The 144,179-nt window shown below is 34.6% G+C and overlaps 7 protein-coding genes, 1 long non-coding RNA gene and 1 pseudogene across 9 annotated transcripts; 4 read left to right on the top strand and 5 right to left on the bottom strand.

Moving 5' to 3' along the window:
* Positions 1 to 7,722: 7,722 nt before the first annotated feature.
* Positions 7,723 to 8,514, top strand: LOC120183130 (annotated as a pseudogene).
* Positions 8,515 to 8,632: 118 nt separating this feature from the next.
* On the bottom strand, positions 8,633 to 9,617 carry LOC120182994 (transcription factor MYB114-like). The gene is made up of 3 exons (XM_039187800.1): positions 9,497 to 9,617; positions 9,275 to 9,404; positions 8,633 to 9,107 (listed from the first exon to the last, which is right to left on the bottom strand). Exons 1-3 carry the CDS (start codon positions 9,594 to 9,596, stop codon positions 8,672 to 8,674), a joined length of 666 nt encoding a protein of 221 aa, XP_039043731.1. The 5' UTR covers positions 9,597 to 9,617; the 3' UTR covers positions 8,633 to 8,671.
* Positions 9,618 to 16,397: 6,780 nt separating this feature from the next.
* Positions 16,398 to 19,276, top strand: LOC120182877. Its single transcript, XM_039187720.1, has 5 exons — positions 16,398 to 16,719; positions 17,123 to 17,202; positions 18,005 to 18,432; positions 18,904 to 19,055; positions 19,170 to 19,276. Exons 1-5 carry the CDS (start codon positions 16,398 to 16,400, stop codon positions 19,274 to 19,276), a joined length of 1,089 nt encoding a protein of 362 aa, XP_039043651.1.
* A 32,264-nt stretch (positions 19,277 to 51,540) lies between these two features.
* LOC120182995 (anaphase-promoting complex subunit 13-like) lies at positions 51,541 to 53,467 on the top strand. 2 transcript variants are annotated; one of them, XM_039187801.1, is made up of 4 exons: positions 51,541 to 51,686; positions 52,050 to 52,153; positions 52,941 to 52,994; positions 53,245 to 53,467. In XM_039187801.1, the coding sequence occupies exons 2-4, from the start codon at positions 52,078 to 52,080 to the stop codon at positions 53,304 to 53,306; spliced, it is 192 nt and encodes a 63-aa protein (XP_039043732.1). In that variant the 5' UTR covers positions 51,541 to 51,686; positions 52,050 to 52,077; the 3' UTR covers positions 53,307 to 53,467. The 2 variants fall into 2 exon arrangements, with proteins under 2 accessions (XP_039043732.1, XP_039043734.1); XM_039187803.1 differs by lacking the exon at positions 51,541 to 51,686 and adding an exon at positions 51,840 to 51,907.
* Positions 53,468 to 55,858: 2,391 nt separating this feature from the next.
* Positions 55,859 to 56,959, bottom strand: LOC120182876 (U-box domain-containing protein 9-like; the record flags this gene model as incomplete). The annotated part of the gene is made up of 1 exon (XM_039187719.1): positions 55,859 to 56,959. A coding segment is annotated over one exon (1,101 nt), but the record flags the coding sequence as incomplete, so codon positions are not given.
* A 2,798-nt stretch (positions 56,960 to 59,757) lies between these two features.
* On the bottom strand, positions 59,758 to 63,775 carry LOC120182763 (U11/U12 small nuclear ribonucleoprotein 48 kDa protein-like). The gene is made up of 5 exons (XM_039187635.1): positions 62,433 to 63,775; positions 62,012 to 62,126; positions 61,285 to 61,392; positions 60,092 to 60,886; positions 59,758 to 60,003 (listed from the first exon to the last, which is right to left on the bottom strand). The coding sequence occupies exons 1-4, from the start codon at positions 63,731 to 63,733 to the stop codon at positions 60,176 to 60,178; spliced, it is 2,235 nt and encodes a 744-aa protein (XP_039043566.1). The 5' UTR covers positions 63,734 to 63,775; the 3' UTR covers positions 59,758 to 60,003; positions 60,092 to 60,175.
* A 2,838-nt stretch (positions 63,776 to 66,613) lies between these two features.
* LOC120182764 lies at positions 66,614 to 67,434 on the top strand. Its single transcript, XR_005521863.1, has 3 exons — positions 66,614 to 66,844; positions 66,946 to 67,058; positions 67,161 to 67,434. It is a non-coding gene; the product is annotated as an uncharacterized LOC120182764 (long non-coding RNA).
* Positions 67,435 to 70,269: 2,835 nt separating this feature from the next.
* On the bottom strand, positions 70,270 to 110,549 carry LOC120182762 (protein PIR). The gene is made up of 30 exons (XM_039187634.1): positions 110,493 to 110,549; positions 110,107 to 110,179; positions 109,699 to 109,763; positions 109,493 to 109,570; positions 109,187 to 109,306; positions 109,026 to 109,096; positions 108,747 to 108,839; positions 107,372 to 107,441; positions 107,186 to 107,250; positions 106,709 to 106,904; positions 106,430 to 106,581; positions 105,563 to 105,656; positions 105,235 to 105,450; positions 103,354 to 103,565; positions 102,794 to 102,941; positions 101,988 to 102,156; positions 94,409 to 94,485; positions 76,188 to 76,358; positions 75,982 to 76,058; positions 75,795 to 75,897; positions 75,186 to 75,305; positions 74,954 to 75,097; positions 74,712 to 74,861; positions 74,360 to 74,503; positions 73,981 to 74,068; positions 73,044 to 73,171; positions 72,212 to 72,419; positions 71,649 to 71,821; positions 71,228 to 71,434; positions 70,270 to 70,718 (listed from the first exon to the last, which is right to left on the bottom strand). Exons 1-30 carry the CDS (start codon positions 110,547 to 110,549, stop codon positions 70,524 to 70,526), a joined length of 3,864 nt encoding a protein of 1,287 aa, XP_039043565.1. The 3' UTR covers positions 70,270 to 70,523.
* A 1,100-nt stretch (positions 110,550 to 111,649) lies between these two features.
* LOC120182807 (GDSL esterase/lipase At5g33370-like) lies at positions 111,650 to 112,767 on the bottom strand. The gene is made up of 3 exons (XM_039187671.1): positions 112,517 to 112,767; positions 112,173 to 112,425; positions 111,650 to 112,089 (listed from the first exon to the last, which is right to left on the bottom strand). The coding sequence occupies exons 1-3, from the start codon at positions 112,517 to 112,519 to the stop codon at positions 111,857 to 111,859; spliced, it is 489 nt and encodes a 162-aa protein (XP_039043602.1). The 5' UTR covers positions 112,520 to 112,767; the 3' UTR covers positions 111,650 to 111,856.
* Positions 112,768 to 144,179: the final 31,412 nt, after the last annotated feature.

The following is a 144,179-nucleotide window of genomic DNA, read 5'->3' as shown; positions in this document are numbered from 1 at the left end:
TTATGTATGTGGGAAAAAATGACAAATATGATGTTCTAAAATGTATGCATAATATGCATGTAACATGAATTGGTTATATTTTATCTCTTGAAAAAGGTCTGATAATTTGCATTAGGATGTTGAATCCCCAAATGATGCCCCAATATCAAAAATTCCCCAATATTTGATGTTGAATCTTCAAAGATGGCCCAAATGTTCCTCATTTCTTGCTTCAACATTGATTCTGAGCATGAGTTTTGTGTCTAAGAGTCACATGTCATTTACCAAGATCCACTCTAGAGAGACTGTCTTGTTTGAAAATGTTTTTTTTTTCTTTTATTTTCAAAGTTCTGAAAATATCAAAAAAAGAGTTTTGAAAGATGTTTGGTCCAAAATTTTGAAAATATTGTCACTTTCACGGTTTTACAATTGAGACGAATCATAAAACTAGAGTTCATCGGATATCAAAGAATTAATTACAATGTTAATCCTTCAATGAATTATAGCTATTTGACAAGTGACAAGATCAAAGCTATCTTTGAGAAATGGTCAAGCAAAGAAAGGATAAAAAGTCTCAGGTTATTGTGTTTGGTCAAAGATTTGGCATTTTTGTCCATTTGATGCTCAATGGTTTGACATTTGATGTTCAAAGGTTTGATGGGATAGCTTGCATGCTTATCTGCTTGAAGTGTTCTCTGACTCCCAACCTTCGTTGTCATACTCGGATTGTACGATGCCTTATCAAGGAATTAGCGTGATCGCCTCAGTTTGCACAATTTTATATTCGAGCCGCCTTTTTAGGTTTTCAACTCGAACCCTCCTTTGGTTTCAAGATGTTATTCAGGATTTACGTCTTGAACCCCCTTTTGTTATTTTCTCTACCATGCATTAATTACATTGTTTTTTGCAAACAAAGATTAATCCTGATGGGCGGGATGAAATCTGAAGATAACCTCTTCTGTTTAGAAATCCATGTATGATTAGAAGGGACTTTTAATGCACGTAATGTAGGTCAGGGTTCATGGTTATGAAAGAAAAGAATAAATAGGCTCAAACAAGTGTTTCAGGGTGTTGAACCAAGGATCAATTCATTATGATGCCTTCAATCTTGCTCAAAATGTTTCTCTTTCTTGATGCTCTATGATCTTCGAGTGAAGTGATTCAGTGATTCGGGAATGATTGTGCTTGATCAATCTCAGAGTTTGAAGCTTGATGTGCCATTTGTCTTTAGGGAATCTTTGCATGTGCTTTTTGTCCCCTTTTCTTTTTGATCTTTGTTCTTTCTTTTTGTTCTTTTGTTTTTTCCTTTTTTGCTTCTTTTCTTTTTTCTTTTTGCCCTTTTTGTTCTGATTGAATCTTCGCACTTGGCGTTTGGTTCACCTTTCAGTATCTCATCTGAATCAATGTCTTCACTTATGCGAGCATATTTTCTCTACCTTGCCCCCAGTGTGGAGGGTGATCCTTGGTTAGGGTTGAATCAGAAGAAAAATACTATAGGCTCAAAAGGGGACACAAGGGATATATATTTTCTCCTGTTGTGAAGGGATAAAGAAAGAAAGCCGTTCATCATTTCATACATGTAAGTCTTCACAGAAGAGGTATCCCCAGGGGGATAGATTTTCAGGATTAATTCTATTCACATGAAAATAGTGCAATTAATGCATGATAGAATTATTTCGAATGAATTATTTTTCTGCTTCTTGCTCCCAACATGTCTCAATGTTCAAGCTCCCAGCGAGATGCCCCAAGTTGCGTCTTTAGAAGAATGCTCATGTTCAAATGAGCAACTCAATGCCTTGGGTATTAAAATGTCAATTTTGAGTCTAAAAAGACAATGATGTGACTTTATTTGACTCAAAGAAAGGTATGGGTGTATCAAGAAGATAAAGGCAATGTTCAAAAATTTCAAAAGGAGGTAATGTCAAAATTTGGTCTTTTTGCCAATGATCAAGGTATTTCATTTTGGGGGTTTGAGACAGGATAAGAAAGGTCTAATCTTGTCATATGTCAAAAATCTATAATTCTTGAAGAATTAAAAGAATCCTTAATTCATTTAATATTCGAAGAAATAAAGATTAAAATTTGTTCAATTGCTCCACCTTAGAAAGTAGCATAACTTCAATCGTTTAACATGAAAGATTAGAGGCGTGTTCAAACAAAACAATCTTCTAAGTGCAAATGGTATATGTCATGCCCCCTTCTTCGGCTGTTCATGCCCCTGAATCCATCAGAGTTTGGATCTTGCGCTTCAGTGCCTTATAATTTTCAGAGGAATGTTTGGGGATCCTTATGTGGCAACATCTTCAACATTGTAGCCCTTAGGAGATGGATACTATTTTCTCATATCATCCTGGCAGGCTTAGTCCTATAATCAGCTGATCTAGCTCCCCCTGTACTGATTTTAGTTTTTCTTTAATTGTTAAAATCTTGCTTCCATGTGGTGTAATGTGGTTAAGACCACTTTATCCTCCGTGATTTAATTTCATGTTTATGAAAATGCTTAAAAATGTAGATGAAGATGCAAGAATGCAAGAATGCATGAAATGTTCGAGGCATTGATCCAAGAAATGTGACTGTTATTATGAATAATCCTTATTGGGGACAAAAATGTTTTATCTTTTAAGAGACAAAAATATCCTGACAACTTCTGACATGTTGACTAGTCTTCTGCTTTCGTCTTTCACCGGTTGAATAACCTGTCGAACCGCTCCGGCCTCTCTGGATGAACCGTGAAAATGTTGAGTTGTTTTTTGTACTGGTCCCAGAAGTCTCGAATGATCGCATCTCGAGCATTTACTTTTGTTGAGCCTGTTCCCAACGAATTCGTCATTGGAGCCCTTAATTGATAGGAACTATGTGAAGTTCATTAATCTGTTTCTTGAATTCGCCAGTAATGGTCTCCAATTTCAACTATCATTTTGCCATTGTCGTGTTCAAAGGGACTTCCAAGATACATAACCTTCATCTTGCCCCTGCAACCTCTGCCAGTCAGTTCTTCAAAGATAAGCTTTCATTGTGCTTGATGTAGACCCGGTTCATTCTGAGTCCTTTATAATGCAACAGAGTGATATACTCTTCAATTGTGGGCACCACGTCTTCTGGATTAAATGTGACACATAGTCGCCTTGTAGACTATCCTCTGTATTTTCATCTCTTGTATTAGAACACCTTTGTCCATGGATTCAGATTATTCGAGTTTTAACAAACACGTTTTAGTGGATCAATGACCTCTTTTGAATGATGCAAGTGATGAAAATAAAATAAAATAAAAGAAAGATAAAAAGAGTTAGTGAGGTGAAAAATAATCAAAAACGATCATAAAAATGAAAGTCCTATCCCACATGATAACTACCCCACATGCTTATTATTCCTACCCGAACATGATCTCTATCCCGCAAGTTGATTTTGAACAAGTCCTAACCGCATAAATTTCTAGTTCACATGCTTTGAACAGAAAGTAAAGTAGGAAATAATTCCGGCATCCTAGGGTTTGAAATGAGGTTTTGGGGTGGGCTCTAACTCCTTGTAGTCTCCCGGTTTAGGTTCTAAAAAAAAGGTACCCGAGTTATCCTTGCCGGTGCCCCCTTGGGCTTACCAGACCCTTAGTCCTAAGCCCATTACAAGCTTGTGTGGACTAAGTTAAACTCGGGAGGATACATTCCCTTATGCCCATACGGAGAATAAATTCACACGAAGGCACAAGGTATATGAATCCCGAAGGTTACTTGCTAGGCCCATACGGAGAATAAATTCACACGAAGGCGTCGCTTTCACCCCCACTTAAATAGGGTTCGGAGCTCGGGTATAGAGCCTTTAGATGAAAATTTTGAAAAATCTGAAATCATTGAATAAACGTTATTACAACTATTTACTTGAAAAATAATCAAAGGTAAATAAATGTAATCGAATAAATAAATTAAAATTAAAATTTACAATTTTCGCATAAAAAAGACAACCGAAAATTAATTCTGGCCTGACTCACTTACATGTCCCCAGCGGAGTCGCCAAGCTGTCGGAACCGTCTTTCGGTTGGACCCGAGATGTGGGCTTCGACTTGGATTAAATGAATTGGAGTCGCCACCGACCACTTATTTTAAAATAAATAGGTTGATCGGATACCCTATTTCTTACCTGATCTGCGTTATGCCAGAAATACGTCGGGTTCGGGAGTCGGTTACGGTCAAGGAAGGATTAGCACCCTTGTACCGCCATTTCGGTACCAATTAATTTATCGGTTGTCTTTAATTGTGAAAAAAAAATTAAATTACCCGATTCGAAGTACCTACCTTTGATCGAATGAAATTACCTTAAAAAGTCAAAATGTCAGATAGGAAATAATAAAGGAATATTAAATAAATCAAAATGAGAAAATAAAATAAAATATAAATAAAAAAAAGCTAGATAAAAGAAGGGGGAAACGGTTTAAAAAAATCTAAATTCTAAAGGAAATCAATAAACAAATGAATAAATGAATGATAAAAAGAACAAAAAAAATATGTTAATTTAAAATGAAACAAAAAAAAATAATTGTTGCTTTGTTGGAATATAGTCATAAAGGAACATATACGTGGGAACCACTTAGTAGAAATTTACAGCATTGGATTCTATTTTCATTGAATTTCCTGAACAAGACAATGCCAAAATCTGTTTACACGGCAAAAAAATTGACTTAAGGGAATTAAGATCACATTCCTAACAATAACAATAATACAAAAAAGTAATAACTAAAATTATTAATATAAATACGATGAAGTATGGAACATATACATATATAATATACCATAATACTAATAAAATAAACAAAAAACGTAATATGTTAAATAATGTAAAAAATAAATAAAATAAAATTTAAAAGCTAAAACACTAATTGACTTTTAATAGGGGTTAAATTGAAAAGAAAAACAAATCAAATGGCCAAATTAAAAGAAAATCGGGTTTAAATTCAATTTTGGGATCAAAATAAAGGTACTGAAACATCAGAGGGACCAAAAGGGTAGTTTACCCTATTTTATTCAAAAACACACGGATCCCCTAAGGGATCCGCTTGGGTTATCGGGTCGGGTTGTGGGCTTTACTATAAAAGCCAATATATTTTTTAAAACCTCATTTCTCTTTTTCTCCATGAGAGCACCCCTCCCCTTCTTTATTTTGCTCTCATTTGTTCTTCATGCTGAAGAACAAAGGCGGCCGGTACTCATGAGGAACCCAGAACCCAGCCGCGCTCCGCCGTGCACCACCTCGCCGGCCACCGTTCATCGGCGGCGAAATTGAAAAAGCTTTCATTTTTTTCAAAAGATCCTTGTACCCTCGTTCCGAAAATCAACATATTTTTCCAAAATTCGCCTCGTAGGGGTGTAGATCCAAAAAAGAAGATTCGACCACCTCCCCCTCCGATCATCGGCGCAACCCGCTTTTGGGTTATTCGGGTTCAAAAACAAAACAAGAATTGGAAGGCATACAACAATAACAACCGAATAAGGTAAAAGACAATCTTTCTTTTATTTCTCTGTCAAAAACTTTACAAATGCCCGTATTTCCTTTTAGGATTTGCTAGCATTTTCGTGTGATATTCTCTGTAAAAAAAAAACCTCCCCCCTTCATCTAAGTTACATGCAATATTTATACTGAAGAAAATATGCTATTTTTAGAGTCCTAACTACACTGGTCTTTGTTTTTTTGCACGTTTCTTGACTTGGTTTGTTGCCGAGGAAACCGGCATTGGGGACGTGGAACATGAGGGAAGCTTACGGTGTTGGCTTGGATGAGATGCGTGAGTGGCGAGGAGTCCAAGGTGAGTGGAGCGCGGCGCTGATGGATCTTGGAACTAGGGTTTCGAAAACCCTAGTTTTCTGCTATTTGGGTCACGGGTTTGGACCAGCTAGGCTGCTGACTGGCATTTGGGCCACCCGTTGTTGGGTCTGTAAAATGTAAAATAATATGTAAATAGATGTGTATTATAAAATATAATACATAACTATATTATATAATATAATAATTTTAATTGAATGGAAAATGTCAAAATTTGGTGTCTACACATAGCATTCCTGCAAATAGATGTTTTTTATTCTCTTGCACACTGGTATAATGTTTTAGTAGGCATCTCGGATGAAGATTCACACATGGAATGGAAACATACAACAAAAACCCGAAGAAGCTAATGTAAGCAATAGATATAGATCGACTGCAGGCATGATACATCTTCAACGTATAACGAGAAGCACCTTATTACAAGCATCCTGCATTTATCACACCAGATATTTAGGAGAACCATAAAAGAACATGGTAACAGAGATCATCAACATTTGACTCATATTCATGCGTTTATCATATGAAGGAAAGGGATGGTTAGAAGCTTTGGTGTGATTAACTTACATTATGGTGCAATCCTCCATATCTGGTTATCTCCCTCGTTCCATTGCCACAACACAATAGTAGTACCATTGTGGATGCCACCAGATTTCTTATCTCCATGGAAAGTATCGAAATTCAGGCGAATGTTATTAATCATTCTTATAGCTCTGTAGCCATCATGGACTTCCTTGCTCTCGCTCCATAGTACAGACTCATCAAGATCTGGTTTGTAAGATACCAGTTGGATCTGCAGGAAAAGACCCTTTTAAGCAAAACTTTAAAGTTCATAAATTAAAAACGTTCTATGTTTTGACCATCTGAAATGAAATAAAACATAAAGATGAACAAACAAATTCTTTCCACTGCAGGAGTCAAGAAAGAAAGGGTCGGTGAAGTAATCAGCACCCCAGCCTGCAGGAATCGGAAATGCATGCAATTGGTTTTACCAGATAAAGGGGTATTTTAGCAGTGGAAAAGCTGAAAACCTATAAAATTATCGAGAATTGTTCTTGACCATGATAAGGCACTTGAATATTTCGAGCAGCAGGTAAACTACCCCAATATCGTAACAATCATATCATACTACAATAACAATATGCCACTGAATTGGCAGAACAGGTAACACCAACAAAAAATTGTGACTTGGATAATTCCTATATTTAACTTCTGCAGTATCTAACCAACCAATTAAAGCCTAATAAAAGGAATTGAAGATGGAGCTATTCCATAACCAATAAGTCGTATCAATCTCATGATGTAATTTGAAAGTGTGTCAAGTGTCAACTGTTAAACAACTCAAAACTCAAATCATATCTTAAAAGGAAAAAGAGGAAATGCAATAGTTCTTAAGCGCAACGAAATACAAAGCAGATTTGGCGGGTAGTGGTGAGACGGCGGAGGAAACTCATGGTGATGAAGATTTGGCGGTGGTGGTCTTTCTCGGTTGTCTTCATCATCGTTCCTATGGTGATGAGTGTGAGAGTGATGATTGTGACCGAAAGGGAACTCCATTTCTTCGATTCTGATCGACTTTCTTCAATCCTACCAGCTACTTCCTTTTTACCTTTGTTTAGTCTTTTTTTTTGTTGAGAAATTATCTTTGTTTAGTCGGGCTGAACAGTTTGGCCACTTAACTATATCAAATTAAACAATATGGTAGAATTTCACAAAGGTCATTAAATCATCTAAAATACCATTTGTAGATATTGAATTATTATAAATTATAAAATAGACACTAAACTTTTAATTCTACTGCAAAATGAACACAATACAGTTTCTATCGTTAATTGAGACGATATAACACATTAAAATTGATAAAACGAATCTTAATTATCTTAATAATGTTCAACCGTGAACTCCATGGACGGAAACCTCGGCCTATTCCTCGAATAAGCTGAGAAAGTGAAGCAAGAAATGGCTGTAATTCGTGAACTCTTGAGCAAGCTTCAAGAATCCAACGAAGAGAGCAAATCACTCCACAAACCAGAGTCCTTGAAAGCTTTGCGGAACAAAATCAACAATGACATCGTCACCGTGCAGAAGAAGGCAAGGACTATCAAATCACAGCTCAAAGAAATGGACCGTGTGCCAATGAGGCCAATAAGCGCCTCTCGGGGACAAAGAAGGCACATTGGATTACAGGACCAGGATCGCCGTCATGAATGGCTTGCGCAACAAGTTAAAGGAGCTGATGATGGATTTTCAGGGTTTGAGGCAGAGAATGATGGCCGAGTATAAGGAAACCGTGGGGAGAAGGTATTTCACGGTGACAGGAGAAAACCCGGATGAGGAAACCTCCGAGAAGATCATTTCGGACGGCAGTGGTGGCGAGGGGTTTTGACTAGGGCGGTTCAAGAACATGGGCGAGGGAAGGTGATGGAGACTGCAGTCGAAATTGAAGATAGGCACACCGCCTCTAAGGAGAAAGAGAAGAGTTTGCTGGAATTGCACCAGGAGTTCCTGGACATGGCGGTGATTGTGGAGGCACAAGGTGAACAAATGGATGATATCGAACACCATGTTATGAACGTGAGCCATTACGTGAAAGATGGGGCTAAAGAGCTCAATAGCGCCAAGCAGCACCAAAGTAGTAGCAGGAAGTGCATGTGTATTGGGATTATTCTTTTGTTGTTGATTGTTCTTTTGATTATTGTTCCAATTGCTACTAGCTATAGTAGTTCTTGAATTTGATGTTTTTGCAGAGTATTTAATGTTTTATTTGGGATCCTAATAGTTGTAAAGACAAAGGGCAATTTCCAAACCAAATAACAGCCAATTCCATTACAACCTATAAGAGCATAAACTTTATTATTATTTCTCCCATAGGAGAAAAATCACATTCTCAAGTCCACAAATCCATGTCAAAGATGGAATCATCCCAATCCCATTTGTTGCTGCTGCCACCTTCATCGAACTGGCCAAACTGATGATTCGTGGCAGCCGCTGTCAAGCCATCGGCAAGATCCTCCACTCCTGGGTGGCTGTCTTCTCCGTTAGCAAGATCCTGGCACCATTGATCGACGTCAACGTCGTGAAGTGGCATCCACATGATGGTTTTTTCTTCGGTTTTTGACTGGTTGTTCGGGGATACATGATCAGACTTTCTATGTTTGGTTGAGCCGGTTGCTGCTGCAATATTTGGAGGGTTTTCCACATTTATGGAAGCTTGATGTTCAGTCTGTCGAGCATTGACGAGCTTTTTACTGAGATGGCAATTCCAATAATTTTTCACATCATTTGCTGTTCTTCCTGGGAGTCTCCCAGCAATTAGCGACCACCTGATATCATCAACATTATCAACCACACCTGCTTCTACTATAAGCTTTGTTTACTTCACATTTATCGAGACATACAAGGCAAACATAAAATTTTATAAACGATAATAATATATTATCAATAGAAAATATTTAAATTATAGGAGAATTTAAAAGAGAAAAAAACTTACTTGTTACCGAGGAGACTGTGGAGCTTAATGATGAGATCGACTTCATCTTCTGCATAACTCCCTCTTTTTATGTTTGGGCATAGGTAGTTCAACCATCTCAATCTACAGCTCTTCCGGCACCTGTTTAGCCCTAATCAAACAACAAATTAACCCTTCATATCAAACCTTCATACAATCATTTTTCCTTTAAAAAATCCGAAATATTTTGAAGAAAATAAGTACCGGCCAAAACAGGTATGCGATGCCACTTGCCTTCACCATATCGCTCCACGCATCTCTTGAGCAAATCATCTTCTTCTTTACTCCAAGCAACTCCTCCCATATCTCTTTCTTTCTAATTTTCCTTCACCATTTTCAACCTGATAAGCTTCCATATTTATTCGCTTGGCATATATTGTACTTCATTTTTTTTGGCTCTGACATCAATGTTGTCCAATTATTACAGGCTTAATAACATTTGGGAAATGATCCCTTCCCCTTTACAGGATTGTCCTGTTGTTTCCTGAATTACGATGAAGCATCATCATCATAGCTGTGGGCTCTAATTAAATAACAATCAATATTTTACTCTCATTTTTCCTAGATTGTGTTCTAGATTTTCTTTTTCTTTTTTGGGGAATCTAAAGAAAAAGACGAGTTTGTTTTTTCCAAGTATATCTTTTGAGATTTTTTTGTTTATTTAACCCTCCCACTCTCGGTTAAAAGAGCATTAAATGTTATAGGGTTTGAGTTTCCTTTGTTATTGCAATGGTCCAAGCCATTAAAGAATAACTACAAACCTGCATGCATTGATTTTGTGCTAATATGGATGAATTTTCTTTTCTCCCGGTTACAAGACTTCGCCTTCATTTTTTCATATTGACCCGCATCGTACATATGATTTTGATAGGTAAGTGTTCCAGCAATGATTTTTCATACACAATAACTCAAACTTGATATCTTGCTTAAACAATATCAAGCTTCTTACCACTTGAACCAACTCGTTGGTTGCTATAGATATCTTTTAGTAACATAATACAAGAGTATTGTAATATTTGACTTGAATAATTTACAAAGTTAATTTTTTATACATCTCTTAGGTAAAAGTGACTAAATTTAAAGTTGAGTATAAAAATAAGGATAAATGATAAATTTCATCATCTCATTTTTATTCTGGTCAAAAGTTTATAAATTTCCAAGTTACTCACCCAATGTTTGATATACTCCTATTTTGGTCATTCAGGTAATAAATCATAAATAGAAGGGTGACATGGTAGCTAAGTGTGCTTAGTGGAGTATTTTTATTGACATGAAATCTATGCATTATCTATGTCATTTCTTATTTTTATTTTTTTATCTTGTTCTTCCAAAGATAAAAGTTTTATAGTTTCATCCATATATCATGTCAATGTTACAATTACCTTTCTTGACATTTTATCTTACCAATCAAGATATCAATAAACTTGTCTCATTGTCTTATATCACTCTATCAATTTTGATTCTGCCTAAATTATTTTGAAACTTAATCCTAAAGTCATGAAATCCTAAATCACTGTGATATATACAACATCCATCATATGATCAACATATAAATCAATATATACATTTTTCTTCCTCCTTCTCCACCCTGACCGTTGAAATTTTGAAGAAGATTCATCATCAAGAAATCAAATAAATTTCGAAACTAAGGTTTTTTCACAAAAAAATAAGAAAAAATTGAGGAGTTTTCATAATTTTTAAAAGAAAAATATTCAATCATAACATCATTAAGTATTTGATAATAGAATGAAAAAATATAAAATAAAAATTGGATAAGTAAATTAGTTTTTTAAATTTTAGTGACCATAATAGAATTGAGAAGAAGTTAAATGTTTAAATCTATAATTTATCCAAAAATAATTCATTTTTAAAGTAGATAGACTTAACAAAGTTTAGACAAATGTGTTTTAAGAGTTTTATTTTTGGGTAGAGTGCACAAACGGTATCTAAATTATAGTAGTATGTTGCTTTGTTGAGTCTTTCAATTATTAAAAGTTATAAAGTGATCACTGACTATAGCATATTGCTTTTTTAGTATTCCAACTATTAAAAGTTACAAAATAGACACTAGACTATTGATATGTTCTAAACTCATCATTTTTTGTTAAAAATCGACAGCAGTTTGAGCTGAACGTTAATTTACTGACTGAGATATGATAAAATCTAACCTTATAATCTCAAACAATTATACAGATCAAATGATTCATGAATCATTTTTATAATATATAAGTCAGTAAGTTAACGCTAACTTAAACGATCGTCAATTTTTAATTAAAAATGATTAGTTTGAAAAATTGAATAGTTATGTGATCATTTTGTAACTTTTGATAGTCAAAGAACTTAATAAAATAACATCATATAATCGAAACCATTTATGTACTTTACCTTGTATTTTTTTATCTGAAATTTAAAATTAAATTAAATTCAAACAATTAAATAAACCAAAATTAATATAAATATTATTATTTAAATTAAAATAAAATAAAATTCAAATCTAAATCAAATCGACCGACTTCATTTTCAATTTTCAAAATGTTTTCTCGATCTAGGCCAACATAGAACAAGCGATCTTAATTGGAGCGCACAGTTTTCGTATAAATGAAAAGTTTTGGTGAATCACGTCTTTATCAGTTTTTTTACTTGCACTATCGCAAGGCAGACAGAGCGCAGAGCTCCGGCTTCATGCTCTTATGCAATGTTTTTTAAACCGGACCATATATTAAACCAGTGAAAGTATTGGTTCATTAGTTTAATCGGGTTCAAACGCGGGTGAACCCGATTTTATATAAAATAATTTTTTTTAATTTTACATAATATTCAAAGCAATATTAATCTATATATAACACTTTTTTTAAGTTTACAATATTAAAAGGTATACAAATATCACAAGTCATAACATATATAAATTAAAAACCATAAAATCAAGTGAAACAAAATGATTCAAATCAACTACAATATAATATTTAAGGTAAAACATATTAAATAATAAATATAATTATATAACTATAATAAAAAAATAAAATTGGGACTTAAAAAAATCATAATAAATAATGTCATTTGGTTTAATTTTTTTTTTAAAAATTATCCCACATGGCTAAGAAACATAGAAGAGCATCCCAAAAGTTTAAAGAGAAAATATGAGAACAAAACAATCCCACATGGCTAAGAAACATAGAAGAGCATCCCAACTTACTTCTATAAATAATAGAAGTAATTTGACATTTAAAATCATGGAGCCTTTTGGTGAGCACAGAGCGAACTATTCTTTTGCTTCACAATTGAGCTCAAATTTTAGGCTTCAATTGAACTTCTAATTTTTTTTGAGTTCGAGCCTTTTCGAGTTCAAGTTTTAATATTACATTTCGAGTTCGAGTTGAACTTGATAATTTTTAGCTCGTGAGTTTTTGAGTTGAGTTGAGCTTACTTTTAAAGTTTTCGAGTTCGAGTCGAGCTTATCAATACTCGAATTTGACTCGGCTCGTTAAACAAACGATGTCGTTTGGTTTAATTTTTTTTAAAAGAAAAAAAAGTGAACCGGCGGTTCAAAATGATTTTGCCGGTTTTCAGCCGGTTAACCCCGGTTTTATCAGTTTTTAGTCGGTTCTATCGGTTTTCAGCCGGTTCATTGCTATACTGGTTTTGTGAGGTAACCGGATTGGACAAGCCACTGGTTCATGGTTCAACCGGTTGAACCGGCCGATCCGGTCCGGTTTTGATAACCAAGCTCTTATGTCTTTTGCTATAAGGCACTACAATCGGTATTGATCTAAAGATCCCAGATAAGTTGTAATAACCTTAACCTGGTACCCAAACTGGTACCTAGGAGTGATTAACCTGAGTACTGGGGATCTGGTTCGTCAACCGGACGCCGTCCCTCACACCAACAAGATTGGTGGGTTAAGGAGAGTGGAGTTTGACCCAAAACTCTCATTCGAAGGAGTAAATGGGTATCTCATAATCAGCTTGAGGTGGGTTAGTTATCAGGATCATGGCCGAATGGAGTCTGTCTGGAAAAGACCATTTTTGGGTCAAGTGGAACAAGACCTCACATGTCTCTTATTTTTCTTTTTTATTAGCATTCTTATCCTTCCTAATAGTAAAAAAACTAATAACAATCGACAGAATTGTAACATCCCAAAAACAGGACTAGTGACTAAACTGTAAGATTTTAAAACTTTATGATCAATTTTGATAGATTGAAAAGTTCATGGACTTAATTGGAAGTTCTTTGTGAAGGATTGATGAGAAAAAAATGAAAGATGGAAGGGCATGCTAGTCATTAGACATGGAAATGAATTTAAAAATTATTAGTGGTATATTATATATACACGTGGAATAGAAGAAATATAATCCATAAATTTCTTCATCTTTCTTCCTCCTATCCACCAAGACTCCATAGCTAAGGTAAGAAATTTTCAGTTAGTTATTTCTTTCAATTTTTGTTTGGTTTTGGTTATTGGGGTAATAAGGAAGCTTGAGAAAGCTTAAAGAGTTATAGAAACTAAAAGATGGATAAGTTATGAGGGATTTGGTAAAAAGGGTTTTTGAGTGAATTTTTGTGAGAGAACTAGTAAATGAATTTTGAAGTGAAATTTGACTTGTCATAAGTTGGGATAACGGATCTAATGTGTTAGAATATGATTTAGAACATGTTTGAAATTTGATAAGATTTTTAATTTTAAGTGTTCTTTGGGGATTTTGGAAGTTTAGATGTGCTGAAGTGATATAAGTTAGTTTTAATATAAGTAGTTGAGTTTAAAGGCCTGAAGGGAATTAAAAGTGGGGAACTTAGTTAAGTTTTGGTAAATTTCGAACTGGAACGAGTAAGTTCTGGGCAAGAGGTATTAGTACTGGATGAACAATACCGATTCTCCAAAGCAAAAATAGGTGATTTTGGGTTTGGGTATCGATACTAGATGAACAGTATCGATACCATAAGTTAAAATTTGATGAAATGTTTTAATCAGTATCGATACCAAAGGAGTAGCATCGATACCAAGGGTATCGATACTAATGGTCAAGTATCGATACCATTTTTAGAGGTCGAATTCCAGAATGTAGAAAGGGTATCGATACTGAAGTATAGTATCGATACCACAATAAAGAAGTATTGGTACTGTACTTGGGGTACCAATACTATTCAGATTGAAATTTTGAATTAAGTGCTTCATTTAGCTTATGTTATTTAGGATTGATTATAGTGATATGAATTTTGATATTTATACCAATATGTCATTGTGTAGATATCGATCGAAAGCAAGTTTAGGATGATTCAAAGACATAAGATCAATTAAGAGTGTTAATTGTTTTGCTTTGACCAGTGAGGCCAAGGTGAGTGCATACTACTATGTATATGGTATTTTATGGAAATGAGACTTGCGATGAGTCTATTTTCAATGTTATGATTGCATGATTCTATAAGTGCAAGCATATTATTGATATGATTTCTATCTGTACATGAGTACAAGTATATGTCTATATGTTAGATGCACTGATATACATGAGTTATGTGTTACATGTTATCCACATGTTATCCTATGTGTTACATGAACTATATGGACATATGAGAATAAGACACAAGCTATGTGAAAATTGTCTATGTGAATACACGTCTATGTGAATACATGTTTATGTGAAATGATATAAAAGGTAAATACCATAAGTATGTGATATGAGAGCTAAGGGTATAATTGGCATGCCAAGAGTCGAGGGTTATATGTGGTCCTTCGGGACAATTCTACATGGTCCTTCGGGACATTTCTACGTAATCCTTCGAGACATATCTATGTGGTCATTCGGGTCATTTCTATGTGGCACTTCGGTGCAATTTATACGAGCTGTAGTGACAACATTTGTGCACAACCTCAATGCACTCACATACCTTAAGTTCTCAATGATGTACCATGGGCTATTAAAAAAATAAATAACATGAATGATTAGTGCATGATGTTTTATATGTCTTGTTTGATGAAATGCATAATGGCTTCTGTATACTATGTTATTTATAGAAATTAAGTATATGATTGCATGTTTTAATGTTTCATTCATGCATTATATGACTCATTAAATCAAAGACTTAGCGTGTGAATGTTTCACACGTATGATTAAAGAAGCCAGAGGAAAAGAATAGAAAGTCAAGACAACATATATATACCAGAAGATCAGATCAGAAGTAATTTACAAAGTATGTTTTGTTGTAATAAATGTATTGGCATATAACTAAAGGTGAATTACATATGCTCTGATCACTTTTGTAACATACACTATTATATTTATGTTAATTATTGAGCTTCTATTTTCAAAAGAAGTTGAATTCTGTTTATTTATTTTTGATTAAATGTTCCCCCATTTTTATACAAATGAAGGTTTAACATTTCAATTATTGCTTTAAAATACATGTTTTGAAAAGTCAATGTGTCATATCGAATTCGTATCCGGGTTAGATACGGGTTAAGGTGTTACATTTAATGGTATCAGAGCTATGGTTTAGCCGATTATAGGCATAAATCGAAGTCAAAAGTGTTTTAAAAAGTATACATGCCAACAAAATAGTGAAAATTTTCTAATCTGATAGTGTAAGGAGTGTATTGTCTTGCTAATAGAATTGAAATGTTATGTCTTATTAGATGTCTGACCATGAAAGCTCTCTAAGTAAAGCGGGAGATGATAGGGAAGAAGGTAGTAGCAATTCACCTTCCCTGGCCAGGCAAGGTGAAGAACAAACACCTCATGGAGTGCCTGTACAAGATTAAAAGGTGTTTTTTAGGACTTTGGACGCTATCCTGACGCGTTTCCAACCTCGTGCTCCCTCAACTCCTAGAATGAATATTGCAAAAGAGTTGAAAGGATTAGGAGCTCCTAAATTTAAGGGTGAAGCTGAGGAATGTCCTGTTGTTACGAACCTTTAGTTAAATGATGTCAAGAGTTGGAAGGTCTCCACTGTTCTGAAGTGAAGAAGTTGGATGGAGTGGTTTCTCTGCTACAAGGGCAAGCTAGAGTATGGTGAACAAATGTTACCATGAGATTGACAAGTGACCAAGTGACATGGTCCTTGTTCTTAGAAGAGTTCAAACACAAGTACATTGGAGATAAGTTTATAAGGCAAATGAAGCAAGAGTTTATGAGTTTGAAGCAGGGGAATTGCACCGTATATGACTACGAGCGCGAGTTCAATAAGTTGAGTCGATTTACTGGTGAGCTGATTCCAACCAAAAAAGATACATGTGAATGGTTTGTTAAGGGCTTACGTCATAGACTAAAAGAAATGTTGATAGTTTTGAATCTGTCCTTATTCAAAGAAGTAGTTAACCGTACTAAAGCTCTTGAGAGAGCTCATAATGAAAGATTTGGAGAACAAAAAGTTCAGATGTCCAAGAGAACTGGTGCTTTCTCGAGTCCAGTACCATCAAAGAGGGGCAGAGATTCTGGTTTTCAATCTTAGGCGAGGTCTGAGTCAGCTGCATCCTCTACTAGAGGATCAAATCTGATGCTAGCCAGACAAACATAATCTGTAGGGTATGGTTCTGGGAGATCGAATCAAGGTCAATCGAGACAGTGTCAACACTGTGGAAAGAATTATACCGGAGTATGTATAGTGGTCTCCAGAGCCTATTTCTAATGTGAAGACATCAGGCATTTTATCCGGGATAGTCCAATGATGATGGGAGAGATGCCAGTCTGAACGATCTGCTTCTGTATCTTAGAGAGGTAGAGGAATAGGTAAAAAAAGAAATGAGTCTGAGTCATCCAATCAATAGGAGATGCATTCAACTGCCTGAGTTTATAATATTAAGACAAATGAAGATCATGATGATCTACATATAATTACAGGTACTTTCCAGTTACTTGATAAATTTGTTTTGGTATTGATTGTTCCGGGTTCCACTTATTCATATATTAGTAGCAAGTTGGTGAGAAAGTTATGAATACTTCTAGAAGCAACAAGTAATGATGTGATAGTGACTAACCCATTAGGGCATAGTGCTCGGGTAAATCGAGTGTGTCGAGGGTGCTCCATAAAAATTTAGGGAATTAAATTCCCTGCTAATCTGATAGAATTACCCTTTAATGAATTTGAAGTGATTTTGGGAATAGACTGGCTATATCATTATCATGCAAATGTCGACTGTAGATTGAAAAGAGTAATTTTGATAAGTCTTGAGGGATCAGAAGTGATTGTGATCAGTGAAAGATTTAATCCGTTACCAAATGTTATATCAGTGATGTCAGCAAAGAAGTTATTATTGCAAAGATGTCAAGTTTTTATTTCTAATGTGATAGATAATCGGGTTAAGGAAAAAAATAGAGGATATTTAGACGGTCAGAGATTTTTCTGACATCTTCCCAACTGAGTTACCAGGATTACCTCCAGACAGGGAAGTTGAGTTTCAAATTGAGGTAATGTCTGGAACATCACCAATTGCAGCACCATATCGAATGGCTCCGAAAGAGTTGAGCGAACTAAAGATACAATTACAAGAATTATTGGATAAAAGATTCATTAGAGCTAGTGTGTCACCATGTGGAGCTCCAGTGTTGTTTGTAAAGAAGAAAGATGGTTCTATACGTCTCTGCATTGATTATAGACAGCTCAACAAGGTGACCATAAAGAATAATTATCCCCTCCCAAGAATCGATGATTTGTTTGATTAGTTAAAGGGAGCTTCGGTCTTCTCTAAAATCTATTTGCGCTCTGTTTATCATCAATTGAAGATTCAAGAAAGAGACATTCCAAATACGGCTTTTAGGACGAGATATGGTCATTATGAATTCATTGTTATGTCGTTTGGGTTGACTAATGCATCTACTGTGTTTATGGATTTAATGAATAAAGTATTTCAACCATATCTTGATAAGTTCGTGGTTGTCTTCATCGACGATATTCTAGTGTATTCTAAGTCCAATGAGGAGCATGATGCACATGTTAAAGTAGTTTTGCAAACTCTACGAGATAAGAAGTTGTATGCCAAATTGTCTAAATGTAAGTTTTGGCTAAATGAGGTGGCATTCCTTAGGCATGTGATTTCTGTAGAGGGAATTAGAGTAGATCCTCAGAAGATAAAAGCCATATTAGAATGGGAAATTCCAAAGAATTTGTCTGAAGTTCGGAGTTTCCTATGTCTTCCAGGATATTATCGAAGGTTCGTTAAGAACTTTTCAATGTTAACTTTGCCTTTGACCAAGTTATTGAGGAAAAATTTGTCTTTTGCTTGTACTCCTGAATGCTAAGGAATCTTTGAAGCGTTAAAAAGAATTTTGACAGAAGCACCAATATTGGTCCAACCTGAATCTGGCAAGAATTATGTAGTTTACAGTGACACGTCCCATAATGGCTTGAGATTTATATTAATGCAAGAAGGTAAGGTAGCGACATATGTATCTAGGCAATTGAAACTGCATGAGAAGAATTATCCTACACATGATTTAGAGTTGGCTGCAGTAGTGTTCTCTCTTAAGATATGTTGTCACTACTTATATGGTGAACGTTGTTATCTCTATACAGACCACAAAAGTTTAAAGTATCTAATAACTTAGAAATAGTTAAATTTGAGGCAACAAATATGAGTTGAGTTCTTCAAAGATTATGATGTAGTTATTGACTTTCATCCCAGGAAAGAAAATGTGGTAGCTGATGCTTTGAGTTGGAAAATGTTCGCAGCTTTACGAGCTTTAGATGTGAGATTATCAATGAGTAGAGATGGTGCATTACTCGTAGAATTAAAGCTTAGGCCAATGTTGTTGGATCGAATCAAAGACTTGCAAAGTAAAGATGAAAAATGTTTTAAAAGAATGGAGAAAATGAAGAATGAAGGAAATAAAGATTTTGAGGTTAAACTGGATGGAATTTTGTATTACTGAGGGAGGCTTGTTTTTCCAGATGATGAAGAATTGAATAATGACCTATTGACAGAAGCTCATTGTTGTCTGATAACTATGCACCCTAGTGGAAATAAGATGTATATGGTTATTAAGAGTCGATTTTAGTGGCCAGGAATAAAAAGAAATATCACAAAATTTGTATCCAAGTGTTTGACGTGTCAACAAGTTAAAGCGGAGCATCAAGTTCCTTCAGGATTGTTGCAACCAATCTTCATTCCTCAGTGGAAATGGGAGAATGTGACGATGGATTTTGTAATGGGGTTACCTTTGACTCCAAATAAGAAAGATTCAATATGAGTGATAGTTGATCGATTGACCAAATCAGCACATTTCATTTCTGTTCGAACTGATTTCTCCACGGATAAGTATGTTGAGCTATACATTAAAGCTATTGTTCGATTGCATGGAGTTCCTGTTTTGATAGTTTCTGACCGAGATCCTCGATTCACATCAAGATTTTGGAAAACTTTGCATGGAGCCTTAGGAACTCGATTGAATTTTAGTACAACCTTTCATCCTCAGAAAGATGGACAATCTGAGAGAACTATTCAAATCCTGGAAGATATGTTAAGAGCATGTGCTATCGAGTTCAAAGGATCTTAGGAAAAGTATTTGCCTCTCGCTAAATTTGCTTATAACAACAGCTATCAATCAAGTATCAAAATGGCTCCCTATGAAGCTTTATATGGGAGAAAGTGTCGTACACCATTGAACTGGTACGAGCTCAAGGATCGGGAAGTTATTGGTCCTGAATTGATCAAGAAAGTGGAGAAGAAAGGTCAAGTGATTCAGAACAATCTCAAAGTGGCATCTGATAGACAGAAGTCATATGCCGATTTAAAAAGAAAAGAGATTGAGTTTGAAGTTGGAGATAAAGTATTTTTGAAAGTATCTCCTTGGAAGAAAGTGCTACGTTTTGGCCGGAAAGGAAAACTTAGCCCTAGATTCATTAGGCCATATGAGATTGTTAAGAGAGTGGGACTAGTGGCATATCAATTAACTTTGCCACCAGAAATGGAGAAGATTCATAATGTTTTTCATGTGTCTATGCTTCAAAGATATCGATCATATCCTTCTCATATCGTTGTGTCAGAAGAGATAAAAGTTCAACCTAACTTAACCTATGAGGAAGAACCGATGCAGATCTTAGCATTTGAAGTTAAACAGCTAAGGAATAAGAAGATTCCATTGGTCAAGGTTTCGTGGAGAAATCATAAAGTAAAAAAAGCAACATGGGAACGTGAAGAGGATATGCGTAGACAATTCCCCCATCTCTTTGTGAAGTGAAAATTCGAGGACGAATTTTCTTAAGGAGGGAGATTTGTAACATCCCAAAAATCAGGCTAGTGACCAAAGTGTAAGATTTTAAAACTATGAGATCAATTTTAATAGATTGAAAAGTTCAGAGACTTAATTGGAAGTTCTTTGTGTAGGATTGATGAACAAAGAATAAAATATGGAAGGGCATGTTAGTTATTAGAGAGGAAAATGAATTTAAAAATTATTAGTGGTATATTATATATACACGTGGAATAGAAGAAAGAGAATCTATAAATTTCTTCATCTTTCTTCCTTCTCTCCACTGAGACTCCATAGCTAAGGTAAGAAATTTTCAGTTAGTTATTTCTTTCAATTTTTGATTTGTTTTTGTTATTGCTTGAGAAAGCTTAAGGAGTTATAGAAACTAAAAGATTGATAAGTTAAAGGGAATTTGGTAAAAAGGGTTTTTGAGTGACTTTTTGTAAAAGAACTAGTAAATAAATTTTGAAGTGAAATTTGACTTGTCATAAGTTGGGATAAGGAATCTAAAGTGTTAGAATAGGATTTAGAACATGTTGGAAATTTGATAAGATTTTTAATTTCAAGTGTTCTTTGGGGATTTTGGAAGTTTAGATGAGTTAAAGTGATATAAGTTAGTTTTAATATGTGTAGTTGAATTTAAAGACCTGAAGGGAATTAAAAGTGGGGAACTTAGTTAAGTTTTGGTAAATTTCGAACTGGAACGAGTAAGTTATGGGCAAGAGGTATCGGTACTGGATGAACGGTATCAATACTCTAAAGCAAAAATAGGTGATTTTGGGTTTGTGTATCGATACTGGATGAAAAATATCGATACCATAAGGTAAAATTTGATGAAATGCTTTAATCAATATCAATACCGAATGAGTAGCATCGATACCAAGGGTATCGATACTAATGGTCAAGTATCGGTACCATTTTTAGAGGTCGAATTCCAGAATGTAGAAAGGGTATCGATACTGAAGTATAGTATCGATACCACAGTAAAGAAGTATCGGTACTGTACCTGGGGTACTAAGACTATTCAGATTGAAAATTTGAATTAAGTGATTCGTTTAGCTTATGTTATTTAGGATTGATTATAGTGATATGAGTTCTAATATTTATACCAATCGTATCATTGTGTAGATATAGATCGAAAGCAAGTTCAGGACGATTCAAAGACATAAGATCAATTAAGAGTGTTAATTGTTTTTCTTTGACTAATGATGCCAAGGTGAGTGCATACTACTATGTATATGGTATTTTATGGAAATGAGACTTGCGATAAGTCTATTTCCAATGTTATGCTTGCATGATTCTATGAGTATAAGCATATTGTTGATATGGTTTCTATGTGTACATGAGTACAAGTATATGTCTATATGTTACATGCATTGATATACATGAGTTATGTGTTACATGAACTATGTAGACATGTGAGAATAAGACAAGCTATGTGAAAATGGTTTATGTGAATACATGTCTATATGATAAGCTATGTGAAATGATATAAAAGGTAAATCCTATAAGTATGTGATATGAGAGCTAAGGGTATAATTGGCATGCCAAGAGTCGAGGGTTCTATGTGGTCCTTCGGGACAATTCTACATGGTCCTTAGGGACATTTCTACGTAATCCTTCGAGACATATCTATGTGGTCATTCGGGACATTTTTATGTGGCACTTCGGTACAATTTATACGAGCTGTAGTGACAACATTTGTCCACAACCTCAATGCACTCGCATACCTTAAGTTCTCAATGATGTACCATGGGCTATTAAAAAAATAAATAACATGAATGATTAGTTGCATGATGTTATATATGTCTTGTTTGATTAAATGCATAATGGTTTCTGTATACTATGCTATTTATAGAAATTAAGTATATGATTGCATGTTTTAATGTTTCATTCATGCACTATATGCCTCGCTAAGTCAAAGACTTAGCGTGTGAATGTTTCACACGTAAGATTAAAGAAGCCAGAGGAGCAAGAATAGAAAGTCAAGACATCATATCTATACCGGAAGATCAGATCAGAAGTAATTTACAAAGTATGTATTTTGTTGTAATAAATGTATTGGCATGTAACTAAAGGTGAATTACATTGGCTCTGATCAATTTTGTAACATACACTATTATATTTATGTTAATTATTGAGCTTCTATTTTCAAAAGAATTTGAATTCTGTTTATTTATTTTTAATTAAAGGTTCCACCATTTTTATACAAATGAAGGTTTAAATTTTCAATTATTACTTTAAAGTACATGTTTTGAAAAGTCAATATGACACCTCGGATTCGTATTCGGGTCGGATACGGGTTGGGGGTGTTCCAGGAATTGGGCTAATAATCTAGACGGGTAGATTATTTAGCCCAATAGGACAATATGAAATTTATTTTGGGATCTATATCAAATGCTACAATGTCCATGGAACTCGTCATGTCGGCGTGACGAGTTTCATGAGATATTTTTTTTAATGATTTGTGTCACGTAGGTCCCAGATCCCAAATTTATTTAATATATTGTATAAGACGCATGTAAAAGTCCTGATAAAAAAAATATTTTTTTGAAAATTTTAAAAACATTGTTTTAAAAAATTAATATTATTTTAATGGTAGAGGAACTTGTTGCGCCGGCGTGACAAGTTTCAATGGCTAAAAATTTGAAAGTTTAGACTGTTGGATTGACCATTATTGAACGAGCACATTTTATTTTTAAAAATTCAATGGAACTCATTACGCCAGTGTGATGAGTTCCAACGGCTAAAATTTTTTCATCCCTTTAATATGATGTTCTCTGTAGATGTATCTTATCAATATGAAGTTCCCTGTAGATGTATCTCATCGCCAAATGAAGAAAAAAAATTGAGAGAAATCTTTAGGCTTCTTTTTCATGTTTAAATTATCGGCACCTGATCTCATCAAATCCAATAACATATGGAAAAGTCCACTTGACGACGATAACGATGTTCTTGTTATGGTTGGACTTCATCAATCATCAAATAATAATATGGTGGAGATGTACATCGAAACCATGAATACAACTGATATTCTGACCTCATCAGTACTATCTCGAAGAACAAAAGAAGTAGGCCCCTCTGAACCACATGCAAGTGATGGTGATGATAACCTTGTTGGACGGTTCGATGAAATTCTTGTTGAATTTAGTGAAGATGATGAAGATATTGTTCCATTGGTAGACGATAATGACAGACCATTAGTTGATTAGTCCAATGTTTTTAGGCTGCTTCAGAGGGACAAGGTGTGGATGTTGAGGCTGATGTATAAGAGACAACTCTTTCAAGATGTAAAGGATTGCAGAATGCTCCAAATGTTTGGGCAAAAACAGACCCTCAACCTAAAATGCCTCGCCATTATTTGCCTCGGTATCATCATGTAGTTGCAAGGCATGACATTAACTATGATGCTATGCGGAATCTTGAAATATATGATATACCAGAGTTATGTGATGCTGACTGGGGTTCTTCAGACGAGCGATTATCTGAATTGGCCATTGTGTCTCAGTTTGAAACAAAAAAGAGGCACAACTAGCAATCAAGGAGTATTTAATAAAAGCTCATCTTCAATTCTATGTCGCGAAGTCGGATCAAAAGACTTATTTCGTACGACACCATGATGTTGGTTTAAATGGAGGATACAAGTATCATACCTACAACAGAAGATGTCTTGAGAAGTATCAAGGTTCAATGCACAACACGCATGTACAATGACCTCCTTGACACAAGACACATTCATTTATATTTGGATGTCATATGCTCTTATGTGAAGCTGTTGGTGGAAAAAAATCCAAGAGTGCCCATTTTTGTGTTAGTTTCATCTATTCGAAAGACAATTGGTTATATTTCGACTTATTACAAGGCATGGATGGCTAAACAGAAAGCAATGACCTTGTTGTATGGTGATTAGGACCAGTCATATAATGAGCTACCACGTCTGCTGAAAGCAATGAAATTTTTCATCCCTGGAACCATTGTTAGGTACTATACTCATCCTGCAGTCACAATTGCGAGAGATGTTATCCCGGGGAAGAGAATTTTTGGTGGCTTGTTCTGGGCGTTTAAGTCAGCTATCGAAGAGTTTTAGATTTTACAAACAAATGATTCAAGTCGATGGAACTTTTCTGTATGGGCTCTATAGACACGTGTAACACCCCAACCCGTATTCGAATCCGAAGTGTCACATTAACATTTAAAAACATTTACTTGTACAAAATAGTGAATACTTTTAAACTCTTACTAAATACTACTGAATAATTTACATAAAATACGCTCAAAATATTACCAAACTCAATCAGAGCATACATACTTAATGACTTTGTTTACATGCCAACCTATTTATTACATAACAAGACATACTGTGTAATTTACTTCTGATCTGATCTTCGAGTGGAGATATGTTGTTCTGTTGAACTTAGCTTATGTCCTCCTGCTTCTCAGTACTTACGTGTAAATCACTTACACGCTAAGTCATAGACTTAGTGAGGCATAAAAATTATAATAATGATGCAATTCATATATATATATATGAACATGAAATCTATTAATTCAATCATGTCACATATACTTCAGTGTAAAGAATAATAACATGATAACATATAATAATAATAATACCAACACTTTTGATACATGTTATAAGCCCATGTAATTACTAAAAACTTAAGGTATGTGAAAACATTGAGGTTGTGCACAATTATGCTGTCACCACAGCTCAATCGATGTCCCAAAGGACCGGTCCATAGGTCCCGAAGAACCTAGGTAACTGTCCATATGTTCTGAAGAACATAGGTATTTGTCCCTATGTCCCAAAGAACATAGGTAACTGTCCATAGATTCCGAAGAACTTAGGTAACCCTCGACTCTTGGCATGCCAAATATACCTATGGCTCTTATATCACATAACATGGGCACTATCATTATACTTCATATATTCATGTATTTATTTCATTTCTCTTATGATCACATACTTCTTCTCTTCTGTCACATATCACATGTGAATATAATCATCAATAGCATATCATATAAACATATATAACTTATGCATGTATTTACAATAGTCATCATGTATGCATGTTCATAACCATGGAACTATGAAAACTTACATAGTAAATAGACTTATCACAAGTCTTATTCCATTGCACTATATATATAGTATGAACTCACCTTAGTCTCACTTAATTTCCAAATCCACCTCTATGATTCGCTCTTTGGATTTATTCTAACTTTGTGGTGGTTCCTGAACTTGCTTGGACTCGATATCTATACGATCATACATTTCTATATATCAGTATTCCAAATAGCATACTCCAATTTTTTGTTTCTTAATTTAAAGGAAATGCTAATTTCATTTCTTATTTACAGTAGGTATCGGTACACTCTATAAGGTATCGATACATCCCTTAATTGGTGTATCAGTACATTGCCTATGTATCGGTACACAAATTACATTCGAAGTTTTTTCGTTTCAAGGGGGTATCGATACACTGCCTATGTATCGATACACTTATTGAATTCGATGATTTTTGGTTTAAGAGTGTATCAGTACCTACTGAATGTGTACCGATACACTTTGCCTATAAATCATATTTTAAGCTCGAAAATTCAGTCTTTTCAGCTTCAATACTTCATATTTCCTCCCCTTTCATATTTTTAGCTCACATACATATGCTTAAACCCATTTATACTCATTTATCACATCTTAAACCATAAAATCCTATTCTCTACATGGAATTCAAGAATTATACTCAATTTCCAACATGTTCTAAATTCAATTCTATCACTTCATATCTCTTAATTAAGTTTATGACAAGTCAAATTCTATCTCAAAGTTCCTTTATTAACTATTTTCCATAAATTCACTTATAAATCCATTCTCTTTAATCTTCTAACTTCTTTATCTTTTGATTTTAAGACAACTTAAGCTTTCCTTAAGCTTAAGTATCACCTAAAGATCAAAACCCACATTTAAAATCAACAAATAATCAATTAACCAGAAAACTCACCTTTGCTATGGTAGCTCACGGCTGAAGGAGAAGAATAGAGAATTCTCTGGATATTTCCTTTCCTTTCATATCCATCTCTACGTATATATCCTTATCTTATAACATTTTTAATTCATTTCTAGGTCAAATGACCATTTTACCCTTCTAATCATCATTCTTTGTAATTTAATCCTATACCAAAATTTCCATATAAGTCTTTGCACTTTTCAATAAATTCTACTTTAGTCACTAACTTTTGAACTTTTATAATTTGGTCACTAACCCATAGTTTGGGATGTTACAAATCTTCCCCCTTAAGAAAATTCATCTTCGAATTTTCATTGCACAAAGAGATTAAGATACTGTCTACACGTCTCCTGTTCATTTTCACATATTACCTCTTCAATAATTCTTTCGTGCTATCATAAACTTAACTTCATTTCTTTAATTCTTCCATTATCTTTTTCCCTTATGCTCTCAAATTCCTTTCATATTACTTATACTTATCCCTCTTTATTATTTTAAACTTTTCTATCAATCCTTAACCTTTAACTTTAATAACACTCACTATCACACTACTTTGTTATTAAACTTATTTCTTTCAATAAAAAATGTAAACATTCATCAAACCATCCATATATATTCTTCCCAGTCAAAATAACTCATCCTCCATTTCCTTAATTTATCAAACCTTCATTCTTACTCATCCATAATACAATTTCTTTGGGTCAAATTCAAACATTCCATTTACATTTGCCTTATAAATTGATCACTGATATACATATTCTTAAACTCTTCCAAAACAATATTCTCCATCAATTGGTCTTTTAATATTCTCCTAATAACATCCAATCCGTCTAACACTATAATTTTTAATCAGTCTGAACTGATTAGCTTTACCCTTTTCAATCTACAATTGACATTTGTATGCTAGCTATATAACTGGTTCAATCCCAATCTTACTTCAAATCCCTCGAATAGTAATTCCATCAAATTAGCAGGGAATTCAATTATATGAATTCTAATGGAACACCCACAACATAACTTATTTACCTGAACACTGTGCTCTATTAGATTTGTCACTATTATATCACTATAAATAATTTCTAATTAAATTCTCAATTCTCTCATCAATTTACTACTAATCTTTGAATATGCAAACCCAGATCAAACAATATCATAAAGCATTTATTATACATTAGAAAGATACATGCTATTATTTCTGGATCATTAAAATCTTCATTTGTCTTGAGATTATACATTCGAGCAGTGGAGCGTATTTCCTGTTGAGTAGAAAATTCAAGTTGACTTCTGCCTCTTCCTCTACCTCTTTATCTCTGATATATCAAAGCAGATCGCTCTGACTGTACTGGATCTCCTGTCCCCAATGGACAATCTCTCACAAAATGTCTCATTTCACCACATCGGAAACAAGCTTTGGATTCTACTCTACATATCCTACCATGATATTTTTAACAAGTCTGACAGTGTCTCTGTTGTGCTCTTCCCTCACCAGACCCTACTGATTGAGTCGGTCTAGCTCTCATCTGATTTGATCCTCTAGAAGAGGATCCATCGATTCAGACCTCGTCAGAAATTGAAAATCAGAATCTCTACCTCTCTTAGGTGGTGTAAAACTTGATGAAACCCTAGTTCTTTTAGACAGTTGGGCTCTATATTCCCCAAACCGTTCATTCTGAGCTCTTCTAAATCTTTAGTACAATTTACTACTTCTTGAAACGAGGACAAGTTCAGCACGATCAACATTTCTTTCAACCTCTGGCGTAAGCCCTCCACAGACCACTCACACGTATCCTTCTCCGTCGGAATTAACTCACCCGCAAAATGACTTAACTTGTTGAACTCGTACTCATATTCATACACAGTGCAATTTATTTGTTTCAGGTTCAAATATCCTTGTTTCATCTGCTTAATGAATTGATCTCCTATATACTTGTGTTTAAATTCTTCTAGGAACAAGGACCAGGTCACTTGGTCACTTGTCATCCTCAGAGTGACATTCGTCCACCAGATTTTCGCTTGCCCACGAAGCAAGGAGATCACTCCATCTAATTTTTCCATATCAGAACAGTGGAGTCCATCTAACATAATTTTCACATCATTGAGCCAAAGGTCCGCAACAACATGACCTTCCTCAGCTTAACCTTTGAATTCAGGAGCTCCTAATCTCTTTAACTCCCTTTCTATATTCATCCTCTATGTAGAGGAAACAGGAGGCTGAAAACACGTTAGAATAGTGTCCAACGTCCTGAAGAAAACGTCTTGATCTTGTACAGGCACTCCAGAAGGTACCCGTTCTTCACCTTGCATGGTCAGGGCAGGTGAATTACTGCTCTCAATGGGTCGATCATCTCCCGCTTCACTTCGAGAGCTATCATGTCCAGACATCTAGTAAAATACAACCATATAACTCTATTAGAAAAACAACATACTTGTTACTCTTGTCAGATCAGAAGGTTTCACATTTATATTGGTATGTACACCTATAAAGACACTCTAGACTTCATTTTTAGCCTAGAATCGGCTAAACCGTAGCTCTGATACCATTAAATGTAACACCCAAACCCGTATTCGACCCAAATACGAATCCAAAATGTCACATTAACATTTAAAAACATTTACTTGTACAAAATAGTGAATACTTTTAAACTCTTACTAAATACTACTGAATAATTTACATAAAATACGTTCAAAACATTACCAAACTCTATCAGAGCATACATACTTAACGACTTTGTTTACATGCCAAACTATTTATTACATAACAAGACATACAATGTAATTTACTTATGATCTGATCTTCGAGTGGAGATATGTTGTTCTGTTAAACTTAGCTTAATACTCCTGCTTCCCAGTACCTACGTGTAAATCACTTAATCGCTAAGTCATAGACTTAGTGAGGCATAAAAATATAATAATGGTGCAATTCATATAAATATGAACATGAAATCTATTAATTCAATCATGTCACATATTCTTCAGTGTAAAGAATAATAACATGATAACATATAATAATAATACGAACACTTTTTTACCTGTTATAAGCCCATGTACATTATTGAGAACTTAAGGTATGTGAATACATTGAGGTTGTGCACAATTATGTTGTCACCACAGCTCAATTGATATCTTGAATGACCGGTCCATAAGTCCCGAAGAACCTAGGTAACTGTCCATATATTATGAAGAATATAGGTATCTGTCCATATGTCCTGAAGAACATAGATAATTGTCCATAGATTCCGAAGAACCTAAGTAACCCTCGACTCTTGGCATGCCAAATATACCTATAGCTCTCATATCACATAACATGGGCACTATCATTATGCTTCATATATTCATGTATTCATTTCATTTCTCTTATGATCACATACTTCTTTTCTGTCATATATCACATGTGCATATAATCATCAATATCATATTATATAAACATATATAACTTATGCATATATTTACAATAGTCATCATGTATGCATGTTCATAACCATGGAACTATGAAAACTTACATAGGAAATAGACTTATCACAAGTCTTATTCTATTGCACTATATCTATAGTATGCACTCACCTTAGCCTCACTTAATTTCCAAATAAACCTCTATAATTCTCTCTTTGGATCGATTTTAACTTTGTGGTGGTTCCTGAACTTGGTTGGACTTGATATCTATACAATCATACATTGCTACATATCAATATTCCAAATAACATACTCCAATCTTTTGTTTCTTAAACTAAAGGAAAGGCTAATTTCATTTCTTATTTACAGTAGGTATCGGTACACTCTATAGGGTATCGATACATCCCTTAACTGGTGTATCGATACACTGCCTATGTATGGGTACACAAATTACATTCGAAGTTTTTCGTTTCAAGGGGTATCGATACACTGTCTATGTATTGATACACTTATTGAATTCGATGATTTTTTGTTTAAGAGTGTATCAGTACCTATTAAATGTGTACCAATACATTTTGCCCAGAAATCATATTTTAAGCTAAAAAATTCACTCTTTTTAGCTTCAACACTTCATGTTTCCTCCCCTTTCATGTTCTTAACTCACATACATATGCTTAAACCCATTTATACTCATTTATCACATCTTAAACCTTAAAATCCTATTCTCTACATGGAATTCAAGAATCATACTCAATTTCTAACATGTTCTAAATTCAATTCTATCACTTCATATCTCTTAATTAAGTTTATAACAAATCAAATTCCATCTTAAAGTTCATTTATTAACTCTTTTCCAGAAATTCACTTATAAACCCCTTCTCTTTAATCTTCTATAACTTCTTTATCTTTTGATTTTAAGACAACTTAAGCTTTCCTTAAGCTTAAGTATCACATAAGGATCAAAACCCACACTTAAAATCAGCAAATAATCAATTAACTAGAAAACTCACCTTTGCTATGGTAGCTCACGGCTGAAGGAGAAGAAAAGAGAATTCTATGGATATTTCCATTCCTTTCATATCCATCTCTACGTATGTATCCTTATCTTATCACATTTTAATTAATTTCTAGATCAAATGACCATTTTTCCCTTCGAATCATTATTCTTTGTAATTTAATCCTATACCAAAATTTCCATATAAGTCTTTGTACTTTTCAATAAATTCTATTTCAGTCACTAACTTTTGAACTTTTACAAATTGGTCACTAACCCATAGTTTGGGACGTTACAACACATCTTGATGATAGTTGTTGCACAAGTTGGAGACAAAAATATTTTCCTATTGCTTTCGCCAATGTTAAAAATGAATCAGAAGAAACTTGGAATTTCTTTCTCTCCAACTTGCGTTCCTATATTGTTACTCAAGATGGGGTTTGCATGATCTTAGATCTATCGTCTGGGTTTTTAAGCATAATTTCTAGACCCGAAAATAGATGGACGCCTCAGCACACATATCCTGCCTATTGTATACACCATATTATGTCGATTGCAATAAAGAGGTTTAAGCAGAAAAATATAAAAAAATAGATTATCAACATAGTTAAATATTATATCATTTCTCATTAATTATTTATGCTTCATTTATGTTTTTTTATTTCTCAATAACATTTAATTTACTGCTTTTTAGAGTATGATTTACTCTAACCAAACTTCCATGCACGACTTGAAAATTTGAGAAGATACGGAGATAATTTGTATGAATTCGCAACTGAAATCCCTAGGGAGAGATTGTCACAAGCATATGATGTTGAGGGTCTACGTTACAGTCACATGACTATCAACCTTGCTGAATGTATCAACTTAGTGCTGAAAGGGACTCGACATCTCCCGATAGCAAGTATTGTTAGGGAGACATACTTTAGGTTGGGTAAAGTATGGGCAGACAAAAGTGCACAAATTGATGCCATGATCAACGATGGGAGAAATTGTGCTCCAGATTTGAGAAGGCATTGTAAAAGAATCAAACACATGCGACATCAATGTTTGTCCATAATTTTACCAAACTTGATTCTAATTTCGTTGTCCAAGCACTAATTCGACCACATGAGGGAGGTAATTCTACAACATACACTAGTAATCTGAATAGAAGATGGTGTGATTGTGGTCGATTTCAAGCTTTTAGGTTCCAATGCGCTAACGTTGTTGCTGCATGTATGCACATCAATGTTGACCTATACTTATATGCTGATGACTGTTATAGCTTGTATACTATCCACAAAATTTACGTTTGTGACCTCAATTACCTCCCAAATGAAGCATACTGGCCTACATGCACAATTTCTGAGGAATGGTTGCCAAATCCTTAATTACGTAGGAAGTTACGGGGTCGATCTGAATCTAGCCGAATTCATACCAATATGGATGATATGCAAAGAGAGTCAAGTCTACCCAAACTTTCTGGCCACTACAGAGGTAAAGGTCATAACAAAAAACATTCTTCACATCTTCCAAAATAACGAGTTGGACGCTAAAATAGGCGTTACAAAATATTATGTATCGTAACTAGGTTTTTTGTACTGTAACTATGTTTTTTTAACTTGTATTATTTCCATTATGTTTATATAATTCCAAAATATTAGTAAATAATGGTAAACTAATGATAAACTAATGATTTTATCTAACCATGAGCATTTTACCCTTAAAATAAAATATTGAATGTCAAAATACTTAAAGAAATTAATATTAAAATATTATTTTATTTAAAAATTAAATTGAAAATGGAGGAGACAATTTTTTAATTGGCAATTTACTCAAAAGTAATCATTTTGATAAGTATATTTTCCCATTCTAATGATAAATAAAATTTTGGATTTTAATGAGAGAATAATTACTTAATTAAGAAAGACAACTTCATACATAAACTAAAACCATACAAATCAATATTTGTACATATGTCATTTTCTATCTTTTTAGATCTCTCTACAATTCGTTCACTACGTCGGATTAGGACACCTTCGTATTTGTCTTTCTTCGTCTTCTTCTTCTCAATTTCTATACTAAAATATTTAATTTTTTCTTTCCTCTCAATGAGATGTTTACTACTCTGCTTCGGTAAATTTTTATACTTCTTTTTCTTCTCATCTTCCATTTTTATTTTCTTCTTCTTATGCTCCTCAACTATGTACTTTATTGCGTCCCTTTCCCACTCTTCATCCGAAGAAGAACTTGAATCTGAATCGTCGATCTTCGAGTATGTGTTGTGAAACCCATAAATTAAAAAAAAACATTTTTTAAATAAAAATTTCAAAAATTAATATATTCTTTAATTCCAAATTTCAAAAAATAACATATTTTTTTTAAAATTTCAAATTTTATATAATACACTAAATATAAAGTAAAATTTAAAAAAAAATATACAAAAAAATAAAAAAAATACACTTTTTTAATTAAATATTTCAAAAAATAATTTTTTTTAAAAAAAAAATTCAAATTTTATAAACTACACTAAATATGAATGATTTTTTTAATTTATACAATTAAATATCTCATACAAAAACTTAAATAAACAAATTTATTACTTATATTTGCACAATTCTTGCCAATGTCGTAGAGTGGTAGAATAGTAATGATGTGGTGCTTGTCGATTTGGTCGTGGTCGTCTACCTTCGTCATTTTCGTCTTCTTCTGGTTCCGGTGTACTGAACATTACTGCACCACTTTGATTTACATCTTCGGGTGAAAACGATGGAGTATTCAAGGTATTTGACACCATCATTGATGTCATCGCCTCAAATTGCACACTGAAATCGCCATGAGATTGAGATTGTTTGTATTGAACAAGATGATCCCATGGACCTCTTTCTTCCGGTTCTGAGGAAAATTGTTGTAAAGGTGACACTTGATCCCAAGAACTTCCTTCCCACGCCACACGGCTCTCCGTCGATGGTTGATTGCACTATATCCACCATAACTTTCTTGCAATTGATAATAATTGGGGGAAGCATAAGATAAAGAAGTTGATGAAGATGATGATTTTTTTTGCATATTTTTCCTTAATTATTTCCCACTCGGACCGATCCTCCAACGTTGTCAAGTATAGTTTCCCATTTGCTTCATAATTTTGGAGGTAGGGAGAAACATTGAAATCAAAATCTTCGGGTTGTACCTTGGAATGATTAGGCAAATGTAAATGTCTATTTTGCCATTATTGTATGAATATAGCATGCTTCCTCGGCCAATCTTCTTTATGCTTCTCACGTGCATCTATTTTATGCAAATCGTCTATGTTAAATATAGACATTTCTATCGGTTGGTGAAACCCAAATTGTCGCAAAACTCTATTGGCGACATGGATCTCAAAAATTGCAAAATGGAGCAAAGGTGTTACGTCACACCATGTCTCCGCTCCTTTAAAGAACATTGGCGGTAGACATCGTTGGATATCTGACTCATAATAAGGCATCTAATTAAACTGTCAAAAGTGTTATGTTAGTATAATTAAACAATTAATATTACAATTTCAAAAGTTAATGCAAAAAAATATTAAAATTTACCGCTTGTCTACCGGCGATATCAATTCTTATCCGAATATCTACTTTGGTTGCACCCGACAACTTTGTATCGATTATTCGATGTCCCCATCTAAAAGAAATTACATTATTTATTGTCATTTTCAAAATATTTAAATAAATATTATAAAATATCAAAACTTTAAATATAAGAATTTACCTTGCAGCGAGAGGAAATTCCATAGGAGCGGATATAATAGGCGTAAAAACGGGAGACGATACCACGCCCATGATTGGAGCAAAACTAAACAAACCGCTACATCTGCTTTTTTTTCCTCTAACAAATATGGTCGCCTTGTAAAGTTCACGATACAAAAAGCCAAAATTGTATAACCCCAACTATATTGGCGACATACAAGGAAATCGTTCAATACCGGAAGATATTGGGTGTGCACCAAATTACCCGTTTTATCATGGTAGCAAGATCCCTCCAATCAACGTCATAAGATATTCTCGAGCTGCATATATCACCTCTTGCTCTGTTGATTGTCCATCTACTCTAAATTCTCTTTACAACCACATCATTCGTATCTGCATCTCATCAGTGACATCAGCTGGAGCCTCCTTTCCCAATAAATTTGAAATAACAGCATCTCGCGCATAATTATTGTGAAGCACCAATGGCATACCATTAATCGGAATGCCAAGTTGATACGCGACTTCTTCCAATGTTATCGTCACTTCACCACAAGGAAAATGAAACGTATGCGTTTCGGACCTCCAACACTCAATCAACGCCGATATCAGTGCCGACATCACCTTAAGTCCGCGAAAAAACCACTCCATATAATTCGGATTGTGAAAGATATACCATCATCCGCTGATGTGACTCTTCATTCGTCATTCCTCGATGATGAATGTCTCGTATTGGTATCATATAATAGAAAATTTAATTGAGAACAAACTCGTATCTAATATCAAAAACTGAAAAATTTAAGACTAAAATAGCAAAATTTGAAGTTATCTTTTCCCCCTTTTTATTCTTCTTTTATGGCCGACCCTCCTCTTGAAAAATGAAGAAGACCCCCTTTTTATAATCAATCCTCTCTCAAAAAAATATCTTCCCAAAACGTACGACTCCCATGTTCTGAATAATATAATATATTTTATATTATTTCTCTTATATTTTTTAATCAGTCACTCATCTATCTTACATCTAACCAAATGTAATCATAATTAATACCAATATAATAATTCTAAAATCATCTAATGATATTTAATATTCGATCGTATTCGAACATAAAATACTTCAGATTTTTAAAATAATTTATTTTGAAAATAAATTTCAATTTTTCATTCAATACTAAATATTAAATTTTAATCGATCAATTAAAATTCAAGTTTTCTAGATTCAGGACATTAATACAGATAGCTTCTATTATATTCCTACCAAAAAATTTTAATATAATTGACATAAATATATTCTTTTGAAAGTTTAAATATTGAATACACACTTATATTCAATTATGGTGCAATGAGAGCAACCTATATACAATAAAAGAGAAGTGAAAGTTTAAAGATTGACATTATTGTAATGCTTAGAAATCTGCAAGGAACAGCCTCTTTTGCTATTCATTACGTTTCGGCATGGATACCACATCGATATTGACTAACCCTTTTCTTTCTCTTTTTCTTTGGACAACTAAATTGAATCAGGATTTTAGTTCATTTAAACTTAATTTGAGTATACTATATTTACATTAGATAAATTATATATGACTTGGTGACTTGATATATATATATATATATATATATATATATAATTTTTATTATATAAAAATAAAGACAAGAAATAGAGAGATGAGTATAATAATAACTGTCTCTAAATATATTAAGGTCTATTATATTATTATTTTCATATTGGATCTTATATTTTTTATTTTAAACTTAAATTTGATCGAATATGATATTATCCTTGAAAAAATACTCAATAAAAACTTAATTTTGATATAAAAACGATCTTATAAGATCAAGGTGGATCGAGACTCGTCAAATCTGGATCAAATGCTCATCCTTAATCATCCATAGTAAAACTTAAATTTAAAAAAAAAATAGAAGTTTCACATTTGAACTTGTTTATTTTAAGTAAATAAAAATTTGAATTTAAAATAATACGAATTTTAAAAGATAAATCAAACTTGGAACTGTAATACCCAAATATTATATCAGGGGCTAGATCAAAAATATTTGAAAATTTAAGATTTTATTTGAATAAGTGGTAAAAGATGAGAAAAATGATTTGGAATAGTGTTTAGATTAATTTGTATCAATAGATAAGTTAAGGGGGCATTGTGGTCTTTTAAGAGGGAAAATGAATTTAAAAATATATTAGGGATTGTAAATAGGAGGAAAGAGGGAAGTACAACATTTCATACTCTTCTTCTTCTTCTTAAGTTTGTATTGCTCTCCTCTCTAGCATAAGATATGATTCTTGAGTTGAGATTAGAAGCATGAGATATGATTAAAAACATGTTAAGAAAAATGATATGATTCTTGAGTTGAGATGTTTTATGAAGATGTTAGATGTTAAAGTTGGCAAAATGAAGTAAAGTTAGTTGGATTAAGTAAAGAGGAGTTAAATAGTATTGTTTGAGGTAATAGTATAAGATTACAAGGGAAAATTAAGTAAAATTCGAGTTGAAAAATGGTAATTCTGGGCAATGGTGTCGGTACTGATAGAACAATACCAATACTATAGGTATAAATAGGTAGAAATGAGAAGAACAATATCGGTACTGATGCAAGGGGTATCGATACTAATAAGGTATCGATATTAATAAGGTATCGATACTAATAAGGTATCGATACTAACAAAGGGAAGCATCGATACCATGGATCCAGAATGTTAAAATGGTATTGATACTGAAAAGGAGTATCGGTACCATAGTATAGTGGTATCGATACTGAGGGAAGGGTATCGATACCAGGCAACGCATAATATAGAAATGGTATCGGTACTAAGAGGGGGTATCGGTACCATAGTATAAAATTATCAGGACCTGGGTAGTAGTACTGATACTATTGAGCTTGGAACGACAAAATAGGTTGAAATTGTTATAGAAATTGAAATAATGATATTGTGAATATTCTTAAAGTATAATGTTAAGGAGTATACTAACATTTGTATGTTACGTGTACTTAATGGATACTTGTGTAGATCAGAACCAAACTCCTTAATCTAGCAAGAAAAGGGGGGAAATAAAGTTGTTGATTAGTCATACGTCTCTACGCCTTTTTAGCAGGGATTACCAGGTGAGTACCTTATTGTAAGTATGTGAGATGAAGAACATTCAAATTAGAATGTTTAAAATTTATATATGTTTCATAATATTGATTATGTTATCTTTATATGTATGGAAAGAATATTATTAATGAGTTTTAGAGTATGAACTGCTCTAAATCGAATTCATAATTAAAATGCATGAAAGGATGCATTAAGGCATGAAATGATGCCATAATTAAAATGCATGAAATGATGCATTAAGGCATGAAAGGATGCCATAATTAAAATGCATGAAAGGATGTCATAATTTAAAATGCATGAAAGGATGCATTAAGGCATGAAAGGATGCCATAATTTAAAATGCATGAAAGGATGCATTAAGGCATGAAAGGATGCCATAATTTAAAATGCATGAAAGGATGCATTAAGGCATGAAAGGATGCCATAATTTAAAATGCATGAAATGGTGCATTAAGACATGAAAAGAGACCATAACTAAAATTAATGAATAAAGACTAAAGAAAAATGAACGAAAGAAAAGTATATTGGACATACTAAAGATATTATGAGGAGGATATGATAGAGGTTTGGTTTTAATAAGAATGACTTAACAAATCCCTATGGATGATACAACCTAGCTTGAAGTCAAATAACCATGAGATACTTATGTATACTTTAATGTTCTTTACAATACTATATCACACTAAGTAAATGCTTAACGTGTGTTGTTTCTCACGCGTAGGTAAAAGCAGAGATTAACTGAGTAAGGAGTGCATCTGTAGCCGTGGTGATCATCAATTAAGGTGGACACATCAGTGATACCAAGACTGTAACACCCTTAACTAATATCCGACCCGAATACAAGTCTGAGGTGTCACATTGACTTTTCAAAACCTTGACTCTTATAGAAAATCACAGGAATTTTTAAAACTTTCATTAAAACGAAACACATTAATTTACATAAAACCATAAAATACAAAATAGATCAGAGTATTCGTAATTAACACTTATTACATGCCAACACTCTATACATAACCAAGTACATACTTTGTCAATTACTTCTGATCTGATCTCTTAGGAGTATTGTTGTCCGTGCTACTTCTATTTCCACCTTTCCTGATTCTTGGTACCTACGTGTAAATCACTTACACGCTAAGTCATAGACTTAGTGAGTCAATAAATGAATATGCAACAATAAACTTGTGAATTTTCATACTTACAATTGGATCATGACATTTCAATATGCATGTATCTATCGCAAGATAACATATAATGCATATACGAAACTTACCTTATTGTATCACTTTTACTGTAAATCGGTATTTCAATTGCATAGCCCATGTATATTATTGAGATTAGAGGTATGTGAGTGCATTGAGGTTGTGCACTAATGCTGTCACCACAGCTCGTATCTATTCCTTCATGGGGCACCGAACCTTAGTTCAGTATTCATCCCGTAGGACTCCTACATCCCGAAGGACTACATCCCGAAGGACTATTATACCCTCGACTCTTGGCATGCCAATTACACCTATAATTCTCATATTGTATACTATGGGCATTATTCTTATATTTCATATGTTCATGTACTCATATCATTTCTCTTGTGATCATGTATCTCATATCACTTCATATCATGTTTTCATATCACAGGTCATATCACATGAACATATATATATCTTATGCATGTATCACAATAATTATCATGTATGCATGTTCACAACTACTGTATTATAAAAATCAACATAGGGATTAGACTTATCATAAGTCTTATTCCATTATAATAAACATATAGTATGCACTCACCTTAGCTTTGCTCTGATTCGATTCTAATCCTTTGATCGTTCCGGAATAAGCTTACTTTTAGTATCTACATAATCACACATGGATCTATATCAGTATTATAACTAATATACTCTAATAGTTCACTCTTTAGACTAAGAGAAAAGTCAATTTCATCTTTTAATGAAGGTATGCATCGATGCACTACTGATGCATCGGTGCATAAAAGGTATTCGATGTAGTATTATTGCTGGGATGCATTGATGCACTCCTTATGCATCGATGCACCAATTGCATTCGATGTTTCATTATTAATGGGATGCATCGATGCACTACTTATGCATCAATGCATGAATTGTATTCGATGTCTTTATTTTAAAAGAGTGCATCGATGCACTACCAATGCATCGGTGCACATTCAAATAATTTCTGGGTTTTTAACCTTGATGCATCGATGCACTATGAATGTGCATCGATGCACTCTGCTCAAAACCTCTTTTTGAACCCGAAAATCCATTCATTTTGGATTAAATCCTTCATGTTTAATCACCTTTTTCATTCTTAACTCTAGTACACATCCTTAAACCAATTTATACTCATTTATATCATCTTAAACCTTCAAATCCTATCCTTCATATGTAATTCAAGAATTACATTAATAAATCAACATGTTTGAATTCCGTTTTTAACACTTCGTATATCTTAACTAGATTGATGACAAGTCAAATATAACTTTCAATTCTAGTTATGAACTCTATTCCAAGATTTCATTTAAGAACTTCAAATCTTAAATCTCTCCTAACTCAATCATCCTTTGATGTTAAGATAACTTAAGCTTTCCTTAAGCTTAGTTATCATCTAATAATCAAAACCCAATATTAAATTTAACAAGAAACTCAATAATAAGAAATCTTACCTTTACTTTGGTTCACACGTACAAGGAAGAAAGAAGAAGAAGATAACTATGGAAGGCTTTGGTGTTCTCTTCTTTTCATCCCACTTGTACCCATATATATCCTTATCCATTCTTTAATTAATTTCCTTGCAAATGACTCTTTTGCCCTTCCATTCCTTCTTCCTTTCAATTTAATCCTACACAATCATTTACATATAAATCTTTATACTATTCATTCATTCTATTTTAATCACCAAAATCTGAAACTTTCCAATTTAGTTACTAACCCGGTATTGAGGATGTTACAACTCTCATTCCCTTAAGAAAAATCGTCCTCGAATTTTCATTATGCGAAGAGGTAGGGGTACTTAATCCTCATGTCCTCTTCACGTTCCCATGTTGCATCCTCTACTTTGTGATTCCTCCACAAGACTTTAACCAATGGAATAGTCTTGTTCCTTAGTTGCTTGACTTCTTCATGTGCTAATATTTGAATAGGTTCTTCCTCATAAGTTAAATCTGGTTGAACTTCAATTTCTTCAGGAGTCACAATGTGAGATGGATCAGATCGATATTTCCTAAGCATTAAGACATGAAAGGCATTGTGTATCTTTTCCATTTCAGGTGGTAAAACTAGCTGATATGCTACTGATCCTACCCTTTTAGTAATCTCATAAGGTCCAATGAACTGAGGACTCAACTTTCCTTTACGTCCAAACCTCAATACTTTCTTCCACATAGACACTTTCAAGAACACTTTATCTCTGACTTGAAATTCAATTTCTTTCCTTTTTAAATCAGCATACGATTTCTGTCTATCAGCTGCAGCTTTCAGATTATTCTGAATTACTTGAACTTTCTCTTCCGTATTCTTAATCAACTCAGGACCAATAACTTCTCGATCCTTAAGTTCATACCAGTTCAAGGGCGTACGACATCTTCTTCCGTAAAAAGCTTCATAGTGAGCCATTTTGATGCTTGACTGATAACTATTGTTGTATGCAAATTCAGCAAGTGGTAAATACTTTTCCCACGATCCTTTAAATTCAATGACACAAGCTCTTAGCATATCCTCTAGAATTTGAATAGTTTGCTCAGATTGACCATCAGTTTGAGGATGAAACGATGTACTGAAGTTTAACCGAGTTCCCAGTGCTTCATGTAATGACTTCCAAAATCGTGATGTGAATCTAGGATCTCGATCAGAAATTATGAAAATAAGTACACCATGCAAACGTATAATCTCTCTAATATACAGTTCCGCATACTTATCCATGGAGAAATCAGTTCGTACCGGAATAAAATGGGCTGATTTAGTCAATCTATCTACAATAACCCAGATTAAATCCTTTTTGTTCGAAGTTAAAGGCAACCCTGTGACAAAATCCATCGTTATGTTTTCCCATTTCCATTGAGGAATTGAAATCAGTTGTAACAATCCTGACGGAACTTGATGTTCAGCTTTGACTTGTTGACAAGTCAAACACTTCGATACAAATTCTGAAATGTCTTTCTTCATTCCCGGCCACCAATATCGACTCTTAAGATCCATATACATTTTGTTCCCTCCCAGATGCATTGTCAATAGACTACAATGAGCTTCCGTTAACAAATCATTCTTTAATTCATATTCATCTGGAATTACTAATCTTTCTTGATAATACAAGTTCTCATCAGACTTATTCTCATAATCCGTACCCTCTCCATTCTTTATCTATTGTATCCTCTTCAAACACTTTTCATCTTTAACTTGCAATTCTTTAATTCGATTTAGCCAAATGGGCTTGACTGTCAATTCTGCACAAATTGCACCATCTTCTCTTAACGATAATCTAGCATCAAGAGTTCGCAAAGTTGCAAACGTCTTTCGACTCAAGGCATCAGCTACCACATTTACCTTTCCAGGATGGAAATCAATCACCACATCATAATCCTTGAGAAATTTCACCCATCTTCTTTGTCTTAAATTCAACTCTTTCTGAGTCATCAAGTATTTTAAGCTCTTATGATCCGTATACAAGTAGCACTTTTCACCATACAAGTAGTGACGCCAGATCTTTAAAGCAAACACTACTGCCGCCATCTCTAGGTCGTGTGTTGGATAATTTTTCTCGTGCGATTTTAGTTGTCTCGAAGCATAGGCTACCACTTTGCCTTCTTGCATTAATACGCATCCCAAACCACTATGAGATGCATCACTATACACTATAAAGTTCTTTCCAGACTCGGGTTGAACTAACACTGGAGCTTCTGTAAGAATCTTCTTTAACTTTTCAAAACTCTCTTGACATTCTTGAGTCCAAACAAATTTTACTTCCTTTTTCAACAGTTTAGTCATGGGTAATGCTATAATCGAAAAGTTTTTAACAAACCTTCGATAATAACCAGCTAACCCCAGAAAACTTCTAACTTCTGATATATTCTTTGGAACTTTCCACTCTAGAATAGCTTTAATCTTTTGGGGATCCACTCGAACTCCTTCTGCAGAAATTACATGTCTAAGGAATGCCACTTCATTCATCCAGAATTCACATTTAGAAAATTTAGCATAAAGCTTCTTGTCTCGTAAAATCTGTAAAACAATCTGTAAGTGTGAACTATGCTCTTCTTCTGACTTTGAATATATTAAAATATCATCAATAAACACCACAGCAAACTGATCCAAATACGGTTGGAAAATTCTGTTCATTAAATCCATAAAAGCAGCTGGTGCATTCGTAACTCCAAACGGCATCACGATAAATTCATAATGACCATATCTTGTTCTAAACACTGTTTTAGAAATGTCTTTTTCTTGAATCTTTAATTGATGATAACCCGAACGTAGATCAATTTTTGAGAACACTGAAGCTTCCTTTAATTGATCAAATAAATCGTCGATTCGGGGAAGTGGATACTTGTTCTTGATGGTCACTTTATTGAGTTGTCTGTAATCGATACAAAGGCGCATTGATCCATCTTTCTTCTTAACAAATAGAACTGGAGCTCCCCAAGGTGATACACTTGGTCTAATAAACCCTTTTTCCAATAACTCCTTTAATTGAATCTTTAATTCTTGTAATTCCTTTGGAGTCATTCTCTATGGTGCCATTGTAATGGGCATTGTTCCTGGTATTATCTCAATCTGGAATTCTACCTCTCTGTCAGGAGGTAAACCTGGCAACTCTGCAGGAAATACATTGAGAAACTCTCTGACTATAGGAATCTCTTCAATCCCTTTCTCCTTGGTTCTAACATCCAGTACATTAGCAATAAACCCTTGACATCCCTGTAACAGTAACTTCTTTGCAGTCATCACTGAAATCACACTTGCTAATGGATTCCATCTTTCACTAAATACAATAACTTCTATTCCTTCAGAACTTCTCAATGTCACTCTTTTCAATCTACAATCGACATTAGCGTAATAACGATATAACCAATCCATCCCCAGTATCACTTCGAATTCGTCAAAAGGTAATTCCATCAGATTAGCAGGAAATTCAATTCCCTGAATCCGTATGGAACACCCTCGGCTCACCATATTTAACTGAGCACTGTGCCCTAGTGGATTCGTCACTATTACTTCATTACTAGGAGTTTCTAAAGGAATGTTCAATTCTCTTACTAACGTACTAGTAATATATGAATATGTAGATCCCGGATCAATCAATACAATAACACCTTTGTCAAACAATAGAAAGGTACCTGTTATAATATCTGGGTCATCACAATCCTCATTGGTCTTGAGGTTGTACACTCGAGCAGTGGAGTATATCTCCTGTTGAGTAGAGGACTCTGACTGACTTCTTCCTCTGCCTCTACCTCTTCCCTTCTGGGCTACAAAAACATACCTCTCTGGCTGTACAGATTCACTGGTTGACATTGGACAATCTCGAACGAAATGTTCGGCGTCTCCACATCTAAAGCAGACTCCAGAAATCATTCGACATACCCCTAAATGATTCTTTCTACAATGTGGGCATTGTCTGGCTTGACTCTGATTAGTTCTCCCAGCTCCAGATTCCACTGACTGAGTTTGTCTACCTCTCATTTGATTTGATCCTCTAGCGGAGGATGCCACTGATTCTGATCTAACCTGGGGTCGAAAACCAGCATCTTTGCCCCTTTTTGATGGTGCAGAACTCGAAGAAACACCCGTTCTTTTGATTGTCTGAGCTCTTAAATTTTCAAACCTCTCGTTCTGAGCTCTTTCCAAAGCCTTGGCACGGTTAACTACTTCTTGAAATGATGATAAATTCAAGATAATCAACATTTCCTTTAACCGAGGACGTAAACCCTCTACGAACCACTCACAAGCATCCTTTTCAGTAGGAACTAGCTCGGCAATAAAGCGCTCAATTTATTGAATTCACACTCGTACTCATATACCGTGTGATTCCATTGCTTCAAATTCATGAACTCTTGCTTCATTTGACGAACAAATTGATCTCCAATGTACTTATGCTTGAATTCTTCTAAAAATAATGACCAAGTTACTTGGGCATTAGATATCCTCAATGTAACATTGGTCCACCAGATCCTTGCTTGTCCTCTCAACAAGGAAATTACTCCATCCAGCTTCTCAGCATCGGAACAATGAAGTCCCGTAAGTATGACTTTCATGTCACTAAGCCAAAGGTCCGTAGTAACAGGACCTTCATTGGCTTCCCCTTTAAACTCTGGAGCTCCTAATCCCTTCAACTCTTTTGCAACATTCATTTTTGGAGTTGAAGTAACAGGAGGTTGGAAACGCGTCAATACCGCGTCTAACGTTCTAAAGAATATATCTTGATCATTGACAGGCATTCCAGAGGATGTCTGTTCTTCACTCTGCCTGGCCAGGGCAGGTGAATTACTGCTTTCAGCGGGTCTATCGTCTCCCGCTTCATTTCTAGATCTACTTTGTCCGGACATCTATAAAAATACAACCATATAGTTCTATTAGCAAAAAAACATACTTACTATTCCATCAGATCAGAAGTTTCCACTATTTTGTTGGCATGTATACCTTATAAGATACTCTAGACTTCGGTTTATGCCGAGAATCGACTAAACCGTAGCTCTGATACCATTAAATGTAACACCCTTAACTCATATCCGACCCGAATACAAGTCTGAGGTGTCACATTGACTTTTCAAAACCTTGACTCTTATAGAAAATCCCGGGAATTTTTAAAACTTTCATTAAAATGAAACACATTAATTTACATAAAACCATAAAATACAAAATAGATCAGAGTATTCGTAATTAACACTTATTACATGCCAACACTCTATACATAACCAAGTACATACTTTGTCAATTACTTCTGATCTGATCTCTTAGTAGTATTGCTGTCCGTGCTACTTCTATTTCCACCTTTCCTGATTCTTGGTACCTACGTGTAAATCACTTATACACTAAGTCATAGACTTAGTGAGGCAATAAATGAATATGCAACAATAAACTTGTGAATGTTCATACTTACAATTGGATCATGACATTTCAATATGCATGTATCTATCGCAAGATAACATATAATGCACATACGAAACTTACCTTATTGTATCACTTTTACTGTAAATCGGTATTTCAATTGCATAGCCCATGTATATTATTGAGATTAGAGGTATGTGAGTGCATTGAGGTTGTGCACTAATGCTGTCACCACAGCTCGTATCTATTCCCTCATGGGGCACCGAACCTTAGTTCAGTATTCGTCCTGTAGGACTCCTACATCCCGAAGGACTACGTCCCGAAGGACTATTATACCCTTGACTCTTGGCATGCCAATTACACCTATAATTTCTATTGTATACTATGGGCATTATATATTTCATATGTTCATGTACTCATATCATTTCTCTTGTGATCATGTATCTCATATCACTTCATATCATGTTTTCATATCACAGGTCATATCACATATCATATCACATGAACATATATATATCTTATGCATGTATCACAATAATTATCATGTATGCATGTTCACAACTGCTGTATTATAAAAATCAACATAGGGATTAGACTTATCACAAGTCTTATTCCATTATAATATACATATAGTATGCACTCACCTTAGCTTTGCTCTGATTCGATTCTAATCCTTTGATCGTTCCAGAATAAGCTTACTTTTAGTATCTACATAATCACACATGGATCTATATCAGTATTATAACTAATATACTCTAATGCTTCACTCTTTAGAGTAAGAGAAAAGTCAATTTCATCTTTTAATGAAGGTATGCATCGATGCACTACTGATGCATCGGTGCATAAAAGGTATTCGATGTAGTATTATTGCTGGGATGCATCGATGCACTCCTTATGCATCGATGCACCAATTGCATTCGATGTTTCATTATTAATGGGATGCATCGATGCACTACTTATGCATCGATGCATGAATTGCATTCGATGTCTTTATTTTAAAAGAGTGCATCGATGCACTACCAATGCATCGGTGCACATTCAAACAATTTCTGGGTTTTTAACCTTGATGCATCGATGCACTATGAATGTGCATCGATGCACTCTGCTCAGAACCTCTTTTTGAACCCGAAAATCCATTCATTTTGGATTAAATCCTTCATGTTTAATCCCCTTTTTCATTCTTAACTCTAGTACACATCCTTAAACCAATTTATACTCATTTATTTCATCTTAAACCTTCAAATCCTATCCTTCATATGTAATTCAAGAATTACATTAATAAATCAACATGTTTGAATTCCGTTTTTAACACTTCGTATATCTTCACTAGATTGATGACAAGTCAAATATAACTTTCAATTCTAGTTATGAACTCTATTCCAAGATTTCATTTAAGAACTTCAAATCTTAAATCTCTCCTAACTCAATCATCATTTGATGTTAAGATAACTTAAGCTTTCCTTAAGCTTAGTTATCATCTAATAATCAAAACCCAATATTAAATTTAACAAGAAACTCAATAATCAGAAATCTTACCTTTGCTTTGGTTCACACGTACAAGGAAGAAAGAAGAAGAAGATAACTATGGAAGGCTTTGGTGTTCTCTTCTTTTCATCCCACTTGTACCCATATATATCCTTATCCCTTCTTTAATTAATTTTCCTTGCAAATGACTCTTTTTCCCTTCCATTCCTTATTCCTTTCAATTCAATCCTACACAATCATTTACATATAAATCTTTATACTATTCATTCATTCTATTTTAATCACCAAAATCTGAAACTTTCCAATTTAGTTACTAACCTGGTATTGAGGATGTTACAAAGACAATCTAGTTTATTTTGGAAAAACTTAGTTGGCATGTAATCACAGTATTAAAAATGCTCTTAATTTTAATTAAGTAAAACTTATAATAATTTACAATCAATGTTTTGTTTTATATTAAAATGTTATGTTTTTAGAAATCGAAAAAGAAAAATTTTATGGGTTTTTCAAATGAGGAAATGTTATAAAGATGATGTGATGTACGGACAAGTATACGGGAGATGGGTGTTATAGGAACTATCCTAACTCTATTTTAATATTAAAACTAAAATAACCAAATTGATATTTTATAAAATTTTATTTATTTATTATCATAACCTTTTTAGTAATTTGTTTGAAAAGAAACTCTAATATATTTTTATGTAGTATGGAACAGTAATTTTACAAAAGAACTATCATAATTATTTAAAAAATGGGTATATAGTTATTTTAAATTTTAATATGATGAATTTATATCATATCATATTTTTATTTTAAAATAAATTTACAGCAAAAACTAAATGACCTCAATAATTAAGAGATTATTATTATTTATTAAATTTTTGTATTTAAACACCACATATATTAGAGTACGAGTATTTATTGTTAGATAATTGATAACATGTGAACAAATACTACTTTGTATACATAGGGGCGGACCTTATAGTTGCACTGGGTATCCCAGGCAACACCTCAAAATTGTCTATTTAGTGTTAATTTTTTTCTAATTTTTTTAATTAATACAAGTGTCACCCTTAATATTGTGTGTAACTGTTGTTTTTTATTATAGGAAAAAATAATATTCTATTTAAAATTTAAAAAAAAAAATATCAAACCCAAAAAACAAAAAAAAGATCAAGCCCAAAAAAACAAACCTTTAAGCCCATGAATTAAGTACCTATTTTCAGTTTTGTGGAAATTGAGATACGCCTGAATTTTTGTGCAACCCTGAATTTTTATCTTGGGTCCGCCTTTGTGTATACACTCAAAATTATAAAAAAATAAATTTAGATAACAAACGTATGTTATATTGTTTTAGTGCGGATAATAGAAACTAATGATTTTATTAAGAATATTAATAATAATAACAAAACCTAAGTTTACTTTATAATAATACATTATTGATTTATATTTATATATAAACATTTACATATGTAGATATAATTACACCTAATATTTCCATCAGGGTTCAACCTAGAGGGGCGGGAGAGGGTCTCTTCTCTAGAATTTTCAAATTCTTATACATTTTAGATATTTTTTATATTTTTTATTGAAAATATATTTGTACTCTCTAAAAATTTTCAAGTTCTATTCTACTTAAAATTTTATAAATTCGTCCCTCGTAACATGAAATCTTGTATCCGTCCTTGCTCCCCACTACCTCATCAACATGTCTATACTTCATCACTTTCAACACTTCAACCATTTGAAATCATACAAAAATTCAATGATTAAAGAAGTTTTTGTTATCTCTTGAGATCCCAGATTCGAACACTACATATATAAAAGTATAAGCATTCATTGTAAAATGGTTAAAAGTATTTAAATATATACTATCTTACATTCATCCAAGATTTATAAAAGAAATACTCAAATCGTCGTCTCAAATCAGTCAACTTTGAAAAATATCATCAATTGATAAATGGTTAAAAATAGATATTGAATTGTAAATTTCAACTAAACTTTTAAAAGATTGCTCAAAAGATAGATATTATTAAAAAAATTGTGTTGAATCAAAACTGCCAAATTTAAAATAAATTGAAATTAAATTGGACGTGAATTGGTTAAGATAGGATAAAGGATTAATTTGTAAAAATGCAAAATTAATGGGAGAATTTTTAAATTAGTCAAAGAGTCTTGAAATTTCTGTTCTAGAAAGTTTAGAAGTATGGAACTCCTTGAATTTTTCAAAACTATTTATTTAGTTTCAATTTGTTTAATCTAATTTCAATATTTTTTTTATTAGAAATAATAAAAGTATCATAAAAATCATAAAAAAATAATGCTTATCTCGATTGTACATAAAAATCAAATTCATAAAATGTAATGGAAATAAAAGATTAAACAAATAAAACCATTAAAACTATTTTTCATACTAATTTCAATTCCAAAAATACTGCTTTTGTTAACCAATTATACATTATTGATACTTTCATTTCATAGAACTCTTTTCAATGGTCACATGAACATATATGCCATTTTCATACCAAAATAATTTTCAAATTAAAACATGACATATTTGATCACTAAATGAAAACATACATCTACTTTTAAAGCTAAAAACTTATAAAATTAGCTTTCAGAACATTTCAATATATATATAAAGACTTAGACCCAACTTATATTATGTACATGTCACTATTAGTCGGGAAGGGAGTATATACATTGGTTGTTACGAGGATGGGTAGTTTCTGGTCAATTTGACTCAATTTGAAAATTTAATACCTTCGTTCGAAATTTAAACTTGACTATAGTATAAGGTAATTTTATTCGATCCAAAATTTAATATGAGTTTTGAAATAAAACCTGACTTCGACCCTAAATAATATAACATCATTACTTTTATTTAATAAAATAGAGATTTAATTAAAAATAATAAATATAAAGAGGAGTATTATTATAATTATCCTTAAATATATAATGTATAATTATATTATATTTCAAATCGGACCGAATATTTTTCACTCTAAATCCGAACTTGGCTCGTCCTGAACTTATCATCTAAAAAACCCAACTCGAACTCGATTTTCTTAAACCCGACCCAATCAAGTTGAGTCGAGTCGGAAGTCGTCGGGTTAGAGTCCCATTAGGGGTGGCAATCGGGTGGGGAAAAATGAAAACCGTGGGGATTCGAACCGACGGGGATGGGGAACAACCGAAATCTTCACCCACATGGATGAGGATGGGGAAGTTTTATCCCCAAAGCTCAAATGGGGATGGGGATTACTATATCCGAACCGTGGGGATAACCGAACTGTACTTGTGTGAATAACCATGAGGATCCCAAAAAATATCCATAGGAATCCTTGATATTTACAAAATTTTAAAAATATATTTATAATCATTTACCTATATACCCTTAATAAATATTTTAATAAAAATTTATATATGATAAGATTGTGAGATTACATGTTGTCACTATTACATCTCAAAGGAACTAAAATTGAAGTTTATATATTTTCTCATTTAATATACATTGATTTGTTGAGATTGAAAATGATTAAGATTGTACATATACGTTGGATGTTAGATGAATATTGACGTTTGAAACTTTCATATTATAGATAGAGACCAATTTGAGACAATTTGATATATTTTACAAGTTTTAGGTGTTGCATTAATTTAAAAAAATATTTGCTTATTTTTTGAGATGGAGATTAACTGAAACCTGCAGGGATCTATAAGGAATGAGTATGAGGACAAAAACAAAATCCCCGAAGCATATAATGGAGATTTTCCAAACCGTACTCGCAAGTGTTGGGGACGAATTGAGTAATGCAAAACCATCCCCACTACGCCCCGTTGCCACCCCTAAATCCCGTGCCCATCCCTAACTGTGATTACATTTTATTTTAATAACATATTCAATATAATATTTTTTTCTTTAAGATTTTTAATGAGATACCTATCATTTAATAAAATATTTTATATTTTTTATTGATTAAACATTTAATATAATACCTATATTTTTAAAATGTTTAATATGATATTTATATTTTACTAAAAACTAAATATGATATTAAAATTATTATTTAATATATTATCATGTTACACGGATTAACATTGTTAATAAGTATGAAATCAGTTAATGAAAATTCACATGTATTATAAATAACAGAAAGACTGATAGTTTAAAATCACACTAGACATTTTAAAATTACATATATTACATTATATATTTTACTAAAAATATAAATATTATATTAAACAGTTTAAAAAACATGTATCATATTAAATATTTTATCAAATATAAGTATCAAATGTGATATTACCCTCAGATAAAAAAAAAGGTAAAGGACCTGCATTGTCATTTGCCACTTGAAGGAAAATAGTTCCAAGTTCAAACTTGAAACGGCAATGATCAATTGAAAAATCCAACAAGCAGAAAGCGAAAGTGTCATCATCGTCATCACTCACCTTTCGATTAGGTATCTTTTCTTTTTCTCTCACTTCCAATTTCAATTACACCAGCTTCTTCTCAATTGTAAGTTGTAAGTGTCCCTCTATTTTTATGCTTTTCACATGTTTGATAAAATGCCTTTTAGCCAAATTCAATTCTAAAAGAACAATTCCAGATCGGCTCACAGTTTTTCCTGTTTTTGTTAAAGGAAGGAAATTCATTAACGCTTTGTTTTCAATCTGGGTTTTGGTAATTCAAAGCAAAAGAACACTGGATATGTAACTGTGTTGCTGTTTTTGTTTTTATTTTCTTTTGGAAGAATATTTACGGTTAAAACTTTGAAATACTGATCTTTTAACCTTTGGGTGTCTATACTTATGCATTTTTGAAGGGTAGTTACTGAAGTTGAAGAGAAAAAGATGGCAGAACTGAGCCTTGGCATACTTATAGATATTGTTGACGAGGAATGGATGAGAGATACTCTGCCTGATGATGGTATTGATTATTTCAAAATCCGCTTGAAAATTTGTTTAAATGTTTTACATCAGCTATGTAACCAGGTTATAGATATAGTTCATATCTGTTTGGTATTCATTACATTAAGAAAATTGGTTTGAATATAAAAATTTCCTGAGTAGATTATTGCTTTAGTTGATTAGTTCAAGTTTATTATTGGTTAACAAAGCAGATAAATTTACATATAGATCATTTGTAGTTTTGTTAATTCGTTAGGTTAAAATTAGGCTACTAATTCTTTCGTAGATGTTTCATTTGAGGAGATTATGCATAAGATGGTAGTTTAACATTGATTACAGAAGTAGCATTCTTCATCTTTTGTTAAAAGGCTGCTGCTTGTACCACCAAAACTGTCATTCAGACTTGTTGTTGTGAGTGTTCAACATGGGTATCTGCTCAACTCAGTATGTTCAGTATTTTCTAAGATTCCCATGTATTTGGAGAGTCGTTGATGATATATCCCCATCCCTTTGTCCGGATATGTGTCAGACATGAGTATTTCAAGAAAGATGAAGACTTAGAGTAACGTAGGGCCACAATGATTCCATATTGTAGAGTAGTTAGAGGACTTGAATCGGAATTGGATGTATCCTCGAGCGGCTTTCTGTTTCTCTTGTATATTTTCCATGAGAAACATGAAAACCTGTCACTTGCGGATCTTCTGGTTGCGTTTTGGAGGGCATGGAAATATGATCCTATTCAATTGTCATCCCTTTTCCTTTCTCCTTCATAGGTGATTTCTTTATCTTGTTACTGATCAATGCAGATCTTCAACTCCCACCTGTAATGGTTGCTCGCACTGATGATACTGAAGACTCAAGTATGTTTATGAATATCAGATTATACGTTTTTTCTATCAATGGCATTATGAAAACACATCTATCAATCATGTAAATGCTCATGTTTCTTTCCTGTTTATGGCTGAGAACATACAAGGAGTCTATGCATCAATATATGTCGAACTTGAAGGAAAATATAGCAAGTTTCTTTTGTGAATTCTTACAGTGTTTTAAACAAATATAGTGTATCTAATCTTTGTCCTTTTCTTTTCGAATTTGTTAAAATTTCAGATCACGAGACTCAACAGGTGGATAGCAATACCTGGCATGATCTTGAATTAAGTACTCAATGAAGGTCTTGGATGCTGGCAATGCTTGGTAACTCTGTATGAAAATGTTTGTCCTAAGACTTAAATGGCTCTCTCTTTCTCTTTTAATACGTAGAACTAAGATACCAATGGATCATTCAAGAAGGTTTGCTCCTTAATTCGAATGGAGGATTTTCATCCTTGGTCATTGATTGCTATGTTTATGAATAGAAGATTTATTGGTTTCACTTTACATTTATGCTACTCCACCTCTTTAATTTTTCGAAGTCCCAAGTTTGAAAAATACCCGAGCATAGATATGGGGGTATGGTATTCCAAGGACCCTACAAATATGCATGGAAACCTTGGAAAATATTTTATATACCCTTATTGCACACATACTTATGTACGACACATGTAAGTCCAAGTAACTTAGTCTTGCATTAACAGAGCATTATTAAGAAAAACAGCTCAACTGTAATATCTTGTGTATTTCATTGGTCATCTAAGGTTGCTATGTCTATTGTTGATTGTCTAGCCAGTAGCCACAAGCCATTTGTGTGAAGGGTAATTTGAATTTACAGATGAGTTACTGCTTTGTGGTCCTAGTGGCTTTTACTACATTGTAGATTCGCCCTTGTTAGTTGGTAATCTTGATATAAGAATACTTTGCCTGAGGATTAAGGTTAGTATTTTCAAGTTTAGGCCATTAATCTATGTTGCTCTAACTCCTCATTTTCCCTGAGTCTGTTAGGGCATAATTTTCTATATAGTTATGAGGATTGGATCCTTCAAAGACCCTCTAACATGGAAAAATCTAGAAAAGTTTAAGATACTTGTTTAGATAAAAATCCACATCCAGTATTCACACCTGAATTTGAGTAACATAGTTGTTAACCAATGGCGATTATAGATGCCCGACATACCTTTGAAAGTGACAGTTTCGTACAATTGGATATTGCAGGTTCAACATAGTTTCATCTTTGTTGAGCCGAGCTTGAGTAACTCATACTATTGAGTAAGTCGAATTGTATATGAAACATGCCTTAATACTCGATTCAAGTACTTTGTGCTTCTTTTCATTATTTGAATATATTAGAGGAGAAAGCTCATTTTTTTTCACTGAAAAGTGTCTGGGAAACTAATAACACATGATGCTTTAATAAAAGTCCAGTGGTTTTCTAAAGAAAGATCCATTTGTTTTGGGCTTTCATTATCAGCAATGTTTAAGCAGGGAATAAAGGTACATAGATATGTATGCCGACAAGTTGTTCGAGTTTTAACTATTGTTGATTAATGCTTAAGCTTGAGTTGCAAAAGGAGCCTAATTTAAGCTTAACTTGAATGGTTTACACTCGTAATAATAATCAAGCTTGTCAAATTCAAGGAACATCTCCCACACCTTTTCCTGAAGGACCACTTAAACAAACCAAAAGAAGGAAAAGTAAATGCTCAACCATTTTTGGATAACACTTCAAATCCCTTCCATTAAAACAAGACAGTAAATGCTCAACCATTTTTGGATAACACTTCAAATCCCTTCCATTAAAACAAGACAATGACATCTCTTTCGCCATTTGTTCTTGTTCTGGATTCCTTACAGAACACCTATGTTTCAACCTAATGACCCCCAACCAGTGAACGACACCTTCTATTCTAGCATGCACCGGTCGACATTTTATAGTTTAATCAGAGTTGGTTAAGCTTTAATCACTGTGTTTTAGAATCATTTTTTCTGTCTTTTGGATAGGTTAGCTTTCGCAATTGGATTCTTTGGATTTTGTTCACCTTGCTGTCTTTTGAAAAACTAACGTTAATGTATGATGCATACATGTAATTTGTTGTCAGCTACGGAATTGTTACAGAATTCGGATCATAAACTCTAACAACTTGAAATATTTAGTTTTTTTTTTTCTAAAAAAAAATGATATCAGATACATTGAAACGAGACATGACAATGATGGAATGGATATTGTTTGGGAAGAATCAAGTGTGGTAAAAACAGCACAGCTGTGGGAACCTTATTAGTCAATGGTGGTCACCGACAAACAATTTCTAACAAAGGAAGAAACTTCTGGTTTGATACATGACAATTTCAACCTACCTAATGCCAACTATTACTTCTTATTCATCTTTTATTAATTGGAATGACATAAATTTGGACATCAGTCGACATTTATGTCAATTTCTTTTTTCTTTTTGAAGTTATGAATACATAGTAAAAGTAATCAACTTTGCAGAACAGTATATCAATCGCTAATCAAAATATAAAGGTGCCGACACTCTAAAAAGGTGACTCTGATAGTAACAAGGAAGGTATAGACCCTACAATTCCAGCAACTAACCAGAGTTAGACTCTTCCTAGGCCATGCTTATGTTTATCAGATTCGAGACGAGTATCAGATATTACGGATATGCTTAACTTCTGGACACAGGTAAACGGACTTCATAACATTGATGCTTAAATTGTCAATGTTTTTGGACCAAAACTTGCCTTCTTTCACACGTAAATGAGCTTGAATCTGTGTGTATACAATTTCAGGAAAAATAAAAAGAGAAATGTACAAAAAATGGTTTCCTCCTTGGGTTTTATTTACTCAAGTCGTTATTCGTAAACTTGGGAGAGCCCTGCGCATTGCAAGAATGAGGTCAAACGCCTTCCTTTTAGCCCTTTCAATCCCTGTATCTTCAAGTTCAGCTAAAGTTCTATTGTTGGTTTCTTCTATACAGAGCTCCCTTAGAAATGCCTCATTTTTCGAGCACACAATGAACAGGATGACAACGCAGTTCTCCTTGGTACTTCCAGAGTAGCTATATCTCATTATCCGAAACAAGCAGGGTACCATATAGATTTCTCTGAACTGTTCAATGGCATTGGAATATGCAGATAGCTGTGCGAAAATGCCAAGAAGCTCATCAACGAGCATGGAATCGTTGATCATCTGCAGGATCACCGGCAACGCACCTATTTCAATAAACCGTATTTTGTTCTCATGCACTGTACATAGATTGGAGATCGTCAAGGCCGCTTCCCTCATTGCCAATGGATGCCCTGAGCGTAGGAGTTCGAGTAGAGTCACATGAGCCCTGGATTTTCCAATAATCAACTTGTTCGAATCTAGCTGTGTTAATGTGTAGAGAGCAGCAGTGGCATTTATTATTGTTTCAATGGTACCACACTTCACGGATTCAATAAGAAGTGGAATCACAACAGGGTTTTCACCCATCTCTGCCTTATTGCTGTCATCAGTCGAAAGGTTCAAAACTGTTCTGATCAAATCTTCCTGGAGATCGGGATGCAACTCGATTTTGCTTTCCGACAGAGGACGAAGCAATCTAGAGAAGGCATTAGGTATCTGACCAAAAGCGGTCCTATTTGATGGGCTTGCTTTTGTTAGTCTCATAAGCTCTTTCGCAGCTTCCTTCCTATCAGAAAGGGGAGAAGACATCTTTCGGAGCAATGAGTTTAAGTAATTAATGTCCTCATCAATCGTTTTTCCACTGATATTCTGACGGGATTCCGGTACTGCAATGCCCCTTACACCGCACCAGCGGGAAATCAATTCTCGAACCAAACAATTAGGGGTCAGGGTAGAGTAGGAGAGCACTTCCTTGGACCGAGGGCATGTCAAGTTACCCTGATTCAACCAGTACGCGATGTATGGCCTATCATAAGTCTGGAAATCAATAAGATCCAATCAATGCAGATGATCAAGAAGAAAAACATAAACTCGAAGACTAAATACAAAAATTGGATCCGAAAGAAGGTAAACATAAACTTGAAAAATCGATTCGAGGCGACTCAAATTTTATAAACTTGACTCGACTCAAAAAAAAATTCCAAAGTCAACTTTGAGTTGTAAAATAAGACTCGTCAACTCGAATAACTCAAAAATTTTTTACTCGACTCGATCGAACGCTCACCTCTAATTCTATTTTGGTTTGCTTGTTGATTTTTTTTTGGGTAAACTACACAAATAATTATTAATGTTTGAGTAAGTTTTCGTTTTTTCCACTGAAGTTTCAAAAGTAATAAATCCGTCACTAATGTTATCGATTTATAATTAATCAATCACTCGCCATTACCATGGGTGACAGAAAACTAACGTAACAAGTCAAGTGTTGACCTAACACGTTGGCTGTTTGACCTGTAATTTGATACCCCTCTAACCCTATTCTATTCTTTTTCCTTCTTACGGTCTCATTCTCTTTTATTTCTCTTTTCATTGTTAATCAATATAAAAATGATGGTTCTTCTTTATTGTTGTTTTACTTTTTTACTTGCACTTTGCTTAGAAGAAATAATTGCTTATCGAAGAAATTCACGAGAAGTAATAACAGGTATGTGTAGATATAACCACGATGTTTATACATATTTCACGTTCTTTGATTTTTTTTTTTTTTGGTTTATTGATCATTGCTTGGTTCGGAATGGATTAGGATTTTGATGTGATTTTCACTATGAATGTTATTATATTAAAGGTTAAAAAATGGCTTCAAAATCTAGGAATAGGAGACTAGGTATATATGCTGGTTCTGCACGAAGATGATGAACCGGATGGAGATACTAATTTATGACAAATTGATGGGTTGTCTCTATCCTTGCCTTTCTTGCTTCCATTCTTTTTATGTAGTAGAAATAAAGAAAAATCATCATTTAATAATTCATATTGATTAACAATGAAATGAAAGAAGATAAAACTGTAAGAATGAGAGGGGAATGGGGTTTAAAGGGAAGTCAGATGGCAGATCAAACGATTAACGTGTCAAGTCAGTTGTTAATATGTCATGTCAATTTTTGTCACTTATACTAATAATTGTTAATGGTGAATGATCAATTTGTTACAAATCAATAACATTAACAATTGATTTATTAGTTTTAAAATTTTAACGAGGAAAACAAAATTTTACTAAAACTTTAGTTATCATTTGTATATTTTACCCTCTTTGAAAAAAATAGCATTTGAAAAATGTTTGTGAAAAAAAGTAAAAAAATAAAAGAAGTCAATACTTTGAGAGTCCAAAGAATGCCATCGAAAGCTTAGTTGATGTAATTTTTTATATAATTAGGACAAGGAATAAACAAAACACTCGGGAAAAAAAATGAAATTTTCAACTTGATTTGAGATTAAAAAGTTAAACTCGTAATTTCATAACTCAACTCAATTTAAAAAAAATCAAACTCGAGCCATGGTATAAAATAAAACTTGAATAACTAAATTTTTTAATAATTAGTAGATTAATTTTCAAGTTTAGATCAAATCCCTTAACTCTACATAATATATTTATCACATGAAAAAATATATACATATATATAATATATGATTATAAAAAACCATTTAAAATAAATTCAAATAATATCATAACATATAATTAAATTTAAATAAAAACTCAAGCAAATCAACATGAAAAGATTTCAAATAAAGTGTAAGTTATAAAATAAGTCTCAACAATTCGACTAACTCAAAATTTTATAACTTGTCTCAATCGAATTCTCTTCCCTAGTTAGCAGAACTAATCATATGATAAAATTCTAGCTTGTTTCTAAACCTTTTTTTATGTTCAACATAAATAACTCACTTTTAAAAACTATTAAAAATTATAAAAACTATATAAAATATATATTAGTTGATGGTTACTTGTTGAATAATCTATCATACCTAGCAAAATTCTAGGAATTATTTAGACAACGGAATATAAAACATTGTTTAAGAATGCTTAAAGCGTGAGTTCATCTCCTTCTGGATTAGCAACAAAAAACATCCATGATCTTTCCTCTGCATAGACCACTGTTAGGAAAAAGTCATCTCTTGCAATCTGCGAGTACAGAACATGAACTGTAAGTGAACTTGAATCAATAAGGGCTTATAGATGACTGGCAGCAACAATATGTATGAAACCATCAGACGATGACGAGGAGCTTGACACGTCTGTCTGAGAATTTTTGCAAAAAGGATAGTTTGAGGTCACAAGATACCATGTCAAGCCAGTAAAATCTGCACTAATGACTTTGAATGGGTTTGCCACTTCATCCTTGTGGTAACATATTTTACATATGCATGCTTTCTATTTGGCTTCCCACTAAATTTCAAGTTTCAATCATAAAACAACACAAAGAAAGTAAAGATCTCAATAGAAGAAAGTCCATGACGTTCAGTGCATAGCGACATTGCTCACAACCTGAATCAGGCAAGCAGCTACATATATAATATGGTACCTGAAAGTATAGCAGAAAAACCAAACTTGACCATAGCAAAGCATTTTGAGAGACGAGCTAGAACAAATATCTTAATCATATCACATCCTCGACTTAATTGTAAAATTCTTCTTAGTCAACAGATAACCTTGATTGAAATTTTTTTACTAGTATTGATTTCTCTCCATTGTAAGATTTCATTAAAAAAATGTACCAGCAAAAACTTCAGATAAAAACATAGTAACCTATAATGATCACAAGAAAATGAGGATAAAGATAAAGACATTAATATGCTCTTAATGGACCTCATGAAAATTCTATGAATAAACTCATGATAACAATTTTAATATCTCGGAGAGAAAAAGCATACTGAAAACAACAAAGGCAATATTAGGGCCCGTTTGTTATGTTGGGTAAGAACGGGAAAAACCAAGAAGCAAACATCAAAATCAAAATGTGCCAGTAGCTACACCAGTAAAAAATTATATGATAAAGGATACAAAGGAGGATACATATTGAGATATGCAGAAACCTGATGACTTTATACTGCAAAGTTATTAAAGCAACCAGGTCAAAAACAAAACATATAAATCAAATCACCAGATCTGATCTAAAGGATAACCAATAAACTCACCCCCAGAAAAGGAACCTAGGTGAGATTTTCCATATTGTTAAGGATATGGTTCATTTGCGAGACTCTGCAGGCACATCCTTGATATCACTCTGGTCTGACATACTTGCCACCAAGGACATCATCGTCATGCATATCTTCATATTCTAAAGGATTATATCTATCATCAAATCCATTATGTTCCCTGGAGCCTGAAGTATGATTCTCATAAGTGCTTCTTTGATTCTGATCTCTACTGTTCAACTTTGGGTCATCCTTTCTTAAATGAAAGTCATCTGAAGAATTAGAAACAAAATAGGATGATTTGTAATCCTTACATTTAGAAATACTAGATCTACATCCTCTCTCATAGTGGGTGGCTCTTGTGGATTCTACATCATCGCGTTCCCTTCTATGACTTCTTTGCTCATCTGATCCCCTATGGCTTCTGTGTCTTTTTGAGTTTCCGTAATGATCTTCTCTGTGTTTCTCATTACCAATTCTTTTCCTATGATCTTCAAGATCATGGTGCTCATGCCTTCTTGATTGCTCAAAATCGTTCCGTGAGTAATCCTCAAATCTTGAAGGTCTCCAATGCTGGTCATTGTGTGAGCTTCTCCTGTATTGGTTTGGGTTACCTCTCGCTGCTTCAGAAATATCACCGGTACCTTTTCTATGCTTATCATCATCCGCTGCATGGTCATAAGTAACTGGTAATTCAGATAATAACTTCTCTTCATCCGCTCCTCTGACAAAGCAACCAATGCCCCCAGCTTTTTTTATTTCCTCTGTGTATTCCTCTATTATATCCCTCATAACCTATAAAAAAATATTTAGGAATAAATTAAAGCATTAATTAAGAAGAACAAGAACCTTGCAAAATAAGACTTCCAATTTACCTAATTTAAATCACTCGTAAATAATGTCTCCTAAAAGTTACCCTTCTACCAGATTACATAATTTGACTGAACATATTGGAACTTTAACATAGGAACAACGAATAAGATTTTATGAAATGAAAATTTCTTCACTCTATGCAGGAATGAAGGCTTCTCAATCAATTGTGTCAGAAAGTGTTTTTTTTATAATAATAAAGAAATAAAATGAAAACAGCAGTCATAGACTCATAGTTGAAACAGCAATTAGCAAATATTATATAACAAATGAAGAGCAAAATCCCAATAGGTAATTGCACTCCAAAAAGAAGAAATTCCCACCTCTAATTTTGTCCGCTTCAGTTTCTTCCCACGATATGACATTCTTCGTCTTTTGTAGTCTCTTTCTTCAGCCAATAGCTCCTCTCTTGTTTTAGTCCTATTTGTTTCCTTACATGATAAAAAAAGGAACTGTGAATTCAAAAGGTGTAGTTGATGCAGAACACTATTTAGCTAATTGAGGGTAAGCTTCCTTAAGAATTTATCTTGAAACTTGTATGTTTGGGGGTTAATTGTAATATTTTATAGATCTAGAGTTATATTAGGAATTTTACAACTTTATTAGTGTTTAGCATATCTTAGTGTCCTTTTCAATCCTATTAGGCTTTGTGTTTAAGTCAGTTTATTGTTTTATAAAAAGTCTCAAGTATTTCCTCCAAAGTCTATATAAATATAACTATACTATTTCATTTTTAAAAAAGATTATGATTATGATATTTATGGCACTATTGATATGAGATTGTGTGATGCAAATCCAAAAGAACCCTACATGTGCTGGTTAGTTTCTCTTTAGATGAAAAGAAGGAACAATAAGTGTAAGCTTAGGTTCTCTTTCTCCTCGGGAACCCTCTTTTGTTTAAAAAACTCAAAATTATTGTTATCATAATAAACCCGAATCTGTTCCAGTAGAATTAAGAGAAAGATACTAACCAGTTAGTTAGAGCAAAGCATCGAAGTTCAAATTCTAAAGCAAAGTGCAGATCAAAATATTTGAAGGATGAAGTGCTACCTCATTAGATGATGCCAGCCGAGGAAGCCCATCATGATCAATTATAGGTCTGTAGTTAGGGCGTTTTTTTCTCTCCACATCAGCTCTCTCCAAAACATTCACATGCTCAGCCATCCTACACATCAAGAAAGCCTATATTAGCCATGTCAGCATCCATTATGCTAACTAAATGCAGCAAGTTTAAGGCAATACCATTTTTTTCATTAACTAAATAAGTTTAAATTTATATGTAAATATCAAACCAAGAGACATCATTACAATAAAACAAATAATAAATAAACAAAACATTGAATTGCAAAAAGTACAGAAAAATGGAAAGAATAACTAAGATAGCATAACAGAGTTATAACGTACAAGAACCTTTGAGCAAAACATAGTTGGCAGATTGTCCAAAGACAAAGAACTAAAAATGGTAACTAACCGCTGATATCTTGGAGGAGGTAGGGAAGCCCGTAAATGCTTTATTTTCTCTTCAATGAAACGCCGTTCATGCAATGCCGCAATTGCTGCTGCTACCTGGGTTACAAATATGGTCCCAACGCCAATATTTTCTTCAACAGTGTTAACCGGTTCATTACTTCGCTCCATTGGCTCCTCGAGTTTAATTTCTGCAACACCATTAGTATCCAAACTCTTTGATTCCTGTCCAAAATTAAGAGGATCAGTCACCTTTCCTTCCATTGGAAAAAACAACGACCTTGATGCTCCTTCTAAGGCACATTGTTTGATCATATTGATTGCAAAGAACTTCCCATTCACTTCACCATACAAAACGGAAAGCTGAGAACCTAACCACATTAAAACATGAAGCAAAACAGGAGATTCAAGCATTCTCCTCCCCATATTCAAATCTGATTTTTTCGACTTAGCTTCTTCATATTCCTTCCCTAATTCCACAAAACCAATAGCTTCCCTCACAATAGCCTTCAAACACAACCTAACAAGCAAAATTATATGATGCCCCATAAACTCATCAATCACAATACCATACCTTGTTGAATTAGCAATTACCCATTTCCTCAAATCCCTTCTTTTCACCATTCTCGATCCCAAAATCCCACAAGCAACATTAAGTGAATACGAGCCGGCGTAATCAGCCCACCTCTCAACTTCCATCTTAATTTCCCATAAACCCGAAGCTAAAACACTTAAACCTTTCCTTTCACTAACCTCACTCTCTCTTCCATTCAAACTCTCACAATTAACGCATTCAACCGATAAAACAGCGGGTAAAGAAAACTTTGCTTTATTGTTGTTATCAATATCAAACAAACTGACAACACCAGAACAATCTCTGTAGAAGAAATGAGACCCGAAATCAGAGAAGTAACCATCTAACGAGAGGCAAAGTTCTGAGCACTGTTCACTCTGAAGAACGGCGCCCTGGGAATGTAAATGTAGAGTGGAATTAAGGGTATTCCGATAATTCGGGGGATGCAGATCGATACTTTGACGGGAAGGGCAGCGAAGGAAATGGGAGAAAAGGGACTCTGGGGGAAGGAGGTGGTTCGGGTTGGAAGGGCAAGGGACAAGGTTGGGGGTTAGGGATTTGGAGAGGGAAGAATGGAAACTGAGGGTTTGATTGGAGAGGGAGATGAGGGAGGAGAGAGATGTGGAGAGAGATGAAGGGCAAATAGGGTTAGGGATTTGCGAGAGGGAAGGAATTGGGAAATTAGGGTTAGGGTTTTGGGAAGGGAAAGAGGGTTGAATTGAAGGATTCATTGTGTTCTGAAATTTTGCAGTTACCGTACAACACTGAAAGAGAAAGAGGTATGGAAAGTTTATAATCGAACTACGAAATAATTAGGGTAAATTATGCGAATAATCCTCTTTATTTTTCATAGGATTAACTTTGGTCCCTGATATTATCGCTCCGTCTAATTTAAATCTCTAATTCTTAATTTCCATTAACCCTGTAACGAAAATCTGATGTAACAATTAAAAAAATTCAAAATCCATATGTCTTCTTTTTCTTTAATGTAGTTGTTCTTTGATGATAATGCTAAAATATTATCCCACATTGAGTAGAAAATACCACATGTTTTACTATAGTGTTCATTCTTCATTCCTTTGTTGAGTGATAGAGAACAAAGGAAAATCTCATGCATTGTTATCGTCTCGTGTCAAGTGACAATACGTGTCTTCAACACGTTTGTGTAGATACTTTCTGTTTGGAAAAAATTCGTAAGGATTTTTCTCAAGCATAAAAATATCTGTGAAAGAATTTTGTTTGATATTTATAGGTTGTTGTATGATTATATTTTCAAAGGGTGACATCTAATTAATCAGCCTTCGTTTTGATTTTTGAAAATTAAAATTTAAAATTGACAGTTTCTGAATTCATGTTTATGAAACGTTGAATGAATTTGGACAATTTTTCAACTTTGTTCAGAGTGATTATTATGTTAGAGTAATTACAAGAGTTACAAACAGTTAAGTGTTAAAGCACGAACCTAGACTGGATTGATGTTAAATTCATCCGTTTATTGCAACAGTTTCAGACACGATTTTAATTTAGAAATTAATCATATTTTATATCTGATTTACATCGAACAATTTTACGCAGAAGCTTAGCCTATAAATGGAGAGCTTCATATCACTTTCAACTCACACTCAACATTTTCATATCCTCTCATCTAAAGATATTTCGAGTTATTCTCTTTGCTGCTATCAGAAGGACAATACCACCGGCAGTCCACTCCAGTTTCAAGTGTACGAAATTTAGAGAGATTGTGTTAAGTTCGAGAGATAATTTGCCTGAAACAGCGATTACACACATCGGGACAAATTTATTTTTAAGACAGTGATTTTTACCACGACACGATTTCGATTGTTTAATATTTTTTTTGTCTAGTCAATTACTATCGTCTCATCTTGCAGTTTATATTTCCAACATTCTTAACTCCTCACTTCTTCTTCTGCCACCACACCCTTTCCTCTCCATGGAAGCATCATACATAAAGAAAATGTAAACCAAATATATGCCCCATTTTTGTACTAAAGACACGTTAAACCCAATTCTCTCTCTCCCTCTCTCCCCAGCCCATCTCATAATCTCCTTATCCCCCCCCCCCAACATAAAGAAAAACTTTCAATCATGGAGAAAGTAGAAGGCTCATCAATGGTGGTAGGATTTGTTTCACCTTCTTCCGCTCATTCACATGAATTCTCCTTTCACAAATTGTCATAACCATTTTTTTTAAACAAGTAAGTTTAAAAAATAATTATGATTTTTATTTGAAAAGTGGCGATTTTGAATTAATTTGAATTAAATCGAATGGGAGTCGCCATCGACCTTTTATAAGTAGATCGAATACCTAAAAATATCTTTTAAAACAATTTTTGGAAAAATCATTTTGTAAGACAAAAGTTGGTATGCGTATACCAAAAATCCGATTTAACGGGTCCGGGAGTCGATTATGTGTGGGAAGTGATTAACACCCCCACAACGCCCAAAATTATTACTCAATTGCTTACATGTTGTCATAAATGGTGGAAATTGTGAATCGAATATATAGTTAGAATTTATTAAAGTTTGATTAATTTCCTTCAATTATTTATTAGGGATAATCCTTTAATTCGAAAAGAAATACTGAGATTGGCTCATCCTCCGACGGGAAGGCTATCTCTCCTATTTCTTGACCAAAAAGAATATTTCCTCATCGATAAAAAAACATGAATCGAATATAAATTAAAAATCGACATTTACATAAATTTCTATTTAAAACAAAACTCATTGTATCGTTTGAAAAGACGAATTGATTATCAATAAAATATAAATTTAGGTTATTTAGAGTTCACATTTCGTTAGAACGTCATATTGGATCGCACTACTTCGATCAAGCAATACTTTCCACGCCCGTTCTACAAATTGGTACTCTTGAAAATATTCGAGTAATACTAAAAATATAAATATCATTTATAAGACACACACATCGTGCTAAAAAAATTATTCCATAAATCTAATTAAAACAAGTAATATAAATTAAAATAAATAAAGGTGAACATCTTGCAATCATACAATATTGATATTAAGCTTACATATATAACATAATAACAAAACATTTGATAACATATATAAAAAAATAAAAAAAATGTTTGGTTTAAATCAGAATAATAAAATTAATATGAAACTAAATGACCAAAAGATTAAGTTAAAATAACGAGAAATAACAGGGGCTGAATATGTAATAAAACCATCAGATCCTAAATACTATACTAAGGATAGTGACTAAAATAAACATAGGGGAAAATCTGAAGCCTAAATCATACATTAAACCAAGATAAGCAAAAGCAAACATAAATGACCGAAATGAAAATGAAGCAAAACAAATAGCCAAAATCAGAAAAAATAGAAAAGATGCATACTAGCCAAACAGGGACGAGAATGAATTATCAATCAATTAATCTGCTCGAAATGAAAGAAAACAAGAGTTTCATTCAATGGTAAAAACAGAAAGATTACAAACTATAGGACCTAAAGTGCTATTACCCTAAGCACTAAAACACGCTGAAAGACTCTCCCCAAACGACATCGTTCCACACTTAATATATATATAAATACATCCAAGACCAAAAAACGATCACCCCTTCATTTGCTCAGTTTCATTAACAAAGGGAAGAGAGAGGACCGCTGCTCACTGGCAGTACTCTACGGCTGTTCACGACGGCCGGAGAAGACAAACCCCCCAAAAAAACTTCCTCTCGCTCTCCTAAACCTAAAAATCATCTCCATTTAGCATAAAAAAATACCCTAGAATCTTAGATCTAGGGTTTACCTTTCGAAAAAGAAAGGAACCGACGACTCTTGGGCTTCCATTGCTTCGAACCGAGGTAAGAACATCATCTTTTTGCTATTTTTTCCTTTTTGTTGTTCTCTTTGTTTTTTTCTCCCACTTTTTTCTCAAAAAACCCCCGAATCTCTTTTTTTTTAGTTCGGTTCCTCCTCTCTGCTCCCTCTTTTGTGCCTGTTGCTTCTGCTTTTTATCTCCTTGCATGATGGACTTTGGGTGACTTGTGGATGTGAGTGATGGTATCTCTGGGTAGGGTATGATTTCCCCAGATTTCCTTTTGATTTGTTCTCAATTTTTTATTGTGATTGTTGATGTTGATTATTGACTTGGTGACTGATTGTGTTGATGGATGGAAGTGTTAGAGTGATGACAGCGGCGACAAGGAGCTACGATTACGGCTCACACGACGGGAAAGTTGAAGGGTTGGGCGTGTGCACTACACGCGTCGGTTGATCGGACGGTCCACATCCGTTGTTGATGGTGACGCTAGAAACCATCAAAAACCCTAATAAGTTTCGGGTTTTGATGCAATTGGGCCGAGTCGGATCCCTCTTTGGGCCGGATTGAGTTTTGTAACTGTGTTAGGTCTATACTGGGTTTTGGGTTTTGCAATTGAAGTTGGACTTTAGGTTGGGGTATGCAGAAAAATGTAAATATAATAATAATAATAATAATAATAATAATAAAAAGTAAAACCTGAACAAAAAACAGGTGTCTACACAAATATCTCTCGACTCTTCTTCTTCCAATTAAGCGGAAGCCCCACGGCCAATTAAGCGGAAGCCCCACCTCCGACTTCCATCGCCGTTGATTTGACTCCCGTCGATGATATATTCTTCCACGGCCATTTGCTCACTCTACACCTCCTTTCTCATCGCTCGGTTTCCCCGCGTTCCTCCACCAACCCATTGGACAGCTTCACGCTTCCCATAAGAGAGCTTTACGACGACCCGAAACCCAAAAAACCAGCAAAAGCGAAAACAACATCAGGGGCATCAATGGAATACGAGTTAACAAAAACAACAATGAATCAACAGTAGCAAGAGAAAAATCCAAGTCGTTCTCGTTGTTTAGTTTCACAAGACGAAAAAAAGGACTAGTGGACGTTGAGCACTACAAGGAGAAGCATAAGAAGAAGAAGATGAGATTCGACGTGTCTCATCTGTTAAAACGATACGTAAGGATGGTACGACCTTTGTTGTTCTTCAAAGGGAAGAGAGATAACTCCATGTCTATAGGCAACCTTATTCGTTTTCGGGTAATTTAGGTTTGAGAAACAAAAAGGGAGATGATTTGATGATCGGAAGGAGAGCAATGTGAGACAGCCATAGGCAAGCACGCCCAATATATGGTTTTGTCTGGTTGTGGGTAGTTAATGGAAAGAAGAAAGAGGAGCAGAAGAAAGATACATGGGTTTTTCTATTTGTATTTATATTTTTAATTGTTAACTCATATTTCCGTTAAAGATTAACGTAAATTGAACGATGGAGGGACTAAAATTAAACATATCGATAATATTAAGTACCATTTTTCCTTATTTTTGTTTGTGACCAAAGTCGGTCATAGCAAAAACATATGAGACTATCACTATAGTTTAACCAAATAATTAATATAAACTATATATTTAGTATCTAAACTATTAATTTTATTTTATTTTAATACCTAAATTTTCATTTATTTCAAAATCATTCTTAATGTTTTCTTTTCGTTTGGTTTTCGTAGCTCACCAAAATTGTTGTACGATACCTTTTTATAAGTAAATTATATTATTGAACACTCAATTATCTTTTCACTCTTATTTTGATCACTAAAGTTTAAATATTTTTATTTTAATTACTTAATTTTCAAATTATTCTTAACTTAATCACTTTAACTTTTAACTTTAATTTTTATTTTAATTAAATAATAATAAAATGTCATGCCATAAAAATTATTAATAAAATAAATTAGAGTGATTAAAACAATAGTAATTTAAAAGTTGAGTAGTTAAATTGAAATTTATTAAACTTTAGTGACCAGAATATAAGTGAGAAGATAGTTAAGTGATGAATGTTATAATTTACTCATAAAAAATATAATTTCGTTATGTTTTTAACATTGAGTACTAAAATAAAATAAAAATAAATATTATGTATCATTTTAAAAATAAATAATAGGTATTAAAACAAAATAAAACTGATAATTTAAATTTAAATACTAAACATGTAGTTTACAAATGATAATTAAGTGATGTTAAATTTTACCCATTTAAATAAAGAATATATAATATGGGAAAGAAAAAATATAGGGTAAACTATATAAATGGTCCTCCGACTACAAGGAACTACTTTATTGAGTCTCTTAATTATTAAAAGATACAAAACGATTCACCAACTATAGAACACTATCATGTTGAGTTATCCGACTATTAAAAGTTACAAAATTATCACCTGACTATTAATATGTTCTAAACTCGCTATTTTTCATTAAAAATTATCACCTGGACGTTATGTCATCGAGTCAATAGTCAAGGCTAGTGCTTGAGTCACTCGATTTTTTGTTTACGTTATGTTGTCGAGCTAGAGCTTGAAACGTTATGCCTTTGACTCAATACTTGAAAGCAACGACGGTTCCAATAGACAACACTAAAATATGATTTTTATCATATCTCAATCAGTAGGTTAACGTTCAGCTTAGACAATTATCAATTTTCAATGGAAAAAGACAAGTTTGAAAAATATAAATAATCAAATGGTCATTTTGTAACTTTTAATAGTTAGGAGACTCAACAAAACAACACCTTATAGTAAGGAAACTATTTTGTAATTTTTAATAGATGAGGTTCTCAACACAATAGCACCCTATAGTTGGAGGACCATATGTGTACTTTACCCAAAAATATATTTGTTATTAATTTTTGAAACAAGGGTTTATGAATGATTTAATGTTGGAGCGAAGCCGCCTAAATGTGAGAAATGATATTACGTTAGGTTTCTAATTTTTAAGATAACATTTGAGAAACATTATTCGAATATTACGTGGTTCTGCTATGTTTTGGGCATAGGAGCTTTTGATGATCATGATTAATATGTTTGATAATTTGGTCAAAAGTTTAATATATATATTTAAAAAAAATTACTATTAATTATCAATAAATACTAAATAAAATTGAACCAATTTTTAAAGACAAACTCAACATTAATTAAAATTTCAATTATGTTTTTATTGGTTCAACCGATATTTTTTTTACCGATTTGATAAAATTTCAATTAATTCAACGAACAAACCCGGTCAATTTTATTTTATCATGGATGGAGTCTATTTTTTCTCGATGGATTTATTGTAGATATTAAAATCCATCTCCTAATTTGTTGGATACTTTTTGATATAATTGTCGGTATTCAATTCAACGACCGACTAATCTAAATCGAGTACCATATGATCTATGAGTCGATGCAATTCCTCTGGTTATCAGAAGAACTATAATTGTTAAAACATTTGCACTCGACTATTCGCACATATATTGCAAATCTTAGTAGGGTTCATGAAGACCTAAAAGAGCAAAGTATACAAAAACAAGGTCCCTGGCGAGAACATAAGAGACAATGGCATGACACCATTGCCACCAACGAATCATTTGAGCCTCATCCATCATTCATTATCTATCTTCACGCGATGTCTATATATAATTTTTGGTCTTTCCAAAGTGTATTACGCGACGAGAACACGGATGCACTCGCTCAGGTACCTCTCTGCGGCAGTGTTTCGAATGCAGAAACAGTATTCTCAAACTTAATCCGAGGTAGAGGGGCACCACTTTGCTTGATAGCACAAGCTGTTTTGTCTTCGAGAGGGCAACGTGCTTTCAGCATCGAAAAAACGTGATTGTTCAACCTCCTTGCTTTCTTCATTGCTTCTAGCATGGTATCCCATCCCTTTCCAAAATAGTAATGCCATTAAAAACAGATTTACATTGGCTTTCACAAGTTATACATGAAGCATGTGAAAATAATTTCTGGTCATTTTGGCTAATATAAGCCTCATTCTGTCATGCGACTCAAAAATACGACACCACAACATAAGTGATAGTTCAGACTCATTCACAATTCACTACTGTGTGATTCACATCTAACCTGTGAGGCATTGTCTGTTTTGACTCGAAAGACAATTTTATCCAACAAAAGGTGCTCCCACGTGTAGGCTCAAGTTAAGTTTATACATATGTATGAAAGAGGGTTTTCAGAGTTTCCCAAAATAGGGTTGGGTGTTACAGCAATTTAGTCTAGTCCTAGAGCCCAAACCTCGTACCAAGTTTCGTTTTAAGAATGAGTCATAAACAGAAGGGAGAAAATTGTGAACCAGGTTTTCAATATACTTAAACAGATAAACCTTTCGTTAAAAGTAATCATGCATAAATGATAAAACAGAAATAAGATTCCTGTACCTGGCCAGAATGGGGACTTCTATGTGTTTGTGTCATTGATGCAGCTTCAACTTCGGCAATGTTTAGGATTTGATATGAAAAATCAAATAGCTCGAAATGCAGCTGTTGCCCAAGCAAGTATATTATGGTACAGCCACCCCAAGCAACTGAATCGCCCAGCATATCATGATTGTTGGGCTGTAATTGAACAGACTGCTCCAGATATCCCTATTGTTCAAGCCCAAAAAAAAGTCATTTGAAATAAGCAACATATTAAAGTGGGACAAATAATTCTCAACAGGTTTGTAAGCATTTAATACAGATGTAACAGATCCCTCTTAAACGGTTCGAGGCACTGCAAGGTTATGAATTCACTTGTTGAGATCAATCATAAAAGATATGGCTATATTAATGTTAAGGTTTATAGAAGATCGTTCCTTACAATTTGGAGGCCACTGTATATACGATAGAAATCCTTTGAAGTTGTGATGTCAATGAACCCAGTCTTTGGAGCAGCACTCCATTTACTGCAATATTTATCTAATGCTGCACTTGTAAATGCAAGTGCGTATTCTAACACACTTCCCGTATTTAAGTTAGCCTTGTACAAAAGATCTGCAGCATAAGGAAGTCACAAGACCCCTTAGAACAATAAGTAGAAAAGAAGACAGAGATGGTGGCTAGTGTTTATTCAAGGGTAAAATATTAAGTATTAAAACACTACAGCGTCTTAGAATCCTATCGAAACCAATTATATTTAGGTGGAGGGACCCCAATATTAGACCACAAGAAACCCAATACTGAACAGATGAGTGATCACTTTATAGTTACAAAAATATTTTTCTTGATTTTGACAAACCAACATTACAGTTTTTGCATGTTTTCCTATTTCAAAGAGATGAGGGCAGAAAATTGTACCTAGATTCAATTAATTGATAATTTTCTTCTGTTTAGCAAATCTTAAGTAGCCTCAATGAATCAAAGAATACTAAGTATATGCAATACCTGCAGCTTCTGCCTGTTTTGACATTGTGTAAAAGGAGGTTGGATTTGGGCACCTAGGGTTTGACACAATTGCAGCTGTAGCAGATTTGAAGAGGTTGACAACAGGGCTGTCTCCACCATTTTGTGAATACAATGTTTGCCCATCTGCACCAGGAAGCAAGCCCAACCAAGCTGCTGTTTGCATGAAATGTGTGGTATCCAACTCTCTCTATAAAGGAAACTTACCGCAGTTAGATGCAAAAACAACAACACCAATAAAATTAGAGATTGATGCAATGAGCTAATGATAAGAATTGTTCAGACAACACCGTATAAGGTCAAACATGATAAGGTACAATATTTCTTTATGTCCATTGGGTTTCTGGTAGGATCCAGCAGATAAGAGGAGGAAAACGACTTAACCACCCCTATAGGTATAATCAAACATCCTTTTTTACAATAGTATAATAATATTTAAACATACTTGGTTGTGCTCATTTACTAATCTTATTTCCTTATTAATTCTAGAAAGGGCATGCACCAATAGTATAATTGTCCCGTACTTGAAATATACAATAGAAAATGAAGATTGAATATCATGAAACAATAAAACTGCAAGTATATTCACAAATAAGTTGCAAGGGTAAATTAATTTAACCAAGTTCCACATTGTTGTCTTACACTACTTTAAAGTAAATTGTGGGCTTGTATTCAGATTAAGCTCTTGTACCTATCAGGCTATCATTAATTTGTTTTAAGCTCTTGTACCTATATCTATAAGACATTTCCAAGTCATATTTATCCCCTGCAAGTAGCTGGGGTAGCACTCACTAATGATGAAATTGGAACTAACCAAAACAATATCAAGGAGCCCCATCCAATATAATACACTTCCAATCTCCTTTATTCCGCGAAGAACTTCTGCTTTGAGCTCTGGTTTTGTTTCCCAGCTGAGTTTCTCTTTAACTAGCCTCATACATCCTACACATAGAAATCAGTATACAAGTGAAATGACAACAATAGATCTGCTAACAACCTTTTCCACCGCTAACAAAAAGGATAAAATAATAAAAACAGAGATAATTATCAGACCTGTAAAAAATTCAGTACTACACACAAATCATGACTAGATCTCAACCTTGAAATTTCTTTTTGAAACCTACCTAGTCCGAGAAAATATACTTTTAACAAGAACTGAGTCCTGTTCCCTAAACAAATGTTCCCTTAACAATTTACACACCAAAATTTCCCATCAGTAGTAGTCTTAGTTCTGAAGTTCAGAAGTACAAATAAAGAAAAAGTCAAACAAATCACTTGTGAAACTCAATAAAGGTCACCAAAATCACTTTGTTTACTTTCTGTATGAGTGATAAAATCTACTTCAATTGCTCATTAAAAATGCTATCCTGCAATGCACCTTGGAAAGTTTCTTTATTTGGCATCAACAAGCATTTCAGGAAATCACATAAACATAAATTGCCTTGACTTTCTTAAATTGTTCATAAATATATCAGATGTCTGTGTATTTGTAATTGAATGAAACTATAAAACATGGCAGGTCTGAAATCCTAAACACAGACATTGAAGCTCAGCATTGTATGGGATGAAGGTTATAATTTTCATATCAATTGAAGCTTAGCATTTTGATACTGCATAAAAGGGAGCATCCTAAGCAATTGCATGGGGAACAAAGGAGATAAAGAGGAGTATATCTTTCAATACTACTTGCATGAGATCGATGAATTTTTGAAGTACACTAGAAGAAAAAGACAAATAACACCGGCTTGTACCTGTCACACCCCCATCAAAAGGAAGAAGTCCAATTGATTTCGGCAGTGCTTCTTGCAAGCCTGTGATCATAGGCTCAAGTGTAGCAATCTGGAACATGCAGTGAACCATATGTTAGATTGAACTTCCACTAGCAGTGCAGCCTGGATATTATATCTTTAGAGGGTGAAGATTATAGCACTTAAGGATTGCAATAAATTACCACGAATTACATCTTGACAATCGATAATGCTTCAAATATCAAGGGAAAAATCAGATAAAAGAAGGCATATGCACTACCCATGAAGCACTTCAAGTAAAATGTTGCCTTTAGTTGATTACGAAATCTACACTCTGGTTACTACAAAAGAAGTATAACTTGAGCCCATAATTCATGCATACCTTGTTTGATATATGATCCAGCAGTGCTCGGATAAGCCACGGTAATGACCTAGATCCTAGAAGTTTAACAACAGAAATCATGTGTGGAATCCCAAAAAATCCACTATGCAATCGCGCAAAACTTTGATGTGCAGAATTTAAATCCTGCAATCATAAAAGGGAAAACAGTGCATATAAGCTAAAACCTTTAAGCAATCTATTTGTGGATGTCAATTTGCAACCCCAGCAGAGAGAAAGGGGGATCTTTTTTGCTTAAAAAAAGTTCACCAAAAATGCAGTTACTTTTGCAAAAATCTTCAAAAAACTTGCAAATGTAGAAATAATCGGAACACAATTAACCATAGCTTCTTACTTGAGTACCACAATAGAAGTTTGGCTTGGCATGTGGAACTGATGGCTTTTGTACAGGAGCAAGAGGAACTTTGGAAGATCGGATAAAACGCTGAGTAGTATTGCAAAGGACAAAGTTTGGCAGAAAATCATTTTGCATCTCAGACCAAATCTAGCACACAGAAGTGAAAACCAAGCAATAAATGACTTGTGATCCAAAAACTGAGCTAAAGTTACATTCAAATCTGGAAAATTTTGTTGAACCTGAGAAGCTAGTCGACTAGAAAATGACACAAGAGATATGTTCTCCTGTATCTCATTTAGCATGAGACTGAATGAGTCTATTGAAAGATCTTTTGAAAGTAATTCATGGGAATGCTTCAGTATATCTACCAGCTTTTCTAATTCCTGCAAAAAGAGATCATGTTTGTCATTGGTGTGAAACACAAATATAAAACCACAAAAAGAAAATAAAAAAGAAAAGGTAGCCACTAACCACTATGGCACATAGATCTTGAGACTCAAAACGATCAAAGAGAAACTCAAGATTTTCTCTGAAGACTTTATTCATCCGTTCAGCAATCAGACTTCTTAAATTAATTGTCCTCCCAAGTAACTGTACATTGCAAAAGTTGACATCAATTGAAAGTATTAGTCTAAGATACAAACTACATAATTATTATTTTTTAATAAACAAGAAAAGAGAGAAGGAAAAGACATGCAACTTATATTATAACCCAAAATAATAAGACAAGGAACCAGAAATAAATACCTTACAAGTTACACTGATAATAAAAAATGAGTGCCAGAAATAAATGCAGAGAATGCAAGAAAATAGAAGGGCAGGCTGCTGGCCAAATTGATAGGAGAAATTCAAAGCATAGAAACCCAATCATTATGGATGTACTAACGGACCTAGTGAGGAAATGCTATCATAAATCTGAACTACATAACATAAAATGACAACACTGTGTTGATGAAAAAGAACTAGCAATCCAATCCCTAAAGAAGAATGCATAAGATGCTAATCAAAGACTTTAATTGTACTGGTAAACCACAAAAATATCAAATATACCAAGCTAATAAACGTAGATTACATATTTACCTTCACTCTAGTCATCTTTAGAAGTGAAGTAAACCGCATAGGTTGTATAGAATACTTTTCTCCATTGTCCAAGGCAAAGAGGAATGAAGGATCAAGCAGTTCACTACAGAATGTGAAAACACGACCTAGTTAGCTTTAGCTTCAAAGTTCATTAGTGCATATGCATCACAGGAAACAACAAACATACCTAGAAGACCAGCTCTTGTAATATGTGAAAATAGTTTCACATAATTTTGAAACAAATATATCAAAACAATGGTCCACCTACAAAAACAGAAAAAAATCCCAAAGATTGTTCAATTGATCTTTTATAAATTTCAGATAGATAATGCTGATATATGCAGAAAGATGAACACATCCAAATTCCCAGAGAACAGGTGAGAAGTCATTTACCTCAGCCTCAATTTCATCGTAGAGGAAGCGCTGCTTTAGCACAACCAGTGCATGCTGTGCTGAATCGTTATAAATGTCAAATGGCATCAACACACTTTCAAGAAGACCAGCACTTTGAGACTCGAGCACGTGATCCACTAGCATCCAAGGAAGGGAGCACTCTATTGGAAACTACAAATGGATAAGAAAACAAGTTATCTTTAAAGAGCAAAAGAATAATTGAAAAAAGAACTATAAAGGGGGAAACATTAAGGCTATAAAAGACATAATTAATGTCAGATTCCAATTTCCTAAATGAGGAATATTGGTTGTATTAAATAGGATATTCTGTAAATATGTTAGTGATTGTAATCCCTAACTTTGAGGGATTTATTCTAGGTCAAATATTTCTAGAATCAAACTCTTTCCTTGTTTAGAGTTTCCTAACTTAGGCTTATTAGGTCTATAAGAACCAGTGTAAAATTTCTATGAACAAATCAATCGAATCAGGTCACTTTTTGACATGGTATCAGAGTTTTTTTAGCTCGATGCTAGGAGAGTTTTTTCACTCGGTTTTGTTGGCAGCCCCTTCTCTCCCTACTTACCTTCGAACCAATAGAACCTGTTCAAAAAGGACATGGCTGGAGGTACTGAAACCAGCAACATTGAGCTATCTCAGAAGTCTCAAGTGATGGAGGAAATCACTCAAATTCAGCAAGTGATTTGCAAAACATCCAGGCAACCTATAAACTAAATGGGCAGAACAACCTGAAGTGGTCTCAACTGGTTCGCGCGTTCTTGAAGGGGAGAGGAAAATTGAGTCATCTACTTGGAAATGGACCAGAAGAAGGAGATCCTAAGTTTGAGGCTTGGGGTGAGCAGGATTTGTTGGTGATGTCTTTGCTGTGGAATTCTATAGTGCCCGAAATCAATGACACTTGTATGTTCCTTAACACAGCCAAAGAGATATAGGAAACAGTGAAACAAACATATTCAAAGGTTCGAGATGCTGCACAAATCTATGAAATCAATACTAAGATTTCATCTACTAACCAAGGAAGTCGTTCGATCACTTAATATTCCAACCTATTGCAAGGCCTATGGCAGGAAATGAACCATTACTGGTGTATCCAAATGAGATGTAGTGAAGATGCAACACTTCTTAAAAGGTTCATTGAAAAGGATCGAATTTATGATTTTCTTGCGGGACTAAATATTAATTTTTTTATAAGAAGTGGAGGCCTCGTTAAAAACCCTCTTCATGATTAAAGGAGCGCCAATAGGTTCTCCTTAATCAGCGAAAGGAGGAAAAGAGTGCCTCAAAATTCATTGATAGCAGAAAAGTTACATAATGTTAAAAAACAGCCAAGCCCCCTTGCAAAGAACAACCCGAAACACTCAAACAAACATCCTAAACAAAACAATAAAACTAACCAATATCAGCCTTAGCTAAGCTATTAGCCTCTATCTGTGTTTTAAAAAGCGCGCCTGAGGCGCTTTGAGGCGCTAGGTGAGGCGTTTAGAAGAAAGCCTCCGACCACCAAGGCGGCGGCGAGTACATGAGGTGGCGAGAGGCGACGAGGCGATGCTTTTAGCGATTCACGTACAATGACCCATTACAGATTGCTTTGCCTCTTTACACACTCATTCTTTTTCTTCTTTCCATCTCCTTCAACCACGTCGGACATCGAAACCTAGATTCCGCCGAGGAAGCCCTAATCCCAATCCGAATGCCACAACGCGGATGTCCCCACGACCTGCGTCGGGTGCGTAAAATCCGACCCCCGGGGCGAGTCGACCGATAAAATAGGGATCGCAACCATCGTCCTATCTTGTCTAAACCATAGTGTAGGACTCCAATCAGCCAACATGATGCACTTTACTAAGTACGTGTTCACAAAGGACATGAAACAGATGTTTCTAAACTGCACGGCCGGGTTTTCCGAAGCGCAGGTCAATCTGACCAACGCGACGAGTCGGTTGATGAACAAAGATTACGACGAGACGAATAGTCTCGTGAAGCAGGCGCTTGTTCAAGAGGTGAAGCGCAGGAGAATTTCGGAGAATCATCAGCTTACGTGGCCTGAAATGGTTTAAAATATGAATGTTTATGAAAAGTTGTGGTCTATATTATAATTTATAAAAGGGTTTATCCTTAATTTTAATTTCTAAAAGTTTTTTTTCCTTAATTTTAATTTATAAAAAGACACCACAGATCCTATTCTTTTGAAGGAAATAGATGAAAGCAACAAGTGGTTGATGGGCCATATGGACGATGAAGATGGTGAGGAGGACTACTGTGTCTTTGATGGAGATGATTTAACATGGTCTGTTGTTGATAAAGCTTTCGGGGCATCTCAAGCTACTTATTCCACTAAAAGAAAATCTACATCAAGTTCATCAAGAGATAAAGAAAAGGGTGTTGCCCAAACCTCCACTCGTAGAAGGCCCTCTACTGGACTAAATTTGATTGATGAAGACGATGAAGAGATAGAACAGGATATTGGACTTTCCGAAGATGATGGGGAGGAGGAGGTACTTGGGATTGATGTTGATGACGATGATGATGAAGATGAGTTTTAGGCATTTTGATTATTGATGATGTTTTTTATGTCTTTTTGAGATACAATATGACATATGCTACTTGGTGTTTTTGCTTATTAAGTTAATTATTAAGTTGTTTTTTGTTTGAGGTCTGGTTATAAAATATTAACAAATGTTTTGTAAAATTAAGCGCCTCGCGTACGTGAATCCCTCGCCTCAAAGCACCTCAAAAATTGAGGCTCTCGGGTAGCTAATCGCCTTGGAGCGCCTCGCGCCTTTTAAAACACAGGCCTCTATATTAGTTGTTCTATCAACCCATCTAATAACACCCTCCATTTCTCTTAACGTAGCAGCAATGTCCTTCACTAAATTTACATAAACAAAAGGACATCTATCTAAATTCTTAACCCAATCTACTGCTAGTTTACTATCAGTTTCAACAATCCAACGATTCTTGTACCGCTGAAGAAGAGAATCAAAGAAAATTAAACCCTTCTTAATGGCTTTAAGCTCCACCAAAGAACCCATCATTGCACCAACCACATCTCTTAATAAACCACCTATACCACTTTTTCGCCAATCTCCACTCACAGCTGCATCCACATTCAATTTTAGATAACCCTTTGGAGGAGGAACCCAAGGCATAATTTTTGGATAACTAATGCAGTAAGGGTTCAAATGCTTGGAAAGGAGGACCTACCATCACTAAATGAGATAATAGCAATTGTTCAGGTTGAGGAAGGAAGAAGAGGAGTTATGATTGAGAATAGCAGGTGGAAAGGTCAGCTTGGTTACAAAGGTTGTAAATGAAAAAAAAGTTTTGGGGGCTAGAACAGCCGACCAGTGAAGACAATAGACAAACCGAATTCACAAGGCCACTCAACAAAGACTCTCTGGTGCACATATTGCAAAAAAACCTTGTCTTACTAAGGAGAAATGTTGGAAACTCCATATAAGGCCACAAACAACAAATAAATTTTTTTAGCTAAAAATGGGCAACCAAAAAGGCAAGCATACACAATGAAACAACAGATTGGGGAGAGCATTTCTCAAGAATCACTTGTTGAGTTAAATAGAGAGGAGATTGAGAAGCTAAAAAGTCTGTTGGGATCACTGGAAAAACCTTCTTCAAGAGGTACTTGCAGTTTAGCTTTTTCAGGTATATCCTCTTCTCAAACTTCTAAAGTGTAGGATATACCCACCAAAAGTTCTTGGATCATTGACTTAGAAGCCACAGACCATGTGACCCACTCCTTAAAAAACTTTATCTCATATACACCTTGTCCTAGTAATAAAAAAATTATTGTTGTTGATGGTTCGATAATTACAGTTGCTGGTCAGGGAGATGTTGTAAGCGAAACCCTCACTCTTAAAAATGTCATCCATGTTCCAAAGTTGTTTACCAATTTTCTATCTATCCAGAAAATTACCAAAGATTCTAACTGCAATGTGGTTTTTTATCCCACTCAATGTATTTTTCAGGAACAGGGTACAAGGAGGATGGTTGGACATGAATGGGCTATACTATTTTGAAGAATACAGTGGGCAAGTTAGTGTTCTAAACTCCTAGCCATTATCTTTCCTCTCCGAATCTGTTAAAACCAATAAAGAGCAAGTTTGGCTCCATCACCTTCGCCTTAGTCATCCGTCCTTTAGAGTCCTTAAAATCATTATTGTTCAAAGAGTCAAAAGTTGAAAATTTTCATTGTGATGTTTGTGAACTTGCAAAACACAAATGTACTTCTTTCCCAGTAAGCAATAAAAGAACTTCAACTCTTTTTACTCTTATTCATAGTGGTGTATGGGGACCATCCTTTATTCCTAATATTTTAGGGGCTTGATGGTTTGTATCCTTTGTTGATGATTGTACCAGTGTATCTTGGATATTCCTCCTAAAACAAAAATCTGATGTAAGCTCTATCTTCCAAACTTTCTACAATATGATCAAGACCCAATTTGATGCTGAAATTAAGAGGTTTTAGTCAGACAATGCCAAAGATTATTTCAATCAATTTCCCTCACCATACTTCTTAAAAAAGGGCATCATACATGAATTATCGTGCGTTAGTAAACCCCAACAAAATAGTGTAGCTGAAAGAAAAAATGGGCATATTTTAGCAATTACAAGAGCTCTCTTATTCCGGAAAAATGTTCCTAAACAAAATATTGAGGGAGGTTGTCCTAACAGCTACTCGTATGATAAATTGGCAGCCTACAAAGGTCATTGAATCTCAAAGTCCTATGAAGGCTCTAACAACGTTCTTTCTTAATTTTAATGCCTCAAACAACCTCACCCCCAAAATATTCGGATGTGTGGCCTTTGTCCATGTACATTCTCAAAACAAGGGGAACTTGATCTACGGGCAATCAAATGCGTCTTTCTCGGTTATTCTTCCACCCAAACGGGATACAAGTGTGACCATCCTCCACAAAAAAAAAAAAAAACACTTTGTATCTGATGGTGTTACTTTTGAAGAAGAAGAAAATTACTTTACCCGTCCTTATCTTCAGGGGGAGATCTCATTCACAGAAGATAAGGACAAAGATCTCTTCCTCCTTGATTTTTCAGAACCTACATCATCTAACCAACAACCCCTTATTACACACCAACCTACAAACCAACTTGAACCAGCCCAAGTTGAAGCCATACAACCCGAGACAAAACCTTATACCCCATAACAACAAAGGATTCAATATACTACTTGCCCTCTACTGGTTTACTAAAAAAGGAAGGCACAAGAGCAAGTTCAATCATCCTCCTCTCATATACAACCCCAGCTAATTACTGCTGAACCTAATCCCAATAATGACAATACCACTGACACTGAAAATCCTAATTTAAATGATTTTCCCATTACTATTAAAAAAGGAACTAGGGATTGCACAAAACATCATTTATACTTATTCATGTCATACAAAAACTTATCCCCAACCATAAAGTTTTTCTTACTAATCTAAACTCTATTGTCCCTGTTGCAAGGCTAGTTGCTAAAGGGTACACTCAAATGTATGGAATAAACTACCTTGAAACATTTGGCCCTCTTGCAAAGATGAACATTGTGAGAGTATTGTTGTCACTAGTTGTTAATCGATGATGGAAATTACAACAATTTGACATCAAAAATGCCTTTTTACATAGGGAGCTTGAAGAGGAAGTCTACATGGATGTCCCACCAATGTTTAGTCTAAATATTGGACAGGTAGTATGCAGGCTAAAGGTTTTATATATTTGGTTTTGATAGGAAAGGGATACCTCATTAAAAACCCCTTCATACCTTACGAAATATGACTATTTATTTCGTATGACATTGGAAGGAGGAAAAGAGTTGTTGGAAATTCGGTCATTGAAAGCCTTGATTTAGTCATAATCCATGAGATATTATAGGATCTGTTTTCTAATTAAATATGAAAGTAAAAGTTGTAAATCAAGACAGTAGGAAAGTAGAAGTTGTTAAATATTGTCAAATATTGGCTCTAATTAGTTTCTTTTTTTTTGTTATAATTTCCCTCTGTATAAAAGGAAGCCTCATTCAAGAAATAAGACATATTGTTTCTTCATTTTTTATAAGATGGTATCGGAGCTATAATTGTGTCTTAACCCTAAAACCCAGTAACTCCAAAATCACCGTAGCCATGTCAGAATCGGAAATCACCTCAACCCCTGCTGCGGCCACTCTGCAACACCACTCCAATCCTCATTCCGTCTAAATCACCAATATCCGCTTAAATGGTTACAACTTCCTCCGATGGTTACAATCAGTCCGGATGTATATTCGTGGGCAAGGGAATCGGTTACATCATTGGTGACAAGAAGGCTCCTGCTGTTGATGATCCGTTGTACGCCACTTGGGATACTGAAAACTCCATGGTTATGACATGGCTGGTGAATTCCATGGAGGAGGACATAAGCTCCAATTACATGTGCTATCCTACTGTAAAAGAATTGTGGGATAATGTTAGTCAGATGTATTCTGACCTGGGCAACCAATCTCAGGTTTTTGAGTTGACTTTAAAATTAGAGGAGATTCGTCAAGGAGATAATTCTGTCACCACATATTTCCATTCGTTGAAAAGGTTGGCAGGATCTTGATCTCTTCAACACATGCGAATGGAAAAGTACTGACGACTGTAATCACCATAAGAAAACTGCAAAAGACAGCCGTATTTACAAGTTTCTTGACGGCCTCAATGTTGAGTTTGATGAAGTACGAGGAAGGATTATTGACAGACCTCCTCTTCCATCCATTGGCGAAGTATTTGCCGAAGTTAGAAGATAAGAAAGCGGAAGGAATGTCATGCTCAAAAAGAGGAGTACTGGTGAGTTAATTGAAAATTCTGCCTTATTGAGTGATGTTGCAGCCTACAAGGCAACAAACTACCAGCGCTGGTCTGATGATAAACCATGGGTCTGGTGCGATTTTTGCAACAAACCCCACCATACACGTAAGACATGTTGGAAAATTCATGGCAAACCTACGAACTGGAAAAGCAGCAAGCAAGGAGAGAAGAATCGTGGAATTCCTACTGCAAGTGAAGCTAACTCAAGTCCCTTCAACAAAGAGCAAATTGATCAACTCTTGAAGCTGATAAAATCCAATTCCTCATCAGATATTCCTAGTGTTTCTTTGGCACAAACAGGTAGTAATCCTAAAGCCCTTTCTTGTCAAAATTCCTCTCCGTGGATAATAGATTCCGGAGCCTCAGATCACATGACTAGTTTTTCTCATTTATTTAATACCTATTCACCTTGCCTTGGAAATGAAAAAAATTAGAATTGCCGATGGTAGTTTTTCACCTATTGCAGGAAAATGACTCATTAAACTGACACAGAAAATTAATCTCAATAATGTTCTTTGTGTCCCTAAATTAGCCTGCAATCTTTTGTCTGTTAGTAAACTATCTAGAGATTCTAATTGTTGCATTACCTTCTTTGAATCACATTGTGAATTTCAGGATCGGAACTCGGGGATGATGATTGGATGAGCTAGGATGATTGAAGGTCTTTCTTACTTTGATGAAGTATCTATCAGTAATAAAAAAGTTCAAAGCTTTAGTAGTACAAGTTCAATTTCTGTTCGAGAAAAAATAATGTTGTGGCACTATAGACTAGGACATCCTAGTTTTCTTTATTTGAAACACTTATTTCTAAAATTATTTAAAGGGATCGATTGTTCTTTTCATTGTGAAAATTATATTTTTTCATAAAACGGTCGTTCACCCTATTTACTAAAAGATTATCAGGCCTCCAAACTTTTTTATCTGATTCATAGTGATGTTTGGGGCCTTTCTAAAGTTACTACTATTTCTGGTAAAAGGTGGTTTGTTACTTTTATTGATGACAACACACGTTTATGTTGGATTTATCTAATGAATAAAAAGTCTGACGTGAAAAATTTATTCAAAAATTTTTACACTCTGATTGAAAACCAATTTCAAACCAAGATTAGTATTTTACATTCTGACAATGGAACAAAATATTTTAACGAGCACTTAAGTGATTTTTTGAAAGAGAAAGGGATTTTTCATCACTCTACATGTCGAGATACCCCTCAACAAAATGGCATTGCAGAACGAAAAATAAACATTTACTTGAAGTAGCACGTGCCATAATGTTTTACATGCATGTTCCCAAATACTTATGGGGTGAAGCAGTTTTAACAGCCGCTTACTTGATAAATAGGATGCCTACTAAGGTGTTAACATACAAAACACCACTCGATTGCCTAAAATCATTTTTTCCTAGAACAAAGTTGTTTTCTGAATTACCTGTCAAAGTTTTTGGATGTACTGTCTACGTTCATGTTCCATGCCAATTTTGTTCAAAACTTGACCCACGTGCTATTAAATGCGTTTTTTTGGGGTACTCTTCAAATAAAAATGGGTATAAGTGTTTTGATCCTCAAAAAAAAAAAAAAAATTCATATGAGAATGGATGTGTCGTTTTTGGAAACAAAACCTTATTTCACAAAATATTCTCTTCAGGGGGAGACAAGTGATGTAGAAGACAATTTTTGGGACATTTCTATCTCACTACCTAATGTCATTTATCCTACACAAAAACCACACATTTCAGAGAGTGGTCGCTTTGAAAATCCAAATTCAAGTGTTTCTAATAATGATTGCCTAGGAGAACCAGGTTCGTTGGTGCCTAGTAAAGGAGATTCTCGTTAAGGGGGAGAAATACTACAAACTAATCAATGTGATTTGAATTATGAGCTTCAGGTTTATACTAGGAAGAGGTTTTATCTGAGAAATAAAGACTCAAATATCAACCCTGCACGAAACCAATCTGAAGATCTGAGTTCTGATGTCGAAACTTCACTTAATCCTATCCCTACTACACCTTTGATTTCCTCCACTTTGTCCAACAATTCACCTAGTATTCCTGATCTTGATATCCCTATAGCACTTAGGAAAGGTGTCCGAAATTGCACTCAACATCCCATTGCAAAATATCTTTCCTATCAACGACTATCAAAAAACCATAAAGCTTTCACATCTAGGATTTCACATTTGTTTGTTCCAAGGAATATACAGGAAGCATTGGATGATCTGAATTGGAAATTAGCAGTCATGGAGGACATGAATGCTCTAAGGAGAAGTGGTACATGGGAGATTGTTGATTTACCCAAAGGTAAGAAAATAGTCGGGTGTAAATGGGTGTTCACAATAAAAAGTAAAGCTGATGGAAGCGGAGATACAAGGCGAGATTGGTGGCTAAAGGCTTTACTCAGACATATGGGATTGACTACCAAGAGACTTTTGCTCCTATTGCTAAAATAAATTCTATTAGAGTGTTGTTATCTCTTGCAGAGAACTCCGATTGGCCTCAACATCAACTTGACGTTAAAAATGCATTTCTCAATGGTGATCTGGAAGAGGAGGTGTATATGAGCCTACCGCCGGGATTTGAGAAGAAACTTGGCAGTAACAAAGTATGCAGATTACATAAGTCACTATATGGACTCAAACAGTCACCAAGAGCTTGGTTTGACCGCTTTGGAAAGACAGTTATCAGTTATGGCTTCTTGCAGAGTCAAGCTGATCACACAGTATTTTATAAACATTCAAAAAATGGTAAAGTTGCAATTTTGATTGTTTATGTTGATGATATTATTCTCACTGGTGTATCATGGATAGAGCATTGTCTTTCTTCGACATCAATCTCGGTATTGTTGAATGGCTCTCCAACAGAGGAGTTTTCTATGGCTAAAGGACTTCGACAAGGATGTAGTTCATCCCCTCTTTTGTTCGATATAGTTGGAGAACTCTTGAATCTTATGCTGAGTAAAGCTTCTAATTTGGGTCTCTTTCAAGGGTTTTCGGTTGGGAGTTTTGATCCCTTTCAATTAACTCACTTACAGTTTGCCGATAACCTTATCCTTTTCTGTCAAGATTCTTCTACTCAAATTTTAAATATTAGGAGAGTTCCGAGGATTTTCAGTATAATGACGGGGCTACATCTAAATCTTTCAAAAAGTCATCTTTATGCCATTAATCTGGAAAATGGCATCTTAAACGAATGGGCTGCTATGGCTGGTTGTGCTATAGGTTCTTTTCCTTCAGTGTACCTAGGCCTTCCGTTAGGTGCTAAGAATAATTCTGAGGCTATTTGGGATCCTATCATCCAGAAATTTCATTCGAAATTATCAGGTTGGAAAGCTTCAACACTGTCAATGGTGGGGAGAGTGGTGCTGTTGAAGTCAGTTCTGTCCTCGCTTCCGATTTTTTTCCTATCTTTGTTCAAAATGCCATATAAGGTGAACCAGAAGATTCAGACTTTAATGGCCAGATTTCTTTGGGGGGGAGTACTACACACAACCATATTCACTGGTTGAGCTGGAAAAACGTTTGTCAACCACTGGAAGAGGGAGGATTGGGAGTTGTGGATCTGAATCTTTTAAACAGGCGTTGCTTGGTAAATGGGTTTGGAAGTTTGGGAATGGAAAAGATACTCAATGGAAAAAATTGATCTGTAGCAAGCATAATGTAAGTAATCTGTCCCTCTCAATTGACAGAGTAGTTTCTCCTATGGACTCGTGGATTTGGAAAGGTATCATTAACAATTTTATGAAAGAAGATGAAGTTGGAAACAAGTTAAGAACTCATGCCAAGATTCAAGTTGGTAATGGCAAGTCTATATCTTCCTGGAATGATATTTGGGTAAACGATGACACACTAAAAAATCAATTTCCAAGGATTTATGCACTTTCAACTAATAAGTGGGGTAAGGTGTCGGAGTTTGGTTGTTTTGTGAATAATGGCTAGGTATGGAACATTCAATCTAGGCAAAACTTATGTGATTGGGAGTTAGATCATTGGATTCAACTTATGTCTCTGCTTGATAATATCATATTGTCTGACTCAGTGGATGACTTCCTTTTGTGGTCGGGGAAGGGAGATGGTTTGTTCTCAGTCAAATCCTGCAGGTCGATTCTATCCCTTAAGTCTGGTGGTACATTTAATTGGAGTAAGGAGGTTTGGTTTGGTCTCGCTCCTCCCAAAGTCGAAACTTTTCTGTGGCAGGTTTCCCACTAAAAATTGGCAATCAGATCGGAGTTGAAGAGAAGCGGTATTGCTTTGGAGGTAGTATTATGTCCATTATGTTTAAATCAGGAAGAAACTGTCCAGTATTTATTTATTTCCTGCTCGGTTGCAGGGAATTTATGGAATAGTTTTTTCAGACTTTGGGATATCTCTTCAGTTCTGCCTAAAGATCCGCCATCTCTTATGAGTTCTTGGTCTAATTTAAGGGTGAATTCTTTAATCTGGAAATTTATTCCAGGTGATGTTTTCTGGTCAATATGGAAGACTAGGAATTCGGTGGTGTTTGATAAGCTGAAGTTGGACAAATCATCTCTTTTCTTCATTTCAAGATTCAGATTGGCCAAATGGTATCTAGCAAAATTCCCGAATGTTAATATTCAAGTCGACTCTCTTATTGGGGATCCCACTATTGCAGACAAGTTTCCTTGTCCTACTGTTAAAAGGAAACCCGTTCAGAGTTGGCTTCCTCCTCCAACACATTTTTTTAAGTTTAATGTTGATGGGGCGGTAAGAGGTGATGGGCTAGTGGGCGGAATTGGAGGCATTTTGAAGGACTCTAGTGGTTTTACCTTAGGGTCTTTCTCGAATGGTGTTGGTCCTTGTCTTCCCCCTTTGGCTGAATTGAAGGCAATAGAGAAAGGCATTGATTTTTTTCTCGCATCAGATTGGGCTAAGGAGGGAAGACTGATCATTGAGAGTGACTGTAAAATAGTTGTGGACTGGATTGTGTTGCCGATTACAGCTCCTCCTTTCTTTAGTTCTTTGGTTTGGAAAATTGTATCTTTAATTTCGGCTAGGGAGATTATTGTTAGGCACGTTCCTAGGAGTTGTAATTGGGAGGCAGATTCTTTGGCTAAACAGGGGATTGGATGAGTTTTGTATGTGTTGTGGTTCTAAGTAGTTTGTGCTGGGAGTCTGTTTCTTATGCTGGTGTTTAAGGTGTATTTGTTTACCCTGTTGTACGAGTATGCTCTATTAATAAATCGAGGCACTCTTTCCCCCCTTTTGCTGATTAAGGAACACTGATTTGGTGGTTCGTTAATCATGAGGAGTTTTTTAACGAGGCCTCCAATTCCTATAAAAAAAATATTATTCTCACTAATGATGATGAAACAGAATTAGCTACTCTGAAGAAAAGACTAGCAAAGGAGTTCCAAATTAAGGACCTGGGAGCTCTTAAGTATTTCCTTGGGATGGAATTTGCAAGATCTAAGGAAGACATATTTGTCAATCAGAGAAAATATGTTCTTGATCTCCTTGGAGAAACAGGTCTACTTGGTTGTAAAATGGTTGAAACTCCGGTTGAGCCAAACTTAAAGTTACAAGCTGCTAAGGTTGAAGAAGTAAAGGACAGGGAACAATATCAGAGACTTGTAGGGAAGTTGATTTACTTGTCTCATACACGGCCTGATATTGATTTTGCAGTTAGCATGGTAAGTCAATTCATGCACTCACGAGGGGCAGAGCATTTTGAGGCCGTCTGTAGGATCTTAAGATATTTGAAAGGAACTCCAAGAAGAGGCTTACTGTTCAAGAAACATGAACATCTTCAAGTTGAAGTCTACACAGACGCAGATTGGGCAGGAAGTGTTACAGACAGAAGATCAACGTTTGGATACTGTTCCTTTGTTGGAGAAAACCTAGTTACATGGCAGAGTAAAAAACAAAATGTGGTAGCTAGGAGTGCTAAAGGAGAATTCAGAGCCGTTGCCCATGGAATCTGCGAGGCGATGTGGATAAAAAGGATTCTTGAAGAACTAAAGTTCTCTTACTCGACTCCAATGAAGGTCTATTGTGACAACAAAGCTGCTATTGCTATCGCTCATAATTCAGTTCTTCATGATCGCACGAAACATATAGAAGTGGATAAACATTTCATCAAGGAGAAAGTCAATGTGAGAATAATATGCATGACATATCTTCCAACTGATGAACAATTAGTTGATGTACTAACGAAGGGACTACACAAGAAGCAATTTGGTAAGCTGACTAGCAAGCTGGCTATGGAAGATATCTTTAAACCAGCTTGAGGGGGAGTGTTGGAAATTCGGTCATTGAAAGCCTTGATTTAGTCATAATCCTGAGATATTCTAGGATCTGTTTTCTATGTAAATATAGAAAGTAAAAGTTGTAAATCAAGACAAAGTAGGAAAGTAGAAGCTGTTAAATATTGGCTCTAATTAGTTTATTTTTTTTTGTTGTAATTTCCCTCTGTATAAAAGGAAGCCTTGTACTCATTCAAGAAATAAGACATATTATTTCTTCATTTTTTCTAAGAAGAGTGTCTCAAAATATTATTGAACAACCATAGTAATAAAACATAGGAAACAAAAAACACCTAACTGCAACGAAACATAAATCACAAATCCCTAAAACTAACACAACTTGCCTACACACAGCCCCACTTAGCCAATTCCCTCTTTGAAGGTTTTATATTTTTTTTATAGGAATTGAAGGCCTCGTTAAAAACCTCCTTAATCAGCGGAAGGATGAAAAGAGTGCCTTAAGATTTCATTAACCATAAGATACAACTAGATCGCCACCCCCAACATAAACAAACCAAAAACAACCGAAAAAAACCCTACACAACAACACTAACACAGCGAAATCCATCTAAGCTACAACAGTCATAAAAATGACTGACCAGACTTAACACCTGAACTTAGCCCGAAAACCAACACAAAAACAAAACAATTAAAACAGAAGCCGAATATCATAGCTGACTCAATCCATAAAAGCCAAAATCAAAAAACAAAAGCCCTGAACTTCCACACGATAAAAGTACAAGAATCAGCTTCCGCCTTACTGCCTCTTCTTGCTCGACTTGTCGACAGAGACCATCCGAACCTCCAACTCCATATAAATAAATAGTAAAGAATCGCCTGAAAGTACCAAAACTTCCACTGCCATAATCTTCCGATATCAAACCCACTTTAGAGCCTTCAAGATCAGGAAAAACTTCCTCTCTATGCACCTTCCTCTGAGAACTCTTGCTTCGACTTTAACGAGGCTTCCTTTGGTGAGCCGAAAATTTTGGAGAACTAAATATAACATTTCTCTCCTCCAAAGCTCTTTGTTTCTGATGCCCATCCAAAATGGGGAAATCAATTAAATAACCCTTAGATCTTTTGAATGCACACTTATTTGTAAGGCCCACATTAAACTCATCCACCACCACCTTAGAATCTACACGTCCATCCAACAGGGAAATGAATAGAATAATCCTTCTTTCCCTCAAAAGCACGTGCAAGCTCACAACTTTTCCTGCTGTCTTCATCTGCCCCTCTTACCTTGAACCACCACTTCCTCGTGTACCACCACTTTTTCGGATTTCGATAACCCCATCCCCTAACCAGCAAGCACTTCCTCGTGTACCACCATTACCTTAATTCCATCAGTAGGCGTGGTCGGCACATCTGGCAACTTCACGTAACCTTTGGTTACATCCTTAGACCCAACGTGCACCCTACTAACACTCTCCAAGGCATGAAAAGTGCCACCACTTTGATAGACAGAATCCTGCACAGCTGCCCCACTAATCGAATCCACATTCGGGGTCTCCAAGAACCTTTTACTATTGAATATTAACTTGGTCTGCCGTAAACCAACATTTCTAATTGAAGTCAAACGCCTACCACTAACATCAAGAAACATGTGCTGGCGTATGCGCATTATCAACTCTAGCATCACACATCCAAACCTGAGCCCACGTGTATCCCACTAGCTCCCTCCAAAATGTTAAGATCTCCACTCCTCTGGCCAACTGAACCGAGCATAGATGCCCCATTACAAACTGTCGGGTTAGCACAAATCGGCAGCTTATGCCCATGCACATTATCATCGATTGTATCACACAGTGCCACCTTAGACCCCACTTGCGCCCCCCTAACTACCTCCAAGAATTAAAAGTGCCACTCTTCTGGCAATCAGACCCATGCGCAGCTACCCCATTACGGACTGTCGGGGACACAACTTCAACAGCCCATACCTCTTCGAAACAAGGACCATCTCCTACTTCCTCGGCACCTGAACCACACGTTCCACCACCAGTATGCGTGCCAATCAATAAACGCTCGAGTTTCTAGCTGAACTTCCTTAATATTAGTGGAATCAAAATTTACTCGTGAAAACGTTCCAGCACCTACCACCAACTCAGAAGACTTTACTGGCGAGACACCAGCAAGTTCCCCCTCCGTGGGTAACGGAGAGGCAACTGACGTTTCCAACACAGACGAATCATCCCAGACGGAATATGGGCTAAAGCAAGGTTCAAACTCAGAAACATATACTGTAAAAGACTGTTCCCCGACTTTCAAAACAAAGGATTCTTCCACTCGATCATTGCAGTTCGTAATGATCTGAAACAAGGCCCTATCAAACGAGTCAGGATTTAAGGTCCCTATGTCAATGGAGATAAGAGCTCCCCATTTTTCTGCAATGTTTCTGAAAGTTGAATGGCTCCACACAAACGGTGGGATCTCTCTGCATGATAACCATGCCAGTCAGCTGCTACACTGAAAGTTTTCCGACCACAAATCCACTTTGTCAAAGCATTTATTCAACGCTCCAATCTGATTTTTTAGAGTATAGTCCCTACTCTCTTCATCTTCAAATATGATCAAAATTGCTAAACCACTTAACCTCATAATTTTCGGGCCTAAAATGCCTTTCTTGTGCATAATAGGAGCTAACTCTTTCATTTTTATAAATTTTCTGCACCAACCAACCAAACTATCTCTAAGAGTAATTAGCTTATCCTCGTCAACTACACCAATAATGGGAGCCTCTTTGACATCCTCCTCTTTACTCTTGACCACAACTGATTTTGAACCAGAAAACTTTTTTCTCCAAAAAACATCACGAGGTTGAAATCTCGCCATAAAAACTCTAACCTTATTACCTTGAATCCAATATCTATCAGCATAGATGATAGCCCTCCTCGCGTCCTCCAATCTAGAAAAGCGGACAAAACCGAACCTGCTTCCTCCCTGGCTTCTTTTGATAGGGATGAAAGAATCGACCACCTCGCCATATTTATCGAACAATAACCAAAGACCTTGATGATGAAGACACTCTGGAATATTGAAAATAATAATTGTAACACAATTTTTCCCAACAGATCTCACTTGACTCGCCATCTAAAGGATTTGAAGGGGATAGAGAGAATTTTTTGAAAAACGCCTAAATTTTTAGAGAGAAGTTGGAGCTTCTCTCACTACTCTTCTTTGAAGGTTTTATATGTACTAAAACAATCCCCGAGAGCTTGGTTTTGAAGGTTTACCAAGGCAATGCTCAAGTTGGGGTATAGACAGAGCCAAGGTGATCATACTCTGTTGTAAAACATTCGACTTTAGGGGGAGTGATAACCTTGTTAGTCTATGTGGATGACATTATAGTGTTGGAAATAATGGAAGATTTGAAGATATACCTAATAAAGGATTTGAAGTCGAGGAACTGGGTAAGTTGAAATACTTCCTAGGCATCGAGGTAGCACATTCTCGGGAAGGAATCTTCATATCTCAACAAATATACATTGTTAACTTATTGACAGAAACAGGCAAGCTGGGATGCAAGCCAGTAGAGACTTCTATAGGTCAACCATAGACTTGGAGATGCATTAGAAGAAGCAGTTGTTGATAAAAGTTCCTATCAGAGGCTACCGGGAAAGCTCGTATACTTGTCACATACTAGGCCGAATATTTCCTATGCAGTTGGTGAAGTAAGCCAATTCATGCACAACCCCAGAGAGTCACATCTTAGGGTTGTGTACTAGATCCTACGGTACTTAAAGGGCACACCAGGCAAGGGAATTTTATTTAAGAAAGGGGAGAAGCTAGGTCTTGAGGCCTACACTGATGCAGATTATGCAGGTTCTAAAGTTAACAGAAGATCAACCTCAGGTTATTGTACTTTCCTAGGGGGCAACCTTGTGACTTGGAGAAGTAAGAAACAAAATGTTGTGGCTAGATCCAGTGTAGAAGTTGAATTTAGGACAATGACCCTTGGAATTTGTAAGTTGTTATGGCTAAAAATCATTTTGGAAGATATAAAAATCAAGTGGGAAGGTCCAATGAAACTGTATTGTGATAATAAGTCAGCAATCAATATTGCCCACAATCCAATGCAACATGACAGTACAAAGCACATTGAAGTTGACAGACATTTTATAAAGAAAAAACTTAACAGTGGCCTAATTTGTACTCCTTATGCGTCCACTGTAGTCAACTGGCAGATATACTTACCAAAGGATTGCCTAGGAAGATTTTTTAGAAGTTAGTGAGCAAGCTGAGAATGGATAATATCCACTTCCCAACTTGAGGGGGAGTGTCAGACTCCAGTTTCCTAAATAAGGAATACTGGTTGTATTAACTAGGATATTATGTAAATATGTTAGTGATTGTAATTCCTAACTTTGTAGGATTTATTCTATGTCAAATATTCTTAGAATCAGTCTCTTTCCTAGTTTAGAGTTTCCTAACTTAGGCTTATTAGGTCTATAAGAACCAATGTAAAATTTCTATGAATCAATCAATCGAATCAGGTCACTTTTTGACAATTAATTTGAAGTTCCCTCAAGTCTAGAAAATATTAATAGACAAACAACAGCGATGCACAAGGAAAGGATGTGACTAGCATGGTGAAGGTGGAAGTGGCAAATTGTAGCTTGCAATTGTTACAAAATCTACAGTTTCCCATAAATCTAGGAAAATTCATGCCAATACCAAAAAAGGCCCACACAATTTTTTTTGTGCTTGCAGCAGCTCTAGAATAGAAAAGTTGAAAATCAAACAATGAACGTAGGGATCCCTATCCCATGCATTTGCAAGATGCTTTTGCCTTCCCACAGAAGAAGTGAAAGTCTCATTATTTGATATTTTAAACTTGTTACAAGAATATCTGCCATTTAGACTAGATAAGCTGCTGCTGAGAGTTCCCACATATTGAGTTCTTTGACTCATTCTCAAATTAAAATTTATGTACTCATTTTCCAAGTAAAAAATTTTAAAAATTAAGATGCCAAAAGAAATCAGTAAATAGCATCTTGACAAGTCAGGTCCTACCTGCTTAAACAAGAGCTTCACGAGCTAAAATAAATTAAAAAAGAAATAGGACAGATAATGTATGAAGAATTTTATTATCATCTTTCTTACCTGAATGACACGAGAAGACTCCAAGTAAAATTCTCTAAACCATAAGAAACCAAGATCTGTCAAAGTTGCAATAGTTGCTGCAGAAAAAAATCATTACAGTTAAGGTTAGAGTTAAACCATTTTATACTTTATATGATCTTTTATGCAACCATTTAGATAAGCAGAATTTATCAGGACCTATGTGAAATAGCACCATCAGCTCTATATACAAGAGTCAAGTGTTAAATCTGTCAAGACACACAATTCAACTTGACACGGTGCCATGCTACCAAAAAGTCTCATTCACGACTTAAATCAAACAAGGTTATTGTTACAGAGATGTGGTTTACGATTGATATATTGTAATTAATGTAGAATATTCTGTTACCTATCATAGGATCTTTATACTTGTATATATAGTTATATACCCACAATGTTTATGAATAAAGCACACAAGAAAGCATTTTCTTTCAGATATTCTACATGCCAGTATCAAATGTTCTAAATCAAATTTAGGGATTTTTCGTTTATCACAGAAAACTGATGAGCCGTTTGGGCAAGAGAGGATTCGGCCGAATTTCAAAGGGCAGACTTCGGAGGTTTTTCTTTTGACACAACCAGCTCATGGAGGTCCGCCTTGCGCCGATTGGTCAGATGTCGGAGTTCGTTCATCAGAATCTAAGCACGTGAGCCTCATTCACTGCCAGAAGATGTTGCCAATACTTAAAATTGGCAACATTTATGTACACATGCTAGTATCACATCAAGAGAAGTCTAAAACAAAGGTGCAAGTACACATGGCAATAGAAAGTAAACCTTCCCCTCAACCAATGACAATCATCTTCACTCTAATATCTCAATCAAGTATGTAAAAAAAAGCCCCTAAGGTATGAGTGAGAAAGCTAGTGAGAGAGTGAGCGTGGAGCCGAATGGCTTTGGTTCTTCAGGCAGAGGTAGAGCAGTGCCTGGAAAAGGAGCGTGGGTAGATTTCATTGATAATCTCAGTAGGAGAGTTCATAGAAGCGTTTTATGGGAACGTTTTAGTTATTTCGGCAAGGTGATTACGGTGTTCATTCTGTTCGTTAACAGGAGACCGAATTACCAGGATAAAACGTTCTCTTTTGTGAACTTTGCAAGTAAGGAGTATATGTTTAATGCAAAGGATAGGATGAACAACGTTTTGGTCGATGGGAGGAGAATATCGGTGTCGATTGCGAAATATCAGAAGAGTAGTATTATGCGGAGCCGGAAGCGTAGTAGTGTAGCAAGGTCTGGAGGTGCTAGCACAGAGGAGCCGAGTGGGAAAAGACCGATATCCCAAGTTGATGATGTGGGGAAGAGGGAGTTGTTGAATAAGTTTCATGATGGAAGGTCTTATAAGGATACGGTAGTGGGACTGATTAACGTTGAGGGTCAGCAACTGAGTAGCCTTGGAGCTAAGAGGGAGGTTAAGAAGCCTTTGGAAGTTTAAATTCCGACGGAAGAAAGGTCTTGGTTAAGATCGTCTCTAACTGGTATCTGTAAGCCGATTTTCGAAGTTGCTTTTGTGAAGAGAGCTTTAAGGTCTGAGGGTTTCAATGTCAAGGTGGTAAGGTGGGGTTACGTAAAAAACGCCTGCCTGATACTCTTCAAGACAGCGGAGGAGAAAGATGAAGCGATGGAAATCAAGCGGGAGGTTCTGTCTTTCTGGTTCGAAAGGCTAGAGCCTGTTATGGATGAAAAGTGCGTTCCTTTACCGTATTGTGCAGTTTCCCTGATTGGCGTTCCCTTAAACTACTGGTCAAATTCGTTCTTTTCTACCTTGGCTTCGAGATGGGGTAGGTTAGTGAAGATCCAGGATCAAACTCTTCAGAGAGTAGATTGTAGGGTGGCTCATATGTTGTTAAGGGTGGAGAGCCCGTTCGATATACCTCCCCATGTCACCATTAATACCTGTGGAAGGTCTTTTGTCATTAAGATTAAGGTGGAAGGTATTGAAGATTTCTTTCTTGAGTTAGAAGATGTGGTTGAAGAAGATGGATCAGCGGACGGAACAGAAGATCCTTGGGAGGAGAACCGGGCGGATTGGAACCTCGGTGATGTACAGGAAGGTCTGCAAATGCAGTTGGGTAATCAGATGATGTCAGTCTATCAAGATAGGGTTGAAGCATGGGTTCGTGGTGCTCCAAATGGGGAAGGCTCGCTGTTCGATGGGAGTTTGAATGATAAAGTAGAATTAAATAATTTTTTAGGTGTTGATTTCTATTCTAAGGAGACAGTTTTCGGTGCTGTCCCTAGTCAGCATAATGGGCATGTGCGTTTTCAGGAAATGTCATATTCCGTGGGAGAATGTCTCCACCCAGCATGTAAAGCCGGATGGTTTTGTTGAAGGAAGGAAAGATGAGTAGAATAGGGGGTGTTCCCTATGAGCATGATAAAGTTGACTGGGATATTGGGCTTCAGAATGGCCTGCGAAGTCATCAGTTTAGTGGATTAGATAAAGGAAATGGTACTGTAACCTTGGGCTGTAATTTTCCCACAACAAATTTTATTGAGGGTCCTGCAAGGATTGAAGATGAAGTGGGGTCTGCTGTAGGATTTAAGGTGTTAAGTTTTAGAGGTGGTTTGCAAGTTCGTCCTGCAAGTTCTATTTCCATGATGAGTGCCCCGGTTGGAAGGAAGTTAATCAAAAGTTACAAGAGAGTTTATAGTAGATCGAAAGGGAGAAAATTATGGATTTAAAATGAGCAGAATGGTAAGGATAATTTAGAAGGGCAGCTCAGTAATAATTTGGGTAGGATTTTAATTTCAAGAGGATGTAATTCTGAAATTCCAGAGGCTGCTGATTTTACAGAAGGGGCCATTGTTGATCCAAGGGTCAGGAGTGGTAGCAGGAGAGTTAAAAGATCCCTAATCAGGGAGGCTACAGATCTTGTTAGTGTTTCTACTTTATCCTCATCTCCTTTTACTATGTTGCTGGAGGAAGCGATTGCAACATGGGAAATAAGCAAGATGTTGGGTATATCTTTTAAGTAAGGGAAGGAAGCTTTTCTACATAAAATTATGGACTTGGAGAAAGGATTGAGGGGGCCTACCCGAGTTTGAGGGTTGATCATTGGGTTGTTTGGTACTATTTTTCATGAATTTGATGACAAAAATTAGTATTTTGTCTTGGAACGTTAGGGGGTTGGGTAAAAAAGAAAAGCAGAGAGCTGTACAAAAACTTGTGTCTGAGAGAAAACCTTCGGTCCTTTTTCTACAAGAAACAAAACTTGAGATTTTTCCAAGTTCTTTCTTGAGGAGAAGCGGTTCGAGTAAGTTGCAAGGGGTAGTTGACTCCCCAGCAGCAGGTTCTTCAGAAGGTATTTTAAATTGTTGGGATGATAGCATTTTTGAGCTAGAACAGCAGCACACTCACAACAGGTTTATTGTTGTTTTCGGGAAGTTAAAGTCCATCCAACTTAGGTGTGGATTCATAAACGTTTATGGTCCATCTGTGGAAGAAGAAAAGACTAGTTTTTTTTTAAGAATTGGGTACGTTTTTAAATGGGTACAGTCTACCTCTTTGTGTGGGAGGGGACTTCAATGCGTATTTAACAGAAGATGAGAAGGAAGGTAGAGCTCAAAACAGAAATTCTATGGAAATTTTTAGTCTCTTTATTCAACAGACGGGGCTAATTGACTTGCCTTTAATTGGAGGGAATTTTACATGGAGCAGCAATCGGGATTTTCCTACGGTTGTTAAACTCGACAGATTTCTGGTGAATGTAACTTTCTTAGCAGAATTTTCTGGTATCGCCCAATCTTTACTGCCTAAATCTATCTCCGATCATATTGCAATTGTTCTTGAATGTGGGGAAGATAATTGGGGTAAGAGACCTTTTAGGTTATTTAGCTATTTGATGACTGAGGATGGCTTTGAGGAGAAGGTTGTTGAGTCCTTTAAGGAGTTTAAGAAGACCATGAAAAGAGCTGGAATTTTGAGCATACTGAGGAATACAAAGTTGGCCATTAATAGCTGGTCTGGGAATAGAAAACAGTTTCCAAGTGTTGATATTTCTGTCCTTGAAGATAAAATTCAACATCTAGAAAAAAGGATGCAGCAAAATCAGTTTTCTAATACCTGTGACAATGTGTTCAAGCTGAGGCTGTTGAGAAATGAACTTTGGAGACTATACAGAATTGAGGAGCAAATATGGTTTCAAAATTCTAGAGAAAGGTGGATTAAAGATGGAGATAGTAATTCAAAGTTTTTTCACACTTGTGCTACCGTTAGGAGGAAGATGAATTCTTTGAATGCTATTATTGTTGATGGAGAAATTATCAAAGACCCTGTTATTATAAAGTCTAGTGTCGAAGACCATTTTTTTAAAGCTTTTAACTGTCGCACAACTATGGAAGTGGAGGACATTAAGTTGAATTTCTCAAAAGTCTATGGAGCAGAATCGATTGTTAGAAGCTGAGTTTACGGAAGAGGAGATTGGGATACCATAAACTCGTGTGATAGTAACAAAGCTCCTGGGCCAGATGGGTTGAACATGGGTTTTTTTAAAAAATTCTGGTCTCACTTGAAAGGTGACATTATGAAGTTCTTTCACAATTTCTTTCTAGAAAATGAATGAGAACATGGAATTAATCATTCTTTCATTACACTCGTTCCGAAGGGTTCTAATATTGGGGGTTTGGATGATTTCAGACCTATTAGCCTTGTTGGTGGGATGTACAAGATACTTTCAAAGTGTCTTTCGAGAAGGTTGAGATGTTGCATCAATGATATTATCAGTGATTCACAATTTGCCTTTATTCTGGGTAGACAAATTTTGGACTGTTCTTTTATTGCCAATGAAGGAATTGACTGCTAGAGGAAAAAAGGTTTGAAGGGTTGTGTTTTTAAGGTGGATTTCAAGAAGGCTTATGACACAGTTGATTGGGACATTCTCTTTTAAGTTATGGCAAAAATGGGGTTCGGTTCAAAATGGTGTAGATGGATTCGGATATGTGTTACAATAGCTTTGGTGTCAGTTTTAGTCAACGGTGTCCCTACTGATGAATTCCCTATGGCTAGAGGTTTAAGACAGGGTTGTTCCCTGTCCCCTTTGCTGTTCAATCTTGTTGGCGAGCTTTTTAATCTACTGCTTCTTAAAGCAATATCTTCGGGTCTGTTTGGTGGTCTGGTTGTTGGCAAAGATGAGGCTACTGTTAGCTTATCTCATCTGCAATTCGCAGATGATCTCATCATTTTCTGCAATGCATCGAGGACACAGATTCTCAATGTTAAGAGAGTTCTACGTGTATTCGAAATTATTTCAGGTCTTAAACTAAATCTTTCTAAAAGCAAATTGTTTGGTATTAATATCCCTGATAAAGAGGTATTACATTGGGCAAATGCAATCGATTGTTCAATAGGACATTTCTCTTCGGAATATTTGGGGTTGTCTCTTGGAGCTAAGAGAAATTCTCAACAGTTGTGGGATCCGGTAGTGCAGAAGTTCTATAAAAAGTTAGCCGTTTGGAAGGCTAAGACAATGTCAAAGGCAGGGAGTTTGGTCTTACTGAAGTCAGTTTTGTGCTCACTTCCAACCTATTTTATATCCTTGTTCAAGATTCCTTCTTCGGTGATTACCAAACTTCATTCAATCATGGCCTGTTTTTTTATGGGGAAGAGAGGCAGATACAAAAAAAACCCACTGGGTCAATTGGCCGACTGTGTGCTCTGAGAAAAGTGCTGGTGGTCTAGGCGTTTTGGATCTTAGTTTAATGAATAGAGCTCTCCTTGGGAAATGGTCTTGGAGGTATGCAAATGATAGAGATACCGTGTGGAAGAAGGTAGTCTGCAGTAAATATAACCAGGACCCTAACTCTTTGATGTTCAACGAAAAAATTCCAGCTAATGCTTCGTGGATTTGGAAATCGATAGTACAAAATCATTTCAAGGAGGATCATTTTGGAGAAAAGTTTCGAAGCTTGTTTAAAGTTCGAGTGGGGAATGGAGGGAGCATACGTTTTTGGTTTGATAGTTGGGCGCTTGATTCCCCTCTTAAATTGGTCTTCCCAAGATTGTTTGTTCTTTCTATCAACAAGAATGGGAAGCTAAATGAGTTTGGAGAGTTTCGGTCTTCAATTTGGTCTTGGCATGTTCAATTGAGAAGGAATTTGAGTGACTGGGAAACGGATCAGTTTTCCGATCTAATGGCAATAATTCACAACATCACTCTCGCCCATGAGCTGTCAGATGGGTTGGTCTGGAGGGGGAATGGGGAAGGAATTTATACTGTTAATTCTAGTGTGAAGTCATGCAGCCCTGATTCGACAGCAGATTCCTTTTTGATGAAATACATTTGGAGGGGTATGGTGCCTCCTAGAGTGGAGGTGTTTATGTGGCAGGTGGTGTATCAAAGATTACCAATTAAACAACAATTACAAAAGAGAGGAGTTTCTGCTATTGTAGATGTCGCATGTCCTTTTTGTAAAAAGGAGGCAGAATCTACGACACATTTATTTTTTACTTGCTCTGTGGCGTGGCCCCTATGGAATAAATTCTTGAGATTTTGGGGCGTGTGTTCTGTTTTTCAAGACAATGCTCAAAGCTTTATGTTAGCTTGGGATGACTTGGTGCCTAATTCTAAAATATGGTCATTCATTCCGGGAGTGTTGTTATGGACAATTTGGAAATGTAGGAATGACATTGTGTTCGATGGGGGGTGTCTAGATCTTATTGAGCTATTTTTTATGGCAAGATGTAGGCTAGTTGCTTGGTTCTTGGCTAACAATAAGGATGTGTCTATTCTAAGGGACTCTCTAATTGTTGATCCAACACTTGGGGATTTTTGTTCTGATTCAAGATCTTCAATCATCAAAATTTTATCTTGGTCTCATCCTCCGAAGGGATTCATAAAACTGAATGTGGATGCTGCAGTTACTGGAGATTGGACGAATAGTGGTGTGGGGGGTATCCTAAGAGTTGAGGATGGCTCGGTGAAGGGTTCTTTCAAAGAGAATTAGGGTGCAAGGCCACCTATTTTGATAGAGCTTATGGCAATTAAGAAGGGATTAATTTTCTTTGCTTCGTATCAGCAGCAGTTTAAGGAACGTTTAATTGTTGAATCTGACAGTAAAACAGCAGTGGAATGGGTTAAGAACAATGAACGTTGCCCCTGTGTACTCAGACTTAGTGAAAGACATTGTCACTCGGTTAAGAGACTTGAAGGGTATTATTAGATTGGTTGCTAGGTCAGCCAATGTTGAGGCTGATAGCTTAGCTAAATCTGGTATTGGGTAGTTTCACTGTTTTGGGTAGGCTGTTTTCAAGCTTGGGGTTGGTTATTGTAAAGGGTTTGTTTCTGTTTTGTGTTTAAACATTATGTATTCTTTGGTTGTTAATGAAACCTAAGGCACTCTTTTCCTCCTTCCGCTGATTAAGGAGCATTTTGTGCTCCATTAATCATGAAGGGGATTTTTAACGAGGCCGACTTTCTTATCAAAAAAAAAAATATCTCAATCAAGACTGGAACAATAGAACTAAACTGATTAAAGCCAGCTACCAATACTTGAAAGCATTCCCATTTTCTGCTAGTAGTATTAGAGATAAGAAGTAACTGAATGCAGATAAGTAAGAAGATACCTGAGTAATCCAATATGTGCAAGAAGAAGCTTAGCTTGTAAAAGAATGTTTCCAACTGCTTTAAGTCATTAGCAGGAATCTCAGACCCACTGTTACCAAAAAGGCCCCCTGGTTTCCTGAGATTACCACCAGACACGACCTCATATATCAGAAACTGCAAGCAATGAACCTGAAATGGGGGAATTTTTGTTACTAGTAGGAGTGGCTAGCTCATGTATGCATACACATTTGCTATGTTATATTGCAAAAATTAGACATACATTTATACACTACATTGTTTTACAAAGTTAGCATGAAATGCTGCAAAACATAAGATTAATTTAATTCCAAAAGCTGCTTACATACGAGAAATACAAATACATGATAAATTGAACCAAGAAAGAATTATATTGTCAAAGTTAGGACATTGAGATACATATATTCATACTGAGCCATCCATTTTCTGTAGTATTACTACAACCGACACATCATTAATTGGGATTTGTCCTGAAGAGGAAGAAAATTGGCCACAAAGGAATGCATGCTTCTAAGGAATGTGATGAAAAGAAGATGAAAATATAAGTTCTTCATCCCTATGATCTTTTACATTACGCTAAAGTGTCCATGCTGAAACTTTTTGGCACTTTGAAATTTTATGTTCATGAGATACTTTATTGATATACGAGGGTATTAACTTGTTTCCTTCTAATGGTGTGGAACAAATATAATAATAATAATAATAATAAATGCTATAAGATAGTCCAAAGCAGATAGCCAGCATGACCGAATAGTCACAGCATGCATAAAAGAACTTGTAGGGTAGAAACCTGGGCTGCTGTGGGTGCCACAGGCCTGGGATAAAAGAAGCTCCCTCTACTCTCATCGCCTCCATGTTGTGAAGACTGAAATTCAGATTCAGGTTTGCTTGTGTTTGCCATCCAGTCTGCTGAAAGGGTCCGCATATCAGAAAGAATCCTGGAAAAGCAATTGAATATATGACATAAGCAGTTATGAGGTTTTAATTGGAAAATTTACACTAGCTAATAAGCATATTTATCTAGTGAACAAATTCAGAATTGCCAAGTGAATGTTATGATAGAACGAGGTTTAAAAAAACATTAATAGATCTTTCTAGCGGAGATCGCTCTTCCCACAGGAGGAAAACATTTGTGTGTTGCCAGGGGGGGCGAGTGGGGGTTAACAATGTAAGCTTCCTCAATTTTGACAAGGAAAATGTATTTGGATAGGTTTATCTTTAATACTACAAGCATATCTTAGTCAAGAGTAAATAATAAATAATAAATAATTTTTACCTGATTATGAAAAACATATAAAAGGTTAGGCAAACAAAAAATTCAAATATCATGATACTAATCTAAATGCATACCTTGAGAGATCTTTTTTCTTTCTAAACGTAGTTCGCAACATGGTAGCTAATGTATTTTGAACAAAATCTTGGACCTCTGCATGTATTGTTTCCCACAAAGCATCAGTTATCGAAGTATCAGACCGCTGCATCATTGATCCAACACTCTTTATGTAGCTAACAAGTTCAACAAGTGCTTTCCTTTCCTCCGCGCCATAATTATATCGTACAACCTACAACATAATTCAATTTCCATAAAAACTCTATCAAGCAAAAATATATATATTTTTTTTTATAATAATTGAAGGTCTCGTTAAAAAACCCCTTCATAATTGTCATAAAACCGAAGAGGTTTAGCGACAAAAAGCGGAAGGGGAAAAGAGTACCTCAAGTTTTATTGAAAAAAGGGTTTTAAATAACCCCCAGGATCACAAACTAGAATGTGGTGACCACACCATTACAAATTTCCGAGACAAATTAGACTTTTTTTTTTATAAGAATTTCAGGCCTCGTTAAAAACCCCCTTCTTGATTAATGGAGCTTATATGAACTCCTTAATCAGTGGAAGGAGGAAAAGAGTGCCTTAGGATTTTATTGAACCATAAAATTACATAAGATACAACCATCATACACCCCACCAACCAAATAAACTTGAAACAACCATAAAACACCCAAAATATAAGAATAGAATCAGCCAATTCCTTCTTTAGCTAAGGCATCAGTCTCTAGATTGGCTGACCTATTAACCCATCTGACAACACCTTCTAAAACATTAAGCCTATGAACAATATCTTTAATCAAAAACGCATAAACATCAGGAACTAGATCCTCTTTCTTAATCCAGTTTACCGCAACTTTGCTGTCGTTTTCAATAATCAGACGACCCTTCCTCTCTCGTAAATTCGCATAGAACATTAGACCCTTCTGAATAGCTTTTAATTCCATAAAAGTTGGAGGGCCCGGACCAGCAGTTTCCTTGAAAGAACTTAAAGTCAAACCCGAGGAGTCCTTTAGAACACCTCCTATCCCACTCTTCTTCCAATCTCTTGTAGTAGCCGCATCAACATTTAACTTTACAAAACCTTGAGGAGGAGGAGACCAAGGAAATATAGATACAAGCCGATTAGGATAAAGAGAGCACAAATCCCCTTTTTTGCTAACTCATCCATCTCCCAATTTACACTTCTTTGAAAGAAACGAGTTATTTTCCTATAAAAAAACGGACCTCATTACTCTTAACAACAGATTCAATTTCCTTAACAATGGCCTCAAAACTCAAAGGACAAGCCGAGGGGTCCTTAATCAACTCTAGAGCATTCCTGCAATCACTCTCCAGAATCAAACAGCCCTTATCTCCTGAATCTGCCGTTGTGTACAGACGAAGACTAGCTCTGATTGCTTTTAATTCTACCAGTGCAGGGGAGCCTGGACCATGGGTTCCAAGAATGAGCCTAAGATGCAACTGCGGGAATCCTTAGTAAGCCCCCAATACCACCTGCTTCCCAGTCCCTATTAACTGCTCCATCCACATTCAGCTTTAGAAAACTATCAGGAGTGGGGGGACCAAGACAAGGGAAGCGACTTTTTCTTGCTCAAAATATGGACAAAAAAAAACTGGTTGGTAATTCAGACAATATATTCAAGCAAGTTCTAGTTCATAAGGATCTTCCTTCTAGTTAACTTCTAAGATACAACCTCAAGTGTGCACAGCAGCAGTGAGCTATAGCATCTCAAAACACAATGCTAGAAAAGAATAAATGCCACTATTAAAGAAAAAACTTAAAAAGAAGTTTGCATCTTAAACAGAACAAAGTAGAGGCTAGAAACAAAACAAACCTTTATGAAAAGGCTAGGAAGTATGGTGCATTTTAAGCCAAAAACAATTTATCCAAAATAAAATACCTTCTCATAATCAGAATAAGATGGTGATAACTCTAATGATTCTGAAGAACCAACATCCTTGCATGGGCGAGAAAATTTCCAAGCACATTGTTCCCAAACACGTGCAGTCCATCTACTCAATAGCTGGAAACCTTCAACAACCATATCATACATGTTGCCTTTAACTTCTTTACACCACTCAACATCTGCACCATCAGTTGATTTCAACAGAAAAAGCTGTACAGAAGAATATGAAAAAAGAATCAACGGTTTAAATTTTTATATAGCATTGATTAAAAGGTTCTGCATATGATGAAAGGGAACTGAAGGACTCAGGACAGAGAATCACCTGATTCATAGCTGAGGCAAAACGGATAGCAAAATCATCATGCTCAGCACGGATGGTTCCGATGTGATTGACTATCAAATAATGTCTCTGATAAGTAATTATGTCAAGGCTTTACTATGCTGTAAGGCAAGAACTAAAATTTTTGCAATGAACAAACTGAAAGATATGCCACAAGACATCATAAGTTATTAAACAAAAGACAGATGAAAAATAATGTGATACTAACAACCACATAGCATAAGGACCAAAAGCAATGCTTACAGTTTAAAATAATAGTGACCCAGATATATATTTTTTTTATAGAAATTGAAGGCCTCGTTAAAAAAGCCCTTCTTGATTAATTGAGCTGTTAGAAGCTCCTTAATCAGTGGAAGGAGAAAAAGAGTGCCTTAGGATTTCATTAAACTTGAAAATACATAAGATACAACCAGAAAAAACACCCCCATTAAAAACAGAAAACCACAAAACACCCTTAAACAGCCAGAAACAAAGGCTAACTTAACCTAATCCAACTTAGCTAAGGCAACAGCCTCTTCATGGCTGCCCTGAGTACGACCCTAGCAACACCTAAACTGAAAACCAAAAAAATGCCCAAAGAAGAACACAACACATATAGACAAAGGCCCGTAACTATCAACGAATCCCCTCCTTAGCTAATTTATCGGCCTCCAAGTTACAGCTCCTATAACCAATTGCTTTAGGTTAGATTCCAATCTAAAAATTCAACATTTTCCAGAGCAGGCACAGCTCCTTTAATGTGGTCCATTTATGATCAGAAAAAAGTTCACAGAGCAAAACAAGAAAAGCTAGTTGCAATGAATGTTTTGTAAACCATAACGTAATAATATAACAAAAGTGCTAGGATATTCTTGTGATTCTCTGGGTGGGAGTTCATGAGGTGACGGAAGAGTGAGAAGACGAGTTTGGCTGGAAAACTTTTGGAAGTACATGGACAATTCTTTCAAAATTGAAGCTGGAGAAAGATGAAGATCTGGGAATGCAGGAATTACTGGATCATTCTGCACAAGAAATAAAAGCTATTAATTTAATCGACTCAACTTATTAATAAAATATGCCAGGAAGAATAGATGTAATAAATGATTTTGCTTCCCATATGGCATTTTAGACCTTCAGCAGAGACAATACCTTAAATATATTGATCAGTCTATTGATTTTCACCCTCTTGTATAGTGACTCGCTATCTTTCTCGGATGTCGTTGCCATAACAACAAGAACAGGCAACACTCGGAGAAGCATGTGTCGCTCAGGGAACAGAAGGGCAAAATCCAGTTCCAAAGACTCAACAGCAAAGACTATAAGAACCTGAAGGATATCCTCTACACTAAATTCAGTCAAGGACCTCAACAAGCATTAAAAAGAGTTGTGCAAACAGAAAAAAAAAATAAAAAGAATGTCCCATGGATTCTACACGAGGCCTTAATAGAAAAGGGCATACTCTTTTCCTCAAAAACCTGGCAACAAACTAAGCATTTTTCACACAATGTAGGTTCAACCCGGATGCCAACCACTGAGATTGATTGTCCTTTTAAGACCACATGAGGGGATGCAGCATTAATAGAGACTAAAATCACCACAAACATGTATTAAACAGGAAGAGGATACTTGTTCACACGGAACATCTCCACGTGCAAGTTCAATAAAATAGCCCACCTCGTGCTTAAAAAAATCTGTAAAACCAACAATAAAAAATTAGTTACCACAATGAAAATAGTAAGCAAAATTTCAAGTGAAAGGAAAGCAACGATTAATGTTGCTAAACAATCATCACAGCAGACCACAAAGATCCACCTGTAAATCATCCAATTCTTCCCTCATAGAATCTGTATCTGGCCACTGAACGCTGACTTGTGTGAATGTCCTGTCGAAGTGGGGATAGGTCAAAAACATTTTTAAAAAATCTGTGAAGGAGATTTCCCAGTATTAAAATCAATTCTACTGATTTTAGAATAGAACAAATTTTAAAACCATGATGAAACAGTGAATTTGAACTTTGATGATCAACCGGTAAATTTGATCTTCAAAAGTTTTTAGATCTTACTGGCAAACATAGCCTAAAGAACCATATTTTCTATACTAAATGAATTTTTATGAAATAAAAGCTGCAGAATCATTCAGTGAATAGTATTTCCAACTCAACTTCAAAAATAATTATCCACACATAGGCAAGGGTCCTACTCTAGGCCTGGTTACATTGTTTTACTTTCCTATAACTATAAGCTTTCTATGTCTCCGGGTTTTGATTCAGCGCTTATTGGTTTTCACTCGTGTATAATCTGAAGCAAAGTGATTAGATACCATTTGGAATTTTTCCTTTTTATATAACTATAAGCTGCATTCCAAAAACAGTCTACAGTGAGTGATACAATTAAGGAACCTGAGCTCTTATCCCTAGATCTTCTCTATTTTTATTTTTATTTTTATAGAAACTGGAGACCTCATTAAAAAACCCCTTCATAACCTATGAAATATCACTATTTCATAGGACATTGGAAGGAGGAAAAGATTGTCTCAAAATTTTATTGAAAATCAAAGATATTACTATATAGATAACATCAATCACCCTACTGCTACCACTTTCATAACAATACAATACCCCCCAAAACTAACTCCTCTTGCCTACACACAGCCCCACTCATCCAATTCCCTCTTTTGCCAATTTATCAGCCTCCCAATTAGCCCCTCTGGAAATATGCCTAACAACCACATCCCTATCCCTAATTAGCAATATAATCTTATTCAACATAAGACTCAAAGAATTAGGACAGCCACCCTGGTTTTTTATCCAATTAACCACAGCTAGGCAATCGCATTCTACAATTAGTCTCCCTTTGCTACCCCATATAGAACCAATAAAAAGCTTCAACCCCCTTTTAATTGCCAACATTTCAGCAACTTATTTTGACACCTTCAAAAACAAATTTATTATTCTGTTTCAACCAAAGCACTCCAAGACATCTTGAAATATACAACTTAAATCTACAATTCCTTCACTAAATCCTGATTGATGATGAATCATTCAACATCTTACCTGATACTAGATCACCACACTTCAAAACATTCTACTCAAGTTAATACAGCCTAAAACCATATGAAGTTCATTTTAAATTCTAAAAGAAACACAAGCCAAATATAGAAATATACAATAGCTAAAAATCATTCTTACCTCTTGTACCAAGAGAAATCATTAGGTATGCTTGCTTTAGCATTTTTGAGATGATCAAGTTGCACTAAGACGTCGAGTAACTTTAACATGGACCTAGAGAAAATAATAAATCAATTGCAATTAAGGCATCTAATGAGAACATTTTATTCTTAATATTACCACTTAAACCATAACAAGAAGGTTTATGTTATTATATTCAGTAGTCCAATATGTTAGTCACAATAAAAAAAATAAGACGAGGTTCTCAAAGAATAAAAGGGGGGAACCATCACAACCCACCAGAGATGAGTTATTGTAGGGCCATTAATCCGTCGCTCAGGCCTGGAAAACCGTTGCATATCAGCAGCAAGCTGCGTAAAAGTTAACAGTTATTAGTGGAAAAACACAACCATAAGCGGGGAAATGAGAATTGAAAAGCATGAAAATTTTTATATCAATACTTTAGTCGCAGCTGATGCTTGCCATCGTTGTATTTCACGCAACCGACTCATCTCCAAGTCCAGAACTTGATATGTTTCTAGATATAAGTCAGCTTGATTATGCTTCATAGAATCAGGGAGCTGCCACATCATACAGAACAAGGGGCACAATTGCATAAGAGAACTAAATACCAAAAGTTATGTTCCTATCTTATTAAAAGGGGCAGTTTAAAGGAAAATTTACCCATATGATGCTAGTTGGTATTATGATGGTTGCCCTAGTAAAATTGAAGAAATTCTTTTTAGCCTTAACTAATGTCAAAATACCTGAGGAAGTGCTTTGACGCAACTGCGATATGTATAAAGCACCGATGCCATCTCCTTCCCTTCCTGGATAAGCGTGTTCTGCCATGCCATAAAAAATACAAGATCAAAGAAAAAAACAAAACATTACAAAATTTATACTGTAACTAGCTTAGGCAAAAAATAATTATTTAAGAAGATAAGCAAAGAGGAGCAGAAAAATTACGTACAAGCTGATTGAGAGCTTTTGTGTCCTCTGAAAGAGACAAACGATAAGCAGAAACATCGCTATATTCTGAAAAGGAAAAGGGAAAGGGAAAGTATAAAAAATCATCAGTTGTGCGTGAAATTTTAAGAAAATGCAACTAAGGTAAGAAAAGCAATAAAAGAGAAATCAAGCAACCTCAATATGATAAGACCAATAAATAACCGAAATGCTACTGATAACACAGCATCTATTCTGAATCCATCCTCTTTATAACTCCAAAAAGAGTCTCACAGGTCAATATTTCATGCAAATCAAAGTCTTAAAACTTGAAGGCCAAGTACTGCTATGAACATATAATCCATTCTTCAGCTAAAACTTAAATCTAAGGAATATACCCTTAAATCTTAAGGGAACACAGAAAGAGAAATACCAATTGGACTGATAGTCGATCCCCTTTCAGTTGACACCAAAACTGCTGGGCCTTGTATTTCTGGTTGCTCATCCTAACAAAAACAAATTTTAACAAAAAAAAAGTATGGGAAAGTGTTTTTTTTAATGCATTTTCTCTGTTAATTTGTTTGCTTAGAGGTCAAATTTGATTTCTTCGAATTTGCTTCAAAGATTAATTATTCAAGTTTAAAACACTATAATGTATAAAAACAAAATGCATTGTAATTTCGCGAGGGAAAAAAATAACAAGAAGAAGAACCCATGTTGGACATAAAAATTTTAGACTTTAAATTAATTTGTTTGAAACCAAATTAATGAAATCCAATCAAGGCAAAAAGAAAAAATAAAGTTTAAGAAACTATTCACCTCTAGGGAGAATGTCGATAAAGCTGCAATGGCTTCTTCAACTGGAACTGCTGCCATTTTCAAAGAATTTTTCTTGTTGAAATATTCCCAAAAAAAATGTTTAAGCTTCTCTTTCCTAATTCAAAACAAGGGCATTTTTAAGTTTCTTCAGTTTAATTATAAGGCTGAAAAAATGGGAACTTCCGATCCTCGGTGAATCGGAATCGGAATCGGAATCGGGTAGATGGAGTGGGAAAGTGAGTTATGACTCGAGATTTCAACTATCGTTGATAGAGTTGGTAGCTTTAGGACGTCTTTCTTTTTTCTTTCTCTAGACTGGACACGTTTCTAATTCGAAATTACTGCAATGCCATTGTGAGATGTGATCTTAGAAATTATTCTCATTGGTTCCTTAAACTTAGAAATTACTTGTAGCATGTTTATTATAGTGATTTATACCATTGCTTTTATACCTATATATATATAAATTTCATATAACTTTTATATTTTCATTTTTTATATTTATCGTGTATTATAACTTTTAAGAAATTTAAAAAAAAATTAAAATTTTAAGATTTTAAAGATTTTGAACATGTAAATGTCATTTGGGAAAATACGATCTACTGACATAACATTTGACAAACTCACATGATTTATCAAAATCAAATTTAATACACTTGATCGCACCATCTAACATTAATCTATGGATAATCATATGATGACTTTACGGTTATGACTTTTCATTTAAGTCAGAAATGATTAATCGTTGTCATAACATATTTGATTTTATTAATTAATTTAATTTTAGGATTGATTTATTTTCTCTCTTGGTGGTGTTGTTGAAGTAGCTTAAACAATTATATTTGATGATAACAAAGAGAGATAGCTTTGAGGAGAAGCATGGCTGCAATTTGGTTTCCACTAACAAAAATAGGGTTGCCACTAATTGATTAAGCGTGTGATTGAAGGGGAAAAAACGGCAAAATAATAAATAAATTAATATAACTAATAACAGCTTATTTGAGTTAGCTGACACCACGATTTCAATATTTGACTTTGGGGGAATGGAGATATGAACCCAAAATCCCACGATTTCAATAATTTTTATACTCTTTATTTTCTATATTACTATGAAATTTCATTCTATTTACCATAAATAAATTTATATATTTTAAAAGAATACATGAATTATTTTCAAATCTAATGACTACTAATCATCAATTCATTCCAAAGGCATGTCCAATTCCAACATTACAATCCATCACAATATTCAAGACAAAAGGCAAAAAGAAGTTGAAACACAACATTAATTTTACGACAGTTGAAGAAACAAATTCTTGAACAACACTCCTAACATTTTTTCATAAAAAAAAGAGCTGATGTGATCAGATGATGGAATCAAAGGCCATGATAGTGCTCAGATTCATGGGGTGCATGTATTGATTAGAGCCAGTCATGATCTGCTCCACGATCAATCTATTAGCCTTCTCCGATGGATGAAATGGATCCCAAAACGCATAGGCATCTATGTTGGGACATAAATTTGATAATCGAGTGCACAAACCTAGTCCATTGTAGGGTCCTTGCCCACAACAGGCTGTTTCCGATGTCGTAAATCCTGTTCCGAAACCAAGATTCCAAGTTTAAATTCATTTCGATCGATACATATTTACATCCTACACTTACTCTCGAGTTACGAACCAAAGGCTTGGGGGTCGGAAACGAGATAGTTGTGCATTCTTTGAGTATTTGCACTAATGAAGACATCTTTTCCAATTACAGCATTGAGTTCATTTATCATTTGAGCAAGTTGTGGATTGCACAAGGAAGCAGCGCGTTGCAGTTCCTGCGAGCACCCGCCGTTGTTGCCTCTCGTCACAAGTTCCACCGGAACACAACCCAAAGGTCCAGTGCCCTTCACTAGAACCCTTTGTGCTCCTAGTTTGTATAGTTTCTGAATTTCAAGATACTTAATTGTACCTAACACATATACTCGAATCCAAGTAGCATAGTCGCTAATGTCAGTTTCGGTACTAAAAGATTACCATCAGGAGTTTTTGATACTCGGAAATAAGAAACCGGACATAATTAGGCAAACTGTATTGTCTGGATCTTGCAGAGAAGGGGACCAAGTAATAGTTGTTGACGAAATCGTTACCCCCGACAGTGATAAGGACGAGTGCTTGGCTTACCAGTCGATGAGCTTGCTTCAATGCAACCAAAGCCGACAGTCTTCTCTTGTATTCTTGAAACAACTCCAACTGTCTATTGTTAGGAAATAAACCGAGTACGAGTAATTTCCCTATAACCAGATTAGTGAGAATGAAAAATAAAAGCGGAAAAATAATACCCGAAATTGATAACGGAGTTCAGCCAATTTGCTTACGTCTCTGGACAGCTGCAGATCTTTTACTAAGAGAGAAATTTTACAGGTGTTTACAAAACACTCACTACTCACAAGAAAGCTCTCTAGTATTGGGAGAAAGAAATGATTTTTGAGATTTGGGATTTGAAGCTAAATGAGCTAGGGTATTTATAGTTGAAACTTAGGGACTAATCTTTGAAAAAACCCTATAGTGCAATTACTAAAGTGAATTTACTCATTCATATTTTCAACAAACATCTACCAAACTTTGAAAAACATTTTTCAAAGAAACATTTACCAAACTTTGAAAACCATTTTCAAAGAAACATTTACCAAACTTTGAAAACCATTTTCAAAGTTGGTTGCCAACCTTTAGACTTTTAACAATCACCCACTTGAAGACTGATTTTAATCTGTCTTCACACCTCGATCGATGCAGCAGCATTTCTAGTTTTGTAATTCTTGCATGCCAATTGAAGCTGAACACAACTTTAGTTTGTCCATGGTCACCGTCTTTGTCAACATGTCTGCCGGATTTTGAGCTCCACTGATCTTTTCAAGTTTCAAAATCTCATCTTCCAAAAGAGACCGGATAAAATGATATCGCAATTGTATGTGCTTTGTCCTGGAATGAAAAGACGGATTCTTTGCTAGATGGATAGCACTTTGACTATCGCAATACAAGACATTGTTTTCTTGTTTCTTGCCTAACTCTTCCAAGAAACTTTGGAGCTAAACCATCTCCTTGCTAGCTTCCGTAACAACGACATATTCTGCTTCAGTTGTGGAGAGAGCAACTATCTTGATAAAAAGGAGAACACAACTCTCAAGAAAACTCTCTAAATTCTCTAGCATTGGGAGAAAGTTAGAATGATTTGGGATGGTTTTGAAGCTAAATGGGTTAGGGTATTTATAGTTTAAGCTTAATGATTAATCTTATAAATACCCTAAAGTACATGGACTAATTTAGCAATTTTATCATTTATTTTTCAACAATTGTTGCACCGAATAGCCGTGAATGTTGAAAACTAATTTGCAGACCACCGAAAGTTTTGGCCAAGTGGCCAACTTGGCATTGACTTTTCAACATTCAGAAGGGTATATTTTATGAGCAAGATTACAGAATGCTCACCGGGTCTCCTAGTCATTTGAAGCTGAAGCTATAGTTGCTGTCCATGGGTGTGATTACAAAGCTCATGATGAATGAGAGACTTATAGGAAAATGGATCAGTTTATCTGGGATGCGAAGAACATTGTTCGGAGGTTTGTTGCCTGTCGTTTGAACTTCCTTGCTCGATCGGGGAACGGAGTGGCTCGTGGCCTAGTGTATCAGCAGCGGTCGATAGGTCAGAGACAACTAATATATTTTGGATCGAAGACGCGCTGCCTGTTGTTCTTGAGTTAGCAAATGCTGACTGTGGACTGTACGAACCACCGTGAAGGTTGCTTTACTGCCTGGTTTTGTGCTTTACTCCTGTTCTTTGAATTAGATTTTTTTAAACTTATCTAGCGACATAGTGGGCAAAAAGGTGTATTTCTGCTTTTAAAGGTTTGAGTCCTGGAATATAGAGATCGTGTTTATATTATCGATAATTAAAAAAATTATAAATAAATATTATCTTATAATTATATTAGTCTAAAAAATAAACTTTTTAAAAATTTAATTTTTTTTATTAAATATCCTGACTGTTTCATTAATATTCATCAATGATCGTGACAAAAAAAATAATTCACTTCTCTAATTAAAAATAACATTTAATTTCTCATATCTTCTTATTAAAAATAACCTCCGATCATGTAAAATGAAACTTTATTGTTAAAATTATGGAGAAAATGGGATTTGATTGTTCTTTCATTAACTCATTTTGAATTGAACTTTACTGCTTCTTATTGCATTCAAATTTATGGAAAGATTTCAGATGTCCTTAAATCGGATCGAGGATTTCGACAAAAAAAAAATCCTTTATCTTCTTATCTTTCTCTCGTATGTTCAGAGGGACTTTATACCCTCATTGTTATTGGACAACGTAAAGGTCTAATCAAAGGAATATACGCGAGTGGGAGGATAAATAATTTGTTTTATGTGGATGCAGCTTGCTTTTGGTGCTCTTGAGGTCTTTTTCAAATTCGTGACCCAAGCACTTTCGATATATGCCATGTCTTGTTACTTGTTATCAGATGGTATCAGCTCTATGTCTGCTCATATGAGAGCTCATTGATGGTCAAAAAGTAAGACGCTCGAGGATGAGCATATATCGCATGAAAAAAAAAAACTTTGTCCAACTAAAAGGGATGGTGGATAAACATTCTGTGACCTTTAACCTTTTAATTTGGCATTACTCGACAAACAAGTTTGGAAACTAATTCAAAACCCCCACTCACAGCTGTACACAGTCATAGCAGCAAAATATTCCCATAGCTCATTCTTCATGGACGCAAGGTAGGGAAAGGCATCTTACGCATGGACACACCGGCTGATTCATTGAGGGCTAAGGTTGGGTACATGTCCATCTTAAATTCGAATTTTCTTCAATTAGTCGTGTCCACCTTAAAATTTTATTATGTTCACTTTAAAATCTAAATTTTCTACGATTAGTGATATATTTTATTGATGTTGTTCACCCTAAAATTTTATTTATGCATATCTCATTTAAAAACTTTATATTGTTAATATATATGTTGTAACATCCTTTTTGCGTGTCCGTCCCTGAACATGAGTAAGAGATATCACATAACATTTAGAAAATGGTTTACACTTGAAAATTAGTAAAATTTTGTTTCTTTAAAATTCATTTATTTAATTTTTTTAATCAAAACTAGTTAATCGTGTATAACTAGAAAATAATATTTTGACATACAAATCAAACTCGGTTTTAAGCAACAATATTGCAGTTCAATATTGTTTAATATCATAAGTAAAACTGTCTAAAAACTATCGAAATTAAAACTCATCTTTATTCTAATAAAATATAACTTTATCAATTAGTAAACTAAAACCCGTATTTATAACCATATTTATGCTTACTAAAATCCATATATATAAATATTATTATGAAACATTTAAAAGCTATACGCATATCAGAGTATTTCAAATTTAACCATTTTAAAATATTGTGGACACTTATTATATGTATACATGCCAACTAGAAATTAAAAATAACAGTAGGATTATGGGGGTAAATAGTATTCGATAATTGATGCCAAGCTCATCTCCTTACTCCACTCGCTTTTTTTACCTACTCGTGAGACCATACACGCTAAGTATACACTTGTGAGGCATTATTAAATATAAAATAAAACATATTGGTTTATAAAATATCACATAACTTATAGTACATAAAATTTCATATAATAATATATGAATATTTGAAATAGATTTTCAAACTTTTCTTTAAACTAAAATCTGAAAATCAACATTTTATAATTCACGGATCAGAATAAACAGTTCATATATAAGGCTTTTTATGTCAAATCAGAATATTCAATGAAAGCTTTACTTTCAATGAATCAAATAAACCTGCATTTTTCACATTTATTTAACTAATAATCCAATGTATAACAAATGAGAATGCATGGTACTTGAGTCAGACGAGTGTACTATATGCAGTATAACTGTTTATGAATAAATTGCACCTTTAGTGCCCTTGTGAATCAATTGCACCATCGGTGCCATATAACTGGTTTGCACATATATTGCCTTTTTTTTATACTAGTACAGACATTGTAGAACACAACAAAATTGTACCTATAACGAGGATACATTACACTAGCATATCATATGTGCAAACATCATATCATGATTCACGTATGTGTCATAAAATGTATTATTTCCTCTGTGTAGCATACACGAATGTACCTATATAAGATCAATCGATAAACACTCCACCTCATAGCATGTCACTTGTACCATCAATTCTCAATGCATATACAATGGGCTTTTCATATCAAACTATATATCATTTATTTATCAATTGTATCCATAGATACCAACAAGTCCAAATACCATATAAAAGTGTGTTGGACAGTTCATAACCAAAATCATCAATAATTCTTTTATTAAAATATCATATAAAAATGTATTGGGTGCTTCATACACAAAATCATTCATAAACCATTTAAAAATCATTATAAAAATATTTCATAACATAATTCAAATTCTTTTTCTTTCAAAAATATAGAGGTTGACTTATCGCAAGTCTTCCTCATATAATATATATATATATATATATATATATATATAAACTAGGTAAGAATGTACCCAACTGGTAATGACTCACTAGCTAACCTTTCTATCAATATAAACATCACTTTTGTACTATATCCTTATTTTTAAACTTGCTCGAATCTTGATCATTGTTGAACCTATTTTGATTTAACAAATTAAAGGGGCAAAATGTTTTTGGACTTGATTGAATTTATTCAAAGTTTTTAAAAATAAGTCAAAGTCCATAAAACTTGAATTTGAACACAAAATTATTTTTTTGAAAAGAAGTAATGATATTGTTTTTACAGTATCGATATTATTCTTGTAGTATCGATACCAAAGGTAAGGGAAGTATCGATACTCTCATGGTAGTATCGATACTACCTATTTGTTTTAAATGTGTTCAGATTCCAGTAGTAATTTTTGGTACCGATACTCAAAGGAGTATTGATACTACTTTGTATAGTAGTATCGAAATCATGACCTCAGTATCGATACTCTAAGCTCGAGTTTCGATACTCCATGGTCTGGGCAGTTTTATTTTGCAGCAATTAAGTCACCAACGGCTCCAAAACATCTTCAACGTCTAGAAATGGTCACAAACACATTCCAACATATTAAATGAAGTTCAAGACACTTGAAGAATGTTACACAACACCTATCCAAGCATTGATTATCAAGAGAAAAGCTTCCATTCCTTATTCTTCATTTTCTCTTGTAAATAGTGTGTTTTTAGTGAGCTTAATTTGTAAACACCTTCATTCGAGAGGTTTCTTGTTTACATTCTTTTTATTCTTTTTAAAAATGGGTCGGTTTATAGTTTAGCCATTGAAAACTAGGAAGTTCTAAAAGGGTACTCTTGAACCTAGAAAAAGAAAGAACAAATTGGTAAATTTGTTAGAAATCCTTAGTGTGGAGCTAGGGTAGTGGATGTAAATTTCTTTGAGGAAGTTGAACAACTCTAAATAAATGTGCAAATTTTCTATCATTTTTCTCCATACTCCTAAAATTTTATTTAGCCAATTTACCCCCTCTTGGAACTTTTTCGGTTGATGGATAGAGCATCATAAATCCCAACAATTGGTATCAAAGTGGGTAAAAAATTGACGGTTTAACAACCTTGTGAAGGTCCTTGAAGCTCTCTATCAATTCCCGACACAACCAAGAAGGTAAGTTCAACATCTGATGCAAATTACCTTGAAGATTCACACTCCATTCAAAGGCCTACTTACTTCAATGGTAACAACTAATCCTATTGGAAGAATAGGATGATGTTATTCATTCAAGCCAGTGACCTTGCGGTTTAGGATTCCATCATCGACGGTTCTCCTGTTTCACTAAGAAATCAAAAGATTTAGACCAATGAAGACAAGAAGCTTGCCCAACTAAATGTCAAATCCATGAACATCCTCTTTTGTGCTCTTGGCCCGAACGAATATAGTAGAGTATCTTCATGCTCTAATACTAAGGAGATTTGTAATAAGTTTCACGAAGGAACAAGCTAAGTGAAGGAGTAAAAGATTGACATTCTCACTTTCAACTAGGATAACTTCAAGATAAAGCCCGATGAAGACATTAAGATGATGTCTGATCGATTCACTTAAATCATAAACGAGTTGAAGAACTTTGGGAAGGTTTATCCCAATGAAGAAGTAGTGAGAAAGATGCTTGTCTCATTGCCTACATCATGGGAAGGAAAAGAAAACGCCATTGAAGAAGCCAAGGACTTGGATTTGTACACCCTAGATGAACTAATTGGTTTTTTACCCACTTATTAGGTGAAACTCCAAAAGAAGAAGAATAAGAGAAGAACAAGAAAAAGAAGTAGGTGAGAATCGCCTTTAAATACACCAATGAGAGCAATCAAGACTTAAGTGAAGAGGTGGATGAATATGAAGAGTTGGCCAAGCTCTTCAAAAATTTACAAAATTCATGTCTCCCAAAGGGAAAAATGAAGCATGAATCGGTCAAGAAGAAAAGTCCCCCCCGGTGTGCTTTGAGTGCCAAAGAAAGGGGCATGCCAAATTTGATTGCCCTCTTCTAAATAATAAGGGATAAAGAATAAAGAAGGCATTTATGGTTGCTTAGAGTGATGAAGACAACTCCAATAATGAAGTAGCCAACTTATGTCTCATGGTCATCGAAGAAGATTTAAGAGTAACTTCTAACTCTTTTGATTTAAATTCTTATTCATTTAAAGAGTTACAAGATGCCTATGATGAATGTAATTGGAATTTGAGACCATGAATTCCACATATAAGAAATTAATTTCAAATTTTAAAGTTGAAAATGATTTTCTTTTGAAAGAAAAAATAGATTTTGAAAAACAAAATGAAATTTTGAAAATTGAATTTAAGATTTCAAAATTCAAAATCAATGATTTAGAAAAAGAAAATCTTTATTTAAAAGTTAAGCATGAATGCTTAACAAAAGAAAAAAAATTCTCAAAATAATTCATCATGTTTAAAAATGACAAAATGCTCACATTGTCATTTTTATTGTCACTTGGAACATACTTGTCCTTTAAAACTTAGAAAACATTTTAAAATTAGACAAGTATGAGTTCCTAAGGGAACAAGAGTCTTTTACACTAACATTCAAGGATCCAAAACAATTTGGATACTCAAAGCTTCTAAAGGCATAATTAAACGTTCCAACATTTAATTTAAAGTTAGTAATCAACTATTGAATAATTTCCATTTTAAACTTCTATTTTCCAAAATCTATGATTAAGTCCCTATACTTGTACAAACTTCCAAATCAATCCAAATTAACATTTAACATCAAAATCATCATTCTAACATTTCATTTCAGCATAGTACATCAACCTTTAAACAAATGTATCTCAATCCCTCAATTTTCTAAATTATGCAAAAAAGTCCCTATAACTTTACAAAGTTCCAAATCGGTCCAAACAACTTTCCAAATCATGTAGAATCATTCATACATCATTTCTAACCCTTGTATAATTTTTTATATAATTTTTTCTTAATATTTACCTTTAGGACGAATGCCAAAGGTCACTTTGACATTGGTTCCAAACTTGATTCAAACATGGTTTCATCTAGGGATGGCAACTCAACTCGAATCCGACGGGTTCCGACCCGACCCGACCCGATCGGGTCGGATTTTTTAAAAAAAATTTCGGGTTCAGGTCGGGTAGGGTCGGGTTTTTTTTAAATGTACTGTTCGGGTCGGGTCGGGTCGGGTTTAGGGTGAAAAAAATCCGACCAGACCCGACCCGAAAAATATATATAATTTTATCCTATATATTTAGGGATAATTACAATAATGTCCCTCTATATATAATTTTTTTCAATTAAGTCACTGTTTTCATTGAATAAATTTTTTTTATTATTATTTCGGGTCGGGTCGGGTCGGGTCGGGTTTCTAAGTCATATATTCGGGTCGGGTCGGGTCGGGTGAAACCTTAATTTCGTCGGGTCGGGTCGGGTCACGGGTGAAAAACCCTTTCTTCTCGGGTCGGGTCGGGTGGCCCAAAAACCCGACCCGACCCGACCCATTGCCATCCCTAGTTTCATCTCCTAAACATCATTTCTAATCAACTACAACAAATTACATATCAATTTCAATTCAAATCCAATCTTTCCATAAAAACCTAATTAACCAAACCTTGCTTCAACCGTTTGCAATTGTTTTTAATCATCATACAAGCTTGTAAATGAATAAACCATACCACTAACATCAAAATTCATCCTTAAATCATTAAAAATCAACTTCCCCTTCATCCAACATATTCATGAAACTAAGGATTTAAGCAAGGAAAGTATGAATAATTGGTACCAAATGATAGAGAATTTCATGGAGATTAATTCTCTATTTCATGTCTTAATCCAAAAATCAAGTAATTAAGCTTGAAAATGAAAAATAATTTTTTTCTTACCTTGAAGAAGACTCACGGCATAGAGGTTGAAGAAGAACAAAGTTTCATGGATTTTCTACTTAAAAATCTAATACGCTTGTCTTATAATCCAATTAAATGAATTAAAAATTCATTTAATTAAAAATTACCAATTTACCATTAGTAAATCATTATAATTACTACCATGCCATTACCATGATATCATTCCTTACATCATCAAATTCAAACATGGACAAAGATTTTCTCATATTCTAATTTGCCCTTGTATTATTCCAAAAATTACAATATTACCATTTTAATCTAACATTCCTGATTTAACATGGAAACCAACTTAAATCCAATTAGACAAGTTAAATTCTACTGGTAAAAAATATGGAAATAAAATTATTAACCTTATACTGTCATCCTTCAAATTTTCCTAAATTTTGGATTTGATTTGATTATCCAAATATTTTACTCAACTTTATCACTTTATAGCTTTTTAAGATAAATTTCGGATAAAAATATGATTCTTAAGAAAATGTCATTCTCGGGGGTGAACTATTCATTTACGATATAAAATTTTTCTATAAAATTACCATTTTGGTCTTGAACTTTTCATAAATTTATTCTTTGACCACTAAACTTTCAAAATTTTGGGGCATTACATATGTGTCCACCCTAAAAAAATATTTCTGGATCCGCCACTACAAGCCTGTACTGAGCAAAGGAAGCCCTCAAAGCTGGATACTTTTGGTAGATTGGGTTTGAAGGGAACACTAAAATACACTTCGTGTTAGGAAATAAACCGAGTACAAGTAATTTCCCTATAACCAGATTAGTGAGAATGCAAAATAAAAGCGGAAAAATAATACCCGAAATTGATAACAGAGTTCAGCCAATTGTGCTTACGTCTCCAGACTACTGCAGATCTTTTACTAAGAGAGACAATTTGCAGGTGTTTACAAAACACTCACTACTCACAAGAAAGCTCTCTATTATTGGGAGGAAGAAATGATTTTTGGGATGATTTTGAAGCTAAATGAGCTAGGGTATTTATAGTTGAAACTTAGGGACTAATCTTTGAAAATACCCTAAAGTGCAATGACTCAATTTTGTAATTATACCTATTACAAAATATTAAACAAATTTGCAGCCCATGTGTTTGCCAAAATTCAATAATTTTGGCTGCCTAAATTCCAGCTGCCCAAGTTTGAATTCAACAAAATTCAGCTTCAACAAATTCAACTTTGAATTTTCAACTTTGAATTTTCAACAATCTCCCACTTGAAGATTGATTTTAATCTGTCTTCACACCTTGATCAATACAACAACATTTCTGGTCTTGTTATTCTAGCATGCCAACTGAAGCTGAACACAACTTCAGTTTGTTCGTAGTCACCGTCTTTGTCAACATGTCTGCTGGATTTTGAGCTCCACTGATCTTTTCATGTTTCAAAATCCCATCTTCCAGAAGAGACCGGATAAAATGATATCGCAATTGTATGTGCTTCGTCCTGGAATGAAAAGACGGATTATTCGCTAGATGGATAGCACTTTGACTGTCGCAATACAAGACATTGTTTTCTTGTTTCTTTCCTAACTATTCCAAGAAACTTTGAAGCCAAACCATCTCCTTGCTGGCTTCCGTAACAGCGACATATTCCGCTTCAGTTGTGGAGAGAGCAACTATCTTTTGTAGTTGAGAAAACCAACTCATTGCAGTACCTCCTAGAGTATAGACATACCCTGTAGTGCTCCTTCTGATGTCAACATTTCTGGCTAAGTCAGCATATACATAGCCTGTCAGTATCGTATCTCCACCTTTGAAACAAAGTGTTTTATTTGTAGTACCCCGCAGATATCTAAGGATCCATTTGACAGCTTCTCAGTGTACTTTGTCAGGATTATTCATGTACCTACTAACAACTCCCACTACATGAGCAATATCTGGTCTGGTACAAACCATGACATACATCAGACTTCCAATTGCTGAGGCATACGACACCTTCACCATGTGTGCACGTTCTTCCTCCGTCTTTGGTGACTGTTCTTTGGAGAGTCTAAAATAAACACCTAAAGGTGTACTTACTGGTTTAGTATCTTACATGTTAAACCTGTAGAGTACTTTGTTGATGTACTCAGCCTGTGATAACATCAAAGTCCCCGACTTTGTGTCTCTCTTGATCCTCATCCCAAGAATCTGCTTTGCTGCACCCAGATCTTTCATTGCAAACTGCTTCGACAATGTTTGCTTCAAGTTTATAATCTCTTTCATGTCTGAGCCTGCAACGAGCATGTCATCAACGTACAACAATAAAATAATGAAGCTATTGTCGAGCCTCTTGATGTAGCAACAATGATCTGCTTGGCATCTGGTAAAACCACTGCTACTCATGAAGCTATCGAATTTCTTGTACCACTGTCTAGGAGCTTATTTTAAACCATACAAGCTCTTCTTCAACCTGCATACCAGGTTTTTCTTGCATGCCTCTATGAATCCTTCTGCTGCCTCATATAGATTTCTTCCTCCAAATCACCATGAAGGAAAGCTGTCTTTACATCTAACTGCTCAAGATGTAGATTTTCTGCAGCTACAATTTTCAACACCAGTCTGATAGTAGACAGTTTCACGACTGGAGAGAAAATTTCATTGTAGTAAATACCTTCTTTTTGCTGAAAACCTTTGACAACCAATCTCGCTTTGTAACGTTTGCTCCCATCATGCTCTTCTTTGATCCTGTAAATCTACTTGTTGTGAAGCGCTTTCTTGCCTGGTGGTAATTCAGCTAATTCTCACGTCTGATTTGACATAAGCGAGTCCATCTTATCTTTCATGGAAGACTCCCACTTGATTGAATCCTCCACTTGCATTGCTTCATCATAGCACTCTGGTTCACCATTGTGAGTCAGCAACAAGTAGTGCAAAGAAGGAGAATACCATTGGGTTGGTTTAGAAATTCTAGAGGAGCGTCTTAGTTCCGGTGTGCATGGTTCTTCTTGAACTGCTTCAGGACTGATCTGAACATCATTTCCAGAAATCTCCTCGAACTCAGCAAATTCCTTTGTTTCAGCTTTGGTATTTGAACTACTTGATTCTACAGTTGACATGTCTTTGTACATCATATTCTCATTGAAAATGACATCTCTGCTTCTGATGATCTTCCAATTTTCATAGTCCCAAAACCGGTAACCGAACTCATCACCGTCATAACCAACAAAGGCACATTTGTTGGACTTAGCATCAAGTTTACTTCTTTCAGCAGAGTCTATATGTACATAAGAAATACAACCAAACACTCTTAAATGTGAAATGTTTATTTCTTTCTTGCTCCAAACTTCCTCTAGTATTCTGCCATCCAAAGGAACTGAGGGCCCACGGTTGATCAGGTAAGCTGCAGTGTTGATAGCTTCAGCCCATAGAAATTTGGGTAATCCGGCATGTATCATCATGCTTCTGGCACGTTCATTCATAGTTCTGTTCATGCGCTCTGCTACGCCATTCTGATGCGGTGTCATAGGAACTGTTGTCTCCATCTTGATCCCATTGTTTGCGCAGAAATCTCTAAATCTCCTATTTTTGTACTCTCCTCCATTGTCAGACCTCAACCGCTTGACTTTCAGACCAGTCTCATTTTTCACCATGGCCTTCCATTTTCTGAAGGTATCAAAGGCTTCTGATTTCTTCTTCAGAAAATAAACCCACACCTTCCTTATAGAATCATCGATGAAGGTGACATAATATAATGAGCCTGCAAGAGATGGAACTGGAGATGGTCCCCATACATCAGTATGAACCAACTCTAACTTTTCAGCCTTGGGTGTCTTACCAATCTTTGCAAAGCTGACTTTCTTTTGTTTGCCAAAGATGCAATCCTTGCATAGTCCGATATATATATTATTTAGATCCGGCAACTTCCCCTTTGAAAAAAGTGTCTTTATCCCTTTCTCACTCATATGGCCAAGCCTTTGGTACCATAGGTTTGATTTTCCATCAGCATCTGCTACTGCAATGATATTCTCTAAATTTGAGGTTATATAGAGAGTACCAGTTTTCTTACCACGAGCAATGACGAGTGCTCCTTTGGTAATCTTCCATTCACAGCCTAAAAAGGTTGTACTATATCCTTCTCCATCAAGCTGTCCTATAGAAATCAAATTTCTTTTGAGGCTAGGAATATGTCTCACTCCTTTCAGCGTCCAGGTGGTCTGGTTTGGCAACTTTAATCGGATGTCTCTTTTTCCGACGATCTTCAAGGTTTCATCACTGGCTAGATGAACATTTCCAAAATCACAACTGACATAGTTCTCCATGATTTCTCGGCATGGGGTGGAGTGGAAAGATGCCCCTGAATCCAAGATCCATGATTCAATCGGAGTGTTGACGCTTAGAATCATGGCATCACATGTCTCCTCTGTCATGTTGGCAGATTCATGTGCACCGGTATCTTTCTTCAGTGCTCGACAATCTCTTTTAAAGTGACCATTCTTGCCACAATTATAACAGGTAAAATTTTTTTTTTCATGTTCTTGATTTGCCCCTTCTGGATTTCGATCTGCCACGATTTGAATTTCTTTATGAAGTTCTCCCTCTGGACTCCATGTGCAAGGCTGAGGAGGTTGATGCTTCACCCGATTCTCTCCGTCGAATTTCTTCGCTCAGTACCAGATCCCGAACATCGTCGAATTTCAATTTACTATTTCCCGAAGAGCTGCTAACAGTTGTAACAGTAGCATTCTAACTGTCTGGTAGAGATGATAAGAGAATTAAAGCTCGAACTTTATCATCTAATTCAATTTCCACTTAACTCAACTGGGTTGTGATTGTGTTGAGTTCATTTAGGTGTTGTGCCATCGATGTCCCTTCCGTCATCCGCAAATTGAATAATCGCCTCATCAAGTGCACTTTGTTTGAGGCTGATGGCTTCTCATACATACTGGAGAGAGCCGCCATAAGACCCGCCGTGGTCTTTTCCTTTGCTATGTTGAAAGCAATATTGCGGGATAACGTCAGTCGAATAACTCCGAGGGCTTTTCTGTCGAGAAGAGCCCAGTCTTCATTCTTCATGTCTTCTGGTTGCTTTCCTGAGAGAGGTTGATATAGATTTTTCTGGTACAAAAAATCTTCGATTTGCATCTTCCAAAAGCCAAAGTCCGCACCATCGAACTTTTCAATTTTCAACTTCCCTTCATCTGCAGCCATCGCTCCCACTCGAATTTGATTTCGTTTGGATCGTTTCTGATAATTCTTGCGAACCACCGTGTATTAGAACACCTCCGTCGACAAACTCGTATCATCGACAAAATTTTTACTATTCACGAAATTCACGTGAATAGTAATGAATAGTAACATCACAAAAAATTGACAAAATTCACAACCAAAAGCTCTGATACCAGTTGTTAGGAAATAAACCGAGTACGAGTAATTTCCCTATAACCAGATTAGTGAGAATGCGAAATAAAAGCGGAAAAATAATACCCGGAATTGATAACGGAGTTCAGCCAATTTGCTTACGTCTCCGGACAGCTGCAAATCTTTTACTAAGAGAGAAAATTTACAGGTGTTTACAAAACACTCACTACTCACAAGAAAGCTCTCTAGTATTGGGAGAAAGAAATAATTTTTGGGATTTGAGATTTGAAGCTAAATGAACTAGGGTATTTATAGTTAAAACTTAGGGACTAATCTTTGAAAAAATCCTACAGTACAATGACTAAAGTGAATTTACCCATTCCTATTTTCAACAAACTTTACCAAACTTTGAAAAACATTTTTAAAAGAAACATTTACCAAACTTAACATTCTCAGTATATTTACATGCAATTCCAACATTGAAGCAAAGATAGCAGCAGATCAGATATGTGTAATTTAGTAAGTCAACAAATCGTAACTTACAAATTGGACTCCGGTGTCATTAAGGATTCCAACACCAGCCGAAGCAAAGTTGGCACCAACAAGCAGCTTTTTCCCGTTAAAATCTGGGCTCAAATATGGCAATGGTGATTCCGATAGGCCAATTTGCTTACCTGCAAACCACACAAATAAACATATTAACAGGAGGATTTAAATCGCAGTCACGGCTAACAAATATTAGAAACTTAACCAATGAGGTCTGGGATGTTAAGGCCATTAGAGAAACGGCCGGTGGGTTGTCCCATCGGGTAATCAATGCCGTAAGGTGGCGAATCGGCACGAGCCGTGGTTGGAGGTAATTATTGTTGCCACTGTCGACAAGCAAATCACCAAAAATGAAGAAAGCTCGAGGTTCGGCAACGGTGGCAATTCACCCAAAGATCATTGTTAACAAAGCCAAGACCATCGCCGAAGCCGAAGGAGCCATCGATATTATCGTAAGAAACCAAAGAAGACTTGTATGGGAACAAGAGAAGAATGAGATTGCCTTTTTATAGATCTGGAATTTAAGCCACCATTGAATTAAAGAGAAGTTGTTTTAGCTGAACATAACTTATACCAACTTTTGCCACCTTTGTCACTGAATTCATTGCCTAGTGTTGCAATTTTCTTGATGATGTTCTGTCTGTAAAGGTAACTGGGAACACAATAGGGTTTTCAATGATATGAACTTAGGTATACAAGTGTGGCCTATGGGGCTGATAAAACCCGACGTCAGAATTATGATTAATCATTAAGAAATGAAAAGCATTTGAATTTATCAGGTGACCTTGTTCTTAAAAAAGTATTGTTCATTTAAGAGATTTGGAATTCGAGCAATTGCATTTGTATACATTATCAACAATTAAAAAATATTTCCAACAATTATCATCTTGGAAAATTATAATCAATAGATGATTGTTTCTTAATATAAAAAACAATGTCCGGTGACACTCAAACAAACAACACAAACAACTATAATCAAGACAACATCTAACCCGTGTGATATTAGACTATCTAGATACACAATATTTGATATGTTGAGGCAGTGAGAATGAACATTGATACTTGGTATTTGATATGGACTAAGACAATAAGATTCAGTATGGCGGCAATAAAAGTAAGCATGTATACTTGATAATTAAGGAAATGAGAATGAGTGTGGGTACTGAGAATGAGTGTGGGTACTGGATATCTGATTGTCAAACAAAAACAACAATCATTCTATGGATAACTCAACTCTATATGTGATATATATCTATTTCTTAAACATATTCATTCTAAATATTTTTTTAGAATTCGTTAATTTTATTATATAAAAAAAGAAATATTCAAAATTATAATAAAGATTTACGATCATAATCGTAAACTAAACACTTAATTAGGATATTTTTATACAAGGAGAATGTTAAAAAAACCTAATAAAATACTCGAATAAAAGATAAATACAAACAGATCTGGCCGCATCAGCAAACAAACCACAAAATAGGATCAAGCTATTAAAAGACAATCGGCAAATCGCAAATCAGAGTAGAGTGACGTGAGAAAACTATTCATGAATGTAAATCGTGTATCCAAATCTAATCAAATGATCCAAAATAGGAAAAATCAACATGATAACAAATAATCTTTATATTAATTAGTCGTGACGGTGTTAAATTCAATCCTGAAAAAAAGTTAAACAAAACAACAATTAAATGACTGAAAAGTGCTAAAAGATTAAAAAAAACATGTCATAAAGATTAAAAAATCATAACATAAAAACATAATTATTTTAAACTGAAAAAATAAGAAAAAATAAAGATAAAATATAAAAAATAAAAAATAAAAAATTCTGATGGTGAACGGCCAGCACCAAAGCTAGTGCTGTCGCCGCCGCCTGTGACTGCTATCAAAGAAAGAAAAAAATAAAAATGGGGGCACTGATAAAAGGGCGAAGGAAACTAGGACAAAAATCAATACCCGCTACATCAATATTGATATTAAATAATTTTGTGGAATTCCAATGAGGCTTGTTCAACAGGTAGCTTGATTTATCCGAGAAACCCAACTCCGTTACTCTGAATTCGAGCCTAGTACCCCGTAACCACGATCTCAACCACCTCATTAATCTTTATCTTGGTGACGGAAGCTCTTCACTTATTAATCGACAAAGAAGTAGAGAAAGGAAAGATAGAAGGCATTCAAAGCATTGTCCCTGACATTTCTATTTCCCACCTTCAATTCTCGGATGAAACAATCTTATTTTTAAGACATGAGGAGTGATGTATAGCAAACGTAAAGCGTCTTAGTTTTGTAAAGGATCGATACTCGTGAAAAAAAGATCGTTCCTTCACTACGTGCTTTATGAAAAATTGTAAAATTACATTCATTAAAGGTCTTAAGTATGTTTAAGTCTTAGTTTGATCCCAGGATGTTGGTTTAAGTTCATAATAGTCCAGAAATTGAATTGTTAATTAATATTAGACCTAAACTTGGAATTTGATGAGACTTGTTCTATCACACTTTAATACACTGAATGACACAATAATGAGGTCAATTGCATGTTTCCTGATACAACTTTTGCATTGTTTACATTTTAGTCCATAGAAATGCATGTTCAATTAGATCCTTGTTTGAAGTCTGATTAATCTGGAAATTTGCATGCCATTAATTAAGGATTGATAATAAATATTGGTAATCTTATTTTAGTATTTTAACTTTGAATTATTTGATTATGTGAATTGACTATGTTAGTTAACAACATGTATTTTGCAATGTATCAATATTTAAATGATGTTGGATTGTTGTTATTCATCCGTTGTCACGTGTTACATTATGTATGTTTTAAATTTGAATGCTTTCGTATAGTACATATACTTTAGGATTTTTGTTTTGTATGAAAAGTTCAAAAACTAATGTATGTTCAAGTATCCGAGTTATTCTTCGTGATCGGGTATGGGGTGTTATATTTTGTGGTATCAAAGCGTAGGATATGAAAAGATTGATGATGTTATGTGTTTGCATGTCAGGGTAGAAAATGGGAACCACATTGCCACATTTGGTTTGAAAATTTTTGTAGGTATTGCCTTGATCATTGGTGCGCTTCTTACATTGTTTAAATGTGTAGTGTTTAGCCTAGTTATGATGACGCCGCGTCGTGCTTTTCTAAGTGTTTCTGAGGGTAGTTGCCCTACCACTAGAGAAAATGCAATAGAGATCGGAAGTGGTGTCAACTGACCCCCACTTGTGGCTCCACAATCGAATCCTCATGTCAATGTGTTGACTAAGGTAATTATCGGTGTCCTTTGTCGAGTCATCCTTGATGGTCACTTGTTTTCATTTGTTTATGTTCATTTATGTTAATTTGTTCGTTTATTTTTATTCGTTTATGTTTGTTTATGTTCGTTCATTTATGTTTAACTCAATCTCTCTATACTCATTTAAAATATTAAGGCCCAATAAATTTTAATCTAATACCCGTTAATATTTTAAAATTCTATTAATTTTAATTCAAATAAAAAAACCCAAAATAATTAAATAAAATATAATCCTAAAATTTGTTAGGAAAGAAGAAAAAATCTATTTTCAAATCTTAATATTATCTCTCACGCCTTACTTTATTTGGTCTTTGTCCACTGGTGTCTAACACTCTTAACTGAATTACCGGAGACGACTTAGTCAGAGCCTCAAAATAAATCCTTTTCAAGACTTCGAGATCTTCTTAGCATCCTAAGTTCTTCACATATTTTTCAAAGGTTAGATATTTTATATTTTTCTAAATAAAATTTTTAAACTTTTTAGGGTTTGTAATTTATCTTTTTCAAAATTAGATGTATGCAATATAGAAGAATTTTACATGGGTTTACCTCTTTTAAAACTACTCAATTTTACATGAGCTCAATTTTATATATTGATCTTTGATGGATATCTTAGTTAGGGTGAATGACTACTATTGGTGTTGTATATAAAATCAATAGCAACTTGTTTATCTCATTATCTGTTTGGATTCTCAGTAGTTTTATTTCTTACAAAGTTTAAATAAAAAATATTTACTTCTTCAATAATTAATATAGAGATAGGAAAGGGGGTAAACTGACTATGATTAATTTTATAAATTAGCCTATCTTGTTTTTAAGTCCAATGTAGAAAAACCACCTAATTATTCTTAATGATCGAAGTTAAATTTGTTGAAAAAAATAAACATCAAAGTGAGTACAATTATCAGCTCTTCATTTAAATAATGAGGACAATTTGATGTTAAAATTTAGAAACAATGTTTTCCAAAGCATGTCAAGTGTCAACTAACCAAAACAACTCGTTTCTTGTTGTTTTCAACTCTCACCAACTCATTTTACATTTATTAATGTAGACTAATACAACAGTAAACGAACATGAAAAATTGAGATGAAAAAATGATATAGTTTAGACTATATCATTTTACATTTATTAGTGTAAACTAATACAATAATAAATGTCATGTTCGTTACTTTTTCTTATCTTGTTGTGTTGTATGTCATATGTTAGCTATTTATTTTCTTATGTTGTAATTTTTTGTGACAGATTACCAAACACAAATCGTTCACTTAAATGGTTTCGTTGAAACAAAAGGAGTTAATCAGCAGGTAATCCATGATTGTTTTATATTAATCTTTTAGTTATAGTTTTCTTGTTAATGCTAACATTTATTAATTCTTGAACCACATATGTCTGATGTTTCTTGTAGGGGTCCATTCCCATTTCATGACGATCAATATTTAGACAATTATTCCCCACTTGAATCAATCGAATTTGAATCAAGTGAAGACACTCCAACCATGAAAAATACACAATGTTCTGATATTATTGTTACTACAGCTGATAATGAAGAAATTGATACAATTACTACAATTGGTGCAGAACAAGTTGATACAACTAACTATGAAGAACAAACTCCACTCACTAAAAGGAAGAGAAAAACACTTCGGAAGTTTGGGAACATTTTCTTTTGGTTAATTTGCCTGATGGAACTGAATTGTGTGAGTGCATCTACTGTGGAGAAAAGATCAATAAATTCAAACATGGAACCATCACACTGCTACATAAGCATATTGGTGATTGCCCAAAGATAAAAGCGATGAATAGAGGTCAATTAAATTTAAAAGTGTTCCTTGGCAAATTAGATTCTTCAACTATGGTTTAAAATTGGAAGTTTGATATTGCGAGGATGAAAGAGGTTATTTCCCACATGATCATGGTTCATGAGTTACCCTTTAATTTTGTGGGGTATGAACTGTTTAATGATGTAATGAAAGAAAAAAAATACATGATTTAATAAGATCTCACGTGCATTTGTTAGATAAGATTATGTTTCCAGTTATAAGATTGGAAAGAAAAGAGTTCAAAAACTGTTACATACTATCAAGTGTGTGAGCATCACTACAAATATGTGGACATCGACTCAAAACATCCATTACATGGTAGTTACATGTCATTTTGTAGATTCTGGTTTCAAGCATCACAAATGCATATTAAGTTTTGTTGATATGCATCCACCATATTATGGAGTTTGTATCTATGATTCTCTCTTTAAGTGTCTAAAAGAGTGGAATATTGAGACAAATGTGGCTTTTTTGATAATTGACAATGCTAAGACCAATGATGTGATGGCTAGGAAATTGATGAAAATTTTGAATCTTAAGAAAAAAACTTGTTGTTGGTGGAAAATTGTTTCATGTGTGGTGTTGTGTACATATTCTTGATTTGTTAGTTCAAGATGGTCTTGGAGAAATTGAAGAAATAATTCATAATGTTCGTAAGAGTGTTAAACATGTGAATGCCTCTCTAGGTCGATTGCATATCTTTAGTGAACTCACCAAATAACTTTCAATGTCAAAGAAGCATTTGATTTTAGATATTACCACTCAATGGAATGCTACATATGCTATGTTGTCTACTGCTTTGGAGTTCAAAGAAGTGTCTATAAATTATGTTGATCGAGAATCTACATACATTACTTTGCTAAGAGAGAAAGACTGGAAAAAATCGAAGAGGTTTGCTCATTTTTGGCACTTTTCAATGAAGCTACAAAAAATGTTTCAGGTATTATTTGATTTCTTTTATTGATTTTTAATACAAGTCATTTTTCATGTAATATTTCTTTTTTTATTTTATAGGTTCTAAATATCCTACCTCTAATTTATTTCTAAGTAAATTGTTTGGGATAAAAAAAGCATTGAATGCAGTAGTTTTAGATAGAAGTGATTACATGGTAGCTATAGCCTTGAAGATGAAGAAAAAATTTGACAAATATTGGGGTACTTATAATTTTTTTTATTTCAATTGGTATCGTTTTAGATCCCAGGTGTTATACAACAAACGTTGACCTTATTACATGCAGTAGTGAATTTTATTTCAACGAATTAAATACCATTGTGATTTATTAGTTTAAAAAGTCCTAACTCCCTATTATTGCTACATGCTTTAGTGAATTTTCTATCGCAATAGTTGTTGTTTTTATATTGAAAAAAAAACTGATAGTGTTCTTGTTTTTTTATTCTCCCCAATTGACTTATTCTTCAAAAGAAAATATTATTGGTTGTTGTATGAAATAAAAATTATGTAATTGCTGGAATTTTATTTTTCTATTTGTTGTGATTTTCTCTCATTTATTGATAGTGTTCTTGTTCTTTCTCTCATTGGTGAAATTTTCTTTTAATAATATTATTTGAGTTCAAATAATGCCATATTCTCCCCTATGTATAATAAAATTAAATTGTTTGAGTTTTCTTTTTGTTACATTATTTTATTTCAATTGTTTTCATTTTTTTCCATCAGGTATAAAATGAAATTGCTTGAATTTTCTTTCAATGCAATTTCTTCACATGATGAGGCTCTTAGACAAATTCAAATAATTCGAGATACTTTACATGAGTTGTACCAAGAATATGTTGAGGCACATAAAGTAGCAAATGTTGTTTCGTCTACTAGAACTGACGAGAGTTAAGGTGTTAGCACTGATGGTACTTCTAAAAGTGGTTTTAGCTCATTGACCATTCGACTTGGTAAAGATATCAAAACTGAAAAAACCAAATATGACCAAAATATTAGAAGTGTTGATAATTTTGCATCTGTAAAGTCATAGTTGGATAATTATTTAGAAAAAGAGAGTTTACATTGGTGAAATTGGTGTATATTTTGATGCATTGGGATGGTGGAAGGAGAACAATCTTAAGTTTAGGATTTTGTCCAAAATGGTTGTTGATATCTTGGCAATTTTGGTCATAACTGTTGCTTCTCAATATGCTTTCAGTGCTGGAGGGAGGGTTATTGATCTGCATCATTCCTTTTTAGGAACTAAGATGGTAAATATGCTTATTTGTAAAGTTTATTAGTATCGTCAATACTATAGGTTGGAGGTTGGAGAAAAGTAAAAACAATGTATTTTTAATGTTTTAAATTTTGATATATTTAATTTTACAATCACTAATAGGTTCTTGATTTTTGGTTTGTTTTAGCAAAATGATGATATTATATCTGTTGAGCTTCCTTAAAGAATGAGGATGAATGAATTGGTATAACTTTGTTACTTTAATATTTTTTCTTTTGTTATAACTTATTTAATTTAATGTAATTTTATTTGTTTAGTTATGATCAGGATGAATGGTGAATTAACAATTGTTCATGAATGCCAGTTGAAGATTGTTGAAGACGTTTGAATTTTAAGAAGATCATTTTGTTAAACACTTTAAGACTTTAACTTTATTATTTTCATGTAGCTTATTTATTATTTATACACGTTTTTGTCATACTCAAAAAATTAACTATGGAGTTGCAACTTATACTAATGAATTTTATGTGATTATTATTATTGTGGTTTTTGTTCATTTATGTTTGTTTGTTTTGTTCATTTATGTTTGGTTACGTTTGTTTATGTTCATTTATTTCGATTTATGTTCTTTTACGATTATTCATTTGTGTTCATTTATGTTAGTTTGTGTTCGTTTACGTTCGTTTATTTTGTTCATTTACATCCATTCGTTTATGTCCGTTCATTTGTGTTTGTTTATCATTTAAATGAACGAACATGAATAAAAATGAACAAGCTACATTCCTTAATGAACGGACATGAACAAATAATTTTTTGTTCTCTTATGTTCGTGTTCGTTCGTTTGTTAGATTAAAGTTAAATGAACGAACATATACATACCCTTGTTAAAGTTCTTTCGGTTTACAAGCTTAGTTCCCAGAGTCTTCAAGTGAAGAGAGGTCGAGGTTTTGATCATCATGATTCACGTTAGAGATAGCTTGGTATAGTGACTACTCCAGCAGGTGGTTGGTAGTAGTCTCCACTCTATTCGACTTGTAACAAGAGGTACGTGGGTGATTGTTGGCGTCTCATTGAAGGTTGTTTTTGATATGGAGATATGGACCATCAGTTGAGGGATTATTTAAAAAGAGTTGAGAGTCGCGATGATACTCCCATTTCGGCCAAATGAGGTGGGCATGTTGGTGGTCCAATGGGTCAGACTCGTGGTAGATACTGAGGTCGTGCTGGTGTAGCTAAGAATGACAGTCCTGGCAGAGTGTATGCGATTTATAAGCCTTGGGATTGTATTCTAACAGATGTGATCACATGTACCTTTCTGTTAGAATCTTTTTCTTTGCTCGCTTTAATAGATTTTGATTCTACATATTCTTATATCCTTAATAGTTTAACGAGTCAGTTGAGTGTTCTTGTTAGTGTTAAGAAAGTGGGTTTGGTAGTCACCAATGCGTTAAGAGAGAGTGCACTCGTGGATTGAGTGCACTCGTGGATTGAGTGTACCTGAGGTCTTGAACATGTCAGATAGAGTTGAGTTTATGGTTATCGGTGAAATACTGGATTTGTTTGTTCAAATGTGGTGTTAGTCTTGGATATAAGTAAGATGTTAGGTCACGGATGTGAGGCGTTCTTGGACTATGTTCTTAATCCGAGTGGTAGAGAGTTACATGTGCAGGATATTTAGACGGTTAAAGATTTTCTTGATGTTTTCCCTGAATAGCTTCTAAGTATGCCACCGAATCATGAGGTAGAGTTTTGCATTGAAACTTATGTTAATTTAACTCCTGTGTCTATTGCTCCCTATTGTATATAACCTAAGAATTCGAAAGAGTTAAAGGCATAGTTGCAAGAGTTGTTGGATCGAGGATTTATTCGTCCGAGTATTTCTCTATGAGGTGCTCATGTTTTGTTCATTAAGAAGAATGACGATATGATGCATATGTGTATCGATTATCATTAGTTGACCAAGTTGATGATTAAGAATCAATATACTTTACCGAGAATCGATGACTTATTTGAGCAATTTTGAGGTGTTAATGTATTTTCTAAGATTTACTTGCATTTAGGGTATTATTAGATTAAGGTTAGTGATCCAGATGTGATGAAGACTACTTTCTGGACGTGCTATGGTCACTATGAGTTCTTGGTAATGTCGTATGGGTTGACAAATGCGCCTGCTGCATTCATGTATCTAATGAATAGTTTGTTTTATCCATATCTTGATCATTTTGTGATGGTGTTCATCGATGATATTTTGGTGTATTCATGTTCAGAGGAAGATCATGATTCACACCTTAGGGTTGTCTTAAAGGTGTTAAGGAGAAGACATTATATGCGAAGTTTTTGAAGTGTGAGTTTTGGTTGAGTGAGGTAGCATTCTTTGGTCATGTTGTTTCAGTTGAGGGTATTCGGGTTGATCTGAATAATTCACACCTTAGGGTTGTCTTAAAGGTGTTAAGGAGAAGACATTGTATGCGAAGTTTTTGAAGTGTGAGTTTTGGTTGAGTGAGGTAGCATTCTTTGGTCATGTTGTTTCAGTTGAGGGTATTCGGGTTGATCTGAATAAGATTAATGTGATAGTTGAGTGGAAGTACCTTAGAGTGTTACCGAAGTTTGTTATTTTCTTGGGTTAGCTAGGTATTATCGTTGTTCGCGGAAGGTTTTTCCCTTATTACAACTCCTTTAATGAGGTTGTTGCAGAAGAATGCCAAGTCTGAATGGACGGAACAAAGGCAAAGTAATTTCGAGAAGTTAAAGTTGCTGTTAACGAAGGCTTCTTCTTTGGTGTCGCCAGTGTCTGGAAAAGATTTGTGGTGTTTAGTGATGTGTCTATTACAGGTCTTGGGTGTTTGTTGATGCAAGACAGTAGGGTAGTTTCTTATGAGTCGAGGCAGTTGAAGGTGCATGAGTGTAATAATCCATCCATGATTTGGAGTTGACTATAGTAGTGTTTGCGCTTAAGATTTGGTTTCACTACTTGTATAGTGAGAGATGTGTCATTTACAATGATCACAAGAGTCTCAAGTAGCTCCTTACTCAGAAGGAGTTAAATTTGAGGCAAAGGTATTAGGTTGAGTTATTAAAGAATTATGATTGTTTGATTGAGTATCATCCGAGGAAAACAAATGTGGTTGCTGATGGTTTAAGTCTTAAGTCATTGGGTGAGTTGTTGGCTTTATTTGCAAGTTTGAGTTTGTCTAAGGATGGAGCATTAGTCGCGATATTAGAAATTAGGTCTATGTGGTCGTAATGTGTTCATGATTTTCAAGCTAGTGATAGGAAGTTAGAAGCAAGGTTGCAGCTTGCGAGAGATGGTGCAAGTGGTGATTTCTCGTTAAATTCCTAGGGTGTATTGTTTTTTTGAGGTAGGTTGTGTGTGCATGTGGATTTGAATTTAAGGAGTGAAATTTCCTTAGAGGCACATAGTGGATTGTTTGCAATGCATCCGGGAAGTACGAAGATGTATCAGGATTTACATGAGTTGTATTGGTGGCTGGGGTTAAAGCGTGCGATTGTTGAGTTTATGGGGAGATGTTTGTTTGACAGCATGTAAAAGATGAGCATTAGTGTCCTTCGAGTTTACTTCAGCAAATTAGTATTCTGGAGTGGATGTGAGAGCATATTACGATGGTTATTGTGTAGATTTTTCGTTGACGCCGTCAAAGAAGGATTCTATTTGGGTGATTGTCGATCGTTTTTCTAAAAGTGCACATTTTTTAGTGGTGAGAATAACGTTTACATTGCAGAGGTTAGCGGAGTCGTATGTAGTGAAGATAATGTGGTTGTATGGTGTTTCGTTGTCGATTATTTCATATTGGGATCCATGTTTTACGTCGAGGTTTTAGAAGAGTTTGTATGAGGCTTTAGGTTCGAGGTTTAATCTCAGTACGACTTATCCTCAGTAGATGGATGGTCAGTTGGAGCATGTGATTCAAGTATTGGAGGACATGCTTCAGGCTTGTGTATACACTTTTATGGTTCTTAGGAGCTCTATTTTTCGTTGGTAGAGTTTGCTTATAATAATAGTTATTAGGCGAGTATTCAAATGGCATCGTTTCAGGCATTGTATGGGCGTAATTGTTGTACTCCTTTATGTTGGTTTGAGTTGAGTGAGAGGCGGTCTGGATCTAGTTTAGGATACGAAAGATAAGGTTAAGTTGATTTTGGAGCATTTAATGGTGCTTTTGATCGGCAAAAATCTTACGATTATTTAAAGCGTCGTGAGATTGAGCATACCATGGATGATTTTGTGTTCTTGAAGGTGTCACGTTGGAAGGTGTTACGTTTTTGATTTAACGATAAGCTTAGTTTGAGGTTTATAAGACCATCTGAGGTGTTAGAGCACGTTGGTCATGTTGTGTATTGTCTTAGGTTGCCTCCTGAGCTTGAATGAATTCACGATGTGTTCCATGTTACGTAAGTATCTGTCGAATTACGACGGATAAGGTTGAGTTTCGTGCTGATATTTCTTATGAGGAAGAGCCGATTAAGATTTTAGTTAGTGATGTGAAAATGCTTCGGAATAAGTTTGTTCCATTAGTGAAGGTGTTGCGGCGTAACCACAATATTGAAAAAGCAACATGGGAGACAAGAGTCGATGAGAGCTCAATATCCGCAGTTGTTCGACTAAGGTAATTTCAAGAACATAATTCTTTTTGGGGGGAGAGAGTTGTAATGTCCCAAAGTCTAAGTCGGTAGTTTAGTTCGGTAGTCGGGTTTTTTTGGATTTTCGTTAAAAAGTAATATTTTTGGTTTTTAAAATTATAGATATCAATATTGAATGGTTAAATAGTTTTTGAAATATTAAATGTGATTTATAATAATAATAAAATAAATATTACTTGAGTGACTAAATTGAATAAATTGGAAGTATGGATTTAGTGACTAAATTGTAAAGAGATCAGAAATCAAAATTTATGAAGCTATTTTTATTAAGGTTTGTGTTTAGTATTTTTCCCTCCAGGTTTAACCGTGTCTTTCATCTCATTTTCGCCAATTTTCTCATTTTCATTCATAATTTTTATTAATCGTTCTCTTCATTTTCTCATTCAAACAATATCGTATTTTCTCTCCAAAAATTCTCTCAATGCTCTCATATGGCCTAAACTATTCTCTTTCATTTTCTATTCATTTTTTGTTTATTCTTGCTCCTTTTATCTTGATATTTTCTCTGCAATCAAGATTGCAACATTCTCCTTTCTCTTTTTCGTTTCTTTATTGTCTTCTTTGGTGTTGCCATTGTTGATCTTCTTCTTCTCTTCATCTTCTTTTCCAGCATGGTAATTCTCTTTTCCAACAAGGTAATTCTCTTTTCCTTTGTTCATTTTGTGCTTCAATGATTAATAATCCAATGTGTTGATGATTTGATTAATCAATTCTTTTAAATGATGAATTTATGAATTAAACTTGATTTTCAGAGGCATTTAATTTGCTATTTCTCTTGATCACTTTTCAAGATTTTCTTGTGTTAGCTAAGGTTTTAATGATGGTATTATTATCATACTAAATCATTTTTTCAATATCATTTATTTTGGATAAAGAATTTTTCAAAACAAGCTTGATTTCAATGTTTTTCAAAAATATGAGAATTAGAGTTAATTGAGGTTATATATGAGGTTTTAGTTGTTGATATTAGTTGTTCTTGAAGAGAAGTACTGTCAATTGGATCGGAAGCTTGAAGAGTCTTTTCGATAAGGTTTTTGTTAATTTTGGTATTTTCACACTATATTAGAAACAAAAACTTCTGCTCTGTTTTGGTTGAGTTCTTGATGTGTTGTTTTGTTTTCCAATGTATTTGATGTGTTGATTGTAAAAAAAATGTACTAATGAAAAATGGATATATTAAAATTGACTAACATAAATAAATAAATAAATACAATATAATTATTGTGTCGTGTAATCACAGCCTTAAAGTAATTTCGCCCAGATTGGTGTAATCTCGAAAGTAGACCTTTTCCCCCAAGGTTAACATAGTTTTCCATATTTCGTACACCCGAAATAAGGAAATGGAACTCGCTTGGCATTGCTCTTTTCAAAGATAAAGAAGAAGATAATTGTAGAGAAAACAAGGAATTGGTGTATAAAATAATGAAGTATAGTTTGATATTTATAAGGAAACTATAAATGGTAAATCATTAATAAATAGAGGTGGTTATCATAAAATCTCAAAATACTCTTCAATTTCTTCCAAATATAGAAAAAATATTTTTTAAAAATATTTATTTTTTATTTAATTATTTGCATTATCCAATAACCCCCGCTAATGCAAATAAATAAAAGATTATTAAAAATGAGAAAAGTGCAACAACGAAATTAATCACTTAAGCACTAGTACTTATTAGATTTGAACTAGTACGTAGTGAAATAAGCAATTCTTCTCCTAAAAAGTGAACGAATCTTAAACTTGTTAAAATAGGAGTAAACTTATGGTACACGACTAATCTCAGATCCAATTTAGTACTGTGATAAATCAATCAATTTAGCCAATATACATCGGGATGCTAGTAAGTGCTCGAGAAAGACAACTCAATATCTTTCATAGAAGTTGGCTAGTTCTTCACATGTACGTAGGTGATTTCATAAAGTCTATCTCAATATAGACCACCCAAATAAGAGATATGAAATCATTAAGAGCATTTAGAAAGTCCAAACTCTTTTTTTTATAAAATCGGTGAATTCATCAAGTCCGTCTCACAAGGACAACCCCAATACTGGGATATGAGCTCATTAAGAGCATAAGACTCAACATCTCAAGTTAGTGAATTCATCAAGTCTGTCTCACTAGGACCAATCAAATCTTGAGCTATGAATTCATTGAGAGTGTAAAGCTTATCTTTTTACATCGGTGAATTTATCAATTCCTTCTTAGTAGGACTACCCAAAAATTGGGCTATAAATCTATTATGAGCAAAAACTCGTCATTATGCATATAAATTATTTTCTATAGAGATATATAACAATGTACATTGTGAGTCTTTCTATGGCTTCAATTGACCGCATTGAACTTAGAAGACTAAGTTGGGTGTCCACCATGAATTACTCAATCAAATGGGTTTAGGACCTATCCCCCTCGACAAATCATGAATCACTTTTCATATTAACTCTTAAGGTAAGGGATCAAATAAATTCTCTCCAATCCTCATGTACCTCAAAGTACTATCATTTTATTTGAAAGACTTATGTCTTATCCTTTTCATTATAGACATGGTTTTAAATTATTCACATGTTATCTCATGAGTCACGTAAAAAGACAAAGTATACCAAATTTTATCTTTTAGGGGAATTTTAATAAGATAGATTCCTAAGGCATTTAATCTCTTGTTTGACTAAGTCAATACTTTCATCTCAGACTCTATAGTAGAGCCATTAAAACAAATTTTCATAAGCTTTCACAAAAGTTGTTCTAGTTATATAAACATATGCCTACTAAAATTTCACATGTATCATTCAAAATTTATCTATTCTTATATGCAATACAATACCATAAAATCATTGCTTTATTTTAGACACCCTCACATATTATAATATTTATAGGGTAGAGAATTTTCAATTACCCCCGGATTCTCTAACCTCAAGATATCTATATTAATATCATACTAGACATGTAAATAATATTCTCTTTCAACTTTTACTAGAGTAAACTCAAACTAGATTTTAAATATAAAATCATAATCACATCTTGTTTACAAATATTTATATTTCTAAAAAACTTAACATACTAATTAATATGAATGCCTTCAAATTATGAAATTCCTTTAAAATGTGTCATTTATAACTTCAGCTCTTACACAAGAAATATCAATCTTTTCTTAATTTTCAAAAGAGAGATCACTAATGATTAGGAATTTTATGGATAGACAATCTTTTCTCATCCCTCAATTCTATGAGTATAATAATTCAAATTTAATAGCTACTAATGTTTAAAGTAGCATATCATTTGCTCATATAAATTAGTCAGCTATTGACCTTGAAGAGACTATTAATAGTTCAACTACTATGAACTTAATAGGGTTATCAAGCTTCATCATTTTAACTTTTCCTCTAATTTATGAAATGTATATACTTATCATAGCATTTTACAAATTGAAATAGTGAGTATAGAAATGAATAATGCACCAAGTAGGTACCCAAAAAAAAAAAAAAAAAGAGGTGACACCCTAGACACGCTTAAATATCAAGTCTTTTTTCAAAACCAATCCTAGACATACACTCTCACTTTATCAGACTATTCAATCAACTATATATAAATTTTCTTGCTTTTATTATTAAAGTATCGTAACAAATTATGCTTAATCTTTTCATCCATAATTAATCATACAAAAGTTAGGTTTCAACTAATCATCTAAGCTAGTTTTAATATTTTATATATGCATATATATATATATATATATATATATATATATATATAATTCTCACTATATTTTGAAGACTAGCTAAGAGTCAAATAAATTCATGTGATATAAAAACATGAATTGAAAAAACATAAGTCTAAATAATATGACCTTAATGGTTGACCAAATATCAATCAAAGGTAGAGTACTTGTTTGTTCTTCGCATGCTTGATCTTTCAATACTCTTTCTCGCCACCTTTAATTAGATAATTCACAAGTTGAGTCGAATTTTACAATCTCAAAATCTTAGCCAATTAAACTTTCAAGTCCTTTGTACGACATTTATCATATGATTCGATCCCTCGAAAATCACAAATTAATCAACAAGTTAGGGACTTAAAAGGAAATTAAAAACATGCATAAAAAAATAACGAATCAATTATAAATAGAGACTAAATTGATTAACCTGTAAAATAGATATGACATAAGAAATAATATCCTCATTAAATAAAATAGTAAATGAGCCCAAAGTAACCCCTGCATTCAAGTCACCAAATCATTAAACATTTGCTCAAAATGAGAATTGCATAAGCCTTGAAGACCACAACCTTTTGAGAAGTGTTTAAGTCAACAAGGGACTTATCAACCGTCTCTGTTACCCAAACAAATTACTCAATATTCGAGAGTTTTAAAATCATAAAATCCCGAGATTTATGGCCACTTTCATCACGTACGACACCTGCACTCATCAACACATGCTCTATTTCCGTTTGCCAATAACAAACAATAAAATGATGACGAGTATCTCTAATTTGAATACCATTTTAGCCAAGCATTGTATTCAATTCCTTTAAAACGGTTTAATTTTCTTGTTTCATACCAAAGATATCATTTATATGTATTTCTATGAACATTAGGAAAATGAATAAACATGCACGAACCAACTTACATTAATGGTTAAAAGAATCGTCATTGTTCTTAGAGGTCACAGATTCAAACACCAGCAACTGCAAAAGGGTGATTGAGCGTTCATTGTCAAATGATTGAGAGTATTTAACAGATACTACCTTGTAATCACTTTAAAACTGATCAATATAACCCACTTCCATCAAACCATAAATTATTGTGATAATAATAACAAAAAAAATGTTTAATCAGTTCCCATGATCTAATACGTGAAAGTAAAAATAATAATAATAAATAAATGATAATTGCTCCATTTTTAGTGGAAGTAGCTTTCACGTAGCCTCCATATCTATCATAAACATATATCTTTCAAATTCATTTACTTTAATAAAATATTAATATATGCAAACAAATAGTTTTTTTGTTAATATATAGAAATAAATAAATAAGGAAAGAAATCGTACCAATACCTTCTACTTTACATGAAATTAATCATTTGTATTTACTAATCAAAGATTAATTTTTGAAGTTTGAAATATCATTACCGTTCAGCACTTCCCTTCTTTTGTGGTGTGGTGCGTGACTTTTACTACGAGCTCATATAACCGCTCTTCTGCATATCATATAAATACAGTAAAAGTGTTCTATAGTGGTGTTTTAGCGGCGTTTGAAGAGTAAATGCCACAATATTTTGGAATATAGCGGCGTTTATAATTAAAACGCCGCCAAATGATACTTTAGCGGTATTTTTCCAACAAACGCCGCAATAGAGTGGTAATTTAGCGGCGTTTATAGCACAAACGTCGGTATAGAGTTATTTATAGTGGCGTTTTGTCAACAAACGCCGTAAAAAAGTAGTCATTTAG

This window comes from Hibiscus syriacus, unplaced genomic scaffold (genome assembly GCF_006381635.1).
Source record: "Hibiscus syriacus cultivar Baekdansim isolate YM2019G1 unplaced genomic scaffold, ASM638163v2 tig00112738_pilon, whole genome shotgun sequence".
Taxonomy (NCBI): domain Eukaryota; kingdom Viridiplantae; phylum Streptophyta; class Magnoliopsida; order Malvales; family Malvaceae; genus Hibiscus; species Hibiscus syriacus.
This window is presented reverse-complemented; position numbering and strand designations above follow the sequence as displayed.

What these genes read in the sequence shown, in the direction of transcription:
- LOC120182877 (XM_039187720.1), top strand. Translation starts at nt 16,398, where the DNA reads ATGAAGCAAGAGTTTATGAGTTTGAAGCAGGGGAATTGCACCGTATAT. An exon ending in AAAGAGGGGCAGAGATTCTG is followed by an intron (nt 16,720 to 17,122) that starts GTTTTCAATCTT and finishes ATATAATTACAG; the next exon opens with GTACTTTCCAGTTACTTGAT. An exon ending in CATATATTAGTAGCAAGTTG is followed by an intron (nt 17,203 to 18,004) that starts GTGAGAAAGTTA and finishes CATCAATTGAAG; the next exon opens with ATTCAAGAAAGAGACATTCC.
- LOC120182763 (XM_039187635.1), bottom strand. Translation starts at nt 63,733, where the DNA reads ATGAATCCTTCAATTCAACCCTCTTTCCCTTCCCAAAACCCTAACCCT. An exon ending in GGCTGGCATCATCTAATGAG is followed by an intron (nt 61,393 to 62,011) that starts GTAGCACTTCAT and finishes TTATCATGTAAG; the next exon opens with GAAACAAATAGGACTAAAAC. An exon ending in TGAAGCGGACAAAATTAGAG is followed by an intron (nt 60,887 to 61,284) that starts GTGGGAATTTCT and finishes ATTTTTTTATAG; the next exon opens with GTTATGAGGGATATAATAGA.
- LOC120182995 (XM_039187801.1), top strand. Translation starts at nt 52,078, where the DNA reads ATGGCAGAACTGAGCCTTGGCATACTTATAGATATTGTTGACGAGGAA. An exon ending in AGATACTCTGCCTGATGATG is followed by an intron (nt 52,154 to 52,940) that starts GTATTGATTATT and finishes TGATCAATGCAG; the next exon opens with ATCTTCAACTCCCACCTGTA. An exon ending in TGATGATACTGAAGACTCAA is followed by an intron (nt 52,995 to 53,244) that starts GTATGTTTATGA and finishes TTAAAATTTCAG; the next exon opens with ATCACGAGACTCAACAGGTG.
- LOC120182762 (XM_039187634.1), bottom strand. Translation starts at nt 110,549, where the DNA reads ATGGCAGCAGTTCCAGTTGAAGAAGCCATTGCAGCTTTATCGACATTC. An exon ending in AAGCATCAGCTGCGACTAAA is followed by an intron (nt 109,097 to 109,186) that starts GTATTGATATAA and finishes ACTTTTACGCAG; the next exon opens with CTTGCTGCTGATATGCAACG. An exon ending in GACTGATCAATATATTTAAG is followed by an intron (nt 106,582 to 106,708) that starts GTATTGTCTCTG and finishes TTTCTTGTGCAG; the next exon opens with AATGATCCAGTAATTCCTGC.
- LOC120182994 (XM_039187800.1), bottom strand. Translation starts at nt 9,596, where the DNA reads ATGGGAGGAGTTGCTTGGAGTAAAGAAGAAGATGATTTGCTCAAGAGA. An exon ending in TCGCATACCTGTTTTGGCCG is followed by an intron (nt 9,405 to 9,496) that starts GTACTTATTTTC and finishes TTGTTTGATTAG; the next exon opens with GGCTAAACAGGTGCCGGAAG. An exon ending in CACAGTCTCCTCGGTAACAA is followed by an intron (nt 9,108 to 9,274) that starts GTAAGTTTTTTT and finishes TGATGATATCAG; the next exon opens with GTGGTCGCTAATTGCTGGGA.
- LOC120182807 (XM_039187671.1), bottom strand. An exon ending in TTCCGACCCCCAAGCCTTTG is followed by an intron (nt 112,090 to 112,172) that starts GTTCGTAACTCG and finishes GTTTCGGAACAG; the next exon opens with GATTTACGACATCGGAAACA.